At 43.7% G+C, this 144,179-nt stretch overlaps 4 protein-coding genes and 3 pseudogenes across 4 annotated transcripts in view; 5 read left to right on the top strand and 2 right to left on the bottom strand.

Moving 5' to 3' along the window:
* Positions 1-30,332: 30,332 nt before the first annotated feature.
* LOC136459400 (uncharacterized) lies at positions 30,333-37,157 on the top strand. Its single transcript, XM_066459264.1, has 3 exons — positions 30,333-30,746; positions 30,832-30,969; positions 36,045-37,157. The coding sequence occupies exons 1-3, from the start codon at positions 30,373-30,375 to the stop codon at positions 36,589-36,591; spliced, it is 1,059 nt and encodes a 352-aa protein (XP_066315361.1). The 5' UTR covers positions 30,333-30,372; the 3' UTR covers positions 36,592-37,157.
* Positions 37,158-52,719: 15,562 nt separating this feature from the next.
* On the top strand, positions 52,720-64,422 carry LOC136459399 (ATP-dependent zinc metalloprotease FTSH 3, mitochondrial-like; annotated as a pseudogene).
* A 16,572-nt stretch (positions 64,423-80,994) lies between these two features.
* LOC136459398 (laccase-12-like) lies at positions 80,995-89,048 on the top strand (annotated as a pseudogene).
* Positions 89,049-105,529: 16,481 nt separating this feature from the next.
* On the top strand, positions 105,530-109,122 carry LOC136456807 (laccase-4-like). Its single transcript, XM_066456792.1, has 6 exons — positions 105,530-105,814; positions 105,940-106,091; positions 106,325-106,569; positions 106,762-106,890; positions 107,634-108,611; positions 108,735-109,122. Exons 1-6 carry the CDS (start codon positions 105,704-105,706, stop codon positions 108,863-108,865), a joined length of 1,746 nt encoding a protein of 581 aa, XP_066312889.1. The 5' UTR covers positions 105,530-105,703; the 3' UTR covers positions 108,866-109,122.
* A 9,038-nt stretch (positions 109,123-118,160) lies between these two features.
* On the bottom strand, positions 118,161-121,658 carry LOC136461145 (uncharacterized; annotated as a pseudogene).
* A 221-nt stretch (positions 121,659-121,879) lies between these two features.
* LOC136456806 (scarecrow-like protein 9) lies at positions 121,880-124,981 on the bottom strand. The gene is made up of 2 exons (XM_066456791.1): positions 124,851-124,981; positions 121,880-124,713 (listed from the first exon to the last, which is right to left on the bottom strand). Exon 2 carries the CDS (start codon positions 124,647-124,649, stop codon positions 122,223-122,225), a length of 2,427 nt encoding a protein of 808 aa, XP_066312888.1. The 5' UTR covers positions 124,650-124,713; positions 124,851-124,981; the 3' UTR covers positions 121,880-122,222.
* Positions 124,982-137,746: 12,765 nt separating this feature from the next.
* Positions 137,747-144,179, top strand: part of LOC136456805 (ribonuclease II, chloroplastic/mitochondrial) — a 7,330-nt gene continuing 897 nt past the window's right edge. Inside the window, exons 1-13 of the mRNA XM_066456790.1 lie at positions 137,747-138,130; positions 139,229-139,388; positions 139,518-139,631; positions 139,701-139,778; positions 139,857-139,985; positions 140,410-140,628; positions 141,145-141,327; positions 141,408-141,470; positions 141,572-141,678; positions 141,757-141,906; positions 142,067-142,226; positions 142,619-143,014; positions 143,204-143,428. Coding sequence (XP_066312887.1) covers positions 137,904-138,130; positions 139,229-139,388; positions 139,518-139,631; positions 139,701-139,778; positions 139,857-139,985; positions 140,410-140,628; positions 141,145-141,327; positions 141,408-141,470; positions 141,572-141,678; positions 141,757-141,906; positions 142,067-142,226; positions 142,619-143,014; positions 143,204-143,428 — 2,211 coding nt within the window. The 5' untranslated portion in view covers positions 137,747-137,903. The remainder of the gene's footprint in view (positions 138,131-139,228; positions 139,389-139,517; positions 139,632-139,700; positions 139,779-139,856; positions 139,986-140,409; positions 140,629-141,144; positions 141,328-141,407; positions 141,471-141,571; positions 141,679-141,756; positions 141,907-142,066; positions 142,227-142,618; positions 143,015-143,203; positions 143,429-144,179) is intronic.

The following is a 144,179-nucleotide window of genomic DNA, read 5'->3' as shown; positions in this document are numbered from 1 at the left end:
ATGCACTTCATCTTGCTTTATTACTTGATAGGCAACGTAAATGGGCACTACTACAGAATCGATTTTTTGGGACGGCTCGTAACCATTTGTAGGGGCGGTTTGGTCAGCCGTCCCTACCGAACCGTCTCTACAATTCATGCATTTGTAGGGACGGTTTTCAGGCCGCCCCTACAAATCGATTCGTAGGGGCGGCTCGTATTATCAGCCGCCCCTACAAATCGATTTGTAGGGGCGGTTCAATCTAGAACCGCCCCTACAGTACGTTTTCCCGTAAAAAATTCAAATTTATAATTCAAAATCGCGTTGCCGAACGTCCCGCGATCAACGTTCCGAACCGCGTTCGCGTTGCCGAATGCCCCATGACCAACGTTCCGAACCACGTTCGCATTGCCCAACGCCCCGCGACCACGACTACAAGCACAAGAGTATTCTATAAACTACAATTACAAGTCCAATTCATAAGAATATATACAACCCATCATTAAATATACAAATTCCATACACATTCTTATCAACGTCCTAGAGCTAGCCTTTCAGTCTCACGAAGGTGTTGGTACTGAGGATTTGTACCTAACTCAGACTCTCAATCATGGTAGGCGCCTCTGACGTGTACAATCTGGTCCAATATGAAGTTGCAAAGGTCGCCGACGAGCTCTAAGAGTTGGTCATCCTTGTATGGGTCTCTTTTCATTCTTTTCTCTTCTCTCCGCTACAAGAGAACAAAGTTTTGGTTTAGTATTTGATACCATGTATGAAGTTTTTATACTACGGGTGAAGAGGTTCAAACTTACCCTTAAGGGGTGTCTCCTGTAGGCACCGGTGTTACTCATCATAGAACATATATAGTATCCACAATGTACACTTTCAGGCCTCTACTTGGGGCACTATGTGTTTTGCATATGAAAATGTTAAGTAATGCTTTTGACAGTCATGTAACGGAGTACTAAAGAAGTAAGTTACACTTACCACACATAGTGTTTTTATAGTCAGCTTTTCCTTCCTTGCTGGATCATGCCTTCCATGATGATTAGTGACATAGAACCTAAATGCCCTGTTCGAATTATTTTAGCAAATACAACTTGTTAGTATCCAAAAGTGAAGGTTACAAGTATGTATATAAATATATAAGCTAATGAGGATTGTCGATATGTATACGTCTTGAGAATCGATATGAAGTCTTTGTGTGTCACCATGTCTCTATCTAATGAATCAAAGACCCATGCCATGCTCCTTCCGACATCGACGGCTATACAAATCCAGTGGTTGCTGCATGGATTTAATCATAGAACTAGATAAGCTCTTTTGCATCGAATAAAATATATCGAATAAAGTTTTAAGTATAGAGTTGAACTTACTCGAAGTTGTATGGTAGCCATATAGTAGAGTGTTGTTGGAGATTTTTGAAAGCCATGGCAATATATGCTGCAACTTTAAGGGACTCTTTCCTTAGTTTCAACGTATGGATGCGCTCTTTCTCCCGAAGAGTCTTTGCAGCAGCTAGCTCATTGGCATCCAGTGTCCACCATTTAGGGTAATTAAAATTTGTTTGGGCTGTAGCTTGAGGGTCTACATACCTGGCTTTCACACTTAGCATTTGATTGACAATGTGCACTTGCATTCTACAAATCATGGCGTGGGTTAGTTACAACAAAATTCAAAGATTACATTCATATCATATCGGGAGGACAAGGACTTACAGGCACCACGTGCGAATTAGATTCATCTCTATTTCTCCTAGGTGAAAGCATGTGTGCATGTCATTGAAGTTAAAGACAATTTTGCCGGCTGGGCTTCCAAATGTGCCGGTGGGGAAGCATGCTTGTATGATATCTATGCTCGTTGGGAGAACACATAAGTACCAATCATGAAACCTTCTCATTCCAAGTGGTAGGCGCTGGATGTTCCGGTTTGGTAGGAAGGGCTTGCCTCTTTCATATGTTTTTGGGCAATCCTTTGACCATTCGATGGCATCAACATTTGGATACTGCTTTGCAATTTGGTGGAGTTTGCTAGTGACGGCCTCCTCAGAACCCCATGATGGGACTTTTTTAACTTGGTTTTCAGGCTTGAACTGGTCATGGGAATACCACTTGGACACCGACGAGACGTCTTTGATCAGAACATAAACTGGCCTTATGTTGATTGGAATCTTCTTTCAAAGTTCCCATTCAGGCACGTCCTTAGCTTCTTGTGCATCACCTTCTTCAGGAGGCACTCGTTGTTCATGTATCGGTTGTGCTTATTGAGAAGACCGTGGCATCTCATCATGCACTTGCTCGGTTCAAGCTAGAGAAGGTTGTGGCATCTCATTAGGCACATGCTCGCTAGGAGGTGGAGAAGAATGTGGCACCTCAGGAATGTGGGGGTCATGAGACGGTGAAAATATCTCCCCGACCTCAACAACTTGCTCCAAATTTGGGAGAGGGGGAGGCGGCGGAGAAGTAGTCAATATAATGTCCCGTTTATGCCAGAGGATGAACTGCCCCATAACATCTCTGAGTAATACCAGCCCCTTAGGAGTTGCGTAGTCTATCCTCCACTACATGAACTTGGGCTTCACTGTATGCACCTCAACCCTAGTGTAGTCTGGCGGTATCTTATTATTGTGGTGTAAGCCACCGGGAGGATGTGCCACACCCGTTGCCACCTCCATCACAGTGTTCTGTCGGCCGCTGAGAAACACCAAGGTGCAACTAGTTAGTTCCCGTATGTGATTGACTAGGGTTGTGGCTGCAGTAGAACCTTGGCTGCTAGGAACTTTTGGAGGGCTGCCAACTAATGCTAGTTCTCCCGATGACGTCACTAATATCCGTGGCTCCATAGATAGTCCTTGCTCCTTCAGCGCCTTCGCAACTAGAGCCTTCACTTAGAGCTTAAGACTAGTCTCCTGGTCTCGGCCATGTTTCTTGTACATGTGCATTTCCTCTTTGAATCCTTGCTTTCAGGTCGTCCTTTTCCCTAGCTCCCTGGTGCGGCCTATGTGCTCCTTATTTCCCAAGCCAAAGCTAAGCTCGTCCCTCTCTCTAGAAGGATTGAATGAGCCCTTCTCCCTGTCTTCAGCATATTTCAGTATCCTTGATACCGCCTCTTGGGTCTCTGGCTTATCAAACTTAAGATTACTGTCGGATGATTCTGTACTCCCTCGTATATATCTAGTTCCTTGAGTGTACCTTCAAATTCGTCACATCGATATTCTCAGCAGCTGCAGCCTCTTCATCCATCTTCCTAAACTGTTCTTCCTTGGCATAGTAGCCACCGGGGCCTAGATGGTGGTGATGTTTATTCCTCTTCACCAGCTCGATGTTACGGGCACTGAGCTCCAATGCCTCAGGTGAAGTCTTCTGAGCCACGAGCTCCTCCCATTGACTAGGAGTTATTTTGCCGAACTCGTTGAAGGGAGTTAACCCCTTTTGGATATACTTCATGTTGAGCTCTGACCTCCAACGTCGGAATGACTCTCCCATCATCCTGATAGCTTTTTTTTACCAATTCGTGGTTACCCTCCGAAAATCTAAAATTGATCTTCAGCTGCCTATCCCATAGTGCATTCTTTGTGTTCTCTAGTACCTCTTTCTAGTTAGGGATTGCTGGGTTCAATTTATCTCTTACTAGGGCCCCGATCGCATTACGGAATCATCCTCTTAATTCCTTCGGCTCAAGGATCTCCCCTGCTGGCCCGACCTATGTTATCACATAGCATGTCTTATCTGGATATAGATTTCCTTTTCTATCCCCTCGTTTCCTCTTAGGCTTGGTAGTCGTGGTTGTGTCTTGAGGTTGTGGAGCAGAGGCATCATGATCCGTCTCTGTGGTTGTTGCCTCTGCTCTCCTTTCCTCTACTCCGTCTTGTCCAGCGAGATGTCATGGACGTCGAAGTTGTCTTTTCTGAGTTTTAGGAGGGACCTGTATATACGATAGGTCAAAGTGTTAGCAGAGGTAACACAGACAAAGCTTTAGCAAAATTTATAAGCTAAGGTTTTTTCCCTACCTCCTCGTTCGGGTCAAAATCCTTGTCCAAATCTTCCTCCGTTGGCCTTCTTCTGGCTTCATGTGGGAAAGGATCCTCGGGACTTTCATATCCCTCTTCTAAGTCATCATCATCATCATCATCATCATCCTCTTCTTCTTCGCCTTCAACAGCCTCTCCTGCTCTTCCTTCTACTCCCCCTTCCTCCTTATCACACTGCTCCTGAGTAAGCATCACATCTAGATCCTTTTCTAACTCGTTATCGAACTGCTCCTGAGTTAGCTGGTCCTCTAGTGCTTGCTCCTCATAGGTTGGGTGCTCATCATGCTCGGGGCATCAGGCTACACTATCTGGTGTCCACGATATTATTTCGCGCTTTGTTCTAATAGATGCAAGAAAGTGTGCTTTAGGTACGCGAGAAGGTATAAGAAATAAAAAAGGGCTATAAACCAAAGTAGTCCTATAAAACAACAATATATCAAAAAAAAGAGTAGTAGCAGTGGTAGAGGCCTCAGAAACATGTCAATCATCATCTGATCTTGAACTTGGAGCATCAAGACATCATAACAGAGAAGAGAGGAGAAGGTAATGTAGGGGCGGCTGCTAATGATGCCAAGTTCCTCACAAGTTCTTGATCATCAGCTCATATTCCATATAATGTATGGACTTGGACAATTTCATCATCAGCAAAACAAAGGAGAGGAGAGATTTGGCAAAAAAAAAACAACAACTGCTTAGCAAACATAGTGCAGCAGCTGATGGCAAAAGATAGGACAACAAGTTCTGGACGAGTCCTGGGAGATTTGGCAAAAAAAGCAACAGCAACCAACAGTTAGCAGCTAGAAGTAGCAAGTAGTAGTAGTAAGTATAAAGTAGTTGAGTAGAGTAAGTGTAGCAGTAGAGTGGTAGTAGTAGAGTGAGAGCAGCAACCACTTAGGAGTAGCAATTAGTAAGAGGAGTAGTAGGAGTAGTAAGAGGAGTAGTAGTAGGAGTAGTAAGAGGAGGAGGAGGAGGAGGAGGAGGAGTAGTGGTAGTAGTAGTAGCAGCAGCAGCAGACACTACACACCAGCAGTATATAAGCAAAAAAATAGAGAAGGAGTGGTAGTAGTAGAGTAAGAGCAGCAGCCACTTAGGAGTAGTAAGTAGTAGTAGTAAGTAGAAAGTAGTTGAGTAGAGTAAGTGTAGCAGTAGAGTGGTAGTAGTAGAGTAAGAGCAGCAACCACTTAGGAGTAGCAATTAGTAAGAGGAGTAGTAGGAGTAGTAAGAGGAGTAGTAGTAGAGTAAGAGCAGCAGCCACTTAGGAGTAGCAAGTAGTAGTAGTAAGTAGAAAGTAGTAGAGTAGAGTAAGTGTAGTAGTAGAGTGGTAGTAGTAGAGTAAGAGCAGCAACCACTTAGGAGTAGCAATTAGTAAGAGGAGTAGTAGGAGTAGTAAGAGGAGTAGTAGTAGTAGTAAGAGGAGGAGTAGCAGGAGTAGTAAGAGGAGTAGGAGGAGGAGGAGGAGTGGTGGTAGTAGTAGTAGTAGCAGCAGCAGCCACTACACACCAACAGTATATACGCAAAAAAATAGAGGAGTAGTAGTAGTAGAGTAAGAGCAGCAGCCACTTAGGAGTAGCAAGTAGTAGTAGTAAGTAGAAAGTAGTAGAGTAGAGTAAGTGTAGCAGTAGAGTGGTAGTAGTAGAGTAAGAGCAGCAGCCACTTAGGAGTAGCGAGTAGTAAGAGGAGTAGTAGTAGGAGTAGTAAGAGGAGGAGTAGTAGGAGTAGTAAGAGGAGTAGTAGTAGGAGGAGGAGTAGTAGTAGTGGTAAGAGGAGTAGTAGGAGTAGTAAGAGGAGTAGTAGGAGTAGTAGTAGTAGTTGTTGTTGTACGAGGAGTAGTAGTAGTATTAGTAGTAGTAGTAGTAGTAGTAGTAGTAGTAGTAGTCGTAGTAGTAGTAGTAGTAGGGAAGAAGGGACGATGGAAAATGGTTAGTACTTAGTATAGTTTCACAAGTAATGTTTCAAGAGACATAAGTCATCACTCGCAGCACCATAGGATGTGTACGGATCTAGGAAACACAAATAATAGCCAGGAAAAATAATCATGTTATCAGACATGTAACCGGTTTATGCGCCAAACAAAGTAGCTATTCTTTTAGCATATAAACAAGGCATAGCTTATGAATGAGCATCGAGCACGTGTTATGACAAATTAATTGTGCAAAACAACAAAGAAGCAAGGAAGACATTTTGAAAAAAAACCAATAAAACATTTAGTGGGAACAATCAATAAGTAAACCTAGTCCAAATATATGTGAATAGGTATCTGGAGTTTGCATCTAGTAGTTTATTTAGTCTCAGGACTGAAAACATTCAACGTGTGCCAATTGTAAAACATCACATGCTTTCAGTTAATCTTGTCCAATAAAGTCAGGAAGTGCACAGCTAAAAACAGCCAACGTACGTGCAATCTTTAGTTTATACAGTTGAGATATCCAACTTATCACAAAAATCTGACCACAGTAAAGCTTCACGACCACTGATAGAGAAACACAGGTGCCAGCTCAAGTTCACTAGTAGAAGTACCAAGTTTCCTCCCAATTTCCATATATTATTTGATAACTAGCAATCCAAGTAAAAAATATGGTTTCTAATCATTGGCTAATAATTTGATTAAACTGAGATTCTTCGTTTTAGCATCCCATTTCTCAGCTGTCAGCACCAATAAATGCAGATAATGCAACACATGGACATGGTACATTATGTTCCAATACTATTGCCATCGCCTATGTATTGATGTGAGACCCACAGGATACCCCGCAAGGGAGAGAGAATATCTAGTCTAACTAGGATTCTTTCCATGTAATCTTAGTAGTAGTACTATTTAGTAATCCTACTAGGAACTCTCATTGTAAACCGACTAGGACTCTGGCCTCCTGACTATATAAAGGAGGGCAGGGCTCCTGGGGAAAAACAACAGAACAACAATTGTATGACACTTCATAATCAATCCAACGTAGAGGCTAACGCCGGCTGGACGTAGGACTGTTACTCGATCAACGATCGAGGGTCCGAACCAGGATAAGTCATTTGTCTCTTTGCGTTCACCATCGAGTTCTGCATACGCTGAAGCCTGAACATACTGCCTCGGGTACCCCCGTGGCAGGCTATCGGTGGTAAAACATCGACAGCTGGCGTGCCAGATAGGGGCTTTCGGCGACTTTGCATCCGAGAGCTCGATGGACCTCGATAACATGATCTTCCCGACGGGATCAACTTTCATCTTCGGCTCATGGATCTGCGAGGCGGACAATTACGGCAAGCTTCAAGGCCATCTCCTCAAAGATCCAGATCATCATGGAGAATTTCCTATTTCAACAACTACGACGGATCAGCTCACCAGAAGATTCGCGCAGCTCATAATATCCGATTCAAATCAGATTTCACGGCTACGCGCATCCGACTCGAATTCAAGTTCCATGTCCAAGATGAAGTTTTATCCGAGTCCTTTCAAGAAACCGAGTTCTTTTTCGGCAGGATTCCAGAGCACAACCCAAAACAACTCGGATTACATTCAGAGTTCTTTCAAGAAGTTGAGTTCTTTTCCATTTAGGCTCGACAATATGGCAAAATCCTATCAAGGACAGTTCAAAAGATCCTTCAATCCAATGCTTGGGATACCACTGACAGGAGCCCAGGAGGGTCTCGTGCTAACGATAACATCGCAAGACTATATCATCCACTGGCCAGGTTCCATTCCTGAAGATAGCGGAACCCAACTAGTCGGCACAACAACAACAGCTATTCTACCTTACCAAGAAGGAGACTCGATCTGCGACATCGAGGCATCTACTGAAGTCATCAGCAACTCCGATAGTATGAAAACTAACACCAATAACAGAACGGCTTATGCACGGGAAGTACTCATGGTTCGACGTCCTCGGTCACCATTAAATCCCCCAGAAGCACCCGATGTCAGGTCATCAGATGAATCAGAATCCAACATATCACCCTTTGCCCAGGGCTACGATGGAGAAACCGAGAGTCAGAAACAAGCTAGAGAAAGAAAAAACAAGTTGAAGCAAGGGCGCCAACACCGTGCTAGGCAGCGCAGGGAAGCCTGGATCAGATATGAGTCAGAGTTGGCTGAATACGACAGAAGAAAATCACAACGAGAAGTCGAAGGAAGACGCACGACAAATACGCCTTACGATAAGATTCGAGAAGCATTAGAAGAACTCAGGGCAACTTCATATCCCGGTGAGAAGTATGAACAGCTCCAAGACTTGCCCCGGTCGACGATCCCGAGAACGCATGAAGAGAGAGCCCAATCAAGATTACCCGCCAGATCAACAACCCACAGGCAAGAAGATCAAAATCAAAGGAAGTCCGCTTTCGAAAGACTTGGGCTAGGTGGAAGCCATAACGGAGAAAGTAGGAAGGAACATAATCAAGGCCACCAATTTGAACAACCAAGAAAGACCAGGAGTAGGGTGCCTACCCAGATAGCCTCGCAGAATTATTCCCATCAAAACAACAGTTAGCCAGAAGGAGGTGCCGAATCCGAATTCAAAGAAGTCGGAACACACGACAGATTCCCCTGTTTCGCGAACTGGCTTGCATCGGTACGATTACCCCACAAGTTCAAACCGTCTAACCACTCTAAGTATGATGGCAAAACCGAACCAAGGCAATAGCTCAAAATATATTCACAATCAATTGAACTAGCCGGAGGAGACGACGATATCAAGACCCTGTTCTTTCCCATGGCACTAGAAGCCATGCCCCTCCAATGGTTCGACAAATTAAATCCAGGATCTATTAGAAATTGGGAGGACATGCAAAGAGCTTTTTGTGAAAATTTCGCAGGAATCATTACACACCCAATCACTCATGCAGAACTGAAAGGACTCAAGCAAAAGGGAGGCGAAAGTCTCGGAAATTACTATCGACGATTCGGCGAACTACGGGCTCAAGTGCATGACATCACCGAACGAGAAGTAATTGAAGCTTTCTCTCACGGAATCATGGCTAGGTGGCAATTTCAAGACTTCTGCAAAGAAAATCCGAGAAACAATGAAGAGTTCAGACGAACAGTAGAAAAGATGATTACTGCAGAAGAAAAAACACGAGAGAGGTTCCCGAATAGAAGCAACCAGGACAACCCGGACAAGCAAAATCATCGAAATAGCAAACATCAAAAAACAAAACGTAGACCAGACAATACTGTGGCAATGGCCGACAAATCAAAGAAGTTTTCCAAACCCAGAAGATATGATGACATTGAAAACATACGTTGCCCATTGCACCCTAATGGGAGGCACACCATCGGAAATTGCTACACTTTCAATGATCGATACACAAGAAAAGATAGTAAGGAGAACACCAAAGAGGACAATCAGAAAAAAGATGAAGACAACCACGAGGACAAAGGATTCCAAAAACCCAGGGGAACGGTAGCAGTGATCTTCTCAGGGGCTCCAGATTGCAGAAGCAAACATCAAGAAAAACTAGCACTACGGACTATCATGACAGCAGAACCGGCTACACCAAGATATCTCAATTGGTCACAGTATCCTATCCAATTTACCAGAGAAGACCAATGGACTAGCGTGGGAAACACAGGCCATTATCCACTGGTTCTAGATCCAACTATTGTTGGTATGACTGTCACCAAAGTACTAATCAACGGGGGAGGCGGACTCAATATCATCTTTTCAGAAACACTAAGGAAGATGGTACCACAACTCGCCGGGATGATTACACCAACAAGTACACCTTTTTATGGCATAGTACCAGGCAAGGCAGTCATGCCACTAGGATAAATTACTTTACCCGTTACTTTTGGAACTCCTTCGAACCACCGAGCAGAGTTTATCAAATTTGAGGTCGCAGACTTCGATTCGTCATATCATGCAATCCTCGGACGCCCAGCACTGGCAAAATTCATGGCAATACCACATTATCCGTACTTACTGCTTAAGATGCCAGGCCCCAATGGTATCCTTTCTCTTCGAAGTGATTTGAAGCGTGCTTTTGACTGCGACGTTCAGGCAATCCAAATTGCAGCCAAAGCATAAGTCGACAATGGAAGAAAAGAAATAGCCACAATTGCTGCAGAGATGAGCCAAGAAGAATTACAAATACCGACTAAAAAGCCCAGCATCATCGCACCATCAAAAGAAGCCGACGTCAAGCAAATCGACTTGGGCACTGGCGATACCTCCAAGACAGCAACCATCAGTGCTCACCTCTCTGCAAAATAGGAACTCGCGCTCACCAACTTTCTTTGGGACAACAAAGATATCTTCGCTTGGAAGCCGGCCGACATGCCAGGTGTCCTAAGAGAGTTGGCTGAGCACAGAATTGATGTTAATGAAAGCTCCAAGCCTGTAAAGCAACGGCTACGACAATTCTCACCCGACAAAAAGGCAGCGATTAAAAAGGAAATCACAAAACTGATGGCAGTCAGATTCATCAGAGAAATCCTTCATCCAGACTGGCTAGCAAACCCGGTCCTTGTGCAGAAGAAGAACACGGACGAGTGGTGCATGTGCGTTGACTACACAGATCTCAACAAACATTGCCCAAAAGATCCGTTCGGGCTACCATGCATTGACCAGATAGTTGACTCAACAGCGGGGTCTACACTATTATCCTTTCTCGATTGCTATTCAGGGTATCACCGGATCGCATTAAAAGAACAAGACCAGAGCAAGACGTCTTTCATTACTCCATTCGATGCTTACTGTTACAAGACCATGTCGTTTGGACTAAAGAACGCTGGCACCACATATCAAAGAGCTATCCAAACTTGCCTTGGGGATCAAATCGGTGAAAATGTGGAGGCATACGTGGATGATGTAGTGGTGAAAACAAAGAACCCAGACACTCTGATTGAAGATTTAAAGCAAACCTTCGAAAACTTGAAGAGATGGAGATGGAAGTTGAACCCAAATAAATGTGTATTTGGAGTTCCATCAGGACAACTACTCAGATTTTTGGTCAGTCAGCGCGGGATTGAAGCCAGCACCAAGCAAATATGAGCCATAATAGAAATGGGCCCACCTAGAAGTATCAAAGATGTGTAGAAACTAACAGGATGCATGGCGGCCCTCAACCATTTCATATCAAGACTCGGCGAAAAGGGGTTACCTTTCTTTAAACTACTAAAGAAGACAGACAAGTTCGAGTGGACAAAAGAGGCCGACGAAGCTTTCAAAAAACTTAAAGAATACCTCACCTCGTCGCCTGTCCTGACACCTCCAAAGAAAGATGAAGATATGATGCTATATATTATGGCGACTTCTACCGTGATCAGCACGGCGATAGTCATAGAAAGAGAAGAACAAGGGCGCGTGTATAAAGTGCAATGTCCCGTATACTACATCAGGGAAGTACTGTTAGAATCCAAAATCTGGTACCCGTATGTACAAAAACTACTCTACGCTCTACTTGTCACCTCACGCAAGCTTCGCCACTATTTTGAAAGCCACAAGATTACCGTGGTGACAGATTTTCCACTCGGAGACATCTTACACAATAAAGATACCACAGGGCGCATATCTAAGTGGGCAGTCGAGCTTGGTGCTCTCAATATCGATTTTACCCCACGCAAGGCAATCAAATCTCAAGCCCTTGCTGATTTTGTTGCTGAGTGGACAGAGATCCAACAACCTATATCAAATACCATCTTTGACCACTGGAAGATGTATTTTGACAGGTCACTCAAACTAGGCGGAGCCGGTGCAGGCGTTCTCCTCATTTCTCCAGAAGGAAAACAACTCAAGTACGTCCTTCAGATATTATGGCAAGCTACAAATAACGAAGCAGAATATGAAGCCCTCATCCACGGGCTACGAGTGGCAATTACCCTCGGAATAAAGAGATTACTCGTATACGGCGATTCAGCAGTAGTCATCAACCAAGTCAACAAAGATTGGGATTGCACCAAAGAAAACATGAGTGCTTACTGTGCTGAAATATGGAAACTTGAAAAACATTTCCAAGGATTAGAAATTCTACACGTCCTACGCGATTCCAACATTGCAGCAGATGTCCTCGCCAAGCTCGGATCAGACAGAGCGAAGGTTCCACCCGGCATATTCATAGAAGAGCTATCAGTTCCCTCTATCAAACAACCCGGTGAAACAACCCATGAAATTCAGGCTAAAGGCATTCAGATCTTGGTAATCAACACTTCATGGAGCCAAGTTTTCATCGACTATATCAAAGAAAATAAATTGCCAGCAGATAAAGCAGAAGCCACCCAAGTTGTTCGCAGAAGCAAAAACAACGTTCTAGTAGGAGATAGACTTTACAGAAGAGCAGCATCATCAGGAGTACTCCTAAAATGTGTCTTATTTGAAGAAGGCAAAGAGATCCTAGACGAAATACACTCAGGTTGCTATGGAAATCATGCCGCTTCAAGAACACTGGTTGGCAAAGCATTTCGCACCGGATTCTACTGGCCAACCGCTTTGAAAGACGTAGAAGAACTTGTCAGAAAATGCAAAGGTTGCCAAATGTTTGCAAGACAAGCCCATGTACCAGCTCACAATCTTATCTGCATCCCACCCGCTTGGCCTTTTTCCTGCTGGGGGCTGGATCAAGTAGGACCCCTGAAGAAAGCAAAAGGCGGCTTCGAGTACATCTTTGTAGCAATCGACAAGTTCACCAAGTGGATTGAATACAAACCACTCGCGAAATACAGCGCAACCAAAGCAGTCGAGTTCATCCAAGACATTATGCACCGCTTCGGCATGCCCAATCGCATCATCACAGATCTAGGCTCCCCTTCACAGCTACAGAATTCAAAAGCTGGGCACAAGACTGTAGTTTCAGTATAGACTATGCGTCTGTTGCACATCCAGAAGCCAACGGACAAGTAGAAAGGGCTAATGGACTCATACTAGCCGGATTAAAACCAAGGTTATACGAAGAACTAGTGGACTATGGGTCCAAATGGATTGAAGAATTACCTAAAGTAGTATGGGGGCTACGAACTCAAATAAGCAGAGCAACAGGCTACTCACCCTTCTTCCTAGTTTACGGGTCAGAGGCCGTACTGCCTGCCGACTTGATCTGGACATCACCAAAGATAGAACAATATGATGAAGGAGAAGCAGAACACACAAGAAGATTAGAACTCGATAGCTCAGAAGAAGTCAGAGTAAACGCTATCCTCCAATTAGCCAGATACCTACAAGGTTTAAGATGACACTACAACAAGAGTACCCATCCTCGATCATTACAAGTCGGAGACTTAGTGCAAAGAAGGATACAAAAGACTGACGGACGACATAAGCTACTCAGTCCATGGGAAGGTCCGTTCATTGTCACAAAAGTCACCGGACCAGGCACATGCAAGTTAATAACCGAAGATGGAAGAGAAGTCAGCAATACATGGCATATCAGCCAGCTAAGAAGATTCTACGCGTAAAAACAACTCAAGAAAAAACAGATATGCAAGCCACAAGGGACCAACGTTCACAATCGACAAAGGACAATATTCCTCGACAACATATGTATTAGTTTATATTCATGATCAATAAAGATGATATTCATCCATAGCATGTCTTGTCTTGACTTTCAACGAACTAAAACTAGTCGACCGAAATTAAGCTTAAAAAGACCCTCCAGCTCTTCGTTCCGAAAAGCCAGAGGCTCGGGGGCTACATCCAGATAGGAATACTTTTTCCTCAGAAAAGCACAAGCGCCACTCAAGAAAGCACTCGGATGCCGAAGTTTGTCAAGGCAACATTCTATGCCGAGTCGTTTTACATAGCGCAGACGAAAGGTTGTCAACACAAAGATCTACATCTAACAAGTCATAGCGCGGACAAAGCACTCGACGGATCACAAAAGAGGAAGAAAAGAAAAGTACTCGACAAATCGAGGGATTTCGTCAGGATAACGCACAGAGTTGTTTACAGAGCAGAGACAAAAACGGGACAAAGTACTCAGCAAGTCAAGTAACTCCGACCACACCCGGGCAAAGAATACATCAACGAAAATAAAGAATCTTCATTTGAAGAGGAGTGTAATATTACAAGAGGCTGGTCAATTGGATCAGGCATTGTCATCAGGAAGGGAAATATCAATATTAAGACTGTCTACAACCCTACTGGCTAAACCTTCGACCTCAGGCTCCATCCTCTCAATGACATCAAGGTATTCTTGGCTATCAGCTACCTCTGCTATCTTGGACAGAGGCGCCTCTGGAGCAAGGACCCGGACCTGGGCCAACACATTCTTGGTACATACTTGAGCGCACTTCTTCGCGAACTCTTGGAAATGAGTCGGAATCCGAGGAATGAACTAAGCCCAAGATTGCCCGTCATCCGCTGGAGTCCGGAGAACATCAGCTACTGAACGAAAGGATTTCCACAAAACGTTCCAATTTTCAGTAGCCGTCGCCAGCTTCCCAGACAAGTCTTCAATAGTTTTTTGGGCCTGCACAAGATCTTTATTAGCTCCACGCCTGATCAACTTAGCAAGTGCAAGTTCTTCTTCAGCATGAGTAATTACCTCCTCAGCCTTGTTATGACTTGTACGAACAAGAGTCTTCATTTCATCAATGCCCTCCGAGAGCTTTTTTCCTTCAACTCGGAGAGCTGGACAAGACACCAAACAACAAGTCAGCAGAAGGGAAAGGTTTGAATACTGAAAGAAACAAAGAGAACCCGGAATACCTTTACATTCTTTCTTCACGGCTTCCAAGCTCTTCATGGCCTCTGAGTTCTTTGAAGCCTCCCGGATAGCAGCATCTTTCTATTTCTCCAACTCCTGGGCAACAGTGTCTCTCTATTTCTCTACCTCTACCACTCGGGTACGGAGAGCCTTTTCCTCTTTTTGATGTGACTTACGCTCAGTCTCCAACTCAGCCCGGAGGAGGTCAAGGTCAGTCTTCAAAGAACTTACCTTGGAGGACAACTTCTTCTCAGTTTCAGACGAAAAGAAGAAGCCGGTATGGTCACAAGAGAAAGTCTAAACAATTAAAGAAAGAGAAAAATAAGGCGTAAGGACGAAGGCAAAACAAATGGCCTAAGAAAGAATCTTAGAAAAACTTACGTGAAGCTTCTCCCTGAAAGAAGTCGCAGAGGACGCCAAGCTCCCCCAGGCTGCGGTCAGCTCCGATAGCCGTTGGGTGGCATCGAACTGTTGCACCACGTCATCGGTAAAAGAGGGACCGCCGGAAGCAAGAGAAGGGGAAGGAGAGGCCGGCTGGGGCAAAGAAGGAACGACCAAAGCAACCTCTAGGGAAGCCGAAGCCAATCCCTCAGAAGGACCCGATGCGACAGCCACAGTCACCTCCGGGGCGGCCAAGTCCGCAACTTCGCCAGGTAGCTCCGAAGCCCCCGTAGCAACTTCACCAACAGTATGTTGCAAGTCCTGAGGCTCAGAACTCAATGGCACGGCGGAAGGCTGAGAAGAAGTCGATGAAGAAACGAGAGAAGATGAAAGACTGAAAATTGATAAAAGAAAGCACCGATGAGAACCAGAAGAAGGAAGACAGAAGCAAAAGGATGAAGCCAGAATCTACTCACCCAACCACTTTCTTCTTCGCGAAACCAAAAGAAGGCCTCGCAGGGGGACCATGACGGCGAAAACATCCCCACCACCCGACGACGGGAGCAGGATAGCAGATACCGGAGCCACGGAAGAAGCCGGGGCTGGAGCCATGGAAGAACTCTGCACTAGAGGAGCGGTAGAGCTTGGTACCAAGGCTACCAAAGAACTCGACACCGGAGCTTCAGAAGAAGTCGGCGCGGGAGCCTCAGAAGAACTCGTACCCGACGTCCGGTTACTTCAAAAAAGTTCAAGACTAAAAGTCAAGACAAAGAAGAGAAATTCAATGCAACAGGAATATAAAAACAACTCACCACTGCATGATGAGGGGTACTTCGTCATCCTCCTCTCCCTCAACCAAGGAAACCAGAGCACCTGCTAAAAAAAGAATAAAAAGTACTCGGTTCAAGAGAAAAATAGGAAAACAAAGGAACAAAGAGTATTAAATGTGCTCACCTAAGAGCATGCTAGCAACAACTGGAGTACCTGAGAGAGTACTTGGTTTGCGAGGCTTCTTGGAGACAGGCAGGCTAGATGAAGACCCATCCATTCGCCCCCTCTTCGGGACACTACGAGGACCGCGAGGGACTAGACGAGGAACATATTCTTCATATACATCAACAAATCCAGAAGAAACTCCAGGAAATGCTGTGGAGGTTGGGGACTTACTAGTTGCAGAAGTTCCAGCAAGTTTATCCCTAGTCTCCGCCACGGCAGGGAGAACATCAAGAGGGATCGGGTCAACAAAGTTTCACCCAAGCTCCTACGAAAAAGGATAAAATAGCAAGACAAGGAAAAGCTAAGCAAAAATGGATGCAGCAAGAGTACATAAAATACCCAAACAAAGAGATAAACAACTCACAGCTGGGGGCAGGTTGTTGGCAGAGAACTCAAAGACAGCAGGAGGAATAACGCTCACTCCTTTCAGCATCTTCTGGAGATGCTTGAGTACCTCCTCATTGGTCAGCTCAAGAGCTGGGACCATGCGTGAAGGATCCTCGGCCCTAGAATACTCGAAGCCAAGGTGCTCCTGCTCTTTCAAAGGCTGAACTCGGCGACGAAGAAAACTTGAAACAATACCGAAACCGGTTAAACCCTGCTGTTTCAGCATGCTAATCCTATCAAGGAGTGGCTGGATCACTTGAATCTCAGCAGGTGACTCAAGTTTCTTGTCCCATCGGTCATTCACCATAGGACCAGATCCAGAGTGGACGACAAGGGAAGGGATCAAATTGGCAGCATAAAACCAGTTGGTACGCCAATCTTTTACAGAATCAACCAGGCCGTAGTCAAAGAACTTGCTCTTAAGACCCTGGTGAAACTGAATCCCGCAACCGCTAAGAACGCTGGTTTCTTCACGGCGGGGTTGAGGTTTCAGACGAAAGAAGTAGCGAAAAAGAGATAGAGAAGGAGAGATTCCAAGGAAAGCTTCACAAAGATGAACGAAAATGGAAAGATGGAGAACGGCATTAGGGGTTAGATGGTTCAGACTAACCCCGAAATAACCAAGAAACTGATGAAGGAAGGCGGAAGCAGGAAGGCAAAGTCCGGCGTGGACAAAGGAAATGAAGAGGACAATCTCACCAGGACCCGGAGCAGGAACCCGATGCTCGCCCGGAACTCTCCATTCAGCGATGACTTTGCTTTGGATCAAGCCGTCGCTGACGAGCTTGCGCAGCTGATCTTCGCTTGTTGTTGGAGCCGGCCAAACCTTCTGAGCAGCCCTCATGGCCACAAACTCTTGGTTCTCGATCAAAGAAAGGGATGACTCCTCGTCCACGAAGGTCGCCTGGGACTTGCTCATAGTTTTCTTCTTACCCATGAACTAGCAGAAGCAAAAAGGTACTAGGGAAGATGAAGCTAGATGGCAGCGCTAAGGACGGCGGCGACAATGGCGACGGCGGATGATTAAGAGCTAGGGTTTGAAGGCAAAAGAAAGGCAGTAAAGAAAAAGAGGACGAAGGGTCTATAAATAAATTTTACAGCGTTAGAAACGACCCACCAGGCCCATTAAAACACCGTGTGAGAACGCAACGGTCCATTTACCGACGCAGCTAAAACGACAGAGGGCACAAATCCACACAACGGTACAATCCAATGGGCAGATTTCAGACTTATCCGTCCAGCACCACGGCAGGGTTATCAGATCACTACAAGAACAACCCGTCAACCAAGAAGAAACAAAGGGCTACCTCGCAAGGAACAAAAGAACCCGGTTATTTAAGAAAGAACTTGGTAATCTCATGAACGACAGGGATCACAACAGAGAAGTAAAGGACAACTCAGAAGACAAGATCTGTTCCATTACAAGCGACTTCAAAAATAGAAGATTACAAATCTTACAAGACCCAACGAACTCGGTACCACGAAAAGCAAAGTAGCAAAGAGGAACATGGACACGGCTAGGCTCTGGAACGACTACGTGTCCCAAATTACTACTCGGAAGGACAAACCGCCATCAGCTACACTGTTTTCTTCAAAGGACGGACGCAGTGCATCCAAGGCGGAAATCGGCAGCACAGCAGGACAACATGGAGCAAAGAAGGCCGGCGGGCATCTGTCTACCCAAGACCGATGTGATGCTGGATATGGTGTTGATCTGCACCGGACAGTCTTAGGACAGGCGACGAAGATCAACCCAGAACTGCCAGATGAAGGAATGAAGCCCACATCACAAGACTTCCTCCAACTACCGCCATGTACATCCTGGTACAATGCTGTCGCGGGATTAGCCTACCTCTAATCCCTATCACAAGGCTTCCTCCAGCTACGACAAGACACACAGGAACTACAAAATATGCCCGGGGGCTGCTCTACTTCACAAACTACCATGTTCATGACCATGAAGGTTTCAACAGAATGTTCAATGGATGAAAACAAGCACTCTGGGACAGTATTTATAGATCAAAGGAGCGGCGCACATGGACTAGGAGTACCAACGAAATAAGCCTAACAAAGGACACAGTGAAAAGACAGGACTCAATAATGGAAGACTCAGGCGAGAAGGAACAGTACTCGAAGGCGAGCATATTCGGAAGAATATACCAGCACAGTACAACCCATGAACAAAAGGCATTTACACTCAACCACCACCATACAACTACATCTGACAACAGCAGACTATCAAAGAATACGCCAAGACCTCGCATCCGAGTTCTTCCTGAACAAAACAACACGGATATACGCTCGAGGCTGCATGCTGCGAAACTACTCGGATGATGGTTTAATCCAAGACTAAAGGGCTGCTTCGGAAAGATGCCACAAAACTACTCGGATGATGACATAATCCAAGTCTCGGGGACTACTTTAGAACACAAATTTTCAAACAACATAAAGATTCAAGACCCTCCAACTTTTTGTTCCAAATAGCAAGAGGCTAGGGGGCTACACTCAGTGAGTGCACTTTTTCTTCGAAAAAGCACATGTCACCAAAAGACTTCCTCAACGTAGACCACTTCAAGACATTACGACAAAAAGAACCCAGAACGAGCCATATTCGAGTTCTTTTTGATAAAACTTCAACGAACAATCAGAGCAACTTCAAGACAAGATCCTCTAGCTCCTTGTTCCAAGTAGCAAGAGGCTCGGGGGCTACAACCAGATGGATGTACTTTTTCTTCAAAAAGCACTCACCACTCGAAGATCCCAAGAAGCGCTACAAGGTTTCACTCCAGAAAGCACTTGGATGTCGTTTGTTCCTACTCAACAAGACCTGAAGGAGCAAAACGAGACTTTTAGGGCTCAACCATGAAGAGCTCGGGGGCTTGTTGATGCGGGACCCACAGGATACCCCGCAAGGGAGAGAGAAGATCTAGTCTAACTAGGATTCTTCCCATGTAATCTTAGTAGTAGTACTATTCAGTAATCCTACTAGGAACTCTCATTGTAAACCGACTAGGACTCTGGCCTCCTGACTATATAAAGGGGGGCAGGGCTCCTAGGGAAAAACAACAGAACAACAATTGTACGACACTTTATAATCAATCCAACGTAGAGGCTAACGCCGGCTGGACGTAGTACTGTTACTCGATCAACGATCGAGGGTCCGAACCAGGATAAGTCGTTTGTCTCTTTGCGTTCACCATCGAGTTCTACATACGCTGAAGCCCAAACATACTGCCTCGGGTACCCCTGTGGCAGGCTATCGGTGGTAAAACATCGACACTATGTTGCTTGTACCACTTTGCAAGGCAGGCAGTTGGGTTTCCAACCTAACGAAATGCAAGATAACCAATCCTAGTGCGAAGTTAACCTAACTACTCAACATACTAATTTGGAGATAATACAGTTACACAAACAGAACCAATTCCATCCTAGCTTGCATTCAAGTTGACCAAACACCAACATGTACAAATGGCAAATGGAACCAACCATTAAGTTCACTAATCATTCAAGGGCGAGAAACCCAGTCGTAATTTTACAGAGAAAATAAACGGCTTCAAATTAGAATGAAAAAAATAATTGATTTTGGGAGACTGAAATTATCTGAATAATTCAAATTTCCTTTAGTTGATAACTGATATCTTATTCTTATGGCATGTAGATGAAGAAGGCAGATAAACAACATAAACATATTTGTTTATTTATATTTGCTCTCAAATCAGCGGGTTGCTGCATGAGGCAGCCTTCCAACGCTTGTTGGTGATCTCAGATCCTAGACGAACGTGACAGTCCTCCTTAGCAAATTATAGGGTTTTTAGATCAAAGATTAAATGCCTAGAAAGACAGCAATATAATCGAGTACCAGGTTACTGAAGTTTTAGAACAGTACACAAATATTAAAAGTAACACAGGTTATATGCTCACAGGTTTAACTAACTGATCAGCAAGTAATCAGTTCAACAGTAGAGATAAAAATACTAGGCAGGTAATAAGACAATGCTGAAAATAATCAACACTACCCTTCACTGTCATGTTGTCTCACTACACCTCATTGTATCATCGAGCAATTTAATCCACCCACGTAATTGCAATCACACCCAAGTAACATAGTACTAATAGATTGCACAAATGTAAATATCTAAACTGAAAACCGAGAGGGGCAACGGGTAACTCACAACAAGTAGATTGCACCAACCCGAGAAATAGAGGTAAACCGCGCAGTAGGGAGCCTAGGAACTAGGACATGGTTGACAGCACCACAGAACAAAGCAGTACGGCACCACACAGGCGCACGTATGGCAACAGCACGCCGCCGATTAGAACCAGCAGCACAACACCACAGCACCACCACTACCAGTACCAAGTCGCTGCGCTGGGCACCAGCCAGAAGAGCCGGCACCACCGAATGACCAGAGGTATGAGCCCCAAGAGAACACGTCGATCCCGGTTGGAATCGGTCAGAGCTTCATCGGATCCCGGTTGAAGGGGGCACGCAGGTGCACTGCCAGTCGCCGGTGGAGGTGTGCGGAGGCTGTCCGCCAGTGGAAACCCTAGGGAGGCATGCGGGTGCAGAGAGGAGCAGGTGCGCGCAGAAACCCTAGGGCGGGGAGGAGCAGGCGGGAGGGGGGGGGGTGCGGGGAGGGGGTGCGGGTGCAAGGAGGAGCAGGCGCACGGGTGCGGGGAGGGGGTGTGGGTCTGGGAGGCGGCGTCGATGGAAACCCTGATGGTGTCGGAGGAGAAGAGAGCGCCCAACAATAGCAGGCGCGCGGCGTCGGAGGAGAAGAGGCGGCGTCGGTGCGCCCTTTCTTTTATAGTTGGGATAATTTGTAGGAGCGGTTCCTCATCCAGCCACCTACAAATGCATTTGTAGGGGCGGTTCCTGATCCAGCCGCCCCTACAAATGCATTTGTAGGGGCGGTTCCTGATCCAACCGCCCCTACAAATATTTTTTATTTTTTTTAAATTATTAATTCTGTATTATAAAAACAATTGTGTATATATAAAATAATTGTGACCAAAATAAAAGTACTATAAAAATAATTGTGTATATGCACAAATATAATATTTTGTATTATTCTATATATGAAGAAATATATATATAAACAATTGTAGTCAAAACAATATAGAAAACAAAAAAACTAAAATTAAAAATTTGAATTTTAAAACTTCGACTACAATTTTATGACATTAAATGAAATAAAATGAAAATGTTGTAAACATAAAAGTTGTATAACTCATCAACGTGCACAACTTTTATTTTGGTCATCTTGTCATGTGACTTTGTTTGAATGATTCAAATTTTGAAATTCAAACAATTTCAACTTAAAACAATATTTTGAAAGAGTAAATGATTTCAGATGAAAAACTCATGAATACCAAAGTTGTAGAACTCATCAATATGTACAACTTTTATTTTGATCATATTTTCATTTGACCAAATTGGATAGTTGAAATTTTGAATTTCACTAAATGGCAACTTCAAACAAGATTTTGAAACCTTAAATGATTTCAACAATAAAAGTCGTGAACATAAAAGTTGTTGAACTCCTCACTGTCTACAACTTTTATTTCGGTCACTTCTTTATGTGACAAAGTATTAGTAAACATTATTCATAAATTCACATATGACTCATAGTTTCATGAACTATACGAGAAACATGTTGATTTGTGAACAATGTTTACTATCACTTTGTCAGATGAAGAAATGATCAAAATAAAAGTTATAGATCTTGATGAATTATACAACTTTGGTATTCATCACTTTTTCAGCTGAAAATCATTTAATGGTTGAAAATCTCGTTTGAACTTGTCATTTTTTTAAATTTAAAAATTTGAAGTGCTCAAACTTTGACAAATAAAATTTTGTAGTAATAGAGTGGATGTTCAAATAGAGTCATCTGGATGTTGCAAAGGGTAGACTCACACACATGCATAAAATGTAGTCTCACACACATACAAAAATATATAGTCTTACACACGTACATAAATATATAGTCTCACACGCATGCATAAATGAAGTCTTACAAACACACACTTACACAAAAACTCCACGTTCAACAACTAGCTAGCCCGCTGTAACGACTTTCCCTTTAACACCTTTTTGTTCCCATGGCATTATGTCTTTGGGGAGATTCTTTTCCACAACACTGATCTTCTTAGAAAAGTCTGTGAATAGCGACATCTCATCGTAGTTATTGTAAGCTTCAACATCGTCCACGCCATCAACTCCAATAATGTGTTGTTTTCCGGAGGCAACCACGTGCTTTGTCTTCTTCTTCAAGGGGGGTTACTTTGTGGGTCAGACATATAGAAAACTTGTGCGACACGTGAAGCGAGCACCCAAGGGTCATCTTGGTAGCCTAGATTCTCGAGGTCCAGGACTCTCAATCCGATCTCGTTTAGTTGGTGTTGTTTGATCTAGCGGCATCGAAATAGGGCCACCGTTATATCCCTTCCATACTCAAGTTCCCATATCTCTTCAATGATGCCAAAGTATTGTATCTTTCACCCTAATCCATCGAGAGCCTCTATTCGAACGCCGCTGTTTTGGTTTACATATTTACTATCCTTTGCGTGGGTATAGTACGTATACCCATTGATGTCATAAGCATTCCAAGATGTCACTTGTCTCGATGGCCCCTCCGACAACCTACTAATGGTAATAGAGTCTATGGTTTCTCTAGGCGATATGTTTTGGTCCTTCAACCATATAGTTAGTCGTTACTTATGTTGTTTCATGACCCAATCATCCAAATGACCATTTCTCTCCGCCATAATGATAGCCAAGTATTCATCAATGTACGGTTGCATCAGTTGTGTACTCTGCAAGACACTGTAATGCGCTTGACTCACCTCTTTGTAATCATGATCGATGAATACTTTTCTACCACTGGTGCCCTTCCCAGCCAGCCTACCCTTGTGACGAGAATCGAGTTTACCAATTCCTTTCTATACTTTTAGGTACTCATGACAGCACTCGATTACTTCTTTAGTACTGTAACCCTGTATCATGGAGCCCTCTAGGTATGCTTGTTTATGCACGTATCAACTTAGAACCGACATGAACAGCTTCTAGAACCACATTTCATGCAAGTAGCAAGGGCCTAGCGCCTGTATTTGATGAACCATGTGAATCATGAGATGTGGCATTATATCAAAAAAAGCAGGAGGTAAACACATCTCCAGTTGGTTTTGTGTCTCCACCACAAATTCATGTAGGTCACTCAGCTCTTGCTTGCCAATCGTCTTCTGTGAGATCTTCGAAAAGAAGTAGCACATGCGGGTGATGGCCATTTTTAAGAACTCTAGCTTTATATCCCTGATTGCAATAGGTAGAAACACTGTCAACATCACATGGCAATCGTGAGCCTTGTAGTGTGTTATTGACAAGTCCTTCATCGACACTAGCTTCTTCACATTTGCTGAAAACCCAGTCGGGACTTTGATCCCCCTTAGGAAAGTGCATATAGCTCTCTTCTCGTCTGGTGTTAGGTTGAAGCACGCCGTGGGCAGAGTGTATTTTCCATTAGCCTCAGGTACCGGGTGAAGCTGTCACATCATGTTTAGCTACACCATGTCTTTCTATGCTTTCAGACCATCCTTTGACTTGCCTGTGTCTATCAAGATAGCAATGAGACTCTCAAAGACATTCTTCTGCACGTGCATAGCATCAATGGCATGGGGGACCTCCAAGTCTGGCCAATAAGGCAGATACTGAAAGAAGATCGATTGTTTCTTGAAAGGTACGCCTTCGACAGGAGGTGTGCTTCTATCTCTGTTCGTCCCATCCAGATTCTTCTTTCCATAGATGACGCGTATGTTTTTCACCATTCTGTACACATGTTCTCCGTTATGACGTCTCTTCGGAGGGGGTTCAATCTCTGGGGCGTTGTCATAAAATCTAAAGAACAATTTGCTGCGATACTTGTGACTTGTCTTTAAGAAGCATCGGTTCCTTAGGTAAACTATTTTCTTGGATGCATCCAGGTACACCCATGTAGTACCATCCAAGCAAACCAAGCATCCCGTCTTCCCTTTGATCTGTCCAGACAAAGCAAATAACGCGGGGTAACCATTGGTAGTAACAAATATTATTGCTCTACATATAAAGTCCTCCTTTTGGAACGCATCGTACATTTGCTCCCCATGCCTCCATAGCCTCTCCATTTCTTGCATCAAAGGCTCGAGGAACATGTCTATATCAATGCCTGGTTGTTTAGGGCCAGAAATAAGAATAGTGAGGAGAAGGTACTTTCTCTTCTGACATAACCATGTTGGGATGTTGTACATGGTCAAGATCACTGGCCATGTGCTGTGGTCGCTCATCCTCTCATTGAAGGGATTCATTCCATCGGTGCTCAAGCCAAACCATACATTTCTTGGGTCATCACTGAATTCTTTGTGCTTCTCATCAAACCTTTGCCACTGACTACAATCAGCCAGGTGTGCAATCTTATCATCATCCACATTGCGCTCATCATCCTACCATGTCATGAGTGCGGCTTCTTTAGGGTTTAGGAAGATACGTCTCAAGCGGTCGGTCACTGGTAGGTACCACATTACCAAGGCAGGAATTCTTCTCTGCTTTGCATCGTTGCCTAATGGAGTGTCCTCTGGGGGCTGAGATTCTTGTACCACCTTTTTTGTACCCTTTTTATTCCTCTTTTTCTCCATGGAGGGTTCATCCCCACCGTAAAGGTCATTGTTCTTATACCGGCTGGCCCCACACCGGGGACATTTATCTAGTGACTTGAACGTTTCGCCACAAAAAAGTATACATTGGTTGGGGCATGCATGGATTTTTTCAACCCCCACTGTCAATGGACTTATGACCTTCTTCGCTTGGTATGTGTTGGTGGGAACCGAGTTGGGTTGTGGCAGCACCCATGACAGGAGATGCAATAGATCATTGAAACTACAGTCTGACCAGCCGTACTTAGCCTTTAGGATGAGCAGCTCAAGCACAAAATATAGCAATATCCAATGTGTTGGACAGCCCTTTTCAACACTGTCGGTGTTTCGGACCGGGGGGTCCTCAACCAACCAGTAAATGTGAACTGCGTGTCCTTAATCCCGGATGGTGATGCAAAGAGACACAAGATTTATACTGGTTCAGGCAATCGATGCCCTACGTCCAGTCTGAGAGATCGATCTTGTATTCCTTGCACCGAAGTGCTCGTAGTAGGGGGTTACAAGCTAGGTGAGAGAGGGAGCTAGTCCCAGGTCTCGGCGAGGTGTCGTTGTGGGCTGCTTGAGACGTTGCTCTCAGGCAACTGGGGAGTGTGTGTGTTACCCAGTGTTCTTCTCTGTGAGTTCTCCTCCCCCTAAAATGGCCCAAGTCCTCTCCTTTTATAGTTTGAAGGGAGGACAAGGGTAGTACAAGAGCTAACTATACGACGTCGTGCCAATAGGGGCAGCATGTCCGAGCCCTATGGCCTATTCCTGTGGCGGCGTGGTCGTCGGAGGGGTCCGTCCTTGGAGCACTGGGGCGGCGTGCTGGTCCCATCCGATCCTGTGCGTCGTGGGAGCCCCGGGACTACCTTGGAGTGGGTGCGGCAGTGAACGTGCAAGCCGCTGTGGACTGACTGTGCGTGAGGCCGAGGCTCGGTCGGTGCCGAGGCTGCACCGCAGTGGGGGGTCTCGGTGGACACGAACCCCGAGATAGCCGAGACCTTGGTGCATAGTGCCGAGGCCCCGAGAGGGCGGCTGATCTGGTGCGCTGGCTTGGAGGCAGTGATGACCCGGGCCGATTTGTCTGTGCAATGTTGTTTTCGAGGCAGGGATCGCGGGGCACAGTGTAGTGTGGGCGCTGATCGTGGGCACAATGTCAGAACATAGTGGCCGGTAATCCCTGCCGTGCCCTGTCCCAGCTGGTATGGCGCTGATGCGACCTCAGGTCCCATCAGCCATTCGGCGGTGTCGAGCCATCGTCCGGCTGAGATTGCGGGAGTGGTTGGCGTATTAATGGGACACGACGTGCCGTCGGGAGGGTCGGTCGAGGCGGGGGGCGACGGGCTATGGACGAACCGGCCTTGAGCGACACGGAGAATGAGGCCTCGCGCGAGATGGGGATCGGACTCCCTGCCGAGGCCTTCCGCGAGAGGCCTCGCGCGAGGCGAAGATTGCGTCAGGGCACCGAGACCTCCTGTGCGAGGCTCAAGGCGGGGCGGAGAGCCTGGTAGGCTCGGACGTGGCCGGTGAGGAGCCTACGGCTTAGCTTCTAGCTTTGCTTTCTGGTGGGATTTAAGTGACCCTTTTGGTGTTTGCTCGGGGTACCCAGTTCTATGGTACCCGACAAACACCATACACAGTCTCCTTCAATGCTTTTGTCATCCTTTCCAAATTTTTTAGACCTTTCGGGCTATTTAGTAAAATCTCTGGTCCAAGGGCTCGAATCATGTCCTTCAAATCATCTTCATCCCCGACACGTGCTCCACCATCATTATTGGCACCACCTTCGTTGTTACCATCCCAACCACCAGCATCACCACCTTGTTCATTGCCAAACTCGAAATCCATTCGTGCATCAAGCTCTGCTGAATATTGAGACAGGGATTCTATGGTTTCGTCATCGTATTCCTCCTCATCCTCATCGTTAACAATAACCGTTTCACCATGATGAATCCACACTGTGTAGTCCTCAACAAATCCTTGCATAATCAAATGTGATATGATGATAGTCACATCTGTCCATGCCATACGGTTCTTGCAATCTTTACAGGGGCAAATAATTGTATCCTTATTCTCTTTCAATGTCGTTGCATGCTTCTTTGCGGCTTCAATAAATTTATCCACCTCTTCACGAAAACCTGCCTTGAACCTTAACGAACCATACATCCAAGAGTTCATGTACTCCATCTTTTACAACAACAACAAAACAAACATTAAAGGACTACTTATTCAGATATATATAAAAAATGAATCAAATTAATAATTACTTGAGAATAATTGTATATACTTCAGATATATATGAATATAAATCTAATATAATTACATGAAGCATACAAACACACCATGATAGAGGAAAATTAATTAATGGCCCATTTATCCATAAATAATTAAAATACATATTTATTAATTATAATAAACAATTTCAAAGACAACAATTAGCAACAATTATACTTTATCCAATATCTTTCATACAAACCCTAGTCCAATTTTATTAAACATAAATTTACAAAAACAAAATTAATAAAAAAACCAAACCCTAGATCTAGATCCACATGCACATGAAACATCCATAAAACTAACTAATTATTCACTAAAATCAAGAAACATGGGTATGATCTTGTTCCCATCCCTAATTTACCCTAGTACATTTAAAACTTGGGTCTAATTTGCTTCATAAGTAGCTCAAGCACCATAGAAGAGAGAGAAAAACAAAACTCTAATTACTCACTAACCAACCATTAAAACTACAAAAAAAGTGTGGAATAACATTTTCTTACCTTCTACAACCTCTCCACCAAAGAATTTGAGACCAAAAACTCCCCCTCTTAGTAGAGCAATTTTTGGGAGGTGCCAAAGGCCTCTCCACCTTTGTTTCACAGGTTGGAGTAAGTGACCCGAGGAGGAAGAAAATGCTGCAACTGTTTTATATGTGGAGCATTTGTAGGGGCGGCTGGTGATTGAGTCGCCCCTACAAATCGGAGCTATATATACGAGGGGGGGGGTCATTTGTAGGGGCGGCTGGTGATTGAGCCGCCCCTACAAATCGGAGCTATGTATACGGGGGCATTTGTAGGGGCGGCTCAATCACCAGCCGCCCCTACAAATAGCAACTCTAGAGACGGCTGGTGATTGAGCCGCCCCTACAAATCAGACCCTATTTGTAGGGGCGGCTCGTATCACCAGCCGCCCCTGCTGTTCCATTTGTAGGGGCGATTGGTGTCTGGGCACCCGAGCACGCCACTGTAGGGGCGGCTCCATCACCAGCCGCCCCTACAAAAAATGAACCGTTGCTAAAAATCGTTTTTTACGTAGTGGGGGACGAGAGAATAAATTGCATTGTTTGCCTTTCTATTGGGGCTGCTTTTGTATTTTTCTTTGTTTGGGTTTGTTGCTGATGTAAAGGTTGAAACAAGCAACCAAGCGATTGGGATGTCTTTTGGAAACCTAAAAAATTGGCTTATATGACAAAATGGATTAAAAGCCGAAAACTAGTTGAGTGGTTTTTCGAGCTTTTGGTTTGCCGAGTAGCTAAAGATTTATTATGAAAACTAATAGCAGAAAGCCATCGGCAAGTTGAAAGCTTAGAAATACAACTTTTTAGTCAAAAGTGTAAATATATATCTGTCGGTGTTTTCGGACCACCGATGAGTAAATTTGTATTTGCGCGTCTGTCTCGGATGGTGTGCTCGGAGGACACAGGAGTTTATATTGGTTCGGGCGGAATGTCCCTACGTCCAGCTCGCTACTGCTCGTGTCACCGGCACTTGGTTTACATTAGGGGTTACAAACAGGCGAGAGAGGGATATGATCCCAAGTCTCTGGTGGAAGGAGTGAACGGGTGCTGAGAGCTCGCTCGCTACTCAGTCGTGTGCTCGTGTCGTGCTCTTGTGTTTTGATTTTTCGTGTCCCGATCCCCCTCCATGGGGCGCCTTGCTTCCCCTTTTATAGATGAAGGGAAAGTGCGGGTTACAGAGAAGGAAAAGTAGAAGAATGAGAGAGAGAAGAAGGCTTCTAGGGTTGCTGGGTCCTTCTTCTCCATCATGTGGGTCCCGCTGATCCTGTAGATGTCAACAGAGATGGCTCCATGTCGTGGCCCTGTTCATCACTGGTGCCATGCGTAGGCGTCATCCGTCGGTCATGGCGTTCCACTCCATCACGGTGGACGTCGTGGTGAACTAACACGCCTGTCAGTGTCCGTACGGGGATTAGGCACAACAACACCGGCACGTCCGACACTGTTCTTGATGTGAATCCCCAGGTATGACCCGTCATGGCCACGGGTTACATCGAGGCGTGCCAGCCTCTTCCCTGGTGTCAGAGTTTTGACCTACGCCCATACGCTTGGACCTGGAGTGGTTGACGGCGGTATGGGTCCCCGTCAGACGAGACGGAACCCGCGTCCTCGCGGTCGGGGGAGATGAAGCCCGCGACCTTGGGCGAGACCGGCCTCGGGGTCGGGCGAGACGGAGCCCGCGGCCTTGGGGTTCGCTCGAGACCTTTTAATACGTCTCGAGCCATCCGGAGAAATCAACGCGGGCGCTAACTTCCTTGCTTTGAGTATCGCTAATATCGATACCGACAATATCTTGAGTTTGAATTTTGTCAGTATCAATTAAATATGATAATTATAGTCAACTTCTAAAGATTTATTACGAAAACTAATAGCAGAAAGCCATCGGCAAGTTGAAAGCTTAGAAATACAACTTTTTAGTGAAAAGTCTAAATAGATATCTTGAGTTTTAATTTTGTCAGGATCAATTAAATATGATAATTATAGTCAACTTCTATCCATGTTTAAAGCCCGAGGGAGCCTACATGTGAGAGAGGGTGTTGAACTATAAGTGAACCGTCCATCTTTTTCCATAAACTTTAGCTTTTGCCTTATTGATCAGCAATGCAGCTTAATACATTCTCATTTTTTTTCACGATCTCATCTTATCATGTAGAGATGATGTACCCTAATAACTTGCCCGAAGGAACACCAAAGGTAAGCATAGGTCTCCCAAGGTGAGAACCCGTTTACGGTTTACAATGTTCAGTATTACACACAGAACAGTTGAGTGTCGACACCAATACATATGATCAGAATATCAAATCATATACTCTTTGAATTAGTAAGCTAAGGAAATACTAGTTGCAATTAAGTAAAGTAAAAAGAGTTACAATTAACAAAGCAGGCTGTTCAAATTAATCGTACCTGTCCCCCGCACTGCGTCATTCCAACTGCGTACGTTTCTATAAAAAAGGTCTTCCGTCGTCCCATTACTCCGTTACCTTTAGATGGGTTGTTAGTTTCCAACCGGTACTTGATGGGAGATGGGGATGGGGACTATGCGCTGCACCCTCAGGCCGGCGCCGCCGACGTGGCCGTCTGGCCCGGCGAGCTTGACGAGCAGCTCATAACCGAGCTCCTCAGCGACGACAGCCTCCTCCTCCTCGGCGCCCTGCAGCAGGTCCCCGCCAGCGACTCGGAGCAGCACTGCTCTCGTGACACAGGCCCGTCATCTGCTCCCGCCGCGCCGTGCATCAGCGGCGGCGGCGGCGAGTTGCTTCCGCAGCCGGAGGCGGCGAGCAGGGCCCTGTGCTCGGTGTACACCGGCCCGACGATCCGGGACATCGAGAAAGCGCTGTCGACATCCAGGCCGTATCCCTGGGGCAGCCGCCGCTACAGTCCAATGCATCTGTACGTGCATATATCTGATCCGTGCATGGATTGATGGAAGCTAGAAGGCTGACGACGGCATATGGGTTTTGGTTGAAAATTGAAGTGGCAGGTTGGGAGCGGCGAGTCGAGCGCCGGAGAAGTACACGACGAAGGTGAGGAGCTGTGGTGGCAAGACGCCGAGCGACGGGTACAAGTGGAGGAAGTACGGGCAGAAGTCCATCAAGAACAAACCCCATCCCAGGTGCAGTACGATCCACGAGTTTAATTTAGCTCTATTTACTTCTCATACAGTACTACGTTCTTGGCTTTAATTTGACCGTTGATCCCCCCCCCCCCCCCCCCCCCCCCCCCCCAAACCCCAACTCTTACATACTAGAAAAAATTTCAAATAAAATTGTTCGTTGCTCTTCGCGTATATCGATTGGATCGCAAATAGATCTATTCTGGGTCATGTATGCATGCGCAATCTCGCAGGAAGGGGGCTTCTATATGCGCGCTAGCTAGTTCTTCAAAGGTGAAAGGTCGCTTCGCTTGTAGTACTGTGCTACGTACAGCACATCTAGATTTTGTCGACTTATGGCATGATCGTCGGTGCAATCATGCAATTAATATGCATGCGAGAGTTTGAACAATGCCGCCGCAGGTGAACTATATACCCGGCACGGCGCCCCAGGGGCATGAGCGGCGGCCGAGCGCACATACACGTCCGCCCGCCTGCGCTCGGCCGCCGGAGCGGTGCGGCCATATGCATGCCATGAACTAGCAGTGTTTCGCGGCTTGTCGCGGTCGATGCATGACGCCCTGGCAAATCTGCCTGGCACAGGCATGCATCCCAGGCGTTGATTTTTGAACGCCTGGGGTCGGATGCATGTGCCTGGGTGCAGCTCCCCAGGCAGGGCTCAAACCAAACAGCCCCGTAGTACGTGTGTGCTAGATCTCCGATGGTAGGTCAGAGATGGACACGTTTCTGGCTTCTACCGGTAGCTAGTGCCGGATGCAGACCCTCACAGCTAGCGGCTGTGCAAGTCATGCATGAGCTGAGCAGATGACTGGAGATGGCAGATGAGGCCATGAAGGCCTTTGGCGGGGTCGCGGGGAACCGGGGAAAGACCAAAGTACTGACACGAGCAAGAAGATAGGGATTCTAGTTGGCTTGCATATATATGTCGTGGAGTGAAAAGAGGCTGGCAGAAGGAGGAGTAATTAATTAGAGAGACATGTGTGGCCTACTCCGATCCATGGCGACTTTTCTGGCCCTGTTTAGTTCCACCAAATTCCTAACTTCGATACTATACAAAAAGAAGATTCTCCATCACATCAAACTTGCGGTATATGCATGGAGTAATAAATGTTGACGAAATCAAAAACTAATTGTACAGTTTGGTTGTACTTTGCGAGACAAACGTTTTGAACCTAATTAGTCAACGATTGGACAATTAGTACCAAATAAAAATAAAACGACACTGTAGCTACAGTATAGCTACAGTGCGTTTGCCGGCGCCGATTCGGCCAAACTAAACATGGCCAAGACTCATTTCCTAGCTGTTGTTCGTTCACCAGTTAGCTAACTATATACACCACTAATAGGCTGCACCTCTAGTAGGTAGCTAAGAAATTTCCCCCAAAGATTATTATTCGTAGATTCTTGGTTACGTATCTCTACATTGTTTGGCTAATGTTGGCAATTTGATCACACTGTCGGAAAGACGATACAAAGTAGTACCAGTCTTCTAGATATTGTAGGGTCTAGCTAGCTCGATCAATTAGTCCATATATCATAATAATGTCCTGGAAGATTAGTGCCAATTAAACACACACTAGGACATCGAATCGCATATACATGGATCAGTAACGTTATTAACATACATGTGTACGTTAGAAATCCATGCCTAAATTTAGGCCGCACACAGCTAATAATCAAAATTTCCTATCTTCTGCGCGCTCTCTCTTACTTCTTCGTACTCCACACAATATGTTTTTTTGCGATCATCACAATACTTTCTTAACCGTAGTATACATAGAAATTTTCTTATCTTTATCCGTTAATGATAAACTACGGTTACCAATTATTCTATATATATATATATATATATATATATATATATATATATATATATATATATATATATATATATATATATATTTCCTTTCAATATATGTATTCACCATTTCCTTTCGATACAACAACTCCGTATCCGCTCCCCGTCCACCTTTTTCTAGGGAGATCAGGGTAATTGGACGCATGAGTAAATTAAAAACATTAAAGGATTCCAGGTGAGTAAGCAGTAAGAGACAAAGAAACTATTAAAAAATGTTTAGTCGGTTCAAAATAGTTCGGGGTTCAAAATCATTTACAAAGCTAATTGAAAACAAAAATAAATGAAGGTTGCTATTTAGTTTGTTAATAACATACTAAACCTTTTGGTTTAGCAAGTTAATTATAGGAAACATGTGGAGTTGCTCTTAGTCATAGTAGATATAAATAATTTAGATGTATATTTACAGATACTTCAGCTTTTTTTTAGCAACTATGAAGGTGGGTAATTTATCGGATGTCTCCAAAAAGCAAAAGGTGGGTACGACCAATTTGAGCGTGCTCATTAATGTAAGAAAATAGTGTTTTGGGGAGAGTCCTAGCTTGTATAAGGAGATATTTAGGAAACCAAACAACTGGGCTTTGTATTACGACTCCCTGGATAAGGAGATACGCAGGCAACCAATCAGACCTCATGTGCTCCACTCGATTTGAGAAGACCGTTGTCACTATATTGTCAATGCCCCTAGCTGCATGCCTGCATCGTCTATGGATATCAGCAGTCCTGGAGGTGACCGTATGGTCCTTTGAAGGATCTCAAAAGAACCCCAGCTAGCTGTCAGCAAACTCTGCTTTTTAATATCGCCAGTCCCTGGAGGTGACCCTTGGCCCTTTTAAGCATCTCAAAGAATCCTAGCTAGTCTGACTAAAAACGCCATAGGAAAGTGGAAAGAACAATTGTGTCCATATCCTACTGAGGCCGTTGGCCCCTCTATCTTCTAGTTAACCTGGTTGAATCTGCACCAAGAAAGGGTCTGCAACCTTTGAAGAACCCATCCACACAAGTCTTAAGTCGACAAGCATCCTCTTAAACCTCACTTATTCCTATCTTTTGCATTAAATCACCACCAAACTTCCAAGATTAGTCCTCTCTACCTCTGCCTTCACTTACCTATGATTTGTTCTATGTTTCTTATTCCATCCCAAACCACATAGTATGACAACTTTATACTATACTTATCTAACTCCGTAAGTGCAAAAGCACCTATTGCATGGTCCTCCCTTAGCAGATCAACGACCCTGTCCAAAACATAATGTAACTCACTACAAATCGGTTGACATAGACCATATGTAAAGAGAACACATGTTACAGTTAAGCATGTTACAGTCAAGCAATGAAGGAGTATACATGGCCAAATTAAGGTGTGGCATGCACCATACCTTGCCATACCGAGCCCTCCACCCTTGAACCCCTAGATCAAGGTATGGCACACACCATACCTTGCCCTCTCAAACCATCCGCCCTTGAACCCATGTCTCTCCATCATCACTAAGGGCTTATATGGATGCGCATGTATTCATCTCAATCCACATGTGTTGAAGTGGATTGGAGTGGAATTAAGCTAAGTTTTATTCCATTCCACTCCAATACATGTGGATTGAATGCATCCAAACAAGGCCTAAGAGAATTTGCTTCTTTGAATGTATTTGCATTCTTTGACTCCTTTGTCCCAACTTGTGCACTTGTCCTAGAAGATGTCCTAGAAGCATAGAATGGTCAACTCCAAGATCAACAGATGCATTCTCATCAACATTGGTATATGAATCTTGTATTGCCTCAGTAGATTGGCTAGTCTACCGTTGGCTAAGTTACTGCCACTAGTCACAGTCACTTCTAAAAGTCTCTCTTTCGGCCGATTAGAAAGAGTGTTTTATTACCTTCGGGGTATCCTCTATGTTTGTAGTGTAAGCTGGCAGACTCCACCAGTGTTCAATGCACTTGAGCAAATTTTGTAAAAGAAAAAAGAGCTCCGTTTTGGTGTTGAGGCAACCATGGCGGCATATAACAGGGAAACCTGCTTGCCTCGTTGATGGAACGTACGACAACCTAGTGTCTTACTCCCACCATTCTAAATTATAAGACGTTTGGTTTTTTTAGATCCATTGGTTTTTACTAGGTACCTAGACATAAGTGTATATCTAGATGCATAGCAAAATCTATGTTTCTAGAAATCACAAAACGTCTTATAATTTGGAATAGAGGGAGTATTAATTCAATGCAACCCATCTCGTGGATTATTGATTATACCAGTGCCTTTGCTAGCAGTAAAAGAGTACGGAGTCACATATAACCATCTCGCCATTCTGTGGTGCCACTGTGTAAAGACAGTGCAAACTTATGTGATACAGTAGAACTAAGATTAAGAAAGGTGCTACACTTCCCTGCTGGAACCTGCCAAGACCTGCTTGCCAAATGTTTATTGTTTAGATTAGAGAAACAGGCGAGCTGATAGCAACATCCGCGTCGCTTATTACTGCCTAGTAGAAGCTGAAATACGCCTTGTTCGTTTCGCCGAAGAGTCAGGCTAAAAAATACTATTTACTGATTTGTTGTGAGAGAAAATCACAATATTATAACTGATACGTTCACCGAACGGGGCCAAGTAGTTTCAGCAGGAGTTCACGGTCCCAATTGTGACTCGATCATTATTCAACCCGTTGGACTGACGATCCCAGGAGGATAGATATTTCATCCAACAATAAATAAAGATGTGCACGGTACGGCAACCACTAACAACCATCTACGTCTCATTAACTGGCTCTAAATTAACTAAAAAGGGTTGGTTTCAGTCTTTCAGCTGACCTGTCTTTTCAGGTCCAGGAAACCTGAAGCGACGTGTCTAGCACTCTTTCTTAAAATTTTGCGTACCACTTGTTTAGGGAAAATAGATTTTGTTTCGGCCACGTTGACGACAGATACTTCCTCAGTTTTGAAAACAAACTCTGATTATTATAGTTTTATACTGTATCAAACAAAAAATATTTAAATCTTTCGTCATCAGTTCCTATAGATTGGTAGTATGATTTAACAACATGAAAATATATTGTGAAAGTAATTCTCATGGTGAATCTAAAAGCTTATAAATCTTATTATTATGACGCTAAACTACTAGTAAATAATTATTTTGAGAGAGAGAGAGGGACTATTTTTGTTTCTAAAGCTATATGAACTACTTGGCTGGCTGGTCATATATTTGCGTGCATGCTTTTCTGTGACGCAGGAGCTACTACAAGTGCACGAGCTCCCGATGCGTCGCGAAGAAGCACGTGGAGAAATCCACGGACGACCCGGAGTGGCTGATCGTCACGTACGAGGGCCCGCACCTGCACGGCTCGCAGCCGCTCTTCCCGCGCCCGCAGTGGCTGTCGATTGACCTGTCCGGCGCGGGAGCGGCAACCACGAAGACGAAGCAGGCCTCCTCCCCGGCCGCGTCAGCCGCGCTCGCAAGCGACGACGGGGGCGGCGGCTGGCCACCGAGCCAGCAAATAATGACGCGCGGGCGCGACGACGCCGAGGCGCGAGGAGGGCCCACGGCTGCTGCAGGCGAGATGGCGACGCCGGGGCCACCTCGGATCGGACGCGCGGGTGGCGCCGTGTCGACGCAGCCGCGCCTGGTGCTGACCGCGGACTCGTGCGACGACGGCTCCACCGCCTCCGTGCCGCCGCCGCGGGCTGCTGCGTCGTTTCACTGTGACTCGCCGCCTACGACCTGGTCGTGCCATGACTTCCCCTTCGCCTGGTCCCCTGAAGCTCCTCTGCTTCTGTAGAAGCCCGTAGCCAAACCAGCTCGATCATCTACGAATAGGAATATGCATGGCTACGAATAGGAATATGCATAAATAGGTCTCAAAGGGATCAAAAGATCTGAGACGCCAGCGGTTTAGTATATCCCATACAAAAATAACTCAAGTGACTAAAGCCAGAACACTGACGTGAAGCTACCTAAGTTGGTGCAGCGACAGTGATAAAAGGGCTTACCACTTTTCTAGTTAACCAGACGACGGCTCCTACTTACTACTATATTGTACAGTAAACTGGGCATCACAAGTGCCAGTGGATGCTCTAGCTCCAGAAGAAAATGTTAAATTCCTCTTTTACCCATACATTATAAAGCCTCATTGGTTATGTAAGGCCCTGTCTAGATCTTTAGTCGTTGAACTAAAGTTTAGTCTCTAAATTTTAGTCTAAGATGGTTGTTTGGTCTCAGGTGCTAAAAGGTGACTAAAAGGTGAAAAAGGGGAGGAGAGGGAAAGAGAGTGGAAGCATTTTTACCTCTTTTTAGCCTCATGGACAAATGGACTAATGGGGGCTAAGAATTAGTCATCCTCTTTTAGCCTACTTGTTTGGTTCCCTAAAGACTAAAAGTAGGCAAAAAGTAAATGATTGAAGGAGCACATAGGATCTAAACAGGCCCTAGAATTGGTTGGCCGTGCGCCACCGTGGTTCAAGCATCTCCATCAAGCATATAGTGTCATCGTTGCTCTCAGGATTACACACTATTCTATTTTCTTTTGAAAGAAGATTCACTACTCAGTTTTAACGAAGGAACATAATTACGAGTATAAAAGTTGGGGGTGGATTATTCCCGACTAACAAGAGCACAACAAAAAGAGCAGAAGAACCCGCTAAAGAAAGCTGTCCTTTTACAAAAGGTTTTGAGATTAGAGACATCCGACAGCATGCAGCCTGTTCGGCTGGAGCGGCTGGCTGGCCGGTGCTGGCCAGCCATCTCAAGCGGAACTGTTCACGTGAACAGTGTTTTTTAGCTACGAACAATATTTTTCTCTCACACAAATCAGTCAGCAGTAATTTCTCACGAACCAGCAACAAACAAGCCAACAGTTCCGAACAGACTGATGTTCCTTGTACTACCTCCCTCCTAAAAAAATATATAACTATGGATTGCGTGCCACGAAAAGTGATTCACGTCTGACCAAATTTTTAATGAATAATATTCACAGTTATGTCTTTAAATTAATTTATTTTATAAATACAATTCGCAATTAATCTGATGATATTTATTTGGTATCATAAACATGAATATTTTTTATTTATAATTGATCAAACTTAAGGGCATCGTTCGCTTGGTTGAATTTGGCTGAAAAGCACTGTTCCGGCTGAATTTTTGTGAGAGAAAAACACTGTTCCGGCTGAAAAAAAGAAGCCGAACAAACCGGCTTTTAAGGTCAGCCGAACCCGTACTAAAATATGATACTGTGCTAGAATTACATTCTTTTGAGAACGGCAGTTTGTAGGTCTCTTCATCTTGTTCACCACCTTTGCAACAGTCTCGTGATCACTCTTTCTTGAGTATAGATGTATATTTCTTCAGCGTTTAGTTGTAGCGGTTTTGCAACAATTGGCCTAATCAGTTACGGTATTTTTCTTCAAGGCATATGGGTAGTGATCTAATCTCATAATCTCCTTTTTGATTTTTAGTCTGTGTGCTTTTGTAGAGATCGAAAGTGGTTTCATAATTATTGTATCAGCTCGATGTAATAATTATGATTTAATAAAATCATTTCTCTATAAAAAAATATCTAATTTCTGCAACAAATCATCTCTGTTGGCCTATTAGGGAATATCTTTTCGGTTGCCATTCTATTTCTGGTCTCCAAATTGACCAAGTGAGACCTGCAAAATTGAAAATTCCTAAGCCTTGAGAGAGGTCCCTAACTTGGGCAGAAAACTCTAAAAATACTACATCCATCCCCAAATAAATCAGTTTCTTGAGTTGCCCTAAGTCAAACTTTATTATTTTAATGAAACTTATAGAGAAGAACACAAATATTAATCAGTATTATCACAATAACTAGGAACTATATGTTTGTATTGTACTTATTTAGTGTCATAGATACTGATATATTATTTTATATAAAGTTGGTCAAACTTACAACTCTAGATGCTAATTTATTTCACTACTACAAATTGATTTATCAATGTCGCCACTTTCACTGTCGTAGCGATATAATCGAAAATGTGATACTTGCACCGTCGGTTGGAACGATAGCAAGGCCTCGTGGAACTAAAACCGGTGTTCAAACTTCTACCACCGACGGGTTAACGGTAGATGCGGTAGTGGTATTGGGGTTGCATTTTCTCCGTCGCATGAAAAGCCGGGCCAACTGGGATATGTATTTTGCCCGTCGGCCCTAGCGTTTGGTCAACCGACGGTAAATTCAGCGTGAGTGTTGAATTGCCTCAACTTTCAAGGCCATCAAATCACCATCACTTCTGCCGCCTGAAGGATAAGAGCCACATACCACCCACTGCTCTACATATACTTCAGGCCTGGTGCCCTCTGAAACGACCCCTCTTGTTCATCCATCATCCCCTTCTCTTCCAATCTATAAACAAGATGTCGGACAGCCCCATCAAGTTTCCAAGCAGCCCGTCGTCCAGCGAGGACGAATTGCCTTCCCACCACTCCTCCGAGGAGAACGTTGCCTCCGACGATGGGATGTCTGATTATAGTCCTTCGTAGAGCTCCGAGAAGGAGGACCCGGAGGAGGACGAGGCCGACGCCGACGCCGAAGAAGATGACGACTCCGACTCCGACGATGACTCCGACGACTCCGACTTCGCCTCGCCTCCTCCCAAGCGAGCGAGGATTAAGTAGTTTATAGTTAGTATAAGTAGTTTTAATAGTTTATGTTAGTTATTATGCTTTCGGACGAGTACAATCATATACTCGTTCAAATTGTATCTATATGTTAGATATATATATATATATAATCAATCAATGAAAAAAATTATTCGTGCAGATTTGATCTCTTCAATGCCACCTTTTTTATATGCAATGCAAAGCAAGTTTTTTTCCAATACTACTTCCCAATGCTAGTGCACGGATTTGATCTCTCGATGAATGTTTTTTAATTTTTCTATATATTTGCGAATGAAAGGGGAAAAACTGTCATGTACGGTTGCGGTTGTTTCCAGGAGCATCTAAAAGCAGTTTGACCGCTGACAATCGCCGTATTATAGCGTTGGATTAGCATGGCAATGGTCGACTTAATATGGACACTATTTAACTTATCCCGTACCATCCGTTCTCACTGCCGATCAATCTAGACCGTCCATTTGGCAACAAACCTAGAAGCGTCTGGTCCGTTCCCGACTCCCCTCGGGTCCCGTCGGCGCCTTGGTAGCGGTTCGACCAACTAAAAAATCCCAATACAAATTAGTTCTCCCCACCCGTTGTTGCTTCATCTTTATTCTCCCGACCCATTGCTTCATCTTCATTTTGACCCGTCTCCTGTACTTGCCCTACCTCGAGCACCTTGTATTGTCGTCGTGGACAATGGCCCATGATGGTTAGATGGATTCGGTCACCTCCCTGTTTGCATTTTGTTCCAATTGGTTTTGGGTTCGGTATTAGTTTTGTTCATATTAGAAATTTCTTCATTGCAACAGGTGTCTTACTTCGGAAGAAGCCATTTCAATGCGAGCAACCTTGTGTTTTGGCGTATAGGGGTGGCACCAGGACCCTAGATGATGTTGTTTGCTACTTGGGGATGGACCATTCACCCGAATCGACTATTGATTGTTGAAGCTGCTGTTTGTCACCTTATCGGGCCACAAAATTTGACAAGAATCGTTCAAGACCCTGTTTGTGGAGATATTTTTATGCTTTGTAGGACTAGATATGAAGTAGACATACTTTATAGATACAATGTGTCCGTGGATGAAGATGCTATCATCTTTGCTACGGTTCACTACCTCTAGCTTTTGGGACCGCATCAACCAATTGAGTACCTTAGCAACTGCCTACCCATTCGACATTAAGTCTTAGAATTTGTGAAACTTTTATGTTAATAAAGTTTATATGTACTGATGAAACCTCTAGATTAGTATGTATGAGTACTACATAATCGTTGAACTATTAATTGATTCAGATGGTCTTGATTGTGGTCCACGTGTACACCTCTATGTAAGCACAAAGGATCCAAAATAGGCCTTTTTCTACAGGCAGATACTACCCTGAACCGCCGGTGACACAACATTTCATCTTGGCGGGAGTGCGAGGGTTTTGAAGGATATTTTGGCCAACCTCTTAACTCAAAGTGTGCAACACTTTGAACCCTGACTACTCCATGGCTGTATCTAGCTCCAACTCCTCCCAGTGGTCGATGCCATCCTAGGACGTCGTCGTGAGAAGAACATCGGCTTCCAGCAGAGGAGGCTACAACGTTAGGGGGCCGCCCATCCTGTGCCGTGTCGAGAACCACCCCCGCCACCACTTTTGTGTCGCTGCGGCTTGAAGACGCCTCGGTGGATTTTGTGGAGTGATGGAAACCTAGGACGTCGGTACCACAGATGCTGCAGGGCAAATAATATAACTTGATTTCTTTCTTGTTCATTCTGTTTTCATAATGCAAATGCTAAAATCCTGCTGTACTTATGGTAATTTGGTTTTTTCGTAGCCCGACTTAGATTGCGGGTTTTTTAAGTGGCACGATCCCTAATATGGAAAATTTTGAGGATTTTGATTTTGGATTTACGTAACAAGATTTGGGAGCTAAAGGCGAAGGCCAATGTTACAACAAATGAAGAACATCTGTAGGAAGAGGAAGTGATTATGCCATAGATTGAAGAAATGGCTAGGGATCCAACGAAGGAGATGGAAGAATTCATACCTTTGAGAAAGAAATGTGCTTCCTGTTCTAGTTTTACCTATTTTGTACTTACCTTAGTTCTTGGTATGTTCATTGGCAAGTTGCTTAGTTAACCACAGTAGATTCAAGTATCAATTTATGTATCAGACTGAAATCTGTCACTTTTGTACAACTATTGTTGAACTAAATGCAAGATGATTAACTAGGTGTTCAATTTATTGAACTGTAAATGATAGTAGATCCAAGTATCAATTGATGTGTCGGATTGAAATATGTCACTTTTGTACAACTATTGTGGAACTAAATGCAAGGTGATTAACCAGGTGTTCAATTTATTGAACTGTAGATGATAGTAGATCCAAGTATCAATTGATGTGTTGGAGGCATCGTACTTCCCTAGACACTGGGACCTAGTACAGGGGCAACCAATTTATTGAATTGTATATACACTCTTCTACGGTCCTACCATACCTTTCTCCCATCCATTCCCCACTCTGCTCCCTTGCTCTGCTTTAGCCTGCTAGCATCGGACGAAAGGCAACCTCTCATGTGCTCACTGCTCCTTCACCTCCAACCTCGCCGGTGCACAAATCTTCAGCGCGTCGTCCCTACTTCTCTGTTCTATCCAAATCTAAGGTAATTGCATTAGATCTGTTCCTTCACCAGATTCTATATTCCTTTGTATTACTCTCTCGTGCTCTCTGCTCCTTCACCTCCAATCTAGCTATAGTAATTTTATTGGATCTGCAGATAAAAATGCATCTTCTCATTCTGGAGTTTGTGGCCTTGTATATCCGTGGAGTGCAGCTTTTGAGCCTTATTGTCCTCAGTATTGGTTCACTGAATCAGTGCTTTGTGAGCAAAGTCGATGAGCTAAATGAAAGTGTACCAATGGATGTGGATAGGGTTGTAGTGGTCAAGGCTCAGGATGACATGGAGATTGACAATGATACCGTGGAGGTTGACAACGATCTGTAGGATCTTATGGAGATTCACAATGATCCCATGCAGGTCGAATAGGATCTGCATGGAGAATGATTAATTATGCAACCAATGATGTACATATAAAGGCCTTTTAACTTTTGCATAGTGTTAGCCTAATTAGTATCTGCATTTTAGCTTTCGCCATGCTTGTTAGCTTGGTAGTGTCCACCTACTTATTCGGTATGAATGTATGGAACTCAAGTTGGATTCCTTTCAATCTGAGAATACTGGCATTGTGCTTTTCTTATGTTTTCTATGAGCGTGTTTTGGCTTTCTTTCAATATAAACCTATGCGCCTTATTATTTACCATCGAACTCAAGTTGGCTTCATTTCAATCTAAGTACTAGAATTGTGCTTTTCTTAGTTTTCTAAGCGCGCAGTTTTGCTTTGTTTTAATGCCAAACGTTAAGATTGTGTGCCTTAGTGTTAATCATCATATCATACACATGTCTTCGGGTGGTAATAGGACCGAGCCGCCGATGATGGTACTGTGTATTCATCGCCACTTAGTTGAAAAAATTCTAATCCCGTGTTTGAACCCTCCCATGCGGAACTGATGAAAGTTTGATTCCCACATGCCATAAAAGTTATGGAGAGAGCAAGCAACCCCTACTCCAACATCCCCCCTAACCCCTCACCCCCTACACCCCCTACCCCTACCCTGCCACCGCCCTCGCTCCCTCCACACACATAGCTTTTCTTTTTCTCATTGCTGCTGTTCATCATCGCCGCTCCTGCTCATCAACACTGCTTAGCTCTTGCTCCGTGCTGGTGGACATCGCTAGATTACCTACACAGATCCACCGGTGAATGAGCTACTGCTGTCACCAGCATTGCCACTCATGCTCACCACCGCCAGATCCAAAGGCAAGTGTAATAAGGCCTTACTTGCATAGCCGTTCCTTGTCCTCGAAACTCATCTCCTTACTAATGTTTATTGATGCAATTCCACGATAGGGCAGCCTCATCTCTTCGGCTGGTGGTGTCCTTCCAAATGAAGGAGACCCCCAACATGAGGAACGTAGTGGACAACCTCTCAAACGATGTGCTTGGTGACATCTTCCGCTACCTCCCCATCCGGTCCTTGTACTGCTGCAAGTATGTCTATCGCTCCTGAAAGTGCATCATCACCGACTCCTATCAATGTAAGAAGCTTTCACAGACTATCATCGGCTTCTTCTATGGCAGCTGGTGGAAGGGCAATCGTCACTTCACCAGCATCATCGATGAACGGCCCTCCTTGTCCTTCTTGCCCTTCCCCCTTAAAAAAGTCCTAGTCTCAGATTGTTGCAACAGCCTCATCCTTTGTTAGTGTGCTAGGCTTGATGGATTACGTCGCTATGTTGTCTGCAATCTGGTGACCCACAAATGGAATGTACTGTGGCGTAGCATTCGTTTTGTTGGTTAGGCTTGCTTAGGTTTTGACCCAACGTCCTCGCACTTCCATGTGATTAAATTTGTTAAGGTGGAGGGTGCATGCGTAGGTGTGGAGATCTACTCATCTCAAACTGCAGCATAGATCTTTAAAGAATCTAAATGGGGCGAGGGTAGTATTGTTCTATGTTCAAAATCGAGGAGTGTTTTTCTTAATGGTTTTATGCACATGGTTGAGTACTCTGTGATAGTTGTTGTGGATATGGAGGAAAAGATATGGAAGATAATTCGTAAACCAGGTGGTGCTGAAATGCCCATCCATCAAGCTCAGGGTCACCTGCATGTGTGCTGTGTTGATTTTCACAATAGGTCATGGCTTTTAGTGTGGATACTTGAAGACTATGGTACTGATAACTGGAGTTTGAAGCATGTTGTGGGCATGGAGGAACTGTTTGGACACATGAATATTAAAGTTGGTTCTGAGCTTTGTGATGAGGAGTACAGAGTGATTACAGTTCACCTAGAATGGAATTTCATTTTCCTTGTTGGAAAGGATAGAACATTGATTGCATATGACATGGACAGCAGAAAGGTTTATGTCATCCATGCCCGTGTCATCCGCTTTTGTAGATTAAGAGGGCGTTTCCATATGAATATGCATTACTATCTTCCTTATGTTCCCTTGTTCATGGAGTCTTTAGCAGAGCAATAAAGGTGCATTTCCTGCATTTTGTCGTCATGACAGTCTTTGTTCAGATAGAGAGTTGTTTTCATTCTATCTATGTATAGGCCAATTTTGGCTTGTTAACTAAAGAAATGGTATGTTCAATATTATTAATTCAGCTGCTTTGTTTAGGTTATGGATCAGAGATGAATAAGAGGAGTTCCATGGTGCATTGGCTACCAATATGAAGGATGCACTAATTATATTCATTTTACCTTATAAGCAGGAGTGCCACATAGAAGGAGCACATCTACATCATTTTGTTATGTAAGTCTGTATAGATCAGTACCTTTAGTATGCTCTATGTACCGCTTGTGTTAGGACATCAGTTGAGAAAGATGTTATGGTAGCGTCCATTGTTATTTTAAAAAGTACTCTTATTTGTGAACATGATTTATGGATGTAATGATTATATATCTATATGCTTTGTGTTCATGAAGCTATTAAGGGCTCAGCTGAATTAGTAACTATTGTGAAACCGGATGAAATTCTGTCACCATCGCTATACGTATGATGCGGCAGGGATCAAAGTATATCACCGTTGAATCCTTTAGTAACCCGACACCGATTGTAACACCCTCAGTGTTACCGCTTAAACAACTTGCTAAACTATGTCATGAGTATCATATTTTTGTAATAATGCATGTGATAAAGTGTGTAGATCAATTTTCGTAACTCTAAACGATCAATAAAAATGGTAAACGAAAGTTGCTCCACGATTTGTACGGTTAACAAGTAGGGGTGTAAACTAATTTTTATTGAACAAAAATACTATAGAATATGTATGTGACACTTAAATAAAGTTTAAAGTGCAAACTTTGTAGATGATAATGAAATACTTGCTGTAGAAAAATAATGTTACTAGCTGGTATTTCTAATAGTCTAGAAACAGAACTTAAAAACAAATCCAACTCAAAAACTTAGAAAATTTCAAGTCTGTCCAACAGCTAGACATTGTTATGTTTAGCAATTTATTGTGAGAGATTGGGTTAAAGGGTGGTGTAATGTTATGGCTCGATTTGGTAGTCTCATATGTCATCTTGAGCATGGTGAAACTGGTTTGGCTCCTGGAGCGACCGTTTGGTCGTGTTGAGCGCTTTAAAATTCATGCACGCCACATGTCTCGAGATGGTGGCGCTGTGTGCACGGTCACCGCGCAGCCACCCCATGCTGCGCCCATGACCGCATTCTACACAGTCACCCCATACTGCCATGCTTGGCCGAGGCCGGCCGCAGCGAGCCGCTGGCCCCGTGCCCTGCTTCCTAGCCACGCGCTGTGGCCATGGGCGTGCTGCGCTGTCGTCGCATCCATCCACTGCTGCCTCGCGTCGCGACGCTGCCGCTGTCGTTGCATTGTCATCACGTCTGCACCTGTCCGCTGCATCTCTACGCTGTTGCTGATCCTATGTGTGTCACCTCTGCCGCACACACATGGTTGAGCTGCCGTTGTCGTCAATTAAGACACTGCGGCCGCACGGGCAACATTGGTCGAGCACGCATGCCTATCGGCTAGCGCCAACGCGTGGGTCTTTTGATCTCGCTGCTTGCATCCCGCCAAGGCAAGGACAAGCCGAGCCCACCTACCGCACCCCATCTCTCTCTTTCTTCCTCTACTTTTTGCCGCCGTCGAGTCACGGTCCTGGTGAATCAGAAAGCGAGCACCTCTCATCATTTTCTCGTGCCCGCGTCTCCACCTTTACGTGCTCTTATCGACCGTCCCCATCCTGCCTTGATTACGGCCTGGCCGAGCTCCAATTTTGGAGCTTTGCTCCCGCCACCGCGTCATTAAGGCCTAGCCCGCCTCATCGTGGCCAGCTCCAACCTCGCCACCTCACGTCGAATTGACTGCTCTACTAGCATCGCCTAGAATCCCCTCTTCATCGTGCGTAGGCTAGTCGTAGCCCTAGTGCCGCCTCCACGTCGTTGTCACAGCCGTGTCGCTGCGATTCACTATCGAGCTTACCGCGCGCACATGACCAAACTTGCTGGGGGCGTCTCTGGCCAAGACACCGCCACAGGTATGATCGTGGTGCATCACTAATGCTTACCCATCACCTCTATTATCTGTTGTACGCTATGGCTCACCGGAACGCAATTGCCGTCACTGCAGGTCGCCACCATCGGGGAGAGCCCGCTCTGCTCCACCCCCGTTCGTGCAACCACCGCCCATCGTCGCGCGTCGGCCCATAGGTGAGCATTGATCCCCTAGCTAGGTCTGCAAGGGTCTCGGGTGGCCGACGTACCGCCTCGTGCCACCGCTCACCACGCCAGTGAACGCGGGGCGTCTCGGGGACCTCTCCGGTGCGAAGGTGAAAAGATACGAAGGCTCCGTTGCAAAGTCGTTGTCTATAGAAATGGTACGTGTAGTGTTCGCGCTATTGTCTGATAACGCGAGGGCGTTTTTGCAAGAGTGACAGCGCACGCGCTGGCTCCCCACCGTGGGCCGCCTCCGCGCATGGGACGCGCCCCGCATGGGCCGCGTTTGGCCAAAATCGGTTTATCTTTTTCGTGGAAAATAGAAATAACTTTTCATTTTAATTCTAAGCTGAATTTTGCTAATTAATATAAAATAATATAGATATCCAAAAATTGTGAAATAAGTTTTGTTAGGTTCCTAAAATTATGCTATATCTGTTAGTGTATTTAGTTCATATATGTGCTTGTTGATATCAGGAGCTATTAAATCATTTGAGAGCGCTTAATATTATTAAGTTAATTATTGTAGGATTTTTTTGTGGTAGATTGGTGATAGCAAAAACTCTGAAATTTTTATAGTAGCTTCATTGTATTATTATGTGCTCACTGTAATTTTTGTAGCTCTAAAATAGACTATTTAATATGGTAGCTAAATACCCATTAAGGCTAAATGAATAATGGCATGATATTTGTTTATAAAAATTAAGCACTTGTAGGGTGAGCTTGGAATATATTTGGTAGAGATAATGATTAGCTTAGTATCTTAGTCATTAGAGCTAGCTTAGTAGCTTAGCATGTGTGTTCTTATTTTAAGAGTTGCTGTTGCTAAAATGCTAAGTGTTGCATCATCATTGCATGCATGTAGAGAACGAGTTGGAGTTCATGCCACCGGAGAGCTGGAGTACGAGAAGGTGATCGAGGAGTACGAGGATGAGGTCCTTGTGCAGGAGGAGGTCTCGGAGCCGTCACTGACTGACTCAGCTGACAATCTACCTGTCCAAGGCAATCTCTGGTGCATAACCCACTGGATATATATATATATATATATATATATGTGTGTGTGTGTGTGTGTGTGATGTGCATTTACGCTACAAGATTTTTATTAAAACTACATGCATAGATAACCTACCTTTGAGTCCTACTAGCATAGGTCGAGTAGTTGCTATGCTTGGGCTATCGGTAGCGTGAGTAACCTGCCGTTACTCACAATAGGTGATTATTATTATTACTCTCATGATAAAATGGTGAAAGGAAATGGAGACCGGGCAAGGATATGGTACGGGTATTGGTGGGTGTAATATGTTGTGTCCCACGGCCAACGGGGCATAGCTTGGTTACACTGTTTTCCTTGTCCATGTCGGTTAAGGACCGTTCGTTGCTATGGATTCTAGTCAGGCCACATACTTATTATCCTGAGCACATACTTGCTTATGGGAGCAGGAAGGCTTGTTGCTCTTTTGTCGTGGGTTCTGGCTCTTTTTGGACCGACTGATTGAAGGCAGGGATGATGGAGGTCTAAGCACCACACTGAGTCCGGGACTCAAGAGTAGGGGCTTAGAATCCTAGTTTGGATGGAGATCTGGATCCCTTAATAGGAGAGTGGTGGGTTGGTCTTGCTTGTGCCTGGGGTATAAGCGGGGCGTGTGTTTCGAGGTACCCAGCTGGAATATATTGGTTCGCGAATTGCCGTGTGATATAGTACGACTTGTCTATGATCTAGCACCGTAGTAATAACTGGAAGATGAAAGATGGTGAAATGGATCTGATTGCTCAACTCTTGCTTGAAAGTAGAACATATGCTTATATAGAATGGTTAGCTAATGAACTAATTATGACTGCTAATAAAATACATACATAAGGATTCACTACTAGTAATGCTTTTTGCAAAAAGGAAACCCAACAAACCATAAAGCTTATCATATCCTTTGGAGTTGAAAAATTATTCCCACTAGTCGGGTAAGTCTTGCGAGTACATTGTGTACTCAGGGTTTATTTACCCCTGTTGTAGGTGCAGCTTGAGGAGTGGCTGTTATGTGGAGGATTCTTATGGTGGGCACAAATAGATCCTTGTATTTTATCGTTAGATGATTATTTCAATTTCGCTGTTTAAATTCCGCACTCTGAACTTGGTATTGTAATAATATATTTCTGAGAACTCTTGTTTTATGAAATGGACCAAGTATTGTAAACTCGTCCTCATTATTAGATCCTGGGTGAAAACGTGGATTGTTCGAGTTCTCCCTTGGGGTGTGCTCGACGGAACCATCTGATGTAGCTAATTTTTGGGGTGCTTAGTGTCTAGTGGAAGACGAGTGTCTCCGAAAACGTGTTATTTTGGGTGGTTCTGTCACACCGACTAAACGATCATCAAAGGCGGATCGTGGTGTAAGGTGACGGTGATCATGACCTTTGTATTGGCGGATCATACGTTGAAGCGATGGTGGTGTTAACCTCTACATAGGCATGTCGGCCGTCGAAGCGACAACGAACCCACACCGCTGACAGTCGGGTCGAAGTACAAGGCGACAGTGCTGGTGACCACAACACAGGCGGTTGATGTAACCACATGACGTTTTTGATAGCCTCGACACAGGTGGATCATTTGCTAATGCGGCGATGTTAATGTATCTCCATAGCCGGGTCGTGCTCCAATGCGACGGAAGTAAGGACCTAATCACGGACGGATCATAATCCAATCGGTGGTGTTAGTGTACACCGTAGTCGGTCCTAGATGATGACAGTGAAGGCTATGACCATCACTGTCGACATCTTACCGCCGAGGCCGAAATGCGGCTGCGATGGGGGTTACGACGTGACTGTGAAATGTCCGAGTGTAGTAGTGTTCGGAGATAGAGGATGTAGTCATTAAACGAGATAGGAAACCTTTCTTGTTTAAAATCTCCCTTAGACACGATCACCTAATAAATATTTGAAAGAGCATAATCAGGAAAAGTATATTTCTACATATCGAGTAATGTTATAGGTAGTCTTAGGATTTTTTGCCACATGCAGTAAAAAGAGGAGGTAAAAGAAAGGTCATTACAAGGAAACTAAAATGCTCCATAAGACACTTTATTGACCAAGAAGTTGAAAGAATCTTCAGATTGCCTCTGTCCTTACAAGCTGCCAGACAACTTGAAGAGATTGAAGTGGTACTAGAGGGAAGGGACTGTGATGAAAATGTTCAAGATAGCTGGACATACTCCTGGGGAAATTCAAAATTCAGTAGCAAGAAGGCCTACAACCTGTTAATAGGTAATTCAGAAGCCTCCCCCATTTGTCCTGGCTGTGGGCTTCTAGCAATCTTGGCAAGCACAAGTTCTTTTGGCTCTTGATTAGAGATAGATTAAACACGAGAAATTTGCTTAGAAGGAAAAATATGCATTTAGACGACTACAATTGTGTCATGTGCAATAGTGGAATTGAGGAAACATGTTTTCATCTGTTCTTTGAATGTTCCTTCGGTCAGAATACGAGCCTCTCGCCTCTAGACATGATCATTGAAGCTAGAACCAATTTTGGGGATGTTATTTTCAGAGAAATATTCATGACAGCATGTTGGACAATTTGGACATCCAGGAATGCAGTGATCTTTGATAATGCCCAGGTTGACATCAATGTTTGGAAAAGGCATTTCAAAGAAGAACTTGGCCAAGTCTGTATTAAGGCCAAGCCAACTAGAAGTATTTCGCTTAGTTTTTGGAGTGATAGCTATAGTATCTGTGTTTTTCTTTTTGGGCTTGAAAGCCTTGTAAAATCCTTGTAAATACCATTCTTTCATTTAATGAAAATAAAAAAAATGTAGAGGGCTCCCTTGGTGACTTGTTAAAAAAAAAGAAAGATATCATTATTTTACGTGACAACTACTTCATATGGGCGTTCTCAACGACAACTTTCAAATAACTAGCTAGATGAAGCTTAGAAATTATATAAAAAAATAGTGGAAGGTTATATGAGCTGTGAGACAGTTGCTTTTGAGATATCATGCTAGAACTAGCTATTTGGGAGTCGCTAACTATTTAATCTCTCTTCTCGATAACCAATAAAATTATCTGTAGACTAGCTATTTCAGAACCATCCGACGGCCTAGGCTACATCAAAACCGTCCATAAAACAACGTCACTGTACCTGAAAAATACGGATAACTGTCGTAAAGCGCCACGAATGAATCAACATCAACGTCTGCCCGCCCCCGCCCCGCCCCCCCCCCCCCCCCCCCCCCCCCCCCCCCCCCCATGCTGTCCCATATGATAGCAGAAGTGCTTGTACTCCAACAGTGCCGCGTACGTAATCCAGCTCACAGTCGCTAGCCGCGCCATGAATCTACTGCTAGCTGCCAATTAACAATTATACCGTATGACCTGTTTGGAACAAAGAAATGTAAAATATAGGAATTGAAAAAAACACAGGAATAGAAACGAAATAGAGGTGTAAAACAGAGGATTGGAAGATACAGGATTTTTATAGGAATTGGTGTTTGGAACGTAGGAATACTAATAACATAGGAATCCATTAGTCTGTTGTAAGCATAGTTATTTAGAGTAAATAAGAGCTAACTACCTATTAGCAGGTGTAGTATCATAAAAAGTGTGCTACATGGACGTATGATGCAACCACTTACTTTTGTCTAATCAATACATGTAGATAATAAAAAAATAGAGATGCATACATCTTCACTCAATGGCTACTGTAAACTGCAGCACCCGTCATCATGAGCTTGATTAGCCCGTGAGCGCACGCAAGCACCGCAGGGAAAATTCCATCGGCTTGCGGTGGATGTTCTGATTCCTTTGTTTTGTGAAGCATGCTGTCCTTTCCGGAGGAATGGTAAAGTTTGATTCCTTTGATCCAAACGGTCAGTGACATCATCAAAACTCTGGAATGACTTTCCTCTGAAATTTCTCTACGAATCCTTCGTTCCAAACAGGCCCTAAATTGACTGGCAGACCAATATACAGTACAGTAATCCACTTACCACTAACCTGTCAACTGCTGGACGCTCGTGATGAAATCAGAGGCAACTTGTGCACGTGCTGGTCCTGTGTTGCTGCAGCCTGCAGGGATGATCCTTCTACTCTCCCCATCGAATGTAACTGACCTGTTGGCAGGATACACGAGCACAATTCCTTTGCGTACAATAATAATAGTGTGTAGGCTAAAAGTTGACAGATGCCGTATCAATAAATTTTCTAAAGTGTTAATCAATCAGCTGTGACTCTGAGTCTGTGTTAGCTCGCTGCGTCAGCGTCCTGGAACAGGAGCAGAGCAACACATTCAACAGGGGCCCTCCAATGAGAAACGGTGAATCAAGGTTGGGGGTTGGAGCTCACAATCCCAAAAGAACACTGCTGTTCCCTTCAACCGCTTGTTCTACCTTGATGCTCCAGCTCCATGCTTGCTCTTGCTCATGAGAGTAAATAAAGAAAGGCATGCCCAAAATAATAAAAGTATTAATTGCGTCAGAGAACGGTTACGGATTTGTGGCGAGTTTTGGGCCTCTGTTATCAATGTTTGATGCACAATGGAGGAGGAGGATTGTACGGAGAGGCCCAATTTCTTGGAAGGGGGGTAATGTCGTGCTTGGTCCACGTACGTTGAGTTACGGCCTCATGGGCTTCCACTTGGGCTTACGGGCCGAAAACCGAGTCTTATGGGAGCCAGGTCCACACAAGCCTGCTTTCTTGTACCACCTGCTCTCTGTCTGAAGCTAACACGAGCTCAAATCCCATTTTAATTTAACCCACTCAATAATCCAAATCGTCACGCATCCGTGAACCGGTGATACCTGTTAACACGCTCTAGATTGGCGGTGAACCCTTCAACGTGTCCGTTAAACGCGAACAAAACCAAAGCGGGGAACCGCGTCGCCTCCGCCTTCGCGGCCACCATTCTGCCACCCATCCGCCGTCTCGTCGGCTCGTCGCTTTCCCACGCGATCGCCGGAGGATCGGGGGCCGAACCCTAGGACAAACCCTCCAATGCCCTGCGCGCCATCGCCGCCATGAGCCTCTCCTCCCACTCCCGTGCCCTCGCCCGGTCTGCGCGCTCCTCCTGGCCGCTGCGGCAGGTAGGGCACACGGTTCGAACCGACCCCCCTCTTCTCCGTACAACCCTGGTTTCTTCTGGCGTGTCGTCTCTGGTGTTACCCTAGGGTTCTCTGCTCGAGGGGTATGCCGGGCTCCGCGCGTCACCTGCGCCGCGGCCGACGATCCCTGGTGGTGATGACCGCGGCTTGGGGTTTGCGCGCAGCTACTTGACGTCAGCGCTAGGGAGCTGGGCCGCCGCGCCCACCGGGGCGGGAAAGGTCGGGGATTGGAGGTTCCTGCTCGCCAGCTCGCAGTTCCGGCGGTTATTCTGTGATGGGTCCAACAAGGGTGAGCTTTCTTTCTGGGTTTGGGTTGTCATTTGGTCGGCTTATGTTCTGTATATACAATATATATAATGTGTTCCTTTCTGCTTTATTTAGATTATGAGAAGTACCATCCAAAGGAGAAGGAGCAGAAGCCAGAGGGGGACGGGAGTGACAAGTCTGAGTCCAAAAGTAAGTAGTGCCAATTTATTTCGTCCAATGCACGTTGTTGTAGAGCAAGAAAAAAAAGTTGTTCTGCGTTTTTGTATTTATTCATTGGTAGCAATTGACCTTACCGGATTCTAAATCTACAATGAGGATTCATAGACATATTACTGTTAGATTGATCTCTAACCTAACCGGATCCAATGGCCCAGTTGGGCCTTTGATTTGTGCCCTGATCGGGGGCGCCCAGCCCACCATGGCTGGAGGGCCCCTGTCACCCTGCGCTATAAAAAGAGGTAGGGGCCGGCGGCTCTAATCACGAGGTTGACCTGAGCCGACCTCCCCACCGACAAACCCTAAACCCGATCTAAGTGAGGGGCGCAGCCAGTGACGGGAAGTTCCTCCGCCACAGCACTGCGCCGTCATCATCTTCATCGCCGACACTGCTTCACCGATCGTCGCTGCCTTAGCGCAGACGTCGAACCCGATGGCGGCCTCCGAACCCTCCCCCTCTGCCGTGTCAGGTTCGGTACCTTTCTCCTTCCCTCTCTGTCTCTCTATTGCTGCACTAGAAGGTATCCTAGGTCTTTGATTCATCAAGCACCCCGACTAGATCTATTCCTAGACGATCCGAATAGTCTAACAATGGTACCGGAGCCACGTTTGAGTATAGATCTAGCATATCAGTTTCGATCCTTTAGGATCTGAGAAAAGGAAAGAGGGTTCGGATGAACCCTAACCCTAACTGGGTTAAGGAAAGAGGGTTCGGTTGAACCCTAACTTCGATCCCTTCGGATCTGAGAAAAGAAGAGGGTTCGGATGAACCCTAACCCTATCTGGGTTAAAGAAAGAAGAATGAGGGCTCAGTTTCCCTTTGGGGAAGATAAACAGTGCCTAACTAGACCCGGAACCCTAACCAGAACTTCGATCCCCATCCCCAACCCTAAATCGGATAGATCCGAGAAAAGAAGAAAGAAAAATCAAAGAAAAGAAAGTGGGAAGGGGAAAAGGCACCTACCTCGCCATGCGCCGGGGAGACCCTTCGCCGGCGCGAGAGAAGAAGACCGAGCCGGGGGGATCTGTTCGCCCGGGCTCGACCAAAGAAGAGCCACGGCCAGGCCGCTCGACGGCGGCGTGCTCACCCGCTAGGGAGCGCGCACGCCGGCGAGGGGGCCGACGACGGCGCCGTTGCTCCACTGCTTCGCCCGCTCGCTTCGCTCGGTTGCGGCTGTGGTGCGCTCAGGAAAGAACCGGAGCGGCGAAGAGAGAGCGCGGAGTGGAAAATGAACTAGGGTTTCGGTTGGAGGCCGGCGTCGGTGGTTTTTATTCACCCGAAGTCGACGCGCGACTGTCCGATGTTGGATGAACGGCCGAGATCAAGTGGGCCAGCGACGCAGCCCAGGCGGGCGAGCGCGCGAGGCCGAATTCTCGGCCCAGGCCCAAGTTGCGGCCTGGGCCGGGGGAGCGCAAGGAAAGGGCGCGTGCGGCCGTGGGCCGTGGGTCGTTTCTGCTGCTATGGGCCGAAATGGCAAAACACAGTGAAAATGAATATCCTTTTGTTTTATTTTTTTTCCAGAAACTTTTTTGATACATATTTGATGAATTCCAATTGAATTTTGATGTCCTACTCTGCACAATTTTGATCCAACGACAATTTTGTTTAGAGAAAAGTAAAGTTCTATAAAGTTTCTGAAAAAATAATAATGAGAATATTTACGCTTTCCACTACGTATGTAAAGATGTTGTTTTCATTATTAAATTCGAACCAACGGGGGAATTTAATTTTGAAAAATAGATATATTTTAATTGATTATAATATTGTTATTATTCTAACCAATGTTGATTAATGGCAATATTATGATTTTTTGTCTTGCATTAATTCTATTTCTGCCCAACGGTGATGTAGAATTAGTATAGAGAACAATTGTATGTTTTAATTTTGACCAACGTTGGAACTAAAGCATGAAATTGTTATTGTTATTATTTATGTTCTCACACTATTTGAATTGTGTTTTCAGGCAGATACAACTTGATGAGTTGTATCAAAGAGATCCCCACTCTAAAAGGTGATAACTACATTGAGTGAAAGAAAAAGATCGACCTGGCTTTCATCCTCGCTGAGGTGGACTGAGTAGTCACCACACCGTGTCCCACAGAGCCTGTGGCACCGGTGCGGGAGACAAATGAGGTTGATACCGCCTGGGCAACCAGAGAGATGGATTTTGCATCTCAAAGAATGTCCTATGGCCTTGAGCATAGAAAATAGGTCACTACCAACAAGAAGTGTTTGGCTGTGATAAAGAACACGATTGAACCTGCAATTGTGGGCTTAATCCCAGAGTGTGATACCGTTACTGAGTATCTCGAAAGAATAAAGAGTCAGTTCATTGTCTCTTCAAAGACATATGCTACCCAGCTGATAAAGCAGCTGGTGACAGAGAGATACTCAAGCAATGGTGGCATAAGAGAGCACATACTAAGGATGAGCCATTTGGCATCCAAGCTAAAACCAATGGATCTGGCTCTCAAGGATAAGTTCCTTATCCATCTGGTTTTTGCTTCCTTGCCAAAAGAATTTGACATTTTTGTTGTCAACTATAATATACAGCTCGAAAAATAGGACATGGAGAGACTCATGGCTATGTGTGTGCAAGAGGAGGAGAGAATGAAAGCTGCCAATGGTGGCACTATCAATTATCTGAAAGATAACAAGAAAAAGAATACTAATGCTAACTTCTCCTCAAAGTCAAAGGGAAAGAGTCCCATGCTGCATCAGCCTCAGCAAAATAAGTTCATAGTAGAGAAAGATCAATGTCTCCACTGCAAGAAGATGGAACATTATAAGAAAGATTATCCCGATTACCTAAAGATGATCATGGCAAAGAAAGATGAGAACATTATTAGGTTCATAAATGAATCCCTGTATGTACAGTATTCGAAATCTACTTGGTGGATTGACTTAGGTACAACTATTCATGTTGCTAATTCTTTACAGGGATTCCATTCGACGAGGACTACGCAAAGAAGCGAAAGACACGTTAAAGTCGCAAATGGAGTCCAAGCAGAAATTGAAGCCGTTGGCGATCTTTCTCTAGAGCTTGCTGATGGTTTCAAACATATACTTAGAGATGTTCTTTATGTTCCCTCGTTACAGAGGAATTTGATTAGTGTGTCATGTTTGGACAATGATGGTTATGATTGTCATTTTGGAAATGGCAAATGTAAGATAACATTTAACGATGCATGTGTTGGTCTTGCTATCTTACAGAATGAGCTTTATTTGTTATCACTACGTGATGATGTGAATGTTGTATGCGATGATAGGAACATTGCGTGCGACAATGTGAATGTATCCTCGTCTGCGGATATAAACAGAAAACGAAATAGAGCTCATGATGCGTTGTCGAAATTATGGCACTATCGTTTAGGCCATATTTCGAGGGGGAGAATAGAAAGATTAGTTAAGAATGATATTCTTCCTCCATTAGAGCTCTCAGATTTAGAATAATACAGAGATTGTATAAAAGGAAAGTATGTAAAGAAAATTAAGAAAGATGCCAAACGAAGCACAGGAATTCTATAGATTATTCACATAGACATCTGTGGTCCATTTCATATAAAGAGTGTGGATGGTTATGATTCGTTCATAACATTCACAGATGATTACTCCCGTTATGGCTATATTTATCCAATCAAAGAAAGAATAGAAGCATTGGATAAATTTAAGATATTTAAGGTAGAAGTTGAAAACCAACACAATTTAAAGATTAAGATAGTCAGGTCCGACCGTGGGGGGAGTACTACGGTCTGCATACCCCATATGGCCAAGTTCCTGGATCTTTTGTAAGGTTTTTACAGGAGAATGGTATAGTTGCCCAGTATTCAACACCGGACGAACCTTAATAGAATGGAGTAGCTGAAAGACGTAATCTTACCCTGATGGATATGGTGCGTAGTATGATAAGTTACTCCACCTTACCATTGAGCCTGTGGATGGAGGCATTAAAAACCGCCATTCATATTCTCAATAGAGTACCAAGTAAGTCGGTGTCCAAAACACCGTATGAGTTGTGGACGGGAAGAGTACCCTCACTTAACCACTTGCATGTGTGGGGAAGCCCTGCTGAGGCTAAAGTATTTAACCCGAACATTGAGAAGCTAGAACCCAAAACAGTGAGTTGCCATTTCATTGGCTACCCAGAAAAGTTAAAAGGTTTTCATTTCTACTGTCCAGATAGACATACAAAGTTTGTGGAAACGAGACACGCTGTCTTCCTAGAGGATGAAATGACGAGGGGGAGCATGGTAGCTCGAGAAATTGACCTTGAAGAGAAGCGGGTGTATGTGCCCACTCTGATGATTCATGAGCCATTTTTCTCACTACCTGCTGTCGCTGCACCGACAGTGCAAGATACTGTGGTGCCAGCACCTGTTGTTATCCTGCCTGTGGCAACAATGAATAATGATGAGGGACCTATTCTTCAGGATCCTATAGAACCTATTGTCACAAATGAGGAGGAGCAACAACAGCCTCAAACCGAAGATGTGCCAAATGTGAAGGCCCCTAGAAGATCTTAAAGAGTTAAAAAATCAGCTATTCCTGCTGATTATGAAGTGTACCTGTGGCAACAATGAATAATGATGAGGAACCTGTTCTTTAGGATCCTATAGAACCTATTGTCACAAATGGGGGGGGGGAGCAACAACAGCCTCAAACAGAAGATGTGCCAAATGTGGAGGCCCCTAGAAGGTCTCAAAGAGTTAGAAAATCAGCTATTCCTACTGATTATGAAGTGTACGACACTGAGGAATTTCAAATGGAGGATGATCCCACCTCATTTGAAGAAGCCATGAGAAGTGATCATTCATCAAAGTGGCTTGAGGCCATGGAAGATGAAATGAAATCAATGAATCCCAATAAAGGAGTCAAAACAGTAGGCTGTAAATGGGTCTACAAGACAAAGCTTGACTCTCAAGGGAATATAGAGAGATATAAAGCCCGACTTGTGGCAAAAGGCTTTACACAAAGAGAAGGGATTGATTACAATGAGACATTTTCTCCAGTCTTATGTAAGGATTCCTTCAGAATCATAATGGCATTAGTGGCATATTACGATCTAGAATTACATCAGATGGATGTAAAGACGACATTTCTCAATGGAGACTTGGAGGAGAATGTTTACATGGCACAACCAAAAGGTTTTATCATGGAAGGAAAAGAATGAATGGGATGCCGCCTAAAGAAATCCATTTATGGATTAAAACAAGCTTCAAGACAGTGGTACTTGAAGTTTGATCAGACAATAAAGAATTTTGGGTTTAAAGATAATGTAGAGGATAATTGTGTCTATACAAAGTTTAAGAATGGGAAGTTTATCTTCCTTGTCCTGTATGTGGATGATATCTTACTTGCTAGTAGTGATGTCAGTCTACTACTGGAGACAAAGAAGTTTTTGTTCTAAAAATTTGATATGAAAGATCTTGGTGAAGCTTCGTTCGTTCTAGGGATCGAGATTCACCGAAATAAAAGTAAAAGGGTATTAGGACTGTCACAAAAGACATACATTGAAAAGATTTTAAAGAAATTCAGTATGCACAAATGTAGTCCCTGACCTGCTCCTATAGTCAAGGGCGACAGATATGAGGATTTTCAATGCCCCAGGAACCAATATGAGATCGATCAAATAAAAGTGGTTCCATATGCTTCAGCTATCGGAAGCTTGCAATATGCTCAAGTATGCACGCGCCCTAACTTGGCATTTGTTACCGGGTTACTTGGCGGATTCCAGAGCAATCCTAGAATAGAACACTGGAAATTGGTAAAGAAAGTCTTGCGTTATTTGCAAGGAACGAAAGGCCTCATGATGACGTATAGGAGATCTGATTCACTCCATGTAGTGGGGTATTCAGATTCTGATTATGCGGGAGATGATAGAAAATCCACGTCTGGATATGTATTCACTCTCGCAGGGGGAGCTATTTCATGGAAAAGCTCAAAACAAACTGTCACTACATCGTCCACAATGTATGCCGAGTTTATAGCGTGTTATGAGGCAACGGGGTAGGTGAACTGGCTGAAGAAGTTCATACCCAGTTTGAAGGTGGTTGACGACATCTATAGACCACTAAAGTTATACTGCGATAATAATCTTGCAGTACAGTATGCTCACAACAATAAGTCAAGTGGTGCTGCCAAACACATTGACATAAAGTATTATGTTGTGAAAGATAAAGTCCGGGATCAAGTCATAAGTCTTGAGCATATAAGTACAGTAAAGATGCTCGCGGATCCGCTTATAAAAGGCTTACCACCCAATGTGTTCAGAGAACATATAGCCGGCATGGGTTTAAGGGAAAGCCTATAATTCCTGGACAAAAGAAGGCCCAAAGATAAGTATCTATTTCAGAACAGAGTGGTGTGTTGTAGCTGTTAAATCTATCGGCAATGGACCATGACGATGAGACATGCTCTATGCGCTAATCTGTAATGGAATGAACAAAAGTAAAGAATATGAAAGTGAAAGATGGAAAGAGATCAAGGGGGGATTGTTAGATTGATCTCTAACCTAACTGGATCCAACGGCCTAGTTGGGCCTTTGATTTGTGCCCTGATCGGGGGCACCCAGCCCACCATGGCTGGAGGGCCCCTGTCACCCCGCGCTATAAAAAGAGGTGGGGGCCGGCGGCTCTAATCACGAGGTTGACCTGAGCCGACCTCCCCACCGACAAACCCTAAACCCGATCTAAGTGAGGGGCGCAGCCAGTGACGGGAAGTTCCTCCGCCATAGCACCGTGCCGTCATCATCTTCATCGCCGACACCGCTTCACCGACCGTTGCTGCCTTAGCGCAGACGTCGAACCCGATGGCGGCCTCCGAACCCTCCCCCTCTGCCGTGTCAGGTTCGGTACCTTTCCCCTTCCCTCTCTGTTTCTCTATTGCTGCACTAGAAAGTATCCTAGGTCTTTGATTCATCAAGCACCCCGGCTCCATCTACTCCTAGACGATCCGAATAGTCTAACAATTACCTGTGGCTTGTCGTATTATCTATCACGAAAACACAGCAAACGTATGGAGAGCTAGATAAAACTGGAATTTCACAATGTTGTTCTACCATAATCACCTGATTGGAAATTGGATAGATATACAAACTGTACTGCAATCAGACAATTCTTATATTGAAAGGTAATGAAGGTTATTGCTCGCTCACCGCGCACCTCACTCTGGCACCTATGGATAAAAGAGGGTAATAACAGTAGCACAAATAGGTATTATGGTTTTCTTGGGAGGTGATGGTACTTTGCCCTTTGGTCTAGACATGTTTATCCATTTTGCACCTTGTATATGGGCAGTGCAAGACATGCACATAACTTGGTTGCATTTTTTTTATGTACAGAGGATTCAAATTCAAAAAATCAGTTGAATTTCCAGGAGGATGTCATGAAAAAATTCCAGGAATTCCTTGCTCCTCTACTTCTTCTTGGACTAATGTTGGCAACCTTAACCAAGGGGTCGTCTGCGCAGGAGGTATGATGCTTACTGGCAGACTACTATTTTTCTCGAACACGTAAGAGAGTTGCGCATCATTTCATTCAGAGAGAAAGAGGAAGAGTACAAAGGAGGGAGAAGAACCCCCCTCCCCAAGGAAACACACTAGACCAGAGCAACTGTGGCAGACCTACTATTAAACATGCTTATAAGTTGCAAATGTTTATAATTTGGTTATTTCCTATAACTCTGTAGTTAATACGAGATAATGAAGCTGCTGTCTGTGGGTGCGTTCTTGTTTGTCCAAACCATTCTTTTCAGAAAATGTTAGACAAGAGTTGTTATATCTTGATTTTGGTGTATACTGTATGTTCTATGATAACAGAGAATTAGTTTGAATTCAATTTGAGTGGTGACAGGTAGATGCCACTCCCACCTCAAGTTCAAACATTGAAACTACACCACCTTAGATTTCGTAGTTCATACACATGAACTGGATGGTGATTAATTCACAGTATGTGATGTTATAGACGACTAAAAAGGGTAACTGCATTATAAGCCTGTGGAGATGATCTCATCACATGCTATTGCTTAAAAACATTATGTGCACAACAGCACAAGTACCTATAGGTAGAAGTAAAAAACTGATGACATTCCCATATTAATCATTATATGACCTAGGCAGCATATCCAGGTGCTTTATTTAGTCTCATATCAGTGTGGATTTAGTATGATGTTAATTTACTTTTATTTCTTGTTAACCAATTTATCTGATACTGCAGGCTGCTTTTTCCTGCCTGTTTCAATTACTATGGCTCACAGTTCCATTAGTTTATTGGACCATTATCAGGATCATTTTGTTTTAACTTTTGCAGATAAGCTTCCAAGAATTCAAGAACAAGTTATTGGAACCTGGTTTAGTTGATCACATCATTGTTGCAAACAAATCAGTTGCAAAAGTTTATGTCAGGAGTTCACCCTCAAGCAACCAAGGCCAGGATGGTAATATCCATATCACAACCAGTCATTTCCCTGGTACCGGCTCTCCTAGCAAATACAAGTACTACTTCAATATTGGAAGTGTAGACTCCTTTGAAGAGAAGTTAGAAGAGGCCCAACAAGCATTGGGGAGAGATCCACATGTCTATGTTCCAGTAACTTACACTTCTGAAGCCAATTGGTTCCAGGAATTGATGAGGTTTGCCCCCACAATTTTGCTTGTTGGATTAATTTATGTGGCGGGGAAAAAGATGAAAGGTGGAATTAGTATTTGGGGTCCTGGGGGAGGAGCTCGTGGTATTTTTAATATTGGAAAAGCCCAAGTGACAAAGATGGACAAAAATTCAAAAAACAAGGTAGTTTTTGTTTGCTGTAACTGGCACCTGATACTCCTCTTTTTTGGTAAAGTTTGCACTTTTATAGTGCTATATCAGGTGTGCAGTTGTTCAGGAGTCATGGCTTGGCTCATCATCATCATCAACGATGCAGAATATCACATACATGTGATGCTAATCCTTATATTTGTTGAATGTTGCAGGTGTTCTTTAAGGACGTAGAAAGCTGGCTGTGATGAAGCTAAACAAGAAATAATGGAATTTGTGCATTTCCTGAAAAATTGAAAAATCCCAAGAAATATGAAGAACTGGGAGCTAAAATACCAAAGGGTGCTCTTTCTTGTGGGCCCCCCTGGTACAGGGAAAACACTCCTTGCTAAAGCTACCGCAGGAGAGTCTGATGTGCCCTTCTTGTCTATTTCTGGCTCAGACTTCATGGAGATGTTTGTTGGTGTTGGACCATCCGGGGTGCGGAATTTATTTCAAGAAGCTCGACAATGTGCACCGAGTATTGTGTTCATTGATGAAATTGATTCAATTGGTCGTGTAAGGGGCCGTGGGGGATTTTCTGGGGGAAACGATGAGCGCGAAAGCACATTGAACCAGTTGCTTGTAGAGATGGATGGATTTGGAACATCATCTGGAGTTGTTGTTCTTGCTGGTACCAACAGACCTGACATTCTAGATAAGGCTTTGCTCAGACCTGGGAGATTTGACCGTCAGATAAGCATTGATAAACCAGACATAAATGGTCGTGATCAAATATTTCGCATTTACCTTAAAAAACTTAAACTGGACAAGGAGCCATCATTTTATTCTCAAAGATTAGCAGCTTGGACACCTGGGTTTGCTGGGGCAGATATTGCTAACGTTTGTAATGAGGCTGCTTTAATTGCTGCAAGAAGTGAGGATGCCCAAATTACAATTCAGCATTTTGAAGCTGCAGTTGACAGAGTCATCGGAGGTCTGGAGAAGAAAAATAAGGTAGCTTTTTTCCTACTTTTCTTATGCCAACCTACATATGCAAACCTAAATCAACATTTGTGTCCCATTATAGGCACATCAAAACATAGATAATTCTTAGCTGCAATGCGACCAGAGTTCTTGTGCAAGTATTTTGACTACCTTCCAAAAGAGTTACTGGATCCCTTACAATTTCGATTCTGCTGATTAGTTAGGAGCCTGCTTATTTGTTACCTGTAGGTTATATAATATTATTAGTGCTGGCTAAGGCACAATCTGTGTAGTATGGATAAGTATTTTAAACATTCATGCCATCCTAGGCGTAGACCGTAGATAGTAGGGCACACTTCAAACAGCTCTGAAGAGCATTGGGATATTAATGCCTGCTATCTGTTTTTTTTTTTTATACTTTTCTTGAGATGTTTAGACCACCTTTTTGTTCCCTTTTTTACTTTATCAATCATTGTATTTAATGTAAAACACCGGTGCATAATATTCAGGAAAAAAACTAATAATGCAATTCGTTTCTTTCAGTATTCAACTTCAAAGGCTTCTAAAAGGCGTGGCTAGTTCAGCTATGGAAATATGCTAATGATAGTCGCATTTAGTAGCAGTAATTGTAACCTTATTGGACTGTTTGCAGGTTATTATCAAGCTGGAGCGCCGAACTGTTGCATATCATGAATCTGGCCATGCCGTTGCTGGATGGTTTTTGGAGCATGCAGAACCACTCCTTAAAGTTACAATTGTTCCTCGTGGAACAGCAGCTTTAGGATTTGCTCAGTATGTCCCAAATGATAGTCTTTTGATGACAAAAGAGCAGCTTTTTGACATGACATGTATGACACTAGGTGGCAGAGCTGCTGAGGAGGTACTCAACATTTATTGGATGCCATATATAAGCAAGTTTTTTTTATCTTAATTGCAAGCGATATCAATTGTTGTATATTTCAGGTTTTGATCGGGAAGATCTCTACTGGTGCTCAAAATGACCTGGAGAAAGTTACCCAGATGACTTATTCTCAAGTTGCAGTGTACGGCTTTAGTGAAAAGGTTGGGCTTCTTTCCTTCCCACAAAAGGGTTTTGAAATGAGCAAGCCATATAGCAGCCATACTGCATCCATCATTGACACCGAGGTGAGGGAATGGGTGGCCAAGGCCTACCAAAGGACTGTGGACCTGATCAAGACGCACAAGGAGCAGGTTGCACAGATTGCAGAATTGCTGCTTGAGAAGGAGGTTCTCCACCATGATGATCTAGTTCGGGTACTAGGAGAACGCCCATTTAAAACGGCTGAGCCAACAAACTACGATCGTTTCAAACAAGGTTTCCAGGATGAAGTGGTTGACAAGAGTTCTGAATTCGCAGATGGTAATCTGTCACCCCTGGGTGTTGTGCCAACATAAATCTTGAGAGCTCACACGTGTTAACGTGTATATAGCATCGCCCCTGCCCCCAAGTTCTACGCTTATTTGGCATATGAAGCCTGTATTATTTTTTTCCATCGAGATTTGCCCGAAACAGAAATGCTCCTATTGGTTGCTTGTATGGTGTTCTGGACCTGGCTTTGCTCATGCAAAAAGCCCTCCTCAGCCAGGCTTCTGGGGTACACATATTTTGGACGTTTCTCCAGAGCCAGGCTCGCTAGATGCAAGCAATTACTTACATAACGGTATTGTTAGTGAATGATTAGTGTATATTAATTGGTATTAATGAATATGGTAAATTAAGAGCAAGAGCAACATAATAAGCCTGTATTAAATTTTTCCATCGAGATTTGCCCGAAACAGAAATGCTCCTATTGGTTGCTTGTATGGTGATCTGGACCTGGCTTTGCTCATGCAAAAAGCCCTCCTCAACCAGGCTCGCCAGATGCAAGCAATTACTTACATAACGGTATTGTTAGTGAATGATTAGTGTATATAAATTGGTATTAATGAATAAGGTAAACTAAGAGCAAGAACAATAAGAAAATTAGTGAATATCATGATTATGTTTATTTATCTTAAGCAATAATAATTTATCTCATGCAATATATTCTCGTGTAAACAACCAAACACTAGTGTTTGGATATACCCTGACTAAAGTTTAGTCTCTGTCACATCAGAAGTTTGGACACTAATTTAGAGTATTAAACATAATCTAATTATAAAACTACTAATTGCACAGATAGAGACTAATTTGCGAGATAAATCTATCAAGCTTAATTAGTCCATGATATGACAATGTGGTGCTATAGTAAACATATGGTAATGATGGATTAATTAGGTTTAATAGATTAGTCTTGCAAATTAATCTCCATATGTGCAATTAGTTTTTTAATTAGCTCATGTTTAGTCCTCATAATTAGTATCCGAACATCCGATGTGATAGGAACTAACTTTAGTCCCTGAATCCAAACACCATTTGGCTGACTAGATGCAAGCAACCAAACATATAGTGCTATATACGCCCAGCCTGTCGATCATTCCCCGTTTGTCTCTGCATGCGATGTGCCCTGAGATGAGGTAGCGTTAGGAGGTGTACGGTTTAAGGAATGTTGTAGTTTATCATTTCTTTACTTGTCACTTTTGTTGTTTGTTGAAATAAAATGAATTAATATCACCTCTTTTTAATAAGTAAATACTCCATCCGTCCCCAAATAAACCAATTTCTAGAATCCGTGCAAGTCAAACTATGTTAAATTTGACTAACCTTATAGAAAATAGTAAGCGCATCTATAATATAAAATTAGTATATTATGAAAATATATTCTATGGTATATCTAATAATATTAATTTGATGTCATAAATTTTGACGGTTTTTTTTCTAGAAATTTGGTCAAAGTTTAAATTTTTTGACTTAAGACAGCTCTAAGAATCTATTTATTTAGGGACAGAGGGAGTAGTAGTATAAAAAATGAGAAATGAAGTTGGTTCACTACATTTACAGCGTTCTTGTTCAAGGGTTGGCCCCGTCTGGCATGGATCGATATAGAATATGCCATGATTTTTATTCATGGACTAGTTAGGTAGATTGACCTTAGTGCTTCTTTAACACCCGCGTCCAATCCAAAAACTACTTATATGGGCTCCGCATGTGGAACGGGCCTGCATACGCTTATATGGGCTCCCACATGTCAGTGTGTGTATGACACTTGTACTTCACTTGTCATGTCAGTTTGCCTTGAATGTGGGCCCATGGATCCATGTGAGTTGATCCTCCACCCTTGAGAGAAACACAAGTGTGATTCAAGGGTGGAGAATGACTTTGGATGCCTTGACATGGATCATGGTGACTAGGACCAGTTTTGGTGGGCCCAAAGTGGGGTCGAGCGACCCCCCTATGGTGGCTCCACAGGCTCAAATTTCTCCAGTTTGTGACATCCTGCATACAAATGCTCCAAGTATAAGTGGAACTTGTTATTGATAAAAATATGCTCATGATATGTTATTATTTCTTTGATCCGAGGTTGTTTATGATGTCTTAAGTATATGAATTTATGATATTTTCACTGTCAACACAGGTGTATACGCTCTACAAAGTGATCGATCTATATGCATGGCCGTGTCCACGGTTTTTGACATTTCCTATGTTTCACGCTTCACTTGACTATAGAGCAAGGTGTCTTCTTCTCTTCCCCCTGTTGAGGCTGAGGCCGTTGAGGCAAGGACGAGTGGGAGTTGTCCTTGTCAACTAGAGAGTGGTGGTGAGATGTGATAGTGTGGTGTGACTGTGTGGATATGTGATGGGATGGATGGATGGGTTAAAACTTGAGAACATAGTACTACTTAATGATGAGACTTGCATAGGAAACCACAACCAAATAGCAGGTTCTTTTCTCTTACCTTTGCATACCACTTTTCACAAAGCAAAAGCAAAGCATAGGGTGGAAACAAGTGCCCAGTACAAATCGTACTGAAAATTGTTTAGTAGGTGATGAGCCTGAGTACGACTTTCATAGCTGACAGATTGGAGGATTAGAGGGTCTTGTCCTACACTCGAGTTTTTCTGTGGAGATGGAGTCTTCACCCGCTAAGGTGCTATGTCTACTCTGAAGCTATTCTGGATGTGTGTGTAATGTTTGATTCCGCCAAGTAGCAATGTAATAATTATGGATAATATAATGGCATGATCTCTCTATTGTACCCTTCTAAGATAGGTATCCGATATGTATGAACTATGATATCCGCTAGATTTCGATAATATAATGGCATGATCTCCTAGGACTATCACATTATGGATTGTTCTATGGATTTTCCTTCGAGGAAATCATGAATCGTTTCACCTGTGGACGGCGTACTCGAGCGTCGTTGCCGATGATGTAGCCGGAGGTGGAGTGACTGACTCGAAGTAGTCCATCGAGGGCATACTCGAGCGTTGTTGCCGACGTTGTAGTCTTTATTGTATACCTGTCGAACGTTACAAATTTCATAAATAAAGAGTTTCTTTAATGATCTTATTATTGTGTATTGAACTCGATCCGAGTCTTTTTTTTTCTCTACCTCATCGAGCGTTTTCTACATTTTCAAGTATTTCATGGATGTTTGGTGTTGTGATTGCTTTCTTAAAGCATTTCAAGTCTTCAACAAAAGTCTAACATCTGTTCTAGACGCATAATAGAAATTTGACTAGACTAGAAAAGGTTGCAAACTTAATGTATACCAAAACCACCTATGCGCCTGTTGCTGAATGCCTAAGCCGCCTAAGGCCTAAACAACAATATGATGAAAAGCACACCATATATAGACTTGTTTTATCGTTCATGCGGACAGTATTGCTAACTTATGCGTGTGACATATATACTAGCATAATGTGGCATAGCTCACATTTAAACCAAACAAACAGACATTAAAGGAATGATATAAAAAGGGTAATATTTTATATGTTATTTGATAAAACAAATGAGTAGCAAGTTTGGCAACAACAAGCACAAAGAGCATGGAACAAGCAAACCAGTAAAACCATACAGGTCATGATTTGCAAGACATAATAACAAACAAATCATGCAACAAGAAAAGCAACCATAGCACAAGTGATCAAGAATGTTTAGAAGTCTTGAACTCTGCCTAAAAGAACCACATAATAAATATCACCCAAAAAGTTTAAAAAGTAACTTTGGATCGTTGTGTGATCTTCCTCCTAGTCATAAGTTTCACTATCTGTTTTCAGGTTGAAAATTACTTTGACTTTTGAGCTCAATGGCTTCGAGTGAATCTGATAAATCATAATTCTGGAGCTTAGTGAAACAAGCTGACCCAAGTAATAGAAATTGATCATAGAAAAAAACATATATAGTTAACAGGGGATGTACCTCTTCGCACATCTCTAGCTATGATATTAGATAATATTTAGAGTTAAGCATGATAAGATGAAAAACAATGTGTAAAAGGACTCTAACATTTCACCCTTGTTCAACTCAACCAAGTAAAAGAGATAAATCATGTGTTGCTAGAATCATGAGGAAGTTTAGATAGCTCTTCACAAACAAGGTGAATAACTTCGCAGATGTTGAAACAATTCAATCTTCTCATCTAGTTCTCAATATATAAATAGAAGGGTTAAAAGTGGTCAACACACAAAATTATAAACCTACTGTTAGATATGTATATATAGGGGTCTAATTATAATTATAATGAAGTTCTTTGTGACTATATACATATGAAAGCCACCAACCCAAGGGGTGTGAGGTGTTCTCCCTATTCCATTCTACATGGCATCAGCCGCTCATGTTCTCTAACTCCCAACTCTAGATTTCCTACTAGCACTGAGGTACAAGTGGAGCTCTCTACTTCTTAGAGTGGTGTTCATGCTTTGGAGAGGGGTGCCTCCTATTTATAGTGCTAGAAGTACGCCCATGAATCCAAGTGTTTTCCACCTCATCTCTTGGATCAAACTACCATATAATTAAGGGTGGAGATCTCCCACAATTGTGCTTCTTTCCATGGCGGGAAGGCGGTGGAGAAACTAGGGATGTCGAGCGACCACCAGGGGTCAGTCAAACCCCACCCCCAATGATAGGTGGGGCCACCCCCTCTGGTGTGATGCTTCATCCTTCCTTCTTGAGTGGGTTTGAGTTGGTGGGTGTTGACGGTAGTTAACATTCATCACAAACCGTCAATATACCTTGCATAAATGATTAAAATAGATCACCAACATAGACTTAGGGGTTTTAACTGACAAAGTCCATAAGTTTTGGTGAATCTATATTTTTAGCAGTATTTAATCAGAAAACCGCCAAGGAGGACCTATTCGTCAAAGGAAATCGCGTAATTCCACAGCATAACCAACAAGAGAAGATTCTAGAAGACTCTAGGAGGCTCTCTGTAGCAGAACCGACTAATTTATAAGACAACAAGTACAATATTAGCCCTCAAACGGTCACACTGTTATACTTGATCCCATATAAACTCGGTAGTCTGTCGAGTACCACGAAGTGTCTCGATTAACCATCAACATACAACCAAGATCATACATGATTCAACATACATGTCACACGTTACATAAAGTTCACAAATATAGTTCATCCATCAGAGTACGAATTTAGGTTATTACAAACCAAGTTCAAGTAACAAAGTAGCAGAAGCAAATTAAAAGTTTGAAAACCAACATCTGCAACAGTGTTTAACCATAGTGTCAACCTCCGATCACACTTCCACAAAAGCATATAAGAAGGATTAATAAGAGATGCCTGCCCAGGGCTCACTCCTCGTCCACGGCGGGACAGAAGCAGTTCTTGCAATAGCCATGGTAAACTGTACCATATGCAATAATGGGAATAAAACCCTAAGTACGAGAAGGTACTCAACTAGACTTACCCATCATAAACCAAAAATAAAGTGACTCCAATAATCATGCAAGGCTTTATAAGTCGAGCTAGCTTGACAACATTTTGCATAAAAAGCTTGCTAATTCAAGTATACAGTTATAATTCAGTCATCAAGTTAATTATAGCTATTTATCTCTAGATTAGCAACTAACATGTGTCAAACATGTGGTATATCTTTTAATAGCACGCAGTAGTAACCATAGCCGGTATAATAATTCCATGTTCATCATAACCATCATTCCATAATATAGTTACTACGATGTTGGGACTAGCTAAGTTTCTCACTGTCCAGGAGAGACGGCGATTTGAATCGATTTCAATCAGCTGGAAATTTATTCCTAACACAAACCCAGGTAGACTAGATCAACGGTCACCGTAGGTCACCTTTGGTACAACTCAGATCCACATTTTGTGGGTTTGCCCAGCGTCGCACAATCATGGACGACCGGTTGTTAGGACGTTCAGGCCTGGCCTACCCTTGGGCTCATGTCTAGCTCCCCACACATCCTTACTACCATCTAGAGTACGCACTTTTACAGAACGAGGCTTGACTTGAGTTGAGCTACTTGGCTTCACAGTTGGAACGAGTTATCTGGCCAGCTAAGTGAGAGGCATGCATTCAATCTTGTTAGAAGCGCCAACAACGGTACGGTCCTTAATCGGCACAGACGGAATCACATGAGTCAACCTACACATAGACTCCGCCCGGCCTCCATTTATATTACCCCATGGTTCTTTTCCACGATAACAAATATAGTCAACCATGCTTCGGTATTCACCTATATCTCATAGGTGACAGGAAATCACCCGACTTCTACTGGTCTAAGCATGGCTAAGCATATATTCAATCCTAAACCTACACAGGGTTAAAGGTATATGTAACTGGACAAGGTAGTTCTATGCATCAAGTGTTTTCAATCAACTCTTATAACCTAATGCATCAAACATAAAGGACTCAAGTGAAGTTTTTATAAAACATAGGAGACTTAGAATGCTCCGGGACTTGTCTTTGAGGAAAGAGGTTGGCCGGTGATCCGGGCACTCAGGAAGGTCCTTGAGAGTTTGCTCCTCTTCTTCTAGAGCTATGTCCTAAGGCGTCTCCTGTTGATCTTCCTCTTCTTCTTCGTTGAACTCTAGAAGAGTTATGCCTTCAGACGATCCTATATGCATGAGCATAAAATAAGATATCACAAATGCATATATGATGACATGTATAATATGATATGATATGATGAATGCATCTTCATAAGTGTTTTCAATAATATTGCATTAAGGTAATAACAAGTTGCATCTTATTTTACTGAGTAGGTGCATATCTCTTCTCTAGTAACTTAAACAAACACTTATGTAAATCATTTTCTGGACTACAAGATAGCAACCAATTATTTTGACCATAACTAAAGTTATACACATCAAAATAATATGGTTATGGACATTCTAGAAAGCTTATGAAATTTTCTACAACTTTATTTTAATCCTCTTAATGTGATTCAGCAGTTATCTAGGTTAAACAATTCAATCATTCAAATCTATCTAGAGAGCAAGCATTTCTGACAGCAGACTTCTAACAACCATAATTCTTAAACTATAAGGTCTATGACTATGAAAATTTAACACAAGGTAGATCAGTAAGTTATATACAACTTTGTTATTAACCATCTTTATAGAAAAGATCATTATCATTATGAAATCATCACCACAACAGAAACTATACATGCAGCCAACCTAGTTGAATTATAAGGCAACAATTAACTAGTTGCATACAACCAATTACTTCTAAGCCTAACTAATAACATCAAAAGATCACATGCATCATAAGTAGCACAGAAAACAACATTATTAAATATAACTAATTTATTTATATTCATTTATTAATTTCCTTATATAATAAGGTGGTCTAAAGGATAAATATTTCTAGTACTTAATAAATTCTAAGAAAATTGCAGTATACTACAAATGACCTTAATAGTCCACTGTACAAATTTCATGCCATTTGGATAAGTTTAGCTACCTCTACAAAAATGATAAGTTATATAGGCTTATTTTAGCAAAAAATAGTTTAGCATAGTGAAAAGTGTCAAGTAACAGATTTCATATTTTTATTACTTTCCTCCTAGCATAAGAATACTATACAAAAATTTGTATGATCATATCTTATGTATTTTTACCCCAATTAATTTCACTAGAAACTAGCAATTAATTAGGATTAAATAGGAAGACCATATTTCAAGTATGATTACAGTAGGTTTAGTATTTTTCCTAGCTAGAGCATATCAACATAAGACCATCAAAATTGGAATCACAATTTTATAACCTTCCTAGCTCAAGTTATGCATTTTACAAGATATAAACTACTTTAAAAGCACTTATCTTGCTCAATTTAATTCTCCTAGAAAAATACGCTAAACAGTAAATTTCATATTTTTTATCAAATAGTACACTTCAATTGAAACCAACAAAATTTGGTTCACCCCATTTGTACACTCCTAGCTCTAGATATGAATTTTTGAAGTTTGCATTCAAATATGTGAAAATAAATCTAGAAAATAATTCAAAAACTGACTAACAGCTGGGGCCTGCGAGTCAACGGGACCCACATGTCAGCGACACAGAACAGAGGCGTGGCTTGACCGGTGAAGAGCTCATCAACAGCAACGGCGCCGGCGACGAGGTCGGCACCAACATGTTCTCTATCCTATTCCGCACCAATAGGTACCCTTGGTTTGCTCGACGGATCACCAGAGCTAGCTCACCGGTGAGCATGGTGGCTCGGTGGTGACGCGCGGTGGTGCTTCGACCATCCCCGGTGATGGCATGGCTAGGCGAGCATGGCTATGGCATCTACAAACCCTAGTGGAGCTCTACGGTGTGGATCGCGCCACAGTAAAGTGGCAGTGAGCTCCGACCACATGCATGGCGGCACGGCGGAGCACAGAGCACGGCAGTGGTGTCACCGTTCTAACGAGACGATGGCCAAAGGTAGATCTCCATCATCAGGAAAGGTGCAACACCTCTAGGCAACATCATAATGGGTGCAAGAGCGGGCTAAGGGCGGCCGGTGAAGTCAGTGGCAGCGAGCACGTGCTTGTAGCCATGGCGGACGTGCACGGCGGCGGCACGTGTTCCCACATGACGGTGGCGGTAGCGGTTAAACAACGATGATGTGTGCATCTATGGCCTAAGGTGATGATGGAACCAGGGATAAGGAGGTAGGAGGAGCGGCGGATAAGACTAGCCATGGTGAGCTCGGAGCTCGGCGACGCTCTGTGGCCATGGCGATGATGGTGACGCGTAATGCGGCCTTACCCTTGCTCAAATGGTAGTGCTAGCGGGTTGGCAAGGTGGAGGAGGTGGTGGTGGAGCTATGCGAATGAGCTATTGCACAATGGCATGGTGGCAGCAGTGAGCGAGCTCGGTGGAGCTACGGCGGCGACGGCAGCGCTGTGGTTCCACTCAGCGAACACGAGAGCGAGCGAGAGAAAGAGAGTGAGGGCGTGAGTGAGGACAGGGATGCTCGGCAGCCTCTTCACCGCACGCCCGGCCGCTACGCAGCCTAGCCCCGGCACGTGTACACCACATGGCGGCCATGGCCTGCGACCGGTCGGCCATAATGCAGCGCTGCCCCGGCCGGTTTTAGGCCTGCCACCGACGACTGACAGTGCAAGTTCATGTACCTGTAACTCCTAATCCATGGTGAATCAGTGAAAATGCTATTAGTGAAAGTTGTAGAGCTATGTGAGATCTCTAACTTTGCTTTAGAAACCATCATCTAATTCTTACTGATTTACAAACTACATTACTCCAAAGTGAGGTACTTTGAAACTGAAAACGGTTTCAACACAGAAAATGTCGTCACAAAACAATAATTTGTTGATACTTGTGAGCTCTATGTGACCATGTTAGACACTGAATTAGCTCATGACCCTTAAATAAAGTTTGTTACCCATGATAAGAACTACAACTTTTATTTAGGTCACATAGCCATGCAAACACTCTAAGCTACTATTCAACTTTGGTCAAACTAGTATCATGAAAATGGCATTTCAAATGAAACCAACACTTAGAAGCAAAATTGGCCCATGTCATGAATACAAACATTGTTCCATTTACCATCCTAGATGTGTCTATGGTGTTTTCATGACCTCACAACCATCTCATACATTGGTCATACATGATTGCAAGCATAAACGTATATATATAAAATCAACATTTCATGTGATAATGTATAAGAATGAGATGAAATTCCATATGCTTATGTTCATGAATGCTTGGATGATGTTTGTGCTCATGAAATGTCCACCGAAGCAGAGCTTGAGCCCCTTCCATGTGGGACTGACAGTCCCACTTGCAGGCCGGCCAGTCTGTGGGCCCTGCTGTCAGCCTCCGCGTTGCTACATCGGTTCTCCACCACCTCAAGGATCACATCTACGCCATTCATTTAAGTCGGTTTGATTCGAAGGTCTAGGATGCTTGAAGGGCAATATATATACCTGCCTGTACCCCCCTCTCTAGGGCATAGAGGCATTTGATCCTGAGAGCCTGAGGTCTAAAAACCCTAATTAATATTTCCACCAGGATTAGAGCTAGCAATCAAGAGAAGATTAGTTCTCGATAGGATTTAGTCTTGTATTAGAAATAGAGAGATAGAGTGAGAGAGAAGAGTTTGGAGGAGTCCCGGCCTATCGGTGCTCTCTCTACGGCTTGTACTCTGGTAGAATCAAGTTCTTCATGAGCTTATTTCTGAGATTTCTTTTGGTAATCGACTTCTAATTTAAGTAAGCATCTTGTTCATATTGTTCTTCAGGTTTGCGACTCTTTTTGAGTACTTCAATCCTTGTAGCTCCTAGGTTAAAGTAGTATACGTAGTGTAAGCATGGTGCTTAGACTCGGTTACTTGTGCATGTACCCTACTTTCTAGATCGATGGTAGCTCACGAGGGTGACTCTTATAGCTACATTGAATCCTTTGTAGTCCACCTCCCGTTAGTAAGCCTAGTAGGACCTTGTTGCTATAGAAAACATACTATGTCTGTGTTTTCTCTAGTAATTTTCCTAGAATTGAACAATAGAAGACAAAACTTACCAAAGTTAGAACTAGAAGACTTTAGCGAACTCCTCTATGCTCCTATTATGTAGCCTTGATTGTGAAGTTGGGTTAAGTTAGATTTAGTTATTATCACACACGTTTCCTTGAGTTCGATATAAAAATAGGATACTTCCGGTGAAGTGCTACCTTAGTATAATATCTGTGCACTTGCGGATTATTCTATGTGCATTAATATTTACCAATAAGCATTTTTGGCGTCGTTGCCACAGAAACGGTTGCTGAGTTAACTTTGAATCTAGCTTAACCTTGTATCATTATTCTTTTATCATTTTATTCTTTTCTTTTTACCATGGATCTAGCATCCACCCCTATCTACTAATATGCTGCACCTACAAGCGCACACCTAGAGCCACTAGAATCCTCAAAGTCTATCCTAACACCTAGCTATGAGCTGCCCCCGTGTTTAATCAACATGGTTCGGGATCAATTTTTTTCGGGCGAAGATGATGAAAACCCTTATTCTCACTTAAATGAGTTTGAGCAGACCTGTGCATGCCTACGCATTGTGGGCATGTCGGATGAAACCTTACGATGGAAGCTTTTTCCTTTCTCTTTGATGGAAAAAGCCAAACGTTGGTACAAGCTCACCATAGGGAGTAGACAAGGAGATTGGGAAGCCTTATATTCTAGCTTTTGCTTGCATTTCTTTCCCATCTTTAGAGTAGTCAGTCCTCGTTCAAAGGTTCTAACTTTTAGACAAGAAGAGAAAGAATCTCTAGGCATGGCATGTGATCGTTTTAATGCTCTTATTAATACTAGCCCTGACATTGCCATTTAAGACCTCATTCTTCTTCAACACTTTTATATGGGTCTTGATAGCAAAACCTCGAAGCGTCTTGGTACAGCCTCAGGAGGCTCATTCCTTCATGTTTCTGCCAATTTGGAAAGAAGCATCCTTACTAAAATTCTAGAGAACACCCCTAAAGAAGTAGAAAAGAAGCCATTAGAGGAGGAATCTCAGATAGTTGAACCAGAATTGTTGTCTAACCCATCACCAACTTCAACTATCCCAAATCCTTAACCACCGGAAAAGGAGGAAACTCCAATTTTGGATTTCATGCTTGAATTCGAGGATGAACTTTTTGATGAATACGGAGATTCCTCGAATTATCATAGCATGAGGAGACCCTAGAAGCCTAGGAAATCATTATCCAATGAAGAAATTCTTGACCCTTTTGAGGAAGCTTTCCTTAAAAAGACTATGAAAAAGCTAGTGTCTATTATAAGCAATGAATGGCTAGAAGAATCAGAGCTTTCCTCTGATATGATTCGTCTATATTCACCTTCTATTTCCATTCACTGCCAAATTAACAAAGCTCCTTTCGATGCTCTTTATAATCCAGTTGTGGGTGTTAATATCATGTCTGCATCTTTTGCTTATGATTTATGGAAAGACATGCCATTAACCCCAACAACAAAGTTATTGAAAAGTCTTTCAAGACACATTCTCTCAAGTTTGGGAATTCTGTATGTCCTCCCTATCTAGGTAAAAGGAACCATTGTTCACTTGAGCTTTTATATCTTTGATATCATGGAATTCGACCTATTGATAGGACACCCAATTGAAAGACTTATCCAAGGAGGACAAACGGGGAAGTTAAAAATAAGTCTTGGAAAAAATTTATGCTTTTTATACCCATTACTCATTCTCTAAATGCTGAGACTGAGTAATGGGTATAGAAAGCTCAATGCCGAGGAAGACCCAATGGAAGACGTTACGGTTGCATCTCTTTATGAATTGATCAAACCCAACCTTGAAGATGATGCCCAATTCTTCATCGAAGAAGAAGATGAAAAACCTACAGAGCCTGAACCTCTAGATGAATTTTTGGAACCACCTACGCCCACCATTGAGCTCAAACCCTTACATTCTGGTCTTAGATATGCTTTTCTCAATAATGATCAGGATTCTCTTATGATCATAAGTGATAAACTCTCTCAGAAAGAATCTCTCCGCTTGAAAAGTATCGCTCTGCTTTTGGCTACTCGCTCCAAGACCTTAAGAGAATTAGCCCTGCCCTTTGCACCCATCGCATCCCTATAGATCCTGATTCTATACCTTCTAGGGAGTGACATCATAGGCTTATGTAACACCTTGGGTGTTACGAGATGACTTAGCACCTAAGTTAAGGTCTCAGAGAAATCAAGCCGAACGGGTTTTCGAATTTCTAACAAGTTAGAACACATAACATAACTTGTATTTAGTACTTAAATAAAAATTGAAGTACAAGTTTAGTAGATGGAAATACAACTTTAATTTTTGGAAAATAAATATTGTTAACTAGTGTTTTAGGAGCTTAAAAACCGAATCTGAAATTTAAATAGAACTTTTCGTTGAATCAACAAGAAGTCAAAATTGTAGTTAAAGTGTCATTTTTGGCGAATTATATTGAACAAAATAATTAAAGAGTGCTTAAATGTTTTGCTCCTATGGGTTAGTATGAAGTATAGACTATTGTGTGAAATGCTTATTGGTTGAAATTAATAAGGTTTAGGCCTTTTAAAAAGTGATGTTAGTTTGAACTGAACCTTAACTTTTCTAAGTATGGAGAAAGTAGTAAAACAATGCTACATTGACATTTAATTTCTAATGAAAATGTTTAAACACTAGCCGCATGTTTTTGGTGTTGTAGTTTGCTTCTAAGTGAGTACTTGGGTATGGTGTGGGTCATGGGTGTGTTGTACGTCGTGTTGCCCTCCTTTAAAATTGCTCAAACGTCGTTAAAACGTGTGAAATCATGTTGTGGGTGCTCTGTTCGCGAACTGGCGTTCAGCGCGACGAGCTCATATTAGCATCCATCTATCTCCTTCCCTAGTAGCTCTCTGGTCATGGTGATGGCGTTGCTATGTCGTTGGCAATGTGGACTTTACGATAGAGAGTTAGTTGAACCTCAACTGTGATCGTTAGTAACTTTTGCTACGCTTTAAAACGCGTGCACGTCACCTAGGGCAGCCGTTCGGACTGTGTTCGCGGTCACCGCGGGCACAGCGCGGTTGGCATCGGGGTCACGTCGCAACCAAGTCGTGGCCGCCAGCTCTTTGCTCTCCTACCCCCATTTGTAAACTCTCGAACACTCCAACACGAAATCTCTCTACAAGACGTAGGGCTCGATGCCCGAACCAGGATAAATCCTCTTGTTACTTGAGTGTTAACCACCGAAGTCCCACACGTCAACCATCTAATCCCTAGTCATGGTTAGAACCATGACAGGTAGATTTAGCTAGGCTAAGGTGGAGACTGAAATCAACACCTCAAATGAAGATCAAATGGAGCCTTGAAGACCCTAGCTAAAGGACCATCAAGAAGCTTAAAACATCAAAATAACTCGAAGCCATCGAAGCTGGGAGAAAGAGAAGAATAAATTGGTCTTGTCTCATGATTTTGGATAAGCTCAAATTTGATATGATATCAAATCAAGGTTGTATAGCTCTTCATTAGCTTTCCAACAAGTCTAATATAATCAAAATCAGAGTTCAGAGAAAAATGTTACGCCCAAAATATGAAATTGCATCGTGCTGAAAATAGAGCAATGGAAATCTCCAGTGCTATAACTCTGGTGCACAAATGAAAGCGCTAGTGCAAGAACTCCGGTGACGACTAGAAATATGGGTGACATACATTCGTCCAATGGCTAGTTTTTGGTGCAGAAAAGCTACGGTGCATAACTCCAGTGCACATAGGAGAAAACTGGCGACTCGTTCACCTTCTTGGAACTGTGCTCAGTTTTTGTACATACAAAAGATGCACACATGAGAAATCCGGTGCTCTGCCAATTACCCTCTCCTGAATTGGATTTTAACATTATTGTTGGGTTTGGACCCGGCAATGATCCATGGATCTGGAGAGTATACGTAGAATAATTTCATAGCTAATTCTCTAAGTCTACCCTAGTGCAAGAAAAAACAAGAGGCGAGGTTGTTCAGGTTAATCAGGCATCATCCATCTCCGGTTCTCCCCCTTTGGGGACTTGCTTGCTGAAAAGAGGAACAGTTCGAACCTAGCTCCGTGACCCTAAACCTACGCAGCTTCATGAGACGCACGTTGACACTCAAATTTATGTGTTGCTCAGCTTGGTTGTCCGAGTGCATATTTCACTCGGCTTGTTTAGATGCATATATATATATTCATTTGGTCTCTTGAGGAGGATCTTGTGCATTTATCAACCAAGATACTCAGGATCAAGTTGGAAATAGAAGATGAGGGATTTGAACTATGTTCGATTGCCTCAAGTTGTAATTTATAAAGGACCATATCACAGTCAAAGGATGAAGTGACCTGGTCTGCTGTTTAAGGAATACCTACTGAATGCTTAATCGTTCTACGCCAACTCCTGCACGTTTGAGATTCATCAGGTGTTCGTCTGACTATTGGAGAAAGCGAGAAGCTAACAGGTGTCTCATCTGCTCTCTACGGTGGGACTGGCCGCAGAGCCACACGTATATATAATTTGAAGGCAGCCAAACAAGAACCTGAGTGAAGCGCGTGTACATGATGAACTGGTGGCGACTTGCTTGGTTGGCATGAACAGATGCCGGGATGTGTTGATGAATACATGAGCTTCACGTTTATCGGATCTGTGCTTGGTTTTTGTACATAGCTTTGGTGCACACAGGGAAAATCTGGTGCTTTGCCGATTACCCTCTCTCGAATCCAATTCTAGGATTGATGCCGGGTTTGGACTTGGCAATATGATCCATGAATGTGGAGCAGTGAGAGAACATATATACGGTATGTAGAATAATATCATCATGGCCAATTTTCTACGTCTACCCGCCTAGTGCAAGAAAAAGCAAGAGGAGAGTTGGGTCTGGCATCCTTCCCCCCCTTTGGAGACTTGCCGAAAAGAGGAACAGTGTTCGAACCCAGCTCCGTGACCAGCTAACCGGCGCAGCTTCAGCGCCACGGATCACTCCCGGTTCATATCCTTCCCCTAATCATGCGACACGGAGTCACGCCTGGTCACGGAACATAACAGACCACCCTCCGCCGATCGATCCTCCTCCAGCTCTGGTCGCTGTCCTCACTGGCTCCGGCTAATCCCTTGGCATGTAAGGATACGTCTGGAACCCTGCAAAAAAAGTTGTGATCCGCAACAGGGCCACTCGGTGTCGCCTCTGACCTTTTGCTCCGGGGGCAGCTGGAATTCAACCACTCCTGATTTGAACACATTATCTGGGGGTGGTAGGTGAAGCATGTCCAGCCAACTCGATCCAAGGCCCGGTGAAAATGGCATGTTTGTGTTATGTGTGTGTGGTTAGCTCAACGTACCCCTCGGTATTGGAAAGTGAAATCTAGAATTTCTTACTAGACACATGTGTGCCCTTTTTTTCCCCTTGATTGAGTAAATCGCACTTAATTCATGTCCATTAATTTAGCGTAAATCAGGTTCCGGCTATTTCTTCATCCTTTTTCTCTCATGAAAAGCAATTTTGCAACGCTGAATCAATTATGTTTAACTATATATTGGCCGTTCAAGTCAATAAGAAATCAATGCAATGCAGTGAAACGGCTTCACTGCCGTACCAAATATTTGATATTTCTATTCCAAATATAATGGTGTACGTACGCGTAGTACATTCGGCGTGTTAACTAAGTCAGGAAAAAAGGCTATGTAAGAGGGTGGTCAATAATGTGACATATAAACGGACGAGCGGTTGACTTTAGCTACACTCCGAAGCTACTACACTATAGCAGCTAGCAGCTAGCAGCCGTGTTCTGCAAGGGCCCCGCCGGCAGTGTTGCCTTGAGGCGACCTCGTGCTGGATCAATAGCCAACCCTGCACCAAACAAAGCATGCATACAGTACTGAACTCAGCACAAACATTTGAACGCGCATGCATAGCCAAAAAGTTCCAGAAGAGTACAGGCTAATCATCTCATGCCTGCACTTGCAACATCTACGATATATATAGAAACCTCTCTAGGGCATTACTACTACCACCTCAAACGCAGTGATCCATCCATCCAACATTTAGCCAACAAGGATCATCGGAGGCTCGGGCTCAAGTGCTTGTTCTTAGCTTGCTTCACTGTAGGATCGGAACAGCAACGATGGCTACGACCTCCTATCTGCTGCCTTGCTATGTCGTCATCACTGTGCTCGTGCACTTCTTCTCCGTCGACGTTACGGAGGGGGCCATCAGGGAGTACCAGTTCGATGTAAGCATGCATGTGTGTGCGCGCGCGCGCGCGCAACAAGCAGAGCATATGCCTCCTCCATCAATGACTAGTAGCTCATTAGTAGCGTTAGTTACATGCAGTTGCAATCTTAGCAATGCATCTAGTAAACGTTGTGACGATAATGCATGCAGGTGCAAATGACGAATGTGACGCGGCTGTGCAGCAGCAACAGCATCGTGACGGTGAACGGTCAGTTCCCGGGGCCGACGGTGTTCGCGAGGGAGGGCGACTTCGTCGTCATCCGCGTCGTCGTCAACCACGTCCCCTACAACATGAGCATCCACTGGTAACGTGCACTGCATGCATTGACTGTGTCACCGGCGGGCAACTGATCACCGGCGCGCGGGCGTGCAGGCACGGCATCCGGCAGCTGCGGAGCGGGTGGGCGGACGGGCCGGCGTACATCACGCAGTGCCCGATCCAGAGCGGGCAGAGCTACGTGTACAAGTTCACCATCACGGGGCAGCGCGGCACATCTCCTGGCTGCGCGCCACCGTCTACGGCGCCATCGTCATCCTGCCCAAGCCCGGCGTCCCTTAGGTCCCCGTCATCTTCTGTGAGTGGTGGACGGCGGACACGGAGGCGGTGATCAGCCAGGCGCTCCAGACCCGCGGAGGCCCCAACGTCTCCGACGCCTTCACCATCAACGGGCTGCCTGGGCCGCTCTACAACTGCCACTACTACAGGAATCAATTTGCGCAGCGTGGTCAAAATGGGCTCCGTGGCGGGCACCTCTTTTGCCCGCCACGGTTAACCGGTGGCCGGCCTCGCTGGCCGGCCACCGAGGCGCCCGCTGCGGAAAAATGGTTTACCGCGGCGGGCCACCTTACTTGCCCGCCGCAGGAAATCGTTATCTACCGCGGCGGGCGATTCATACCGCCCGCCGCGGTTAATACGATTTACCGTGGCGGGCTCTTTAAACTGCCCGCCGCGGTAAAGAGTTGATTTACCGAGGCGGGCGCTTTATCTTGCCCGCCGCGGTAAAGCCTGTACAAATACACAGCACCACCCCTTCATCTTCTCCACGGGTCTTCCTCTCTCAAACTCATGGGGGGAGGCTTTGCCCTAAAATTTGAGGAAACTTTTGATTTGAGTTGAAGGACTTGGATTTGAGGGAGGAGGACATCATAAGAGGTTCATAAAGGCTCTCCCTCTCTCCTTCCATCCTCTCTCTTTATTTTCATCACCTAGAGTTCTCTCTAGATCTAGATCTAGATCTAGATCAATTTTAATGAAAAAAATGATGTCATGTATTTCTTTAACTTTAGATTCATCATAGATGCATGCTTCATCTTTCACATCGTCATTTCCTCTCTTTTTCATAATTTTGGATGTAAAAATTATCAATTTCTCCTAATTCTTCTTTATTTAATATTGATTGTGACGGATAATGTTCGCAGGTATGATGGATAGGTCGGAATGGATGTACCGGATCGATAGAGTGAATGATCCGCGGTACCTCTTTGAATTAAGGAAGTTTATTGCTGCTGGTAAAGCTCACCGTGAGAGACTGAAGCGGATGACAACCATATGTCCATGTTCTCGTTGCAAGAACCTGAAAGCCCACCGAGACAGCGAGGTGCAAACTCATTTGATCATGTATGGTTTCGTCGAGGGCTACACAGTCTAGACATTTCACGGCGAAAAAGTTGGTGCGAGTGGCGGTGCATCTGGAGTGAGCTCTTCGACGCCGACGACGACAGCACCACCGGTGAATAAAGATCCTTTAGGAGCACCCGGCTCCTCATCATCTTCAGCAGCAGCTGCGCCAGCCGACAGTGACAATAGTTGTCGTGATTACATCACGGTGGATGATCTAATGCAAGACATGGCCGACGAAGCCGGCGACGGTGGGGATGGTCAGGATACTGTGAGCCAACCCGAGGATGTGCAGCTTGTTGAAGATCTAGTCAAACACTTCGATGAAGACGACGTTGTGTTGGGTTGCCCAAAGTGGTTGGAGAATTTCAGAGAGTTGAAGCAGGCAGCAGTTGATCCTCTCTATAAGGATGGCGGCGATTGTCCGAAGGAGTGCACGGCGCTCCGTTTTAACCTCCATATGTTGATGTTGAAGGCTCATCATGGTTGGTCTGACATTGGCTTCGATGAGTTGTTAAGCTACCTTGCCACCACGTACCCAACGGCTAACAAGGTGCCCGCCAATACTTATCGGGCCAAGAAGCTGATCCGGCCAGTGGCGATGAAGCTTAGAAAGTTTGATGCATGCCCTAACCACTGCATCATGTATCGGGGCAATGAGTATGAGAATTTGATGAGTTGTCCGCACTGCGGCTTTAGTCGGTACAAGAAAAATGCTAGTTGTCGCGTGGATGCAGAAGACGAAGAAGGCTTGCGGGGTGGTCGGAAAAATAACAAGAAGGGGGCAAAGAAGAGCAGTGCAGCCAAACAGATCTCGGCTCAGCAGGACTATGAAGAAGAGGGTTACACGCACAGGAAAAGTCCAGCACTGTCGGTGTGGTACCTGCCCGTGACCGATCGCCTGCGTGCAATATTCGGGAACCCGGACGATGCCAAGCTCATGTCCTGGCATGCATCAGCTAACCGCCTGAAAGACGATGGCAAGCTACGGCACCCATCCGATGGCAAGCAGTGGAAGGATTTCGACAAGGCCTACCCGGAGTTTGGCAAGGAGCCCAGGCATGTTAGGTTCGCGCTGAGTACCGACGGGATGAACCCGTTCGGTGAGCTTAGCAACTCGCACAGCACTTGGCCCGTCGTGCTCACCATGTACAACCTACCTCCCCATCTATGTCAGAAGCGTAGGTACCTTATGCTGACCATGCTTATCTCCAGACCGAAGCAGCCCGGCAACGATATAGATGTGTTCCTGGAGCCGTTCATGGAGGAAATGAAGATAATATTTGATGTTGGGTCTAGATGGTGGATGCATCCCGCAAGGAGAAGTTTACACTAAAAGCAATCATCTTTGTCACCATCACCGATTACCCCGGTCTCTTCTCACTGTCGGGGCAGATCAAAGGGAAGACCGACTGCGTAATTTGCATTGACGGGACCTGCTACACTTACCTTAAGGGATCCAATAAGATGGTGTACACGAGGCACAGACGGTTCCTTGCCAAAAATCATAGGTATAGAAGAAGTATTATGAACAAATACTTTGACAATCAGCACGAGCCACAGCGTGATCAACCGACGCAGACTAGTTGGGGGGACAAAGGTGTATGAGATGGTCAAGGACATGGATCAGATGGAGTTTGGAAAGAAGAAGAAGCCGCCTGAAGAGGGGACCAAGCAGACAAGGAAGCGAAAGCGGGACCAGACGGAGGAAGTCCCCGCCGCCGTTCCTTTCAAGAAGAAGTCAATTTTCTTCAAGTACCTGTCGTATTGGAAAACACTGAATACACCCCATGCCATCGACTGCATGCACCTAGAGAAAAATGTCTTCGAAAGCATGATCGGTGTCCTGCTAGACATCAAGGGCAAGACAAAGGATGGTATCAAGTCACGGACGGATCTTGTCAATCTGGGCATCAGGCCGGACCTTCACCCGAGAACGCCTCAGAACGGTAAAGTCGATATCCCGGGTGCGGCCTGCAACCTAACGCAAGACGAGAGGATGGCTTTTCTTAAGTTGCTTAGGGGTATCAAGGTGCCGACTGGTTTCTCTTCCAACATCAAGAGCCTGGTCTCCATGAAAGACCTCATAATGACCGGCTACAACTCACACGACTGCCACGTCATGCTGACGGTATTCCTACCAATTGCGATTAGGGCTATCCGTCCAGAGTACGTGAAGATGGTCATCACACGGATATCATACTTCTTTAACCGCATCACCCAGAAGGTCATTGATAAGGCTGAGCTGCCTGCCCTGAAGGAGTTCATCGCGGAGACCCTTTGCCAGCTCGAGATGTGCTTTCCACCATCTTACTTTGATATTATGCCACACCTAATGATGCATATGGTCGATCAGATCCATCAATTAGGCCTCGTGTACCTACACCAGATGTGGACGTATGAGCGGTTCATGTCCACCCTCAACAGATACGTCCATAACCGCGCTTACCCGGAGGGCTCTATGATCGAGGCATACACAACGAAGGAGGCCGTGAACTGATGTATGAGGTACATAAGAGATGGGAGGGTGATTGGGCTGCCTGTCCATCACCACGAAGGCAAAACCTCAGAGATGGGGTGCACAGGCCTAAAAGTACGCACCGATGTGGCAAACCGAACGGTGTAAGAAGCTCATTACAGCATCCTTCATCAGTTAGTGAGCATGGAGAAATACATTGAAAAGCACCTGGAAGAGATCCGCGCCGCTAATGACGGGCAGCGCACGGAGGCATAGGTCTAGAACCATCACAAGAGCAATTTCATAGAGTGGCTCAAAGAGCAACACATACCCCTTGAAGGATGCCCTGATGAAGATATGGAGACCGTTAAGAGGCTTGTGTTAGGCCCATCCAGCCAAATCACCATGTGGTAAGGGTATGACGTCCAGGGCTACAGGGTCCACACGAAAGACAAGGACAAGAAGAGCTTAGCACAGAACTGCGGTGTTCGATACGAGGGCGAAGAAGAGTCCACGGGCCAGAGGAGGCAATACTATGGGCAAGTCGAAGAAATATGGGAACTTGACTATGGCCAAAACCTACGCATAACCGTCTTCCGTTGCCAGTGGGTCAAACCGAATGAGGTTGTAGTGGACAGTTATGGGCTAACCACCGTGGACCTCAAAAGTATCGGCTACAAAGATGACCCGTGGGTACTTAGCAACCAATGTCGCGCAAGTGGCCTACTATATATATGCAGAGGACCCAAAAAGGCATGTGGTTGTGTCCGGAAAGCAACGGATTGTGGGAGCTGATGGGGTGCAGAGTCCCGAACAATACAACAACTACGCAGAGCTCGAGCTTTTTACCGATCATCCAAAGAAGATCAAGGCCGTCGAGGACTGATTCAACAAGTCTAGGATGATGCCGTGGGCCCGCCCCGACGGTGAGAAGAGGACGGTGAAAGCACCTGCACCAAAATGATATATGTATCCCAGAGACATATATGTAATAATATAGAGCTCAATCTATTGAAGACAAGTTTTGTAACTTATTATTAATATCATGGAACCATACTACTCTACTAGTACTACTGAATCTACTACTACTATACAATACTACTCTACTAGTACTACTCAACCTACTACTACTATAGAATACTACTACTATCTATTGTACTAATACTACTCTCTACTACTCACATGTACTCTACTACTACACAGCACTACTCTACTACTACTACACAGCACTACTCTACTACTACACAGCACTACTCTCTACTTACACACTACTACTCTCTACTAATAATAAATATCAGTGGCCGTTGCAGTATAAAAGTTTTAGATTAATAATAAATTTTAGATTAATAAGTTTTAGATTGATAATATCAATTTTAGATTAATAACAAATATCAGTGTTAGATTAGAAATATTAACCGTGGCGGGCACGTAATAGCGCCCGCCGCGGTTAATCGATTAATCGCGGCGGGCAGTCTAAGGTGCCCGCTGCAGTAAACATTTACCGCGGCGGGCGACTTATATTGCCCGCCGTGGTTAATCCGTGGCTATATATGTGCCGCTACTCGCCCTCGAATTCGACCCCGAAGGGCTGCCGAAACGTAGCACCGCCGCCGCCATCCTCGCCGCCGAGCTCCTCCGCGGTGACCCCCGCCCCCATCCTCCTCCCCCGTGCCCGTGCCCCGCCCCCGTCCTCCTCTCCCTTGCTCGAGACGTAAGTTTCGTGATTTTCGGACTTCGTTTGCATTTTATATAATTTAAAATCACATTTCCGGTAAGTACCTCGACATGTTACGTCAACGAGATGCTCGAGATTTCATGTGAGTTCTTGGATACGGCCTAAACATACCCTAAATATCATGAGTATCAATTTTTGGATGACCAAAGTCCATTATTCCATGTACCTGCAGTTCAAATTTGAAATATCCCAAAAAATTCGACGAAACGAAATAAACTAATAAAATATATCAAAAAAAGTCAAAATTGCCCTAAATTTTAAAATAGAGTTTGAAATACTGTCACAAGGCCTCAGAAAAAAATTTGGGCCCAAAATCAAAAAAAAATTGCCGAGTGCCGGTCCCGGAGGCACTCGGCAAAATATGTTTTTAAAAAATAAAAAAAAATTGCCGAGTGCCTGGGGCTGACACTCGGCAAAATAAGTTTTTAAAAATAAAAAAAATTTGCCGAGTGTCTGGGGCTGGTACTCGGCAAAATAAGTTTTTAAGAGTGTCAGCTGTTAGGCACTCGGCAAAATCTGACGGCAGGTGGCCGCCGTCACGGGCCGGCCACCTTTTGCCAAGTGCCGTGGCACTCGGCAAAGCCCAGTTTTGCCGAGAGCCAGGCTTTACCGAGTGCCTGGCACTCGGCAAATTCATCTTTGCCGAGTGCTTTATTTTGCCGAGTGCGGCACTCGGCAAAATATTGCTTTGCCGAGTGTCCAGATAAAAAGCACTCGGCAAAGTCTTGGGCACTCGGTAAAGTCTAGTTTTCCAGTTGCGTGGCCGCGCCCTGCTCCACCGCCAGACCGGGCACCTTCGACAACACCACCGTGGCCGGCATCCTCGAGTACGAGGACCCCACGTCCCCTCCCCCGCACGCGGCCTTCAACAAGAACCTCCCGGTCTTGAAGCCGACCCTGCCGCAGATCAACGACACGAGCTTCGTCGCCAACTACACGGCCAAGCTCCGCAGCCTGGCCACCGCGGAGTACCCGGCGGCCGTGCCGCAGGAGGTGGACCGGCGGTTCTTCTTCACGGTCGGGCTGGGCACGCACCCGTGCGCCGTGAACGGGACGTGCCAGGGCCCCACCAACAGCAGCCGGTTCGCGGCGTCCGTGAACAACGTCTCCTTCGTGCTCCCCACGACGGCGCTGCTGCAGTCGCACTTCGCCGGCAAGTCCAAGGGGGTGTACTCGTCCAACTTCCCGGCCGCACCGCTGGTCCCGTTCAACTACACGGGGACGCCGCCCAACAACACCAACGTGGCCAACGGCACCAAGCTGGTGGTGCTGCCGTACGGCACCAGCGTGGAGCTGGTGATGCAGGGCACCAGCATCCTCGGCGCCGAGAGCCACCCGCTGCACCTCCACGGCTTCAACTTCTTCGTGGTCAGCCAAGGGTTCGGCAACTTCGACCCCGCCAAGGACCCCGCCAAGTACAACCTCGTCGACCCCGTCGAGCGGAACACCGTCGGCGTGCCGGCGGCCGGGTGGGTGGCCATCCGGTTCCGCGCAGACAATCCAGGTGAGGTCGACTTTGTTAAGATTAATCATACTAACTGCAACAGATCAGCAACGATCTGATGAGCAAGCAGGGAAATTCAAGGTTACTTTGGTTAGGGATAACCCAAGCTTCGTGGAGAATTAATCTTGACCGCGTGTGCGTGTTGATCTGTTGCACGTGTGCAGGGGTATGGTTCATGCATTGCCACTTGGAGGTTCACGTCAGGTGGGGCCTGAAAATGGCATGGCTGGTGCTGGATGGAGACCGCCCCAACGAGAAGCTGCTGCCTCCGCCGTCTGATCTCCCCAGGTGCTAGACGAGACGACAAGAGGAATTGCTGCCCTGCAGGTCGCCATCAACGGCCGTGATTGATTGGGCCCGGCCATCTAATTTGCATAGGATATCTTAATCATCTTTTGCTTGTGCTGGGGTTGGTGTTATGAGACGCTTTCATTTATTAGCGGTGTGCTTTTCCGGGTTGAGTCGTCATCTGGTTAGCTGTGTGAGTGAGAGTCACGGGCAGGAAGGTTCATACTACTTACTCAGTTTGTATAAGGCAAACGCCATGTATTTTTTTGATTGCTTATGAGTTACTACCATCTTTTGTAAACCAGATTCTTGTCGGGGAACGAACTGGATAGTGTATCCAGGCGTGCCTCTCAACTAATATGTATTAATTACCACCAGCATTGGAATTCAGTTTTGAAAGGAGCATTGGAATTTAGTTTTGAAAGGAGCATTGGAATTTATTGATGGAAAATTGTTATCGCCGTTCAAATATCATCACACTAGTCGGCTAGTATTTGCCATACACCACTCCGCGTTTCGAATTGTCTTGTGTTGCATGTCCTATCAATTGTTCATATAAGTTCTCACTTGTTACATGTCCTATCTACTGTCGCGCTCATCCAATTTGCTACTTTCTCCATGTGTTTTGAGTGAAAACCCTAATAAATAGTCAAGATATGAATTGAAAAAATAGTCCAGAGTCGTATTGTTTACTCCCTTTAAATAAGTTCATTTCTAGCTCTGTTCAAAGACAAAATGTTTTAATTTAACAAAATGTCTAGAGAAAAGTATTAACATTTATAACATCAAATATGTGTACTATAAAAGCATATTAATTTTTAAAAGTAAAGTTCACCAAATTAACACCCCTATGAACTTCATATAACACACCAGCTCGTTGGAAACATGTAGTAGTTGTGTGTTGTTGGCCCATGTGGCATATTAGGAGTTGTAGTTGGTGGGTTTAGTACCACCTTGGAAGTTTAGAAGGGAAAGTGCTAGCTTATAACCCTTGTGATTCCAAACCTATAGCACCACCCCGGGTTAACCCTTTTACACGAAGCGAGAACAAAAGTGTAACAGAGGTGTTACGCGTATGCAAGCCCGTTCCACATGCGGAGCTAGGCCACATAAGAAGACTTTGGACGCGGGGAGTTATACTTCAACACCAAACAACATACACACACCTTAACTTTTAAACTAGATATATAAATACCCTCTTGACATTTTAAAGTGATTTCTTGAGTGGCTTGGCTGATGTGGCAGTGTGCCCACATGTCCAGTGGTCTCTCTTTCTCTTATATCAAAAGGTCATAAATTTTTAATATGAATTCGAATGAATATAAAATTTATATAAAAATTATAGAGCTCGATGTGATCTATAATTTTCTAGTTGATAAGTTTTTTATTTAAAATTTTTTAGATGCTCAAACCTTCGTTTTAAGTTATCAAATTTTGAAATTAAACTTTTCAAAATTGTGAAATGATCTGGGACGTTGACATGGTCTATACCAAACTTGTGTCTCTTAGTGAGATCTACAACTTTGTTATTGAATTTCTTACATGAGATCGTTTAGAGGCTCAAATATTCATTTAAGTTCTCATATTTTGAAATTCTTTTTTTTATTTTTCCAAAAGACCTTGGATGTTGACATGGTCAGATGGTCTATACCAAAGTTGCAGCTATAAATGTGACCTACAACTTTATAGTTGAAAACATTTTTATTTGAGATCATTTAGAGACGCAAATATTTGTTTTATTTATTAAATTTCATTTTTTTTAATTTTGCAACGACCTCAAACATTAACTTGGTCTAAACTCAAGTTATAGATCTCAGTGTAATCTATAATTTTATGGTTGAAAACTGTTTTTATTTAAGATAGTTTAGAGGCCCAAATATTTGTTTTAAGTTCCATGATTATGATTTTTTTAGTATTTTTTAAATTGTTTCAGATGGAGACACGTTCTATATTAACTTTATAGTGCTTGAAGAGATCCAAGACTTTCTAGTTCACATCATTTTCATTTGAGATCATTTAGTATCCCAAATATTCATTAAAAATGGCATGATAAACAAAACTAAAAACATGTACGTGGAGCCCACATGCCACATCAGCCAAAACATCCATCAAAACCACTATGAAGTATGAACTATTTTAGGGGGAGGGGAGGTATTTTGCCCGGTTTTGAAAGTAAAGGAGGTAAGTTTGTGTGGTATTCGAGTTAAGGATGTTTTAAAAATTCAGCGACAAGTCCAGGGCAAATCATAATTTACTCTTTTTTAATGTATTTGGCATTACAAATATGATATTTTTCTTACAAACTTAATGGAACGCAAAATAGTCCAACTTAGGACAAAACTAGGCCCTGTTTGGTTGAGCTGTGGCTGTGGGAAAAAGCTACTGTGGGCTGTGAGCTGTGGAAAAGCTGCTGTGGGCTGTGAGCTGTAGAAAAGCTGAAAGTTGTTTGGTTAAACAAGTATAAAATATACATTTTATCTTTATCTCTCTTGAAACAACTATGGAAGAGCTTTTTATTCCACCAATTTCGAAAAGCAGAAAGCCAAAAGCCAAAAGCAGGATCAAACCAGCTTTCAAAAATAAACTACGGAAAAGCAGCTGCTTCTGAAAAAGCACCCTCCAAAAACAGCCCCTTTGGTTGGGCTTTTGGCTTTTGGGGCCAAAAGCCAAAGCCAAAAGCCCAACCAAACAGGGCCTAAATATGCATTAACTGAAGGATGTAATTTTATGCCTTTGTTCTTTGTCTATCCTTTTTTTTTCCTTTTGTTCTATTCTTTGTGTGCCTAGGATGTGAGTCATCCTATTGGCCTTGCAACAAATGCTTGTTTTGCCTTCATGCATGTAAAATTTGTCATTTTTATAAACTTCTCTAGTTTTGGTTTTACATCTCAACTTTTACATGGATGTGAGTACATATATGAATGCACTATGGACATACAAAGTTTCAAAAAAAAATTCAATACTCGTTGTATGCTTTTTTAAATGGTTTGTATATTTACACCTAATATGTAGTTTGCACTACATAAATTCCCCCCTCCCCCATCCTGAATTTCCTAAAAAAGTATACTTAGAGAGATGAACCTTTTGATTCTGTGTTGACACATGTTTATCTATATTTATAATTGCTAAAAATGTGGTAAATTCTATTCTAGGCCATGAATATGCTACCACATCTAAACTGCAACTATAGGCTTCTCAAACCACACCTAAATTGATCCTTTAGTTTTGTATAATTGTGCTAACTATTATTGTTTTTACACCTAAAAACTATTTCATGACCTAAACGTTCTACCTCAAACCTGTAGTACATAGAATAAATAATGATGCGGTGGTATTTCAGGAAATCAGATACTATGGAGCCAACCCAATTGTGTGGCAGTCTGGTAGAGATCATCATTAGGGAATATTCAAGGCACATAACGCATGCATATAAATAAAACTGGTCACTGTCATTTATCACCTTTTTGTTTCGTAGATATATATGGATTACAAATAGAGCCATGAAATATTGTGGCACGTTACATTTACATCAGTAAATAAATAATATAAACTTAGAGAGACACACCATCCCCACATCGAATTGATAAAGGTAAATAAATATAGAGACATTGACCTTATGAACCTGCATTGACTTTGGCTATACTAGTGATACGGAACTTCCCACTATACTAAATGGAGTCCCGGACACATGAATCTCCATGTAATCCTCATATAGACACACTAGAAAAAATAAATACTAGATATTCTCATAAAAATTAGAATCATGCCATTAGTTCGATAAAATATAATCATCACTGAAAATGATAGCAATTGGATTTTACTTTTCCTGAAAGATACAAGCCTCTGCATTGAAAACGACATAAATCAATCCGTAAATATGCCTCTAATTACTCACATTTAACCTAATGAAAGATAATCTAAAGTAGTCTCCTAAATTTGCATTTACATTACACATATGTCATGATTTATAAATAAACTAAAATATCCCTCCAATGTACATCTAAATAATCAACATATGTTACTGTAAAAGGTAAATAGCTAGAAAGTACACCTACATTTTTAAATTATCCACATCTACTACTATTAATGTATAAGATACAAACTCAAAGTAAACGTGCATGTTGTATGCTACTATGGAGACTAAGTATGCATATTACATACATTCATGGTAGCTAAATATATATTTCTTTAATGTAACAATCATAGAAAATGCTATAATCGCATACCATTGAACTTGAAAATTTATTTTATGTTAAATTAATTCTCCATGACAATGAATTATGCTTAACAAATCGCAAACTAGTGACATTGAAAAATTATTTTAAGTTAATTCTCCATGACAATGAGTTAAGAAAATTATTGTTTTAGATAAATGTACACATTTTGGTTGAAACATTACAACATATTACATTGATAGTTTAATTTTAAAAACTATTATTTAAAAAATACTACTACACTCATAAGTCCTAACTCTTTGATAGAGGAAAATGAACATCTTGGTTTTGGAGGTGCAAGTCGAAAAAACTATGTATGCTATTGTAAATATGAAATATGTATGTGATAGAGAACTTAGAATAGTTATTTTAACAAAATACCAAAGAATAATTTTGAATAAAGGGTAAAATATGCACTATATTCTCACCATAACATATGTAAAAAAATTGCAGGCATTAATAAGATCAAAATTTGAAAGCCCGGATCTAGATTGATGACTTGACATAACTTAAAATAATTGATAAGAACAAAAGTTGACATAACTTAAACTACCATTTCAACTAATAAACAAATATTGAAGACATGGAGGAGATGCGATGCAAAGAGAAAAAAAACTATAAATATGGATCAAACATATAAAATAATTGATAAGTTTATCATAACTCTATATATGGTTATTGTGTTGAAAATGGAGAGAGAGAGAAGCAATTTTGATTAGTTGTAAGTACTGAATTTACACAAACTTCTAATGTTTAAATCTCAAGACTATCATGAACACGGGTTTGTAGACTAGTGGTAGAAAAATAATAGGAAATTAATTGCAATCACATGGGTCTAATTGGTTGCTTGCATTAGCCTTAGCTTGCATTAGACCTTACACAGCATAAGCTATGCCGACGTAAACGTCTGCAGTTTCTTTTTGTTTGGTAGTTCTGCTCAGAGAAGCTGCATTTGATAAAATTATATTTGGTTCTTTATATTTGTTGCATGTAGTCACCTCTATGTTCTAGTTGAGATCTTAAATTTACAGTTGAGGTATGGGGATGAGAATATTTTTATTTAGAGTAAAATGCACAATTAGTACATAAACTTGGCACGTGGGTGCGCTTAGGTACATCATCTCTCTAAATGTACATATGAATTCAATAACTTGGCTGGTGGGTGCACAACTGCTCACATGCGTGCATGAGAGGCGTGGGAGGCTATAGTAATTATCAGATAGCCCCTTAGTCCTTAATTTTGTCATTATTTAATCCTGGTCAAATTCGCATGAGTTTTTAGAGCTGCCTATGAACACAATTGTTGGAAAAATAGAAGTTATACAAGAATGTGCTTAGCTTAAATATCTAGCTAAATGTAACATTGCTGGCAAGCCTATGGTGCAGTCTATGTTAGACTAATCTCGTCGGAAGTTCACCACCTCGTCCTCTTGATCTTCCACTTCCTCTGCCACCTCTTCCTCTTGATGTTGCCTTCCCTCTCCCTACATTGGAAGGAAAGCCTGAGTCCTGGTTCTCTCGACCATGCCCTCTACCGCCTTTTCTCCCTCTACTGCCTCTAGTTGGGGCCCTTCCAACTCTAGTTGTAGTTGTATGCATTGTGGGAGGTGGTATGTCTTCTCTATGGGTAGCAACAAATGTGGATTCATGTGGCAATGGCACATTCTCCTGAACATAAGCTCGGTGCTCCATTTCCTTAAAAACCAAATACATCAGTAAACAAAGTAAAACATTGTGTTCTTATTTCTAGTACAAAGTTGGCTTTGAAAACTTAGCTTACTTATTGCATCATAATGTTCACCGGGTTTTTAGTATCTTTTGTAGGATCACTATATCCTTCTACCTCCGGCATTATTTCCTACGGAATAGTGCAAGTCGTATAACATCTACAAGAAGAGGAACAAGAGTAATTAATAAGTAAAAGTAGGTACCCTAAGAATATTTTGATCATCGTAGGGCGCGTCGTCCTAAGGTTCTAAAGCAGATCCTTTTCTTTTCTTAATAGCTGATGGTGGGATTCCAAGCTTTTGTCTAATGCAACTCTTCTTTGTGTGATCCGGACCGCCACAGTATGTACAGTGCATGGTAATGCCGTGTTTGCTTAGCTTTGATCCCCCTCAAGCTCAATTGGATGCTTCTTTCTGTTCCTTGGTGGTCTGCCCACCTTTTTTCATACTTAGGTGGCAATATGGTAACTCCAGGTATTGGTTCCCATCTTGTTTTGTCCCTAACAGGCATCACATTGCTGCCATATGCCTGCAAAAATGTGTCATGGTGATAACATGAGGCAACCATTGACTCAGGTTGGATCCTCTCTGATCTAAAGAAAGCTATGGTGTGATCGCAAGGAATTCCAGATAGCTGCCATCGCCTACAATCACACGTCCTTCCATTGATGTCCACAATGTATATGTGTTCTCTATCACCAACACTTAAAATTCTTCTTCTAGCAGGTAGCATCTCAAAGTACTTATTGGCAAAATCTGCATTTTTCTGCAACCTTTTCTTTATCTTTGGACATATGGTGCCATTCCACTTCTCTTGTGCTTCCTTTTGCTTTGTGTATATCATGTACATCAATTGGCATCTAATCTTCTCAATCATACTCAGGATACCCATACTCTCTTACTATCATTATAATTCTTCACTAGAAAGCATTTAGCCCTGCTATCATATCCACATTTCATCACCCATGGATAGCCTTGAGCACAGGATGCCCATACTCTCTTACTATCATTTAGGTCTTTCTTAATTGGAACTTTTTCCTTGATGCTATACTCTGTAATTGCTCTCCTAACTGCTTCTATGAAAGGTCCTAATATGGCTAGAGGGGGTGAATAGCCTATTTAAAAAACTACAAATCAACTAGAGCAATTTGATTAGTATAACAAATAGCGAAATGCAAACTTGCTCTAGCTCTACAAGGGTTGCAAGCCACCTATCCAACAATTATAGTTGCTATGATCTCTATACACACAATTTGCTATGTCACTACTCACTAAGAGCTCTCATACTTGCTACACTACAGAGCTCCACTAGATGAACTTAACACAACAAAGCAAGCTCTCAATTCTAATTACACTAAAGAGCTTGCTACAACTAGTTTGCAAGAATATAAATAAGTGAGTAGGGTGATTATACCACCATGTAGAGGAGTGAACCAATCACAAGATGAATACTAAATCAATCACCGGAAGAATACCAAAGGAAAAGAGACAACCAATTTTTCTTTCGAGGTTCACGTGCTTGTCGGCACGCTAGTCCCTGTTGTGTTGACCAACACTTGGTGGTTCAGCGGCTAATAGGTGTTGCATGAACCTCGTCCACACAATTGGACACCGTAAGAACCTACCCACAAGTGAGGCAACTCAATAACACAAGCAATCCACTAGAGTTACCTTTCGGCGCTCCGCTGGGGAAGGCACAAGACCCCTCACAATCACCACGATCGGAGCCGGAGACAATCATCAACCTCCGCTTGACGATCCTCGCTGCTCCAAGCCGTTTAGGTGGCGGCAACCACCAAGAGTAACAAGTGAATCCTGTAGCGAAAAATGAATGCCAAGCGTCTCTAGATGCAATCACTCAAGCAATGCACTTGGATTCTCTCCCAATCTCACAAAGATGATGAATCAATAATGGAGATGAGTGGAAGGGCTTTGGCTAACCTCACAAGGTTGCTATGTCGATGCAAATGGCCAAGAGAGTGAGCATGAGCTAGCCATAGGACTTAAATAGAGAGCCCTCATGAATAGAGCCGTTGGGCTCCTCACTACACTGAACATGGGGCGACCGGACACTCCGGTTAGATTGATCGGACGCTGGACCCTAGCGTCCGGTCATGCGATGCACGCCACGTGTCCTCTCTCTTCAAATACTGAGCGCTCGATCCCAATGGTCAAGTGATGACCAGACGTGCTGCTGTGAAGTGATCGGACGTTGGACCTCAGCGTCCAATCGTTTCCAGTAAGCATCTAGAATCAAGAAGTCACGACCGGACATGTCCGGTCATGCTCGACCGGACTCACCCAGCGTCTGGTCAGTCAGTGTCTCTTCTGTGCGTGCCACACCAATGCAACTGGACGCACCTAGCCAGCGTCCAGTCACTTTCAACGCTAGCGTTCGGTCGAAGACCAATGCCTGTATGTTTTTTGCTGCCATTGATCGGATGCGCCAGTCCTACTGAGATCAATGTTCGGTCACTGCATGACCAGCGTGACTAACTCCTTTTCAACTCTATCTCCTTCTCCCTTACTCAAATGTGCCAACCAACAAGTGTATCACCTTGTGCACATGTGTTAGCATATTTTCACAAATATTTTCAAGGGTGTTAGCACTCCACTAGATCCTAAATACATATGCAATGAGTTAGAGCATCTAGTGGAACTTTAATAACCGCATTTCGATACGAGTTTCACCCCTCTTAATAGTATGGCTATCGATCCTAAATGTGATCACACTCACTAAGTGTCTCGATCACTAAAACAAATGGCTCCTATAATTTATACCTTTGCCTTGAGCCTTTTATTTTTCTCTTTCTTCTTTTCAAGTCCAATCACTTGATCATCACCATGGAATCACCATCATCATGTCATGATCTTCATTTGCTTCATCACTTGGAATAGTGCTACCTATCTCGTAATCACTTTGATAAACTAGGTTAGCACTTAGGATTTCGTCAATTAACTAAAACCAAACTAGAGTTTTCAATCTCATTCTTTTTGGTAATTGATGACAACCCTTACACAAAGATATAAATTAAGATTTAATTGAATTTATGTTGCTTGCCGAAGCATATTTATCATGTGTAAAAGGATATGGACAAGTTTTATGAACCCCAAATGGTAGCAATTGCTCCCTCTACACATGTGCTTAGAATTTGGATTGAAGCTTACACATATGCTTAGATAGGAAATATAGAAGACAATGCCTACCAAATGATGCTAAGGTATAAGAGATGGACCTTTAAAGCGTGAAACCAATTAGAGTGCACCAATATACCATCCTTAGCACTATTAGTAACTAGACATACACAAAAACTAGAATACCCCATGAGATCAACATTACAAGCAAGGGTCTAGTTTCCATACGATGAACATAAATCTAGTTACTTTAGCTATGCATGCTAGTTTTTCATTTTACCATTCAAGCATATAACTAGCATACACCATACAAGCATGGATATTGAAATTTTAAAACTTGTGCCATGCAAGCAAACATATGAAATTCATATTCAAATACAACATACAAGTTTATGAGCTTACTTCCCCTACTTGTGTGTATTTTTTATTGATCCCCATACAATGTCATTTCATTTATTTTCATTTGTTTGCTCCTCCTATCTTACTATCTCTGTGAATTTCTCTCCCCCTTTGTCAACAATTAGCACAAAAGGTGAGCTCAAATTATAGATAGGTTGTGGTGAAACCATGTGAAATGAGGGTCATTTTCTTAATTTGGTTCAATCTAGATTACTTGCAAAAGATATTTAACTCGGTTTGATCCAAGGACAAGCTTCTTCACACCTCTAAATAAGGGTTATCTTGTACTATGTTGAGTTAACCGTGTATAGCTTATTTTCTAGATCAAACCCACAAACATGTCATATGCTACCACTGGATCATTTCAAACATACAAGCAATAATGGTACCATACAAGCATCAAATTCATTTGATTTTTATGAATGAGCCTAGGACATGATAGGAATGACTAGATGCACTAAACAAGTCCTTAGCAATGGATGGATGACATGTCAATCAACTTTACCTTGTTTTGCTCGAAGGAGAGGCATGTCATATAATGGGGGGTACATCAACACATATTGAGTCAAGTATGTTTAATTCATTCCTTAGCTTGCAAAACCTCTTCTCATCAAGTGGCTTGGTGAAGATATCGGCAAGTTGATCTTCGGTGCCCACACTCTCAATGCAAATGTCCCCTTTTTGTTGGTGATCTCTTATGAAATGATGGCGGTCATCAATATGCTTTGTTCTTAAATGTTGGACTAGGTTGTTGGTGAGCTTTACGGCACTTTGATTGTCACATAGTAATGGCACTTGCTTGAATTTGATTCCAAAATCACTCAAAGTAGCCTTTATCCAAAGTAATTGAGCACAACAACTATCAGCCAAAATGTACTTTGCTTTGGCTGTTGAAAGCGCCACACTATTTTGCTTCTTTGATGATCAAGACACAAGTGATCTTCCCAATAGTTGACATGTGCCCGATGTGCTCTTTTTCTCAACTTTGCATCCCTCATAATCGGAGTCCAAATATCCAATCAACTCAAATCTTGCTCCTTTAGGATACCACAATCCAACATTTTGTGTATGCTTCAAGTACCTCAATATTCTCTTTGTTGCTTTTAAATGACTTTCTCTTGGTGAGGCTTAAAATCTAGCACACATGTATACATTAAACAACACATCTGGCCTTGATGCGATCACATAGAGTAGGCTTCCAATTATAGACCAATACATCTTTTGATCCACTATGTTGCCACTAGCATCACTATCCAAGCTTTCACTTATTCACATTGGTGTACTAATAGCTTTAGCATCATCCATTCCAAACTTCTTGATCATGTCCTTGATATATTTGCCTTGACTCACAAATATGTCATTCTTCATTTACTTGATTTAAAGACCAAGGAAGTAACTAAGCTCTCCAATCATGGACATCTCAAATTCACTTGCCATCATCTTGCCAAACTCTTCACAAAAATCTTGATTTGTTGACCCAAATATGATATCATCAACATAGATTTGCATTACAAATAAGTCATTTCCAAGCTTCTTGGTGAAGAGAGTGGTGTCAACATTTCCCATCTTGAATCTCTTAGAGAGTAGGAAATCCCTTAATCTCTCATACCATGCTCTAGGTGCTTATTTCAATCCATACAAAGCCTTTCTCAACTTGTAAACATGGTTGGGTTTCTTTTCATCTTTAAAATTGGGAGGTTGCTCAACATACACAAGCTCATTGATGTACCCATTGAGAAATGCACTCTTCACATCCATTTGGTACAACTTGATATTGTGGACACAAGCTTAGACTAACAAGATCCTAATTGCTTCCAATCTTGCAACCAGGGCATATGTTTCTCCAAAGTCAAGACTTTCAACTTGAGTGTAACCTTGAGCCACTAATCATTTTTTCTCCAGGGGTTCACGTGCTTACCGGCACGCTAGTCCCCGTTGTATCGACCAACACTTGGTGGTTTGGCAACTAAGATGTGTTGCATGAACCTCGTCCACACAATTGGACACCGCAAGAACCTACCCACAAGTGAGGCAACTCAATGACACAAGCAATTCACTAGAGTTACCTTTCGGCGCTCCACCAGGGAAGGCACAAGACCCCTCACAATCACCACGATCAGAGCCAGAGACAATCACCAACCTCCGCTCAACGATCCTCACTGCTCCAAGCCATCTAGGTGGCGGCAACCACCAAGAGTAACAAGTGAATCCTGTAGCAAAACACGAATGCCAAGTGCCTCTAGATGCAATCACTCAAGCAATACATTTGGATTCTCTCCCAATCTCACAAAGATGATAAATCAATGATGGAGATGAGTGAGAGGGCTTTGGCTAAGCTCACAAGGTTGCTATGTCAATGCAAATGGCCAAGAGAGTAGGCTTGAGGCGGCCATAGGGCTTAAATAGAGAGCCCCCACGAATAGAGTCATTGGGATCCTCACTACACTGAATACGAGGTGACCAGACGCTCCGCTCAGATTGACCAGACACTGGACCCTAGCGTCCGGTCGTGCGATGCATGCCACATGTCCCCTCTCTTCAAATACTGAGCGCTCGATCCCAACGGTCAAGTGATGACCGGACGTGCTGCTGTGAAGTGACCGGACACTGGACCTCAGCGTCCGATCGTTTCTAGTAAGCATCCAGAAGCAAGAAGTCACGACTGGACGTGTCAAGTCATGCTCGACCAGACTCACCCAGCGTCTAGTCAGTCAGCGCCTCTTCTGTGTGCGCCACACCAGTGTGACCGGACGCACCCAGCCAGCGTCCGGTCACTTTCAATGCCAGCATCCGGTTGAAGACCGACGCCTGCATGTTTTCTGCTGCCATTGATCGGACGCGCCGGTCCTACCGAGACCAGTGTTCAGTCACTACGTGACCAGCGTGACTAACTCCTTTTCAACTCTATCTCCTTCACCCTTACTCAAATGTGCCAACCAACAAATGTATCACCTTGTGCACATGTGTTAGTATATTTTCACAAACATTTTCAAGGGTGTTAGCACTCCACTAGATCCTAAATGCATATGCAATGAGTTAGAGCATCTAGTGGCACTTTGATAACCGTATTTCGATACTAGTTTCACCCCTCTTAATAGTACGGCTATCGATCCTAAATATGATCACACTCATTAAGTGTCTCGATCACTAAAACAAATGGCTCCTACAATTTATACATTTGTATTGAGCCTTTTATTTTCCTCTTTCTTCTTTTCAAGTCCAATCACTTGATCATCACCATGGAATCACCATCATCATGTCATGATCTTCATTTGCTTCACCACTTGGAATACTGTTACCTATCTCATAATCACTTTGATAAACTAGGTTAGCACTTAGGGTTTCATCAATTAACCAAAACCAAACTAGAGCTTTCATTCTATAGTAGCAAAAATCATCCCAACCTTGAACTTTGGTTCAGCATTGTCGAATTCACTATTAAATACTTGAAAGTTGAATTTCATCTTTTCTTCTTCATTATCTGAATTTGGTATTTCTAGTTCCTCACACATGTCAAAGTCCTTCTCCACTTCTTCCGCATTCACTTTCTTGCCTTTATATTGCACCATGCTGTCGTCGACATCAGAGTCAACATTGTCCTCAAATAAGTCATCATCATCTTGCCCAAACTCATTGTTACTGTCCACAAAATTTCCATCAATTTCAGAACCTGAAGCACTATCATCAAAATCAAACCCATTGCAATCTGCATTATTAGTCGAACTCTTTGGCATATCGTCATAAATTTTGGTTAAATTATCCTCTTCATTATTGTCAATGGATACTACATTCTTGGGGCTCACAAGTGGGAGAGGATGATCACTCGTGCCATAAACATTGACATCATCCATTTGCTGCCTTTGCTTCTCTATAAAGTTTGAGTGATCAATATAAATTCTCAAATTTTGGTGGTGTGCTGATACATTGATCATCCTAATGGTATCTGCATCACATGTCAGTGGAAGCAAACACTCTGCAACAGTATACTCTGGTAGACACCAATACCAACTGACTGGTCTATGCTCTGCATAGCCTAACTCTTTTAGAATGTCCGGCAAAAATAGCAGCGACCATTCCTTAGCATCACAACCATCAAACTAGTCGACCTTTTCCTCAACATACACCCTGTTCCTTGCAAGCCCATAGAAAAATCCCCCATGGTGTACTTCTACACTGAAAAGTGATGGATTGCCTACAGTCCAATGACATAAACATGTTCAGTATTGGACCTGCAAAATTGGCCTCATACGCAAGCTCTAAAACCAGTCACGAAAAAAACACAAACGGTAAACCAATCTAATATCTCTTAATCATGAACACTAAAAGAAATCTCCTAAAGCGGGTAAAGATTGGCACTCACTATAATCTGGAGTCTGATCACCAGGTTCCTATCGCCTTGGACCCATTGCTCCAGGGATACGTGTGATTGCTCGTTGGCGGCCGTGTGGTTGTCGTAAAAGGTTCACGTTCTCCTCTGCCAAAACCCTATATGTCTATTATTTGTGCAAAAGTTGGGAGGACCAAATAATGACAAAATTAAAGACTAAGGGGCTATCTAATAATTACCATAGCCTCTCACGCCTCTCATGCACATATGTGAGCAGTTGTGCACCCACCAGCCAAGTTATTGAATTCATATGTACATTTAGCGAGAAGTCGTACCTAAGCGCACCCACATGCCAAGTTTATGTACTAATTGTGCATTTTACTCATTTATTTATGTGCACATCGGCTCATACAAACTTGCCTTGTCTAATATGACAAAATCCGGTGTACTAACTAATGCAGCATGGGATCTACTTTGAGCATTGTGCAAGCCTGCACAAGAGTCTATGCAACCAAACAAATACGAGCAAAGTACACTACACAAGCCTAGATACAGGTTAATACATACAACCAATCAAAGTATGTGGTTATTTTATTTTAGACCATGGATATGCTATCATACTTAAACTGCGACTATATGCGTATGGGACCACACATGTCCCACTTTTGTGAAAAAAACGGGGAAATAATCAATATTGTGGTTTGTAAATATGCATTGACTGTCATTGTTTTTACACCTAACAAATTATTTCATGACCTACTCTTTACCTCAGTATTAATGCATATGAATTAATGATAATGTGCTTGGGGATGCTTCAGAAATACGGGCCCAACCCAAAATCAACACAATTGTGTGGTAGCCTTATAACGATCGTCGTTAGGAAATGTTAAGGAACGTACTCGCTCCATCTCAAAATAAATAACTTTCTCTCTAAGGTTTAAAATTTGTCTAAAAAACAACATCCTATAAAAGTACGGGACAATGCCTCCTAAATCCTAATACAAAAGCTTACGGATGCATACAAACAATAATAGCTAAATTCACAAGATATCATCCAGAAAAGAAAAGAAGATGAGGGTACGTACATGTGTCTTTTTCCATAGTCCTTGATCTGTCTAAAAATTATAGAAAATTATTTATTTTGGGACATAGATAGTATGAAAATAGATGTAAACAAAATTGGTAATTGTCCTTCACCACCTTTTTGTTGAGTACATATATAGATCACCTATAGAGATATGAAAAATTGAGGCAGTGGATATTATGTTACTTGGTGTGTTTTTAACAAACCAACACCGATAGTATACTCTAGAAGAAAATACAAGCAAATAGTCTTGGAAGACTAGTACTACCTATAGGAACACAAAGAAAAAAATGTTATTTTTGATTTACATGCATTAGCAATGATTATTTATGATTCTGGAAAAAAACGAACTTGCATCGAAGAAATGCCTCAGGGACTCGATGAGTAGGGCCGGGAGAGTTGCAAGATCCAATTCCGTGCATGTCTTTTACATGTTACTGTTCGTGTTCCCTCCTTCGTTCTTTTTCGGTCAATAAAGTATGTGATGAGGAAACGTTGCATCGCTCAATCGTGTTGGGTCAAGCATCCTTCTCTCCGTTGGGAATTGTACAAGGAAAGATCGAAGACACGCTAAGACACCAACCATGCAGGTAGCACCTACTGGATAGATGCGTGTCTTGCTATCCATGACAAGGGATCATGCATTCATTCTTAAACACACACCACTACAGCAACTCGTAGATTCACTGAACTGTAGGTGAAAACCCTGCGTCGACCGATTTCTGAACTTGCAGAAATGGGAACGCTGCCCTTTGGTTTATAAGCCATACTTTTTCAGCCAACGAACATTATTTTTTTTCTCACAACAAATTAGTCAATAGTACTTTCAGTCATGGCTTATCAGCTAAGCGAACAGGGCAGTAGTAGGAAGTTACTTACCATGTTGGTGACAGCGACGACCATAATTACTTTTCAATTGAATCAATGTTTAACAAAAAAAAATCCCCATTCCAATAATTATTTGTGGCCCCCGTGAATCATGCATTATTGTTTGTGTGCGATGTTTTGATTAAGCCGCACAACCTAACTAGGAAGTAACATTCGCAGATAGTATCTAGAAGACCAGCTTTTCTTCTTCTTTTTCTTGGTGCCAAAATCTAGATGCCACTGTCAAAATGCAGGTGAACATGCTATTTTTCAACATCGAGGCCTGTATGCAATCAATTTTGCTTTATTAAGTGTGAAGGATGATATGTGATATTTGCTTCAAAAAAAAAAAGATTTCCAATCGCTTGTAGAGCATATATGATCTGTAGATTTTGACACTTGACCTCACTGATTTTGTCCAGGTTCTAAACCAGCAAGTGCGGGTTAGGGACCAATGAACCATATGCATGAACACATTCAATTATCAATATGTCCAATATATCAAGTGTAGGACTGTCCTACTAGGACAAGATCTTTCGAGGAGCATGTATGCAGAGCAAGCTGTTCTAATTTCGCGGAAAATTGCGCTACAAGATTTTTTTTACTGACGATTGAGAATTCATAGCACAGTGTAGCGGTGATTTTCTTCATCATTACCATGGAGATCGACAACGGTTTTTTACTCTTTGTGTGCATCCAGTTTACCTTTCGGTTTTCGGCAAACTTTTGCACCAGAAAAGCTACGCGACGGCATGCAAAATCACCAGAATTATAACTAGCGGCGATCTAGTGCATACATGGTCAAAACTCAAAAGGGATGGATCGTTGCCGCATACTTTGGCCACACTCTAAAGCTAGAGCCCTCCAGTAGTCCAGCTAGCTCGAGCAGCTCGCCTGCCTGCCCTTGATCGTTCATCTACCGGATCACCAAACTTTTTATAGTTCTGCCCAAGCTGCGTTTCTGTCGACCATGCATGTAGAAAGCCTAAGAAAATGGCGGTGGTAGTTGACATGCTACTAGCACATTGCTTGCCATGCCCTATATATGGAGAGGGGCCTCCGGTGGCTGTCCCAACACACACACACACACACACACACACACACACACACACACACACACACACATTATTATTCCTCCATCTCTTCGATCGCCTGGTGGCCGTCTTGGTTCCCCTCTAGAGCTCAAGAGAGCAACTCCAGATAGCTGCTCATCGGAGCCTTAGCTAGAGGTTTAACCATCAGCTAGCAATCTAGCATGGCCATGGCAATCTCCTCTGCTCTTCCATGCTCCCTCCTCATGGCGGCCCTGATGCTCCTTGCCTCTGCCGTCGAAGTGCAAGGCATCACGAGGCGCTACGACTTCAATGTACGTCGTCGTCCGATCGAGTGTACAACATTTCTATATATCATATGCTACGTACTGCTGCATAAAATGCATGGACTCATGCATGCTCATGTATATGCATATGCTTCGTTTGTATGTATGCGCAGGTGACAATGGCGAACGTGACACGGCTGTGCGCCAGCAAGAGCATCATCACGGTGAACGGGCAGTTCCCCGGCCCCAAGATCGTCGCGAGGGAAGGAGACCGTCTCGTCATCCGCGTGACCAACCACGCCCAGCACAACATCTCGCTGCACTGGTAAGTGATCGTACTCGTACCGGCGTCCGTGGAAATCAAAAGTGCGCGCGTTGGTGCACCCACGCTTAGCACCACACAAGTACATACACCAGCAGAATTTCGCTAACTAATTCGAAGCTTCTTTTCGTTACATACCAATATACCTTATATACTATAATCTGCCTCTGACCGAACGACGAACGAACACGAAAGCTTTGCTGCATGCTGATCGTGTTGCTGCTGCGTGCATGCAGGCACGGCATCCGGCAGCTGCGCACGGGGTGGGCGGACGGGCCGGCGTACATCACGCAGTGCCCGATCCAGACGGGGCAGAGCTACGTGTACAACTACACCATCGTCGGGCAGCGCGGCACGCTGTGGTGGCACGCGCACATCTCCTGGCTGCGCGCCACCGTCTACGGGCCCCTCGTCATCCTGCCCAAGCTCGGCGTCCCCTACCCGTTCCCGGCGCCGTACAAGGAGGTCCCCGTCATCTTCGGTGAGTGTTGTTGGTCTACTTGCAGTTAGCTAGCTAGCCCCGCCGCCGGCCGGCCGGCCGACGTGAACGGCCGAACGCCGGGAGAAAATGACCCCGCGCGTTGCTAGCTGTTGCTGGCCTGTATGTAATCCTGTGCTGATAACTTTGTGCGCGCGCGGTTGCGTTCGATCGATCGCGAAATTGGATATTTAGGTGAGTGGTGGCTGTCGGACACGGAGGTGGTGATCAATCAGGCGCTTCAGGTTGGCGCTGGTCCGAATGTCTCTGACGCCCACACCATCAACGGCCTACCAGGACCGCTCTACAACTGCTCTGCCAAAGGTACGGTACATTCTTTCTTTCTTTCTTGTTTTTTTTTAAAAAAATTTGCAAGCACACTAAGGCCTAAACTCTAAACTAACACGCGCGCCTACACTATATACGTACGAGAGAGCTAGTGTTGCTGTGTTTTGAAGGATGATCTAGGCGTTAGTTGTTATATATATCTTAAGAGTTCTCGAAACAAAGGGAACAAAAAACAAACGACAGAACGAGAGGTTACGTACCGCTCGAGTAGTCTTCCTAGTCTGGTCCTAACAGAAAGCGAAAAAGGTGACGTTCACGGGCGCTCTGTTTTTCCATTCCCCAAGCATGCATCTCTAAGTTTTCAAACGCAACCATAAATCAAAAGAGGCCTCGTCTTCACGAAGGTGGTGAGTTGTTCAAATCACCAAAGCAGATGAGAAGATTCCGAGTTCCTTTCTGGAAACGGGATCTTTCATCTGGCTGTGGCGCCCCTGTGTGGGAATGTTAGCACGACGTCGCTGTCATGGGATCCAATCCCACTCGTACTTGACCTAACACATCCGGTGGACTTAAGCAACCTAGCTTAGCTTGCCGGCGGTGGGTCCCTCGGACCCGGTGTTGTTACGTAAACAAAATCTCAGTTACGCCTCCAGCAGATAGGTGTGCTTTCCCATTCCGTCAATCACGTTGATCGCCTTCGATGCATGTCTTTTTCCAAAACGTTCCACTCACCGTGTGTGTGGCCTGCATGCATGTGTGGCACGCGCGAACGCACGCAGACACGTTCAAGCTGAAGGTGAAGCCAGGGAAGACGTACATGCTCCGCCTCATCAACGCTGCGCTCAACGACGAGCTCTTCTTCTCCATCGCCAACCACTCGCTCACCGTCGTCGAGGTCGACGCCGTCTACGTCAAGCCCTTCACGGTCGACACCCTGTTCATCGCCCCGGGCCAGACCACCAACGTGCTCCTCGCCGCCAAGCCGTTCTACCCCGGAGCCAACTACTACATGTCCGCCAGGACCTACTCCACCGGCAGGCCGGCCACCTTCGACAACACCACCGTCGCCGGCATCCTCGAGTACGAGTACCCCGACGCGCCCTCCTCCGCGGCGAGCTTCAACAAGGCCCTGCCGCTCTACAGGCCGGCGCTGCCGCAGCTGAACGACACCAGCTTCGTCGGCAACTTCACGGCCAAGCTCCGCAGCCTCGCCACGCCGCAGTACCCGGCGGCGGTGCCGCAGACGGTGGACAAGCGGTTCTTCTTCACGGTGGGGCTGGGCACGCACCCGTGCCCCGCCAACACCACGTGCCAGGGCCCCACCAACACGACGAAGTTCGCGGCGTCCGTCAACAACGTCTCCTTCGTGCTCCCCACCAAGGCGCTGCTGCACTCGCACTTCACCGGCCTGTCCAGCGGCGTCTACGAGTCGGACTTCCCCGTCGCGCCGCTCACGCCGTTCAACTACACGGGGACGCCGCCCAACAACACCAACGTGGCCAACGGGACCAAGCTCATGGTCATCCCGTACGGCACCAACGTGGAGCTGGTGATGCAGGGCACCAGCATCCTCGGCATCGAGAGCCACCCTCTGCACCTCCACGGCTTCAACTTCTTCGTCGTCGGCCAAGGCTATGGCAACTACGACCCGGTCAACGACCTGACTAAGTTCAACCTCGTCGACCCCGTCGAGCGCAACACCGTCGGCGTGCCGGCCGGCGGCTGGGTGGCCATCCGCTTCCTTGCCGACAACCCCGGTAAGATTATTCTGGTCAATTATTAACGCTGCACGCATGCCTCCTATGTAACAGCCCAGGAAACAAGCTCTGCATGCGTGCCTTTGTCTTACACATGTGCGTACGTGCTCTATGAATGTGCAGGGGTATGGTTCATGCACTGCCACTTGGAGGTGCACACAACGTGGGGCCTCAGGATGGCATGGTTGGTGCTCGACGGCAGCCTCCCGCACCAGAAGCTGCTCCCGCCGCCGTCCGATCTTCCCAAATGCTGATTAGACTCCCTCTCCTGCCGGTTGCTTCAAAGGGAATTGTGAATTAGACTTGATCACAAATGTGTTTTTTTTTTGTTTACCTTCTTCATTGCCAATTGCAATTCTTTCAGCTTCCATTTAAACTAGTCCGTTCCTAGCTGACCTGGACTTTTTGTAATCTTTTCTTCTATTGTTTGCCACCCTGTAATGAAAAAAAATGTTTTTTGTACACTCTTTTGATAATAAAGAATGGCGTGACTTGCACCAGATCCATAGAATTTCATCTGTCTGCATTGTTCCAGCTGGTTATTTATTTCGAGGTGGCTTCTCTAGGATAGAAGAGAAAAGTGTTATCTAAGTACGGGCCACTTTCTGTATTACTATATCAAACTCTTGAAAGGTGCTAATGACCTTTCAAAGGGTTTAATAATGCACAAAAAAAGATCCATTTTGATTTCATAAATTTGCTATATATAAAGGTACGAAATAGTTAAGTAAAACCAGGAAATGTGATCTTATCACGTGATCAAAGCCACTCACCTATAGGAAGGGTCCGGAGTATATAACACAATCAATTTTGTAATACCGGCCTGTTAATCCCTTGTGAATATCAACAAATAAATAAATTTGAAGTCGATATAGTGATTTGGCTACTGCAAGAAGTACGCAACCAATCAATTTGTAAAGGGGCATCCTAACACGTTGAACCAATAGATGCATGCAACCAAAGCAACTCCTTGCAGAGGAAAACCAACAGTATGCTAATCCACCTCCCTTACAAAAGGCTAACAGAAATGCTATACAACACACGTATGTTGTAGCAAAAAAAAAAACACACATGGATTTTAATCCACAGGATCATTGCCTCGGTTACAACACTCAGGTTGTTTTGTTTCCTGGCGACACGCTATTTCCTGGCCGCTGGATTTGACGCTCGATTTCCTGTGCTGTTTGATTTGTCTCGGCCGCTGCCGTCTGAGTTGGGCATACAGAGATACACGTACGTACCGTACCGTGAGGGGCGCAGCACTGGTCCATAAGGGGCGCAGGGAATACACGTACGTACCGACGTACCGTGTACGCCCGACGCGGGCCAGTAATACACGTACGTACCGTGTACACGTGACGCGGGAATACACGTACGTATCTTTGTGTTATAATATATTGTCCTTGTGTTATAATATATTATTTTTTGTCCTTGTCTAACTATAAGAAAAAATATTGTGACTTGTTAATTGTTTTTGTGTCAACATATATATTAATTTTTGTCCTTATCTAACTATAGGAAAAAAATTGTGACTTGTTAGTTGTCTTTGTGTTATAATATATTAATTTTTTTGTCCTTGTCCAACTATAGAAAAAAATTGTGACTTGTTAATTGTCTTTGTGTCAACATATATATTAATTTTTTGTCCTTGTCTAACTATAGAAAAAATTATGACTTGTAAATTGTCTTTGTGTTATAATATATTAATTTTTTGTCCTTATCTAACTATAGAAAAAAAATTATGACTTGTTAATTGTCTTTGTGTCAACATATACATTAATTTTTTTGTCCTTGTCTAACTATAGAAAAAAAATTTGTGGCTTGTTATATTAATTTGTTGTGACTTGTTAATTGTGTGGGCAGCCGTTTGATTTAAATCTAACGTTGTTAGATATCGTGTGCTACTTAGTTTGGTCCTGACAAAAATCGTGTGTTTTACACTAATCTAACAACCGAGTGCTAGGTCCTCGTGAAACACACGGGTGTAGCATAGACAGATTCAAAGGCTAAATATCGTTGCCAACTTCATCCTTTCGTAATGATGGCGCTCAAATCAACATCTATAAGAATGACATAATCTTAACAGAGAGCGCCAGATTTCAATAAAGCAGGCCAATTTTTAGTCTAATCTGTCCTGACCGCTTGACAGCCTGATGGGGACAAAAACTTCAGCTCTGCCTCTTGCCATAAATAACATCATTTTCATCCTCTATTTTGCATAGAGAAAGTGGAGATGTCTGTATCGGGGGTACCTGCGTCCATATGAATAAGATGTACTGTCTCTATTCAGTAATTCTGAAAAGCAAGTATCTTGCACCGCCCGGTGCCCACACGCCCTGGTGACTCCAAGCGCCCCTCCACCACCGCTGGTCCTCCTCCCTCCCATCTCCGACATATCGCCGGAGGCTATGCAGCTCCGTTGAAGATAAGGGCGACAACTACGACGTCAGCATCCTCACCAGTATAATGACATGGAGACTTTTATTTCTGAACGACGACATCAAGGCAGAGATGGTGTCACCGCTATGGAATAATTTTCTCCGGTCTCTTCTCCGTTTTATTGCGGTTAGATATAACCACGACGAAGGACTAGGGAGAATAAGTTTTAGATCAGTCTTCCTCATTCTTCGGTGGTAGAAAGAAGAAGAAGGAAGACACTAGAAGAAGAAGTTTCTCAACTCCGCCTACAGGAATGTTGGTCGTCGTTCGTTGGGCACCTGTTCTCAGGTCTTTTGCCGAGTGTTTGCTTATGTAGTCATCCATACTGTAAAGCGTCGTACAGATTTGGTTTTGAGATCTGGAGTTGTTCACAGCGTGCGTACAATTTAGACGAAAATCGGTTTCTGGATATTTGTGTAATCCAGAGTGCTTGTAACATGTTGATGTACCCAGCTATTATCTAATATAATTCATCTTCCATCGCAAAAAAAAAGGTACTCTCTCCATTCCAAATTATAAAACGTTTTGATTTTTGTAAATACATATTTTTTTGTTATGCACTTATATATACACCATGTCAAAATACATAGTAAAAGCAATATATCTAAAACCGTCAAAACATCTTATAATTTAGAACAAATGGAGTGTATTTTTTTATCAAAGTGACTACAGCCAATTCGTTGTAAAGTTACTGAAGTTTTCTGCACTTAGACTATAGTTTATTATTTCCTGGTTTTAGTATGACTCTTTTTTCATATGGAGAATTAATATAACAATTTATGTTAATTCACAACTATAATGTTGAGTGATTGGAAGGCTGAGTTGCGCAATCATACCATTTGATCTTCAACATGAGAAGGATAATATGTTGAATTAATATGCTTAATAAGAAAATGAATTAATAAACTACTGGCTAGTGGCTACTTAAATAGCTAACAAAAAAACAACTCTCTAAGTCCTAAAATATAAGGGATCCAAATTTGCTCTAAGTCAAACTGTATATGCAAAGTTTGGCCAAATTTATAAAGAATGGTATTAATATTTATTACATAAAAAATGTAAATTATGAAAATATATTTTATAACATATCAATGATGCTAATTTGATGTCGTAACTATTATTCTTCTTTCTATAATTTTGGTCAATGTTAATATAGTTAGACTTAGGACAAACTTAAACCCCTTGTATTTCAGAGGGAGTATGTTATCAGGTGCTACAATGACCTTTCAGTAATGACAATGTTTTGGTACTTTTGACCCAATAAAGAATGGCATGACTTGCACCAAATCCATAAAATTTCATATGTGTCTTCTTTGTTCCAAGTTACTTATTTTACTGGTGGTTTCTCACGGTAGAAGAGGACAGTATTATTTAAGGAGGAAAAACAATGAGCACGGGGCCTCTTTCTCTATTATTGAACTCTTGAAAGGTGCTAATGACCTTACAAGGGATTAATGCAGAAAAAGACCCGTAGACTTTAGTATCAATTAAAACAAGTGTATATATCTTGTCGTGTGATCAAGACTCTTCCCTATTGGAATTGGTCAGGAGTATAACATTATAGATTTGTAATAACTAGTATTAATACATTGTGAATGTCATTATGTCAACAAAAAAAATGGATTTTAAGATTTCGCTACTACAAGGGAGGTGTTTAGTGCTGCATACTGCCGGTTTTCACATAAGTCTGTTGGCAAGCAGGGTTATCCCTTTGCCAGTTTGGTTTCTTTGCCAAATCAAGAAATGGACTTTACCATTAGGTAGGTCTCGTCGAAACAATCGAAATGCAAATCCTTCTATAGAATCCACACGTGAGAAAACTGGCTAAGGCATCTTTCAAAATCATCTAAGCCAAGTTTTGATCAAGTCCGAGTTAGAATTATAATTTGACATGATTGTACCGGATTTGAGTTTTATCCAAGGTAAGATCTCTCTAACCTAAATTATAAAGGGACACGACCGATTGAGGGTACCCAATTGCATCTATCAAGTAGTTTATCATTTTATCTTCTTTTATCCTACTTTTCCATCCCAAGTGGTGATGTTCTTATCTGTCTCCATGGCATTAGGATGTGCCCTAGCTGGCCTACCAAGCCTAGGGCACACCGACTTGCGCTTGCCCCGACGGGATCTCTTCCAGGTGTGCCTTCAGTGAATTGACAAACAAACTAATCTTTAAAAATTATCAAAGGCGTGTTACAAAACAGGCTAAGCCCGGTTTCACAGAGGCACTGCAAGGGAGAACAGGGAGAATAAGTTTCAGATCAGTCTTCCTCATTCTTCGGTGGCAGAAAAAAGAATAGACAAGAAATAAGAAGTTTCTCAACTCCGCCTGCAGGAATGTTGGCCGTCGTTCATTGGATATCTGTTCTCAAGCCTTTTATCGAGTGTTTGCATATATGGTCATCCATACGAAGCATCATACGTGTTTGGATTTGAGATTTGGGGCTATTCATAGTGTGAGTACAATATAGATGAAAATCAATTTCTGGATATATGTAATGTATTGCAGAGTACTCGTAACGTGATGATTTACCCAGTTATAACCTAATACAATTCTTCTTTCATCTTAAAAAAAAAAAAGAGGCACTGCAAGGGGCCCTTTGCGATTTGCACATGATGATGTGCTCGTGGGACGGCGTGTTTTAGGGCCAATGCACTTTTTGACAACTCCACTTAGACGATGGTGTTTCGGTTTTGATGTCCGAAATCAACTCGAGCAGTATGTTGTCGTTTGAAGAATTACCTGAAGAACTAGATCAAGAGTATATGCGACAATTTATGCAGGCAACTGAAGATTGCTTCGTCCTGTTACCTGAAAAAAAAACCCAACAAGGCATCGTCGTCAAGTTAAAGGAATTGCTATGTGTGTGATCCGAATTTCTTGTTCAGGCTAGAAGGGAGCTGTCTCTATTGTAAAATTTGAATCTGAGAAGTAGTTCTTCAGCACCAAGCGTCCTAGCCGTATTCACGACTCAGCCATCTCCGCAAAGGCGCAAAGCTTCGATTCAGTGTAATTCATTCACAAGAGATTGACAGCGAGGTGAAAGAATACTAACCTTCCAGCTAATGCATGAGGCAGTATTATTATCTAAGGCTGGTATTAATTTAATGGAATATATAAGATCTTTTTTTTCGAAAGATCCGTTACCGGCTTTCATTTAATTAAGAGAAGAGTGGAGCTTCTTAAGATCATCTTTGCATTACGACCGGACCCTATCCTTTGCAGTACAGATCCAACACCCGATCGGTTCGTTACTGCATTTTTTATCTTTTAAAATTGAGTAACAGTGCAAGGTAGAATCATTGCGTTTTGTTCTACAGATTGTTGAATCATTTAAATCATAGAAAAAACTTAATACGGTTCAAATTTCAAAGTCAGTAATTTGTGAAGCTAAGTGGTTTCTTTCCCGAGGGTAATTCAGCATAGTCGGTGCTTGTTTGGCTGCATATAGTTCCATCTCAATCACTCCCAAACCACGTGGATTGGGATGAATTTATGTGGAGCCAAACAAAGCCTCAAGGTGTCATATGAAGGGCTGAAGGCCGTACGGGTTGTTTTTTTCAGCCCAACTGATGGTCGTCCAATCAAGCAGGCAAGCCGGCCAGTAATGAGTAAAGGCCCAACTATCAAGGGCCTAGGCATTGGCGTGGCCCAGCCGCCCAGGTCATCCAAAAGCCCTAGTCGTTGCTTCCGTTCGTGTGAAACTGTGAACAGAAAGTATATCACAAAAAAAAACTGTGAACAGAAACCTGCGACAGCGAGAGCGTATTGCAATTTGCAGTGCCTGTAGGCTATAGTTCATGCGTCTGTGCCTGCATGCTCCGTACGCTTACTTGTCATAGCCAAATTGGCAACCTAGTTACCAAGTGTCACTTCTTTTTTGCTCAGCGCTTACGTAGTGACGTACTGACATGGACATTTGGAAATATCAGTTGCTCCACACCTTTCCACTTTCAATCAAAGGACGGATGGGGCGAGCAAGAACGATATGGCACATTCTTCCCCCCATTGACCTTACCCAAGCGAGGCTTAGGTTTCCCTGGACGACGACAGTGCAATGACACGTAGAATATACTCACTTGTTACTTTGTTAGAGTTTATATGCATATACTCCATGTTTGCTTCCTCATTCTCCTATGGGCAGACAGAACTTTCCAACTTAAGCCTAATAACTTGACAGCCGAGGGCACATCATGTTCGGCAATCAGGGGGCTTCACGTGGCATGTCCACTGCTTGCTTTTTTACCCATTTTTATTAGAATTCAATAACCAAATTATAAAACTCAATTTTCAAGAACTAATAAATGTTTTTTTTTCATGAAACAGGAGGGTTGGGACCCCTAGTGGAGATTTATTAAATAAAAGTAAAGAGTGTTACAAAGCAGGCTCAAGAGACAAAAAAATATGTCAATGAAAATAGATATGCACAAAGCCTTCTAGCCATAAATCTATATATAAGTGGATTGAGTGCTACTTTTGCATGTTTGGACTGAATGAGAGATGTTCTTGAAGATGATGTCGTTTCGCATGATCCATATAGCCCAGCACATCGTGATGATTATTTTCATGAAGAAAGGCTGATTTGTCTAATCTTTGATGCTTTCCAGAATGACCAGAATATCATCAGTGTTTGGAGAAAAATATTTAAGCTGAACCAGCAGGCCTTGGCAAAAGGACAGTGAAAAAGAAGGTGAAGATCTTTCTCGGTACTTAGCATGCAGAAAACACAATAATAATCTGAGAGATGCATGTTCCCCATCTCAAGAGGGATCTAGTGTTCAATCAATCCTTCAAAATGAACCAAAAAGAAGAACTTTCTTTTGTTCTGACAAGCTAATTTCCATAACCAGCTATAAACTCTGCGCAGAACGATGGGCAAGGTAATCAACTTTTTTGCTCACATCAAAGAGCTTGATGACATGTCTTTAAACTAAGTCACTGAAGAGATGAGTCACACCGAATACATGAGACTCAAAAAATGGTCTGAGATGAGTCACAGTCTTCCCCATTCACCTTAACCCACACATAGTGTCGAAATACTTGTAGAACAATAATTATTGAGGTTGGAAAAGTTAGGGTTCGAAGAAGGTAATAATAGTAGATTTGATCGTATTTGATCGATAGAATACTCTTAATTTACTGTATTTTTTATATTTATAAGGCGAGGTAGAATTTTCCCACTTGGAATTGTTTACAAGTGGAATTCTACACGAAACCCCAAGTTCACCTCGAACTGTCTGCTTGTATTTGCCAAAGAGGTCACAATCAGCTCTTTTTGGTCATCACTATGCCCTTTCTCTCCCAGTTTTTAGATGAAATTGTGGATCTAAAATCATATCACGACAAAAACAAACTAAGGACGATACTAAAACAGAATACATCAGCTATATTTTGTTCCAAAGGCAATATTCACATATACTTCATTGGTCTAAAAAAAATATAACTCTTGCTTCCTAAGAAGTCAAACAATACCAAGTCTAACTAAATAAATATAAAAATATACTGATATTTATAATTTATAATGCAATAAGTATCACTGTCACTAGACAAAGCATGGAATATATTTGCATAATAAATACATTTGAAAATACAAATATTAATATTTTTACTATAAATCTAGTATGAGTTCTTTTTTTACTCATCGGGAAACTAGATTTATACATTTTTTAAGTTAGAGGGAGTATCAGATATCTTTACCTTCTAAACTTCTTGCCTCAAGCTGGATGGTACTTTGGCATATTACGCACCGTCACCTGTGCCCATGTTTCGAGTTCGAGCACATCTGTGCCTACATACACAATCAAAGTTCACGACAACGAACCAGAACTGGGCCACATGCCCATGTATATAAGTATAATAACCACGAAATCGTAGAAAACTCTGCCTGTCGCACAAGAATCTCCTGTTTGATTCGCCCGCTCGTGGCCGGGGCAGCACTGCAGCAGATGCGGTCCCTCCGCAATCTTCAAGTTCACTGAACCTGAATGCCTCTGCTGACCTAGTGTGAACGGCATATTATTTGCACCAGCGCGGCGCTCAGGGCGTGCGGTAGTAGTAGAGTACGTCGGTAGCCCGGAGGCCTGAGCACCTGACTATCTATCCGGCGTCGTGGCCTGCGCCCGGTTCGTTCCTGCCAGCGGCGACGGTGACCTGCCTTGTCCCTAACCGCTATCGCCGAGCTGCCGTAGCTTTCTGCCGCGATTGCTGATAAGTGTTGTGTTGGATATGGATTCTTGTTGGTGTGTAGTTGCTGCAAGCCACATCTGATACCACCAGTATGTTTCGTGTTTTTTTCTTTCAAAAAGAAGAAAGAAAAAGATTGTCCTGTGTGCTGTATTTACGAGGATTTAAAGATTCGCTCGCTGCACTAATAACTATCGCTGTTAGGATTTTTGGGGTTTTCTTCGCCTATCTTGTCTCCACTGTTCATGACGAGAGAGCACACACAGCGGCGATGCAATACGGCAGAGGTGGAGCCGGTGATGCATACGGCAGAGGCGGGCTGCTCCAGATCGGCAGATACGCTGGGCTTTTCACAGTAGTAGATAGCGTGTTCGTGTGTTGCTATGAGATAGCTAATATTTTATACTAAAAATGCATAAATCGTACGATAAGATAACAATATTGTAAAAATTAAATATCAGCGTTAAAGTGACATTTAATCCAAAAAAACAAAATTTATGAATTTAACATAGTCATGGAGAGCGCGACGTCATAGGCTCACAGACTCTAGTGTATAGATCTTTTCGTGATACAGCTAAGATAATGTTTTCGTGCACTCCTATATTCATTTCTTTCGTGCGCCAATAAATCCACGAATAAGTTCCGCCGCATCTCCATACCATCCTGTACATAGGTTCGAATATATATGTAAATATAGGTAAATGCTCGTGCATTGCAACGAGAAAAAACAATGTTACGATAACATATGTATGAACATGTGTTGTACTATTATAGAGTACGGAACACCAATACTACATAAGTCTTCATGTTGTATAGAACATTATAAAGTTCAAGAAATCATTAGTATTTTACCTTCTAACTTGACTATAAAACATCAGTTTAAAGGCCCTAGCATGCATGAAAAAACACAAATGTAATATCTTTCAGAACAAGATAATTAGATTTGGACAAGTAACTATAAACGTATCAGACAACCATCTGGGTCAATTCCCAACCTACAGAAGTATATATCATGTGTTAACAATCAATAGTGCAAGGGAGGTGTCATGCATAGTTCCTATTCTAGGTTGTTTGTTTGTTCATCATGCGATTGCAAGCATTTCATAATTTAAGCACATACAGAGTTCTTAAGCTGTGTGCCTGATCCAAAGCTTAAGTCGCCAGCTAGAATCGGCAGAACTCTTGAGTCCACAATCGGGTCAGATATAGTATCCGTGGGTATCTCACTCTCTGATTCACGAAGGATGGCATTAAACATAGCAATATCTAAATGAGCTACGCAACGCTCTATCACCTGATAGAAACATAAAAAATTTCATGACTTCACATAAAAGATACCATTACCAAAGAAACAAAAATCAGCATCTCAAAGCATACCAATTTTGCCAACACTGGTAAACATCCACACTCATGTCCACCAGCACGAAGAGGACAACTTCTGCTGAATGCATCATCAAATGCAGTTTTCCAGATATCAATAGAAAAACTCATATGTTGCTGATCACCCAGAAAGCCCTAACAACCTCCCAATATTTGGAGTTGACAAATCTTCTACAGGGGTTTGCATGTGGGGTGTCATTGCATATGAAATGAAAATCCTTCAGAAAACTAAAAATGAATTAGTTTGCAGTAGGTTTTACTCGTCACTGTTTTACAGGAGCCATACTTAGGTTTTTGAAAAGTGCCAAGACAGTAATAGGGTTAACCTTTATATACCACCACATCTTCTCCAATGCATCTACAATGTGCTAGTTTCACGCCAATCATCTAGCAGCTTCATGATATTGGATATACTTGCCATTGTAGGTACTTTTCCATTGTGTTGTAGCGAAACTCCTCTCAGGCTTCTTTGCACTATTTGTGCTGAAAACCTTAAATGGACTTGAGTGTCGTGAAGTACCAAATGTTTGTGCAACGATCTCTCAGGACAAATGTGTTCGATAGCCAAAATGTCAGCCTACATCAAAATTAGGTTCTTACTTCTTAAATTTTGATCTGAAAGAATTGATGCTAACAACAATAAGGGAAACAAGCGGTAGAGCGTAGTCATAATTTACCATGAAACATCATTGCCACGAGATTTTGAAACAAGTAGAAGCCTAGAAACTGAATTTTTTGCAACTGAAGCTTTCCTATTTGAGGACTAAAATTTTGATGCATGAATGTAAATCCTAGATAAATGGGGAGCTAGCGTATGAAACTTATGTGATGAACAACCATGCTCTAGCACCATAGAGTAGAGAGAAACCTCAAGAGGAGCCTTATTATTTTCATACGAAACCTAGTTGCCATTATCAACTAGGTTTTCTTCAGTATTAGCAATTCCATAGTCAGTGCCCCAAATCTGATCACATTTTGGAGTTTCATCCAAATATCGATCTCATTTGCCTCTTCAGTGGCTTTACCTTCGATCTCTCTGTCCTCAATGGCATTACCATTAGTTACTTTGCTCTGAATAGGTTTATCATTAGTGACTTGACATTCAACGGCCTTATCATCCTTTATTCCGTCCTCAATGTCCTCATCATTCTTTGCTCTGTCTCAACAGCTTTGTCATCGGTGGCTCTGCCTTCAACAGTGCTATCATCCTTGATTCTGCCATCAACTGCTTTATCATCTGCGGGTTATTAGTAAAAAAGAAAAAATCCATCTCAAAGAAAAAAGGAACAAAACTTACACCATTTTAACATGAAAAGATCAACTTACACCATTTTAACATGAAAAGATGAGACAAATCTTAAAGCAATGGATATTAGTATGATTGTTATTTTACATCTACAGGCAAAAAATCACGAATCAATCATTGATGTCTAATGAAATGCATAAATAACCAGCGCCATAGTCATAAATTAAGTCTGTTGAACTAAAGAAAATAGGGAGACAAAACCAACCATTTTCCTTGTTTATCTAAACAATCCAACAGTTGATGCTGCTTTCACTTCACCAACAGAAGATAAATATCAAGTCACTGCTAGTTTCTTCCAAACTGTCATGCCTGCTTGTTCACGGAGGTGGGAACATCATCACAAGATTACGTAAATTCGATTAGCATTCTATCTTTTTCTAGCAAGAAGCCAATTATGGCTACCAGCTCAAGATTATGATTTAGTAGTACATACTACCACCTTATTAATTTTAGAGCTCAGAGAAATGATGTGGTAAGATATTTCACTACCTTAAACAGTCTCTGTTTATATTATTACCAGCAATCATCTTAGTATTTTTTTTACAAAACTATCCGAAGATACAAAATTACACGTGACAATCGAGTCATGCAAAGATTAGATAGAAAATATCAACAGTGTATGAACCCCATCATCTACTTCCTCATCATCGTCCCCAGCATCATCCTACTCAATGGCTCGCCATGGTACAGCGGCAAATTAAGCACCATACAAAAATAGGAAAAAAAAAAGATTATCAAGGTTGACTGAATTTTGACACTGGTCTATACACTCACAGTCACCGATTTCAACGAGCACCATCAACCTGTCGGCAACATCGAGCTCCTCGATGTCCTACAGGGGGCATGCGAAGGCCTCGAGATCACGTACTCGCCACCTGCAGCATCATGTATGCCCGTTCCTGCAAAAAGCAGGAGGAATCAGCAGCGATCAGCGAAGTGCCCGGCCTAGGCGCAATCGACCCCGCGAGATTGGCCTCTTGCTAGCTCCTGGACAACGCGGGCGAGGGCGAGATTGTCCTCTTGCTAGCTGAGGCCAGTGAACGGCCACCTCCCGTCAGCCGATGGCGCGACCGCCACCGCAGGGATCGACCGCCACCGCAACGTGGTTAATAATCATGTTCGGTTGTTTTGCATGAAGGAAAATCATAACCTCTTGATGAGAATAATTTCTTATTTGATTTGATTTATAGTAGTTTTCTTTTGCATGCAAGAAAGTTATATCACAACAGGCGTGATGGTCGCGCGAGGGAGCACTTCCTTTTACATGGAAGGAAACTGTCATGATTGCCACCGCACGTGGGTCTCATGCAAGGAAAATCAACAACTGCATGTAAGGAAAATCAACAACTGCCGGGATTGTCGCACGGAGGTGGGATCGATCACATGGGGTGGCAGACGGACGAACCAAGGCAATTGTCGTACCAAAACGATGTCTTCACTTTGTTCTTTTTAGTTGTAGCACAAGGAGAGGAGAAAAGTGATGTCCACTGTACGTGGGCGATCGATCGGCATCCGTGCTGCCAAAACCCAATCGTCCTCCCCTGCTATCTCCGTGTCGATCAGCTCAGGCCGCCGACTGCCGCCTGCCGGGCAACGATCTAGACGCTCCAACGAAGGCCGTGTATATCAGTATGATGTGAGTAGCGATTTGGACCTTTCTAGCTGAGATGTTGTCTTTTGCAGTTTGCGCGACGTGTGGTCTTATGGTTCCAGATACAATCATGCAGGCCGCCATCACTACATTTCAGCTTCGAGGGTAGCAGATAGCTGCAAGTCTGAACACACCCAATGGTCTGTGTTTTGTTCCACCAATACAAGAAAGTTACAGAACCACATGCTCTGCTCACCTGCTCAGAGAAGGACCGGAAAGTTGATCGGGCCACGATGGCGTCACTTGCCTAACTCGGCACTGGCCAGTAGCTCAGGAAGGTGCACGAAAGTTTGTAGAACCAAACAAACCCAAAACTTTGACAGCACTAGTTAATGGGGAACAAATATAATACAAGATTCCATAAGACTGATCCATGCATGAAACAACCCTAGGTCTACCGCGTAACTAACATACTAGCCTGCTCCATCAAAGAATGCACTAACTGTTCCTGTCCAAAACTAAACCATAACGGCCATAACCTAACATGCAGGTTGCAGGGACCCTTGACCGCATAACTATATAATAGCCTAGTAGTAGTACTTCGAATAGCATAGCATAGCTATATGTTGCAGTCCAGGAACAATCAGCCCAAGCATCCACGAACAGGTCTCCATTTACAGTGCTCTGCGGTCATGTAAGCACAAGGAGCTAGGAAGAAGATTTGTGATCTGGCTTCCATGTTGAGAGCGCCAGTATGATGCGCCCTTTCCACCCTTGCAGTAACCACCTGTTGTCTTCGTCGATGATGAAGTCCTTGTGGTAGCACCTAACCTTCTCCCGAGCACGCTTCATGATGTCCTGGTTGATTGGGAGCTGCTTGAACCCAGCTCTCTGATTCCTCACCTGCCATTGCTTGTATGTCTCGGGCCTCTCCATCCTTTCCAGACCCTCGCAGGAGATTACATTGGCTGCCTCTCGACCGAACAGAGCTGACTCGATAAGCAGCCTCTGCTCGTTGTCCCTCGGAATGTTTGTCTCCAGCATGTCAAAGATAGCAGAGTAGTGGTATAAGGCCTCCCGGAAGCGAGACACGAAGAATGGTGCATTGTAAGAGCCATTGACGATCCCATGAATGAACAAATGTGGGTTCATCTTCCTGATTGTGTTCAAGACCATGTTCCTTGGACTCTCAGCCACCACGCTCTCGTCCATCAGTGTCTTGAATTTGAACATGCTGTTGACAATCAGCAGCTCATCCTTCTCAATGTGGAGATCCTCTATCTGAACCGCCTCAAACCTAGATGGAATGGCTTGGAACTCAAAGGGCACATTGAAGGTCTGAGCATAATCTTTTAGATACCTTCCTGTCTCCTCTATGCGCTCTGCTGGGCGAAAACCAGGGTGTGGTGTGTCAATTCCGGTGATCCGGAGTCTTGGAGGGCCACCACGCCTGGTAGAGAGCCGTTGAATGAGGCACGGCCACTGAAAGCCATAGTATATACCATAGTCGACAATGTGAACTTTCTTTGCCTTCTCCACGGCATTCATAATGGTTTGATTGGCAAAGAAATGAGAGATCTTCTTGAATGGGCAAGCTGCCAAATAAAGCTGGTAGGCCTTCAGCACATCTGTGCAGGGAAACCTCGTCATTATAACAGACTTGTAAATCTGACTTCCATTACCAGCAAGCCTCGCCTCAAGGCCATTGGCGAAGCAGTGCGCCAAACGCTGGTCACCATCACCATTGGGCGATGCATGCTGTCTGATCTGCTTCAGGAGCTCAGTTGCACCACGTCGATCATCGGTGGCCACAGACTGAGCACAGTGGACGAGGAGAGTCTCCAAGTCAACCACCTCCTTCTTCTTCGGCTGTTTCTTGCCACGGCCCTTGCCATGTCCGGACCCTTTTCCATGAACCCCATGCGAATTCTTTGCGACGTCATGCTGCAGGGCTTCACGCAGCTCCTTGACGCCTTTTGAACACATCTCACCATTGCACAACAAGACCTTGTCCATCATCTCCCGCACAAGGTGATCAGTGTCAATAGCTGGTGCTGAATGTTTACTGCACCTCCCTTCCTCTGCATCCAAGTCATCACCATAGAAATGCTTCTTTCCTCTGTGAATTGCTGCCTCAACATCAGCCTTCTCTGTCTTGACCTCTGCAAACCTGTTCTCCCCTTTGATGTTAGCCAACAAGCTTGTAACAGATGCGGGCTTCTCAAGATCAATCACCAGCTTACTCTCGTCAGGCAGAAACTTGCTTGCTTCTTCAAGCCCGCGGCAGAACTGCATAGCCTGCTGACTCTGCACCGCAAAATCGGTGAAGCCAATATCCGGCATGACACCAGGCGAGCTCAGCAACGACTCAAAGCCATGTGATAATGTAACACCGCCGCCGTTGGATGAAGCGAATGACAACGACTGCGAGAGCAGGTTGCTCTGCAGCTGGTAGAATTCCGTCGAGTCGTACGGCCACGCGCCGCCTGCTTCCACCACGCTGCTCTCAGGGCTTAGATCCTGATACAGCTGTGGCGGCTGCAGGTACGCGGCCGATGTGAAGTCAAGCGCCGGCGTCAGCACGGCGCCGAAGGCATCCGACGCCGCCGTGGCGGTGGCGCAGGTGCAGGAGCCCGCGCTGTAGCAGGAGTTGCCGACACTGCTGCCGCCGGGGCTCTCAACCGCGCTGCCGCCGGAGCTCGAGGGCCGTTCGGCGAGGATCTCGAGGAACGGCTTCTCGGCGGCGAGCAGCGCGGGGTGCTCCGGGTAGTGCTCGAACTTATCGTCGATGTCCTCGGCCATGAGCATGCGGTTGATGTAACCCAGCACGATGTCCGAGAACGCCTCCGAATCGTCCGAGGGCGGCGCGGCGGACGCATCCCGCGGCGGCGACGCGCGGTTGGTGCGGGCGGGCGGAACCACAGTAGTAGGCGCGACATTCAGATAGCTGCCGCCAACGCCGCCCGCAGCCGAAGCAATCCCATCAGGCGACAGGAACAGCAGCGACTCGAGCTCCTCCGCCGTGAACCCATTGGCTGCGGCGGCGGCGATTTGGGGGTAGATTGGCATGTGGCCGTCGCGCTTGGATCCCGGCAGCAGCGCGCACGGCTCGTGCAGGCCAGCGTCCATGACCATCGATGTGGACTCCGCGCCCCAAAACCACCAGCGCCGCGCATAAAAATGCACTAGTGCCCGCGACCTGGCGGATGCACAGAAATACAACGACAAGAATCAGATATCCATGTCCACGAGTTGAAACGCGCTGACTAATCCGACGGATCAGTGGGCGTACGTAGCGCACTCGTGGAGATGCGCGAGCTCGTCAAGGGCGCGTACCTGCGTGCGACCGCGAGCGACCCCGGAGCAGGATGGAGGCGAGAGAAAGAAGAGGAACAGGCGCAGCGCAGAGAGGTGGACGTTTTTCTTTTCTTTTTTTGAAACAATGCAGAGAGGTGGACGTGAACCAGTGCCCGGGCTTTTGTATCAACACATGGATGCGGGCAGGAATGTCGACACCCAGGCCCGCGCGCCAGGGGCCCGGGCCCGTGCGCCCTGTCCACGCTCTGCGGCGTGCGATCTCACGCGGGCGGGTGCGGGGACGGCGCGGATAGGCCTCGGTGCACGGGGTCGGTTCACGGAGGGCGTGCCCGTGCCGCGCAACGAAGGAAGTTTCCTGGAAGCGGGCTATCTGGGCCGCAGAGATGATCTGGGCGCGGGTGGACTGTGCCTGTGGAGATTTTTTTTTATTTTAACATTTTTTGAAACTAGTTTAAAATTTAACACGGTCGATTTTTTTTTAAAAAAAAACTAACACTTTTGGTCGCGCCTATTGTCCTGGTGCAGCCAAATGCCTGTGCCGCGCCATGCATGGTAGCGCGGCAGAGGGCTGACGTGGCGGCGACCGGAGTCGCTGACCGCTGACGAGGCAGGGCCTGCCGCGCCACCGATCTTGGCGCGGCAGAGCCGAATAAAACCGACGCGGCCAGTCCCGGCCCCCGCCCGGCCCTCCATTACCGCCTCCCTTCCATTCCATTCCCCGGTCACCTCCCTCCCTCCTCGTCCTCGTGCAAGGTAATGACGCACATTTTATTTTCGTTTGAATGGTGGATAAGTATATTATGAATGGGAGCTAAGTCTATGGAAGAGATTAGTTTAATTTTATCAATGTTAAGGTTAATTATTTAGTTAGAAGTATGTTTACCATGTATATTTTTGTTGCTCTAATTGTCGGTTATATTATTTTAGTTGCATTGCAAATAATTATATTTTACATTAATTTGTGTTGTTTTGATTGATGTTTAATTTGAACCGTTTTATTAGATGTAAGACATGTTTCGGGAGCAGTTATGGCGAAAACGGGGTCGTCCTAGAGAATTGTACCCCAACGAGTCTAGCAAAAATGCCCCCGTCCCTCCTGAACTCCTTGTCCCTAACTGTGACTGTGGTCGTCCGGCCGACGTGTTTCAATCGAGACATTCAGACACAGCGGCTCGTTGCTTCTACACGTGTACTCGTTTTAATGTAAATAATTGTTTCCGTATATTTTTTTTTCTTCTTCATTTGTATTATTAGGTTACTAATATTTTGTTAGAATTTTATTGTGTAGGCCCATAAGATGTGTTTTTCTTTCAATAGATCGACGGTACAGACAAGTTTGACCCTAGGTACCTCCTTTTTGATGATTGGTGGAGAGGGCGACATCCACGAGAGCACTTCGAGCGGTGGGTTCCACCTCCCCCTAACCCCCTCCAATGACGGCTAAGGAAAAGCACTTAGCCGTAGTTAGACGACTCGAGAAACCTCCTATGTGCCATTGTGGAGACCGAGCCGTTATAAACCCTGACAATACGTTGGAGTTTGTGTGTCCAAACAAGCATGAAGTAAGTGCAAAGTGTATGTGTTGAAATGTTGAGCTATATGAGTCATGTACTAATGTCACGTTATTTTGGTGTATTCAATGGCGAAGTGTCGTTTCAAGGAGTGGTTATATGGTACTAAGAACAAATGGTTCGAAGAACCTCCAAAAGCAAAGCAAAAGAAGAAAGAAAGATTAATTTACAAAGCACCGGCAGTCAAGTGCGAATGTGGTGTTAAATCCAACTACGGTCTAGTTCCTTCGGAGCTTGGAATAGGCCATTATTGCGGCCATATGATTGACTATGATGAGGTTGGTTATTTTTGTGATAACCATGGAATCATATTTTGTTTCTTTTACTAAGACATATATGATATAATTTATCGTTTGAACAGCGCACTAGGAAATACAGGTGGGAATATCATGATAGTCAAGCTAAGTTATTGGATGAGCTAAAGGGGAAGCAAGTAATTGCACGAAAGAGGGGATATGGACCTGACTACGTCAATCTTTTCGTTAAACATCATAAAGACAAGATGCGTGAGTTTGCTAGACAGCGTGGTATTTGTAACCCGATTGACGTTGGGCTTGTCAAATGGGGATTGAAGAGACGGATGTCATTAGAGGAGGAGAGGGCAAGGAAAGAAGGCAAGGGAGGAGACAAGAGTACAGATGCAGGTCTTGAACGAGCATGTTGTTTCATTATGTGCCAATGAGTACTTCGAAGCCTTTTTTCCGTTACCTGATTTTAAATGTAATATAGTCACGTTGCTAACTGATTGCATTTTATACATGAAAGAATTAGATACAACGAGGACCATGTTGTAGAGGTGGCCGTGTAAGGTACGAGGAAAAAAAGTTACATGAGCACAAAAAGCGAGCTGGTTGCACCGTTGAATCACTGATTGTGTTGTCTGATGGGGGGGCGAGGATGGAGACGACACTACCAGACTCAGTGAGCTCATCGCTCTAGCAGAGGTAGGCTTGTAGGCGGAGGCAGCTGAGGACAACACTGACAGACTGAGCGATCTTATCGCTCTAGTAGAGGCGGGCTTGCAGACGGAGGAGGCTGAGGACAACACTGACAGACTGAGAGAGCTCATCGCTCTAGCAGAGGCGGGCTTACAGGCGGAGGAGGATGATGACGCTTCTTCACTCAGGCCATAGAGGCCATAGATGAAGCGGAGGCTGCTTACTACAGGTGAAAGGCAGATCAGGGCAATATAGGTAAGCCTAGCCACAGCAACAGGGTTGTGGTTGAGGATTGGTATTCGAACGACGAGTTGCTTACTCAGTATGTTTCTGACTGAGGATTTTTAATTGCGCTGACTGTTAGTTCTATGCTTTATTAATGATCAATGTAGCTATGTAGTAAAAATTCCATTGTGTTGTCTTATATTTCATTTGAACTACTGATGTATTGTACCCATGTGTCATGTACTCGGATTACTCATGATCGATCTTAAGTGATCACATCTGTTTGTATCATGTGTTTAAAATTTCTAAAACGAATATAATCGGGTGAAATTATCTCGAATACAGCGCCGTAGCCCACTGGTTCGGCCGCGCCATAGCCTAGATTCTGCCGCGTCAGAGTCCACGGCGCGTCAGTGCCGCGCCATAGACGACGACGCAGCAGTGACGTGGACAGACAACATTTAGCTTCAATTGAGTTGTTGTCGGTGTTGTACCAAACTACAAGTGGTGCCACGACCGTGCGCAAGTTGAAATGAACATGAAGCAAATAAATAAACGATAAGTTGCCACATAACATTTTTATTGGTTTATGAGTCTGCAAGTTTTCGACGACAATATTCGTTCGACATAAGTTCAATGTAATGAACTAAGTCCCTAGAATGTAAGGATCCCTCGAATGCCTCTCGGAAACCTCATCATCTAGTGGAAGAAGGGGGTCGTCGTACTCCACCTCAAGAAGGGAGTGCAGCTAGTGCGGCGTGGGAGGGGCCATCCTATTATAAATTGATAAAAAAGGGTTAGAGTATTCAAATTAACAATATTCAGATTAATATTATGTAGCATTGTAAAATTTGAACTACTTGTTATGTAGTACGAACATAATATGAAATCACCTGCTACCCCCATCTTCTATGTCGGCTAGCCTTGTGACCAGATTATTTGCAAACAGAGCACAGATTCCTGCCACGGGTCTCGTTGAAGTCTCCCCCGCCGTACATGTCTTCGCCGTACCCTCTCATAGCGTCCATGTCCCTCTTGAGTCGCTTCTTCTTCCTCCTACCCTTCCCTACCTTCATTAGATCCGGTTGCGGCATATAGTCATAACCATTATAAGGTGGCCACTGTGTCAGGTCAAGGTATGGCTCGAAGCTCATCTCCCAAATACTAATGGTGTTCGAACGGAGATACAAGGGTGACATATATGGCATATCCTCATAGTTGTACCCGCGAACCCTGTAGGCCGTGATCATATGAGAGCAAGGGGCATGCATGATTTGAGAGACGTTGCAACTGCACCCTACCTTTTCAAGATCAACTCGGTAGTTTCGTCCACCATAACGTTCATCGCCCAAGCTTGTGCCACCCTTGCCCCGTACACTAAAGATATAGTGGCTGGGTCCATACGGTTCGACGGTGTGCTGCTTGGTCAATTCCTCGGCCTCCTTCAAATGTTCAGCTCTGGCCTTTCCAAAACGCCCCTGCTTAGCTATATTCCTCTGCACAAGTTTCCATCTCTTCACAAAATATTCGTTGCACTTATGAAATAAGAACTCAACAATTCCAGACATAGGCAACGATCGAACTCCGGTGAATATACGGTTGAAGGACTCCGAGGAGTTAGTGGTCATGATGCCATACCTGAAACCCCCTCGTCATATGCTAACGCCCACTGAGCCTTATGTTTCATCCGCGCCTCTAACCAGGCCTTTTCTACTGCATTTACCATCTGTTCTAGTTATCTCTTTGTGTCCTTGAACCGGTGCTCTGTACGTACACAACATAGAGCATTTACCTTGTCACATACCTTCTGCTTTCGCTGACGTCGCCAGAAATTAGCGGCAAAGTGTCTCATGCACCATCTATGTACTAGAGACGAGAACTCATCTATATGCCCAGCTGCAGCATTAAGAAGCCCTACGTGACGGTCCGAGATCAAACATATAGTGCGAGTTGGGCCAAGCACTTGCACATATAGAAGCCGCATAAACCATGACCACGATTCATTGTTCTCTCCCTCTGCCAAAGCAAAAGCCATGGGTACCATCTGGTCCTCAGGATCAATAGCAACAGCCATCATCAAGGTTCCCCTGTACTTTCCTATCAGGAAAGTGTCATCAACAAGTATGACTGGCCGACAAAACTGGAATGCATGTTCTGTTTACGTGAACGACTAGAACACACGATAGAGGACATGTCTCAATAGGTCCCGAAAAAACATCCCTCCGGTGTCCACAAACCATTTTAAGCCAGGGTTGTAGTAATGTATTGCACATAAGATGTGGGGCACCATGTTGTACGCTTCCTCCCAAGTACTCCATCAAATCGGCAGAGCAATTTGCTTAGCACGCCAAGTCTTTCCGTACGTCATATCGTACCTAACGAATCTAGATATGGACTGTTGTAAAGAAGACACCGAAATGTCGTTATTATTATCAACGAGCCCCAATATACGATGGGCAAGGTAACGTGCAGTGAGATGCTGATGATTTTCCTTCCCCCTATTGTCTAGGTAAGTGTGGGGTTCGACAACTTTAGTTATCCTTCACTTGCCACCACTCTGTCTCTTTCGTGCATTTAACCTCCACATACAACCGTTTTTACATATCACGTGGTACCTCAACTCCTGGTCCAAATGAGTGACATTGTACGGTCTATGGTGATACACAGCATAGTCCTGAAGGAAGAGTTTCATCTCTGACATTGTGTTGAATGTCATCCCCTTCCTAAGGGTTTCTTTCTCATTGTTATACAATGAATTCCTACACAACTGGAGACCGGTGTCATAAATTGACATATCCGTCATGCTCTCATCCCTATAGTCCGGAACGTCCATGAATGTACGTTCTTTGACCTTACTAACTTTACTAACTATATTGTAATACTTTTACTACCTATTAGGGGACTACCTCGCTGCAGCGCGCTAGACCGGGCCGGGAGGTGCGGGCGCAGTCCTCGACGAGCAGCCGCCGTGCGTGGCTGGAGGGGGTGGCGCGCCGGCGTGGGGGCTCGGCGGCCGCACCGGGCGGCCGGCGGCCGTGCCGTGCTCGGCGGCGGGCTGGCGCGGGCGAACGCGGCGGCCAGGCGGCCTTGCTGCGCTACTCGGGCAACGGCGGCTGCTCGGGCACTGGCGGATGCGGGCAGCGGCGGTCAGTTTTATTCGGCTCTGCCACGCCACGCATGGCGCGGCAGGCCCTACCCTGTCAGCAGTCAACGACTCCGGTCGTCGCCACGGCAGCCCTCTGCCGCACCACCATGCATGCGCGCCACAGGCATTTGACCGCGCCAGTGCAATAGGCGCGGCCAAAAGTATTAGTTAAAAAAACGAACGTGTTAGATTTCAAATTAGTTTCAAAAAGTGTTAAAATTAAAAAAAAATCTCTGTGGACCAACTGTGACTGGGTATAATTAGGGATGAAAACGGTACGGATATTTTCCAACCGTATTCGAAACCGAATTCGTTTAGAGGGGTTCAAATCTGTCTGTATCCGAGTCCGGATATTCAACATCCGATACCGTATCCGAATACTCAAATCGTATATTTATAATGTCGATATCCAATCGTATCCTATCCGACATAGTTGACACTATCCGTATTCGAATCCGAATTCGAACAGAAATATAAAAACAAATATAATATCGGTGATATCCGTCCGTATTCGATCCGTTTTCATCCTGGGTATAATCGTTGGAGGCCGGGCCAGTAACAGGAAGCAGCGTTGTGTCGTGGGTCGTCCGTCGCCCGGACTGTCTTTGGGCACTTTGACTACCTTGACAGCCCAGCGACCTTAAAAATGATTTATGTTGCCATCGGTTCGCGATTAGGGACTTGGGTGGTCCCACGTGTCGGCCGGCTCAGTTGCGCAGATCGCACGTGCATTTAGCATCTCCACGACTCTTCCCCCTCTGGCTCTCCGCGCGGAAATTTGACGGTCTTTGCGGCCGTAACTGATGGGTGATGGCATCATGTGCCGTGCAGATGGAAAACCTTGCCAGATTTTTTGTCACCCGTGTGATTGGCTGATTTGCGGCAGGGTGCATGTGGGGGTTGGGCAGCGGCGCATGGACCGGGTCCGCCGGCGTACGGGTCCGACTACCTTGGTCTCCAAGTTCTTCTCTTCACGGCCACGTCGTGGTCCCGCGCTATCCACGCCGCCTCCACAGACGAGCGCGAGGCAGTGTGTGGCAGGGTCGTCGCAGCCGACCGACACGTCAGCTAGTGGGCGTGCGGTGCAGGGCCCTCGCCACGTCGTCCTACACAGCGGTGGGGCCCGCGAGTGGCACAGTACTCTACTGGTGTACCCAGACCGGCTAACTGAAACGCAAAAGAACATGGCATGCAACATCCCGAATTCCCGATCCAGGCAAATACAGTGCGAGGAGCAGAGCGGTGACACATGCAAGCACATTGAGACAGGCATAGCCGCATAGGCCACACCCCTACTAGCAACGATGCCGAGAAAGCAAGGAAGATAGTAATCTCCCTGCACTGATTGACTGATTCCATAAATCTGTAGGAGACTTGGACTCTTTCGTCCCGTAATCTCGCTAGAGATTGTGGTCACCCATTGCCGAATATTTATGTATGATTCCAACTGCATCACATGCATGCATGCAATGTACTGGGCCCCAGGGATTCCTCAGTACATTGGAAACGGCTGACATGAATAACAATTACTCCCTTGGTCCTATAATGTGCTAAAATTTGTTCCAAAATAAAAATTTAGCTTTTCTCTATTCACATGATGTTTACATTTTGAAGTAACTTGTGAAAGACTATACGGACACATTCAAAAATTGACAAAGTCACTACATGTATCTCGTTGTCAATGAGTACGTCACCTGCTCTAAAATAATACATCTTCAAATGTTGAAATAAATACAGAAAATGGAAGCACCCACGACAAAGTCTCGAAAATTTAAATCCTAGTGGACAGGCCACCACAAGTAACCTATATCATCTGAGCTACGCGCTTGGAGACAACATGAACTTGTTATGTCGGGACAAAAAAATCTTCAGCTCTGCCTTGAGTGGATGTTCAAACATGACAATACAATTATACCTATAAACAGTGTAAATAGACAAGGCAGAGTACATATATATATTGTTTCTCACCACAAAAGTGTCGAGGGTTTGTCGGACCATTGCATCTGGCGCGCGCGCGCGCGCACACACACACACAAAAAAAAACTACATGGAGTAATTGTGCCCTTTTCCTTTCGACAGCGACGGCAAATAATGCTGAATGGCCAGTGGGATATGCGTACCTGAGAATGTTAGAAATCATGTTTGCCAGTGCCAGCCATCGCCGTCCACAGGGAGCAAACGTCAATTTACTTATTTTACATCCCTTCACATCCTGGCATGACGCTGCTAGATCCACCGCGTAAAATACACCGATTAATGTACACGACGACAGATCATCACGGTGAATTCTGAGACGAGATAAGTTAAATAATGTATGTGATTGATGGATGATCCCTGAACTGATCTTTTTATCGGCGTTGCGTTTGTCGTCGTCTTATAAAGTCCTTGTTACCTTCATGTTGTGTCATGCATGCCCCTCTCTCGTCCTGTAGTTTCAGCAACTTATTTGCTGTTTGTTTACTTAATTATTTTCTGATGATTAATCTAATAATTATCATAGCATCAATCATGATAAGCTGATAAGGTTTGATCAATCACCTAGAGCCTAGAGGAAACTATAAAAAATGATACCGATATGACGCAATTATTTAGTTTAATTTGCTCATTCCATCGCATTGCATCGGCAGAAGTTGCGTGGTTCATCCTGAATAACCAAAGCTACTATAGTTACGTGGTCGTTGACTTCAGCTTGTTCTGTACTTCTGTTTAACTGATCAACACATTTGTTTTGTTTATGCAGGCAATAAGAGAGAATCTCCGGGGCATGCATGAAGGCCATAAAACTGGTCAACCACATGCAAAATTTGTGCACTTCGTTTGAGGACGCGTACGTACTAGAGGCAGGGACGGAGCCCGCGGTGGGACTAGGGGCTCCAGCCCCCCTACCGCTCGCGAGCAAGCAAAGCCCCGTAGAGCCGCCGTCTGAAATTTCAGCTGTTGATGTACAGATAGGAGGGACTGAGATTTACTGAACATCTTTTCTTGCTAATTGTCGTTGTTTAGCCTCTCCTAAAATTTTTTCTAGCTTCGTCCCTGACTAGAGGGTCGGGTATTTGCTTCCTATTTTTGTTGTCTCTCTTAGCGAGCGAGCGTTAGCTCGAGTGGTTCCTTCTCTGTCATGGGAAGGCCCCGATCGGGAGTTCGACTCCCAGCTGCCGCGGGCACAGCAATGGTAATGCACAGTTTGTGCAGAAAAAAAAACTCTCGTCTGTCTTGCGTCCCAAAGCACAGGTAAAAAGGTTTCGGCTCACTCACAGGGTTACGGGCCCCTCTGTGAGGGCGGGGCATGGGGTTCGGAGGTTTTCTCGACTTGCGTGAGTGGTCTTCTTCCTAACGCAAAATTGCAGGAGCTGTCTATCCACCGTAGGTCGAGTTTTTTTCTCTCTTAGCTCAACGTTGTTGATAAAAGTCGCTACCACGTCTCTATCCTTCCCAGCAATCCTCTTCTTTCCTTTCTTTTCGGATCAATTCAGACAAAAAAAAAACAGCTCCCTCCCGTGCACCAATAATTCGTGCCCGTACGTGCACGGTAAGTACAGTGAGAACGAATGTTTCACAATTTCCGAACCTACATGCATAATTCAGCTAACCAAACCTCAACTACCATCCAACTTTCTGGTTTATGGACCTGTTCGCTTCACTGAAAAATCATGACTAAAAATACTATTTACTGATTTGTTGTGAGAGAAAAAACATTATTTCTCCGCTAAAACGGTATGACTCTTAAAACAAACGGACGTAGCCTTTATCAGGGTCAGAAACAACGCGCCTCGTGCCTCCATGCACGTCCCAGGAAACCTCCCGGACGAGTAAACAAACGTTTCCATGCACCATTATGTTATGCATCAAACCAAACATCATCATATCATATCAGCACCACTGCTGATGCGTACCCGACCTATATATAATAATAATACTGGTAACCACTGCCCATGCATCAAGCGATTGTACTTAGCGGCAAAGCACCCCCGTTCCGGTGTCGAATATGTATATACTGCTACTACCAACAATAGGACGCACCAAACAGCGTCCAGGTTCATTGCATTCGTACTGCACAAAGCTTTCAGCAGTGCGTCCTTTTTGGTTGGGTGAGGGTGGAGTAGCGGTAGCGGCGTAGCGCCTTGACCTGAGCTGCTTGCTTGCCTGCAGATGTCGCGTTTGACTTGGCTTGCATGCGCGCAGCTTCGGATCTCCGGGGAGGAGTGCATGGCCCAGCACGTAGTCCGATATATATGACGATGTATATACGAGTATGATCCTACTGCGTGGATAGTGGATACGGAGTACAACCCAAAAATTAATATTTGTCCTGTTCGCTTAGCTTATAAGTCGTATTTTTTAGTCAACAAACAATATTTTTCTCTCACAACAAATCAACTATCAATACTTTCAGTCATGACTTATCAGCCAAGCGGACAATTCTATGTTGTTTTCCATTTCAAACTGCTGACCTTGACCATTGACCATGCCCCTAATTACGTACATGGCGCCGCGCCTCATGACATACTACGGGGAATATAACCCAAAAAAAGCTTCACTGGTTCAGCCTGATACTACTGCAGATCGATCTATTTCTCTCTACATTTCGAATCCATCAGGTCAATTGCTTCATCAGTACTCCAGTGTGTTAAGCAGTTGACTGCATGCATTAATTCCGAATTGTCTATTTCCTAAAAAAGGTCCAAATCTGTATTACTAGTACGTTACCACTGTTAATTACTCTGTTAGTAAAAGTTTTGCGCGTGCAGCCATCAAGGAACTCGATCTCAGAACGTGTAGTGCGTATATACAGTGAGAAGTGGCTCTAATTTAGTGAAAACAAGTCATCTAGAAGCATGGGCGGATCCAACGGTGGGACTGAGGGCTTGAGCCCCTCTACTTATATCGGAGCAGTGGAATTTCTGTGGAGTCTCTATAAATTTTTAGACAAAATTCTATAGTATAGAGAGACTGAAACTTAAGATCGAGCATGCGTTCAGTCCCGCAAACATTTCCTGAATCCGCCGCTGTCGAGAAGACGCGGCATTTCACACTGTTTCTGTACTGGCCGAGACGCTGTCTGCTTCTTGGTCCCTTGTCCTTGTCCGGGCACTCCGCCACACAGGCGTACAGTAGGGGCACCGGGCACGGCGGGTGCCCGGGCCAGTTTCCCCGCTGCCATACAGGCGTCATGATAGGATACCACATGTTTTGCTTCTAGAAGGTCGTCAGCGTGTTGGCCAGAATTAAAAGCGAGTGAGCTCGGGCATCGCTCTCGCATTAATGAACTGCGGATATGGCCATGCAGTGCATCCTCAACTGTATGTGCTGCCACGGGACGAGAGGGACATGTGCCTGCGCGTGCTCGGATCCAGAAGATGCTGAAAGGAATCGATCGCGGCTTGAAAACTAACCAGCAGGTGCTACTATTTGTATTCTGATGATGGAAATATGACTTATCTGCAGAAAGACTGAACAGGACGTGGCCTGTTTGGTTGATGACCAAAATTTACCATGCCTAGCTTTCAGCAAACTATGACTGCAAGAGAAAGTTTGATGAGCAAAATTGAAGCTACACTTGTAGCAAAGTTTGGCAAGAAAATAAGTCTATAACGTATAGAATATGGTGTTACAAAAGTGTGGCACATTGTAATTGTGGCAGCAAACCAAACAATTATCAGAAAAACTATGACATGACTAACCTATGTCGTGGCACGTTTTGGTGACGAACCAAATAGCCCCAAACGCTTTGCCAGTACGTAACTACGCATATCAGGAATTCAGGGTTGATGGATGGAAGCTAGTGGTCAATGATACTTTCATCATGTGATTGATATTAACAGTTGAGTAAAATGCACCCTAGGTCCTTAAATTTTTAGGGCACTCCCATCTGGGTCCTCAAACTAAAAAAGTGACTATCCAGGTCCCTCATCTATTGCCGCCGTGCACAAGAGGTCCAAAACCAGCCACACAAGCACCAACATCCGATGTGGCACGCCATGATGGCAGCTGAACACTGGGGCCCAGTGTTCAGCTGCCACCGTGGCGTGCCACATCGGATGTTGGTGCTTGCGTGGCTGGTTTTGAACCTCTGGTGCACGGCAGCAATAGATGAGGGACCTAGATAGTCATTTTTTTTAGTTTGAGGACCCAGATGAGAATTCCCTAAAAGTTTAAGGACCTAGGGAACAAGTTATCCCGTAGCAACGTACGAGCACGCTACCTAGATAACTTGTTCCCTAGGTCCTTAAACTTTTAGGGAATTCTCATCTGGGTCCTCAAACTAAAAAAACGACTATCTAGGTCCCTCATCTATTGCTGTCGTGCATCAGAGGTCCAAAACCAGCCACGCAAGCACCAACATCCGATGTGGCACGCCACGGTGGCAGCTGAACACTGGGCCCCAGTGTTCAGCTGCCATCATGGCGTGCCACGTCGGATGTTGGTGCTTGTGTGGCTGGTTTTGGACCTCTTGTGCACGGCGGCAATAGATGAGGGACCTAGATAGTCACTTTTTTAGTTTGAGGATCCAGATGGGAGTGCCCTAAAAGTTTAAGGACCTAGGGTGCATTTTACTCTTAACAGTTTAACACTCTCCCACTGTCAGACCATCGCCTGAAACGCGTGCGATAGACGCAGACATTGGGGGTTTTTTTTTACTACTTAAATACTCATACATTGCTATGCAAAAATGTAGAAATCACACAACATCTCACAACCGCAGTTTTATCTAACCAAAGTTAAGGTAGTCTCGTGCCATTATCTCTCATTCTCTTTGTTGAAAAATACATAACCACTCCTTGTGCAGGCCCTTCACGAGATACGGAGTTACGAACCATATATGGCCGCTTCCCGCTAAGCCCAAACACGAGCGGATAGGAAAGGCCACGCGACTCCAAGCATCAGGTCCATGTAAAAAACCATCCTTAAGGCCCACGTAGAAATAGCCGAGTCGCAGGACGCCAGGACACTTCTCTCTCTGTCGTGGGTTTCCGACATGACGGCCCCATAAGCAATCGGACCCACATGTCAGTAATTCGCGTCAGATGGAAGTGACTCATCCCCCACTTCATCGTCGCCTTTCCACTCGCGGCCGCGGGAGCTCGTCGTCTCTTATCGCCAGCCAAAACCTCACCCGAGAGGCGGAGATTGCGTGGCCGGTGAACTAAACCCTACCGGCCTACCCCCCCCAACTGCCATTCGTAGCGGGTCCATGGGGCCCTCGCCCATGGCGGCGCGGGCAGCGGGCGGCTGCTCCTCGGCGGCGCTCGCCTTCTTCCGTCTCCACCCCCTCCGACGCGCCGTCCGCCCAGCCGCCGCTTTCGCTGGAGGGTGCTCCTCTGGCCTCCATGGCGGCTGCCGGAGCCGCCTGGCGCATAGTATCGTGGACTCCGTTCTGGACGAGCTCCGCTCCCGCCGGCGCGTCCGGGTCTCGGCAAAGTAATTCTCCCTGCACACTTAAAACTCTCCGTATATCGCTGGTACTATATCTGGAGCCAGTGCATTGCTTGAGCTGCATGTATGCGGGTGCTTGTGACGCTGCGTACTGAATTCCACTGAACTACTTCTTCTATCCCAAATTATAAGATGTTTTGGCTTTTCTAGATACATAGCTTATCGAACTGTCAGTGCTTTATTTGAACACTGAAACAGCTGAATTAACTTTGGTAGGGCAATGTCTGAACCCCTGAATTTCTGTCAGGGCATTTGACCTTTTGCATTATGAGTGGCTGCGCACTCTGATTTCCCGCCGTCTGTTGGTCCATGAGAAACTTGTGGTCAACTATTGCATCATAATGGGACTAGTCTTGGGTTTACTTCAAAAAATTATGCAATGGGCATTATCATTTCTATAATTATGTCCATGACAGAATCCAGAAAGCATGTAACGATGTATGTCAGTAGCTGGGCTTAAAATGAGGTAATTTAGCCAGTCTCAGCGGGAGTTTTATCTAAGTTTCATCTGTATTTAATAGGTTGCCACATAAGCATTTCTAATGTCATGGCAATGTTTTTAGAAGAGAGAGAATAATTGAGTTTAACGTAGATGAATCTCTCTTGGCTCGGCTTCTAACTCTAAATGAGTATGTAACAATAGAATGAAACCATACATTGAGGGTGGTTGTTTCATCCATATTTCATTGCATTCTATCTGACATGGCATTCTTGGAAACAACATTACGAAACTCTCCACTAGAAGGGCTTCAGCAATCCAATATCACTGACATTTTATGTGGGTAATATACCATGATGCTGCCCATGACATGGTGTTTTCTCCTCTTCTTACTTTCATTCTGCAATTGAAGTGCCTGAACCGTGACTTGGGACTCTTGGTGGGTTCCAACTCTAGCCTACCCCAACTTGCTTGGGACTGAAAGGCTATGTTGTTGTTGTTGTTGTTACTTTCATTCTGCAAGATGTTTATCGTAATTTCTGAAATGATTCATATGGCTATTAAAATTTGTTATCACTATTTCATTTCTTCTAACAATAAAAGCTCACTGAAACTTACTGTTAGAATTTCTTATTCTACTTCAGGATAGGATTGCAGGGCACAAAGGAATTGCCTGACAATAAGATAGACAAGAGAACATTACAGAAAGGATTGCTGCTTGAATTTCAGAAAGATTCTGTGAGATCTTTGCTTGCTGTTGTTGAAAGGCCTGATGGAAAGAAAAACTGGATGGTGACTGATCAGGTCCTTTTTGAATGGATAGCTATAACTTGTCCAGTAGACTATCCAGTTTAGTTAATATATACCTGAACATACATGTATTATTGTTGTTCTTATGGATTCTCTACTGACACGACTTTTACTTTTGTACAGAATGGTATCTTGTCTTCGATAAAGCCCCAGCAGGTTACATATGTTGTACCTGGCATCATGAATTTTGACTATTCAAGAATAGATGAGTTTCTTGAGAAAACGCAAGATCTTTTGGTAAGTACTTCTGCATGAGATGTACATGTGTATAATGTGCTTCAGGATGATCATATTATCTATGAACAGGACCCAACTGTTTTGGAATGTGCTTGGATGGAGCTGTCTGAGAAGGATAAATCAATAACAGTTGAGGAATTTGCAGAGGTCAGAGGTTCTCCAATTTTTTCTGATTTCCTAATTTTTTCCTTTCCTACTCATATTTGGTTCTTGTGATGTCCTCAGATAGTGTATGGTACCAAGGAGTCTCTGGAAAGCTACTGTGCACATCTCTTGTTGTCAAGGGACGTAGTATATTTTGTCAAGGTAGAGAGCAGAGATTACTCCATGTACCAACCTCGTTCACCTGCTCAGGTATATTTTCTAAATATACGTGTGACTAACATCATGTTAATATTTCAGATGATTTTGGCAAGTAAGATGGCACATCTTTTTATTGTAGCATCATCTCAAGGGGCTGCGTCTAGTTGATCTTGTGATAACTTGAGTTTTATGTCCGTGGGGCCACCTGTAGTGCAGTCAATTCTATATTAACTCTAATTCTTCCTAGAAGAAACATATTTCAAGGCCATATATTTGTTTTCATCTTATTCATCTGGCTTCACAATTGAGTGCTGTCTACTATGTAACGTCCAATATTGCAATCTGGCATGTTTCTTTACATACATATTTTGACATGTATATTTAATGACCGCAGATTTCCTTAAATTACTCTTATTGCTTAATGTCTGCATTGTTGCATTGGTTGGTAGACTTATTTTCTTTTATCTGGTAGTAGGTAGAGGAACTCCTACGACGGAAGCTTGCTAAAGAGGCAGCTGAGAAGGAACTGGAAGAATTTGTCCACTTACTCAAGTCTGCCAAAGAATTGCCTGTGGAGTCCAAGCCTCCTAAAACTTCATGGTTGGTGGAAGAAAAAGTCAAGCAAAAAATTGAGGCTCTTCAAGCATATGCAGTTGATGCATGTGACGACGAACAAAGAAGACTAGCAGGAAATGTAATACATCAGGTCCCACTATCTTTTTTTTTTTACCATACTCAATATCGTATTTAAGTATTCAATTTGCTTACAATACGATGGTCTGTTGAATGTCCAGAAACGAGAAACCTAATTTATAATAAAATTATCTTAATGAGTATTAATTTGTTCATAAAAGTCTGTAGTCTAAACAATTTTTAATTTATACTCCCTCCGTCCAAAAAAGAATGCAATTCTAGCACAATAACAAGTTAAAATATCCCAAGTTTGGCTAACTATATATAAAAAAGAGTATAAATAGTTATAATACTAAATAAGCATGATTTGTCATGAGATATATTTTCATAATATTTTGGCATCAAAAGTATTAATAATTTTACCTATACATTTGGTCAAACTTTGGGCACTTTAACCAAGAATGCACCTAGAATTGCATTCTTTTCTGGACAAAGGTAATACCATTCTTTATTGAACGGAGTTGTTAAGTTTTCCATCTTTTGATGTTGGTGAAATTGGCCTTTTATGTGGTGGAAGATTCTCAAAGCTATGGGATTCACGAGGACATCATCAGCTGCTCTAAAGCTCCTTATAAATGTTGGATACTTCCCTGTGCATGTCAATCTCGACCTTTTCAGGTACGATGTCTGTATAAGGTACACGGATGAAGTTTTGTCAGCTGCAGAGGAGCTTCTGGTGGACAGCCCTGATGCAGACATGGTATAGTTAGTTACTACTGGATGCTTCCACTATATATACGCACACATACATTTCCTCATTTCGATATTTTATCTTTTCAGCATATCAGGAAGGATCTTTCAATTTTGAAAGTGTATGCCATTGATGTGGATGAGGCTGATGAAGTATGCTTTTATTTCTTCCACCATAGCATCTTTCCACAGAGAATGAATTGTTAGTTACCACCAATAAATCTATTAAACATTTGGAATTCTTGCTGACTCAGCTTGATGATGCATTGAGCGCAACTAGGCTTCCTGATGGTAGGATAAAGGTCTGGATACATGTTGCTGACCCAACATGCTTGGTCAAACCTCGTAGCATCATTGATAGGTCATTGCTGATCTTCTGTTCTATCCTTTCTATCACTGCATTTGGTATTTGTTACAAAACCATGTCTCTTGTCGACAGGGAGGCAATGCACAGAGGAACCTCAATCTTTCTACCAACTGCTACCATTCCGATGTTCCCAGAGAGGCTTGCCATGAATGCTATGAGCTTGCAGCAGGGTAAAGAATGCAAATCTGTAACCGTATCTGTTATTTTAAACCCAGATGGAAGGTAATTTTCCACATAACAACCCCTCCCCTCGCTGATTTCTGAGTCAGTTCTTTTCTTTCTTGTTTCCCGTGAGATTGACTTTTCTTTGTTTTTTAAAAGGAATTTCTTAAGAGTGTATCACATTCATTGACATTCCACATTCCATTTGTGCTGTGAATAGTATTGCAGAATATACTCTAGAGAATTCAATCATCAAACCTACCTATATGTTGTCATATGAGAGTGCAACTGAATTGCTTTACATGAACCTGGAAGAAGAGGAAGAACTAAGGATTCTTCAAGAAGCTGCTTCCATTCGTGCACAGTGGCGTCATAGCCAGGTATGTGCAAAATCGGCTTTTCTACTGATCTATAATGCATCATTGCACAGGTCACTTATGGCATGCAAATGAAAGCACCACTCAATGTACTTATAAATCTGGGAACAATAACACTTTAACATGACGTAGATGCTGTTTGGACAATCCCCTGCATGTTTCTTGGGGAAAACAAACCAAATTTTACTCTTACACATTTCACCAGCTGACAATAAGGTATATTAGAAAGTAGATTCCTAAAATTTGCTGGATATTTTCCATTGTCCATCAGCAGTATTTATTTTCTTATTTTGGTTCTCACTTCAGCCTGTAATGCCACTTTTGTCAAAAGTTTGTATTTCTGGAAACCACTTGCTGCATTTTGTTTCCCCTAAAGTTAACTTATAATCCTGCAGGGTTCAATAGACACTGCGATGATAGAGCCACGTATCAAGGTGTCAGATCCTGATGATCCTGAACCAAATATCAATCTATATGTTGAAGATCAAGCCAATCCAGCAATGCAGCTTGTATCTGAAATGATGATACTTTGTGGCGAGGCAGTGGCTGCTTTTGGTTCTGACAACAACCTCCCTTTGCCATATAGAGGCCACCCCCAGTCCAACACAGCAGTGTCAGTGTTCTCTCATCTACCTGAGGGGCCTGCAAGGAGCTTTGCCAATATCAGTGTGCTCCGTGCTGCAGAAATGGATTTTCAAAAACCTGTACCACATGGTGTACTTGGTATTCCTGGTTATGTGCAGTTCACCTCTCCTATTCGAAGATATGTTGATCTGCTAGCTCATTATCAGGTAAATATGCTTATAAATCAGGAAAAGTTTTCTAGCATGCAAGAAATTTGGAAATTGTGCATTTTTACTTTGATGTCTCCAGCTTTCTGATAGTGTCATCAAATTCATTATTTAATCATTGTACCTTGATCCAAAGAATATATCAACAGTTTGACTTAATTTCAAATATTATGGGGAACTAAATTGTAGGTAAAAGCTTTTCTTAGAGGTGATTCTCCACCATATTCAGCTGGTGATCTAGAAGGAATGACATTTATTGCGAGCATGCATGTTAAAGTAGCTAGGAGGCTTCATAGCAACAGCTTGCGGTACTGGCTGTTGGAATACTTGAGGCGACAACCAAAGGGGAGAAAGTACAGAGCACTGATTCTGAAGTTTATCAAGGATCGTATGGGAGCTTTGCTTTTGGTGGAGGTGAACTGACGTTCTCCTTATGATAAGTTTTTACTTGCTGTTTCAGGTTTTCATATAAAACTATTTTTTGCCTTCACCAATATAGTATTTGGAGCAGTATATGGTCCAAATAACCGTTGTCCTAAATTGCTCTGGGTTTACCAGTCTGGCTGATCCCAGATGATGTATGCCACTTCTGGTCGATTTGTGGTCTTTTCTTTAATTCCAAGAACTTTGTTGCTGACTGGTTTCTTGCAAATTTGTAGCGCGTACGAACCAAATTGATTCCTTCCCCATTTTAAATAAGAAAAACTTGGTTCTACCTTCTGAATGTGGTGACCAAAAACACATGCTGTGAAATAGGGGGAAAAGGACATGCTATACCTGTTAGTGGTAGTCAGTCAGATTCTGCCATTGTACATAATTGAACCACTACTGCCATTGTTTACTTCAGTCTGATTCTGATTCTGATTGTATGGATTTTGCACTTCATAGTTTTTGGTAACTACTTAAGCAAGTAATTCTAGCCAAACTTTTTGAAACTGGCTAAAGAGAAGCAAATGACACCCTTCTCCCATTAGAACCAATAATAAAGATAGCCAATGGATGGTCAGTGGGGGAGGTTGGTTAACCTCTTCCAGTTGGAGTCCTAGGATCACCTTGGATGCTCTTGAGTTCGAGAGCTTCTGGACAGTTCTAGGAAAACTATGATTTTTACTTACAGCGATGGTTAACCGAGCTATTAGTTCTGCTGGTTGTGTTGTGAATCAGA

This window comes from Miscanthus floridulus, chromosome 6, assembly GCF_019320115.1.
Source record: "Miscanthus floridulus cultivar M001 chromosome 6, ASM1932011v1, whole genome shotgun sequence".
NCBI classification, from domain to species: Eukaryota; Viridiplantae; Streptophyta; class Magnoliopsida; order Poales; family Poaceae; genus Miscanthus; species Miscanthus floridulus.
Note: the sequence above shows the minus strand (reverse complement) of the source record. Positions and strands in the feature narration are given on the sequence as shown.

Excerpts from the sequence above, each read along its gene's own strand:
- LOC136456807 (XM_066456792.1), top strand. The coding sequence starts at position 105,704 with ATGGCCATGGCAATCTCCTCTGCTCTTCCATGCTCCCTCCTCATGGCG. Across the intron at positions 106,891-107,633 it reads CTACAACTGCTCTGCCAAAG|ACACGTTCAAGCTGAAGGTG; the intron begins GTACGGTACATT and ends GAACGCACGCAG. Across the intron at positions 108,612-108,734 it reads CTTCCTTGCCGACAACCCCG|GGGTATGGTTCATGCACTGC; the intron begins GTAAGATTATTC and ends ATGAATGTGCAG.
- LOC136456806 (XM_066456791.1), bottom strand. The coding sequence starts at position 124,649 with ATGGTCATGGACGCTGGCCTGCACGAGCCGTGCGCGCTGCTGCCGGGA.
- LOC136459400 (XM_066459264.1), top strand. The coding sequence starts at position 30,373 with ATGGGAGATGGGGATGGGGACTATGCGCTGCACCCTCAGGCCGGCGCC. Across the intron at positions 30,747-30,831 it reads CGCTACAGTCCAATGCATCT|TGGCAGGTTGGGAGCGGCGA; the intron begins GTACGTGCATAT and ends TGAAAATTGAAG. Across the intron at positions 30,970-36,044 it reads AAGAACAAACCCCATCCCAG|GAGCTACTACAAGTGCACGA; the intron begins GTGCAGTACGAT and ends TCTGTGACGCAG.